Here is a 144,179-nt window from a genome sequence, read left to right on the forward strand (position 1 = left end):
TTCATAACACGTGTTTATCAGAAGATAATATAAAGCACTTCTGAGAGGTAGGCTCGGGTAAAGCACAAGAATAGCCCATTGGTTTACCAAAAACCACGCAATTTCCTGCGCAGTAACCACTTTCATCCCCTACGGGCTCCGCCAGATGCCGAAACACTGATGCAACAGACACAATGGTGGAAGTTGGGTTCCAGCGTGGAGGATGGCGGCCATTTTGATAACTGTCACTCAGAGACGTCAGCCACATTCAGCCAATACTTAGACTTGTCCACGGTCTAAGACACACAGACGATACATGAAGACCACCGGACCCCGCACAGTGAACTCTTCCCTGAGAAATCCAGAGGCCTCGCAGCCTTTAAAGGGGCGCCCTCATCCACACGTACTGTGTCATGTGTTGTACATACTGATTTCACCAAACTATCATTAAAAAAAGGTTTTGATTTGATGATATCTGAAGCTTTGGTATGAAGTGACCGCGGTTTAAGGTGCTACCGGGAGGCGTTTGTCGCCGGCTATTCCGCTGGGGTTTGTAAACAGGATATGGCCGTACAAGGTAGTAGTGGCATAGCGGAAAAGGGAACAAAACCTGATATAGAACCACAAGTACGCATTTTCAATTAAATATACTGCGTAGCACAAGGCTATTCAGTTACACAACACAATAGAACACTCTATAACACAGATGATCCGGCTCCGCTAAATCATTCCCGGAAATCAGGACGCTGAACTCGAGGCGCAATCTCTGCCCGCGTCTGTGTGTAGAAGTGCAAAGTAAGTGCCCGCACGGAGAGAAATACTCTCAGAATGCAGAATTCTGGTGAATAAAGTTCTACATACGCATCTTGCATAATATAAAGGCTACAGATGCCTCAATAACCGTTTCATAAAAACGTTTAATAAAATGCTGTCAGGATAATGCTGCACGTGTCGCAGTTTGTCGGGTGAGGGTGTTGTGTGGCCCCTGATAGACCTCAGAGCCCCGCTGCCCCTGCTACGTAGAGCCCAGCTGGGCGGGGAAGTGTAGGTCATTAGGCAATGCAGTGCGGCGTGCGGCACGGGGGTCCCTGCAATCAAACAACACCCCTACAATTGGGAGCGGCCTGGTAGAGGGTCAGTCTCAGCAATCTTTGCCGCGACACCAATGAGTCACAGAACTAAAGTAGAGCACGTGGCTGTTTTCTATGGCTCGGAAGCGTAAAGTGTTGTGAAGTGCGGCAGAGCGGCTTGCTACATGGCCGCGGAGAGCTGAACCTTCCCCTCCGTGGCAATGATTTCTTTGGTCACGGCGATGCAGTGGTCTCTCTCGCTCAGCTTCTGCTTCAGCTTGTACAGCTCATACTCGTGGAGGATCTTTTGTGTTAAATACTTTTCTCGTTTGACTCTGGCCTTCACTTCGGACGGGACGTCGGGGATCAGCCAGGCCACAAAGAACTTGACGAGAAACACCACATGCTGCAATGAAGATATAACAGAGTCACGTTACGCACAGTTACGCTGCACGGCGTTCCTACAGAACGCGTCCGTTACCTTCTATCTAGACTGTAAAGTGCTGATTTGACAATATGTTGTTTTAGGCATCCATGGATATATGCTGCGCTATTTACTTTGTAGTGCGTCTCCGGATAGTCCCGCAGTGCTGTAATCAGCGCATTACCAGCAAAGCCGCCAATGCATTAAGGCAGCTACAATATGACTAGGGGTAGAAACTTATTAACCCGTTAAGTGTGGTTGAGGCATGCGGGTCTGGTTGAACTCGGGATTTCCAGAAGATGACAAGTGACAGACATTGGCAGTAAGTTGTCATTAGGTAGAACTAGGGGGATTCGGTATGATATGCCGATGGACCGGATGCCGGCGGTCAGAATATCGACAGCAGCATCCCATCAGAATGCCGACAGCCCTCCCAGAAAGTACCCTAACCCTCCCTTGTGGGTGCCTAACCCTCCCCTGCCCCCTACTCTAACCCTCCCCTCCCAACTGCCTAAACCTAACCCTCCCCCTACCCTAACCCTCCCTTCCCCACTGCCTAAACCTAACCCTCCCCTGCCCCGTAACCTAACCCTCCCCTCCCAACTGCCTAAACCTAACCCTCCCCTGCCCCCTACCCTAACCCTCCCAACTGCCTAAACCTAACCCTCCCCCGCCCCATACCCTAACCCTCCCTTCCCCACTGCCTAAACCTAACTGTCCCCTGCCCCCTACCCTAACCCTCCCTTGTGGGTGCCTAACCCTAACCCTCCCTTCCCCACTGCCTAACCCTCCCTTCCCCACTGCCTAAACCTAACCCTCCCCTGCCCCCTACCCTAACCCTCCCTTCCCAACTGCCTAAACCTAACCCTCCCCTGCCCCCTACCCTAACCCTCCCTTCCCCACTGCCTAAACCTAACTCTCCCCTGCCCCCTACCCTAACCCTCCCTTCCCCACTGCCTAAACCTAACCCTCCCCTGTCCCCTACCCTAACCCTCCCTTCCCCACTGCCTAACCCTAGCCCTCCCCTGCCCCCTACCTAACCCTCCCCGGTGGTGCCTAACCCTCCCTTTCCCCGCTGCCTAAACCTCTCTCTCCCTGCTTGGTGCTTAACCCTAACCTCCCCTGCCCGGTACCTAACCATACTCTTCCCATCTCTGCAACCTAACCCCCCTTCTAATGCCTAAACCTAACCTCCAACACGAGCGCGTCCCGCTGGAAGAACAATCGGGATTCCAGGCATCAGTATTCTGATGTCAGGATCCTGATCTCAGTCAGGATTTTGGAGCCGGCCTAACACCGTTGGTCGGGATTCCGACGTAGGTATTTCGACCACCAGGATCCCGCCTGGCGACATTTAACTACATCCCCCCACATGGGGACTATAGACTGTTTAACCCTTTCTGTGCTACAGTCTTGGGTAGACGCCCGTCCGAGAGAAAACTATCCTACCGGAAGATACTTTACTGGAGCAGATAGAACATCACCGTCCACAGCTCCGGAAAGAATCCCATATGAGCTCTATGGCTTACCCCAGGATAAGTCGGCTGACTTAGGTCTGATCCGCTAAGCTGTCAGGCAAATGGTTTTGCACATATAGCAATGAGATGCGTTACATAGCAGCCAAATAGACAGCAAGGTTTACAAATACAATTGTTGTGGCATCACCGGAGCGGCACAGTTACTCCGTACAAGAATAAACGGAACGTACGGACTTACCCCACTGTTCCAGTGACGCCAAACGTCAGTGCAGAGGAAAGAGCACCTACCTCCATAATTATTATAAAGGCCATTTTTGCAGCCAGTATATGCCAGAACTGCATGGTGTGTAAGTATCTCTTCTCGTGGTCGGGAGGATAACGATAGTCTCTGTACCTGGGGGGGTGGAAGACAGAACAAATGAGAACTGTGGACTCCCTATACCTGCACAGGATTGGTCGGTGTGTACAGAGCAGGACAGCCTATTTATGGCAAAGGTTATCTCAGGTGTCGGCAAGTGCTAACAGCCAAGTCAGTACAAAAGGGGGCGGCGACAACCCACGCAGCCACCGTTTTACACTTAAATCATACTTCTCAGCTAAGATCTCCGGCTCACAAGTAGGCAGGTTAGAGACTTTACAAAGGTTTATTTTGTAAACCAGTAAATGAAAGTTTTGACCACCTGGGACCGGTGTTACCGATAATTCTTACTGTCACGTCTGTGACTAATCCTATCCTGTCCCAGCTCCCGGGGTTGTACGGCCCAAATGCATAATTATATTCTCCGCACCAAGTGGACAGGACTTGGCAATCAGAATGAAAATAGTGCGTTATTTATATTGCTCTCTAAAGAAACATTTAAGGAGTTTATAATGAACCAATTCCTATTGTAAAATCCTGCAAAAAAGTCTATACGTTTATGGTTACATTATTTCCTTTGGTTATCTCTGTAGCTTTACCCTCTCAGGTTGTAATAGGCTTATGTACTAACACTACTTAGCTCAGCCTGAGACAAATCCCTCCAGTGTAAGATGTAATCACGCGTGACGGCTGCTCTGATGGGCCCTGGTAGGCAAACGTGTAGCGTGTCATCTATGTACCTGTGGCCGGAGCTGAAAGCTCACGTGTGCTAAATATGAAGATGTGTGTGTTACTTATCCGTGTATTCCACGTTGATGTCTCCTCGTGGCCTCTTATAGCCATGGGCAAAAAATGCTTTTGTTATAATTTATCCCAAAATCAAGTGTGTATGGAGATAATCACTAGACTCGACAGCTACAGCTGGATTGTAGGAATAATTACGCAAATTATATTATAAATATATATATATATTTAAAAATCACACAAAAAAAAGAAACCCTACTCAGCTGACCTGCAAAACGTAACATTCATTATATTCTCCAGCGGCATGCTGATGTTATTGAAATCACTGATGTCAAACACGGACAGACTGCTGCTGATGTAACCCGAATCGCCGCTTTCCGAGTAGGCGTAATAGTACACCAGGCGGGGGATCATGTCGGAAGTAAAGGCGACAATAAAAGCCTGAAACAGAAGACAACAGAGCGAAAAATCTATTACTTGTACTGCCTCATAGCCCCCAGTGTTTGCGTGTTCCAGCTTCCTCACACACCCCAAAAACATACTGGCAGGGTAACTGGCTGCTGACACAGATGAACACTAGTGTGTGCGTGTGATAGGGAAAATAGAGTGTGAGCTCCACTGGGGCTGATGTGACTATTACACTCGCTGCAGTGTGTGTGCGTGAATACATGTGATAGGGAATATAGGGGGTAATTCAGACCTGATCGCAGCAGCAAATTTGTTAGCACTGCAGGTGGGGCAGATGTAACATGTGCAGAGAGAGTTAGATTTGGGTGGGTTGTATTGTTTCTGTGCAGGGTAAATACTGGCTGCTTTATTTTTACACTGTAACTTAGATTTCAGTTCGAACACACCCCACCCAAATCTAACTCTCTCTGCACATGTTACATCTGTGTCCCCCCCCCCCCCCCCCCCCTTGCAGTGCACATGGTTTAGCCCGACTGCTAACAAATTTGCTGCTGCCATCAACTCTGAATTAGGCCCTTAGAGTGTGAGCTCCACTGGGGCAGGGGCTGATGTGACTGACCGCACTGTGGAATGTGTATATAACGGATATAATGTAAATTAATTTTAGTTGTCACCCAGACATTGCCGCCACCTGTGATGGTGCTAGAATACACCTATGCTGCGAGCTCAGATGACCAGGCGCCCAGTGCCGGGCCCCGGTGTCGTACTCACATTCGTCACCACGGACAGAATGGCCACTGCGTTCAGGATCTCCTGCCACACCCCGATGCTGTGGGCTTTGGCCGCAAACGGGCGCCTGAACTGCGTGGTCAGTTTCCAGGAGTCAACGCGGATTTCCAGGATGTTGTTGAGCAGAGCGAGAAGCGGCGCCAGCGGGAAAGACGCCACGAACAACGTGATGAACCCAAACTGAATTACTGGGGGGAGAATAATGAGACACAGGTCACATATGGGGGATACGTGGAACAATGATACATATCCGATGATCTCGGAGTCTGAGAACGGTCTCTTCCCGTGAGGGTCACCTGACAGAAGTAAGCTCTGCAGCCCGGCCCTGTAGCCGTGCGCGTAGGGGATAGTTATACTGTATTAGGTGTTTTTTTGGCGTGATCATTTTCTACACACAAAACATACAATATAGATTCTGCATAGAAATACAGGGACCCGATTCAGGCAAGGGAGTAAAAACTGCAACGCATACACCCCACAAACCCATCAGGAATCAATGAGAAGGCGAGGCGACCATACATCCCGGTCTTATTACACAAGGGCTATTGTACTCGCACATACAGCGCCAGCGTCAGTGTGGCGCCCAGCTCCGCAGTCATTCTTACCCATTTCAAGGTATTCGTAGAAGAGGCCCAGAGGACCAAACACCTGCATGTCGTAGTCCTGCTCCCAGCGGCTGTATAAATTCTCTGGGCTGTGAGTGGTTTTCCGTCTCCTCCACCAGTTCATCATCCACCTGTAAGACAGGACAGGGCGCACTTATTAGGGAGCGGGCCCAAAGAGAAGGCCAATACTTACAATGATCATTATACAATCATTTTTACCTAGCCTCGAATTACCTCCTTCACACGTCCTGAATTATACGGTATCCGGACTCTGGGTCGACACCTACTGGTCGACAGTGAGTAGGTAGACACAGGAAATAGGTCGATGCGGCCATTAGGTCGACGTGAACAAAGTCATGAGTTTTTTCAAATTTTTTTTAGTTTTTTTTGAACTTTTTCATGCTTTACGACCCTTGTGGACTACAATTGGGAATGGTAACCTGTGCCGAGCGCAGCACCGTGCCAGAAGCATGGCGAGCGAAGCGAGCCATGTGCGGGGACACGGTGCACTAACTTGGGGGGGGGGGGGGGGTCCCGGTCACTGTACGGAGAAAACGACACCAAAAACAACATAAAATACTCATGTCGATCTATTTCCAGTGTTGACCAATAGGTGTCGACCTAGACACTGTCGACCCCGAGTACCAGATCCAACTGTACGCACCTCCATTCTCCATTACCCAGGACCCATCTTCCGATATTTTCATACCAATGAGAGGGGTCTCCTGTGACGGATCCGGAAGCGTATACAGGCAGCTACAGGTCAGCCGCTCAATTGTTCGCACGAGGTTCTCATTATATAACACACGCCCCCTGCTGCCCCATCTCAGAAATAAACGAGTCACAGGGATGCCCGCCTGGCCAGCTGAGCGTGCACTCCGTTTAAACCTGGACCTTTACAGCACAATCGTTTAAAAGGACCAGCTTAATATGCAGACTCGCCAGTGTTGCTGCTACAGAAGAGTACGCTGCGGAGTGACAGCGCTCACCGGGTCTACCTGGCTCGCGTCACCGGCGCTATTTGTTAAACTTTTAAAAATGAGAGATAAAAAGACGCTACTTACGGAACAAGGGCCTCTTGAATATTCCCCCAGATCTGCTTTCCAGCCATGACGATAGTGAGCTGAGTGGTGAGTTCTATCAGACAGCCGGCCGGATCGCACTAAAGTAAGTATACAAAAAGGTGACTGTCCTGTCTCTAGTCATATGTTATCTTTACTGCTGTTGGTTGTACATGTGGGTGGAGGAACACTGTCCTACGTGGTTATCAAGGAGAGCGGACGTCTGAATATGGATCAAAATATTACTGCACCGTGGGGCAGTGATTACCATCGCAAAGGCCATGGGTACAATTCCATCAGGGCCCTGTGTGTGTGGAGTTTGTATGTCCTCCCTGTATTTGTGTGGGTTTCCTAAGGGTGGTCTGGTTTCCTCCCACAACCCAAAAACACACTGTTATGTTAACAGGGTTCTGCCAAAAAACAACCCCAGTATACAGGCGAGACCACGTGATAAGGAAAATAAACCGTAACCGCCACTGGGGCAGGGACTAGTGTGAATATTCTCTGTAAAGTGCTGCGGAATATGTGTGCGCTATATAAAGGGACTGGTAATAACATACACAGATCAGTAGGATGAGCGCACAACCAGCAAGCGTGGAACTATAAAAGCCGCATAGACCCAAGGTGTATGTTTGCATGTATGGTGCATGTTTGATTCCCCACGCGTTTCACGTCCGTTTCAGCGTGGCTCCTCCCTAATACCTGTGACACTCTAAGGCCTGCGTGGTACTTGTTGCATGGATGTCCCCACCAACGTGTGGGCAAACCCCTTTCAGCGTTATCAGCCACGGGAGCAATAACCGAGCGGGCACCGGGAAAGCGCACACGGTCACCTGACTCACCTCCTCATTGCGCCAGCGGCTGAACATATAGGTGTATTCTCCGGGGAAACCCACAAACTTGCCCTTGAAGAACGCCACGTAGAAACACGACGAATAGTAGTTGACAAACTGGAAGAGGAACATTTTCATGGTGAGGCGGTTCTCGTACTCCAGGTGCGTCCTGGGGATTTCTGAGTAAAAAATAATAAAATCCATGAACATCTCAATATAGACGGGAAGTCTCATATACACTGCAGCGAGAAGCCACTATACACTGTCTCTATATTCAGATCACCCTCAATATATTGGGCCTGGTTCGGACGTGGCCCTCCCGCTGCCCAGAGTCACCCTCTCCCTGAACCCAAATGGCCGCAGGCCCGTCAATCAGGAACTGACTGCGACGAAGTAGAACTCATTCTGCACATGTGTAGACCGCTCGCCATCAAAGCTGTGCGCAAACTATATATACAGTGCATCCGGAAAGTATTCACAGCACTTCACTTTTTCCACGTTTTGTTATGTTACAGCCTTTTTTCCAAAATGAAATAAATTCACTTTTCCCCTCAAAATTCTACACACAATACCCCATAATGACAACGTGAAAAAAGGTTCTTTTTTTTAGATTTTTACAAAACGTATTAAAAATAAAAAACTAAGAAATCACATGTGCATAAGTATTCACAGCCTTTGCTCAATACTTTGTTGATGCAAAGTATTATTGTGTGTTTGAATTTTGAGGTAAAAAAATGAATTTACTCCATTTTGGAATAAGGCTGTAACATAACAAAATGTGGAAAAAGTGACGCGCTGTGAATACTTTCCGGATGCACTGTAGACAATGCGAAGGTGGGCGTAAACATTACCGTATATCCTGGTGAGTGTTACTATCAGTTTTTATGTATATATTTTAATAGACTACAATATAAAACACATCGGTTGGTGTCATCGTCTCAGTGTTCATTAGGAAAACAGGTGCATTATAAGGAATAATGCGCCCACAACTGTAATATACAGTACTATGGATATTACAAGTCACAGTCAGCACTTGACAAGTTACAGTATCTTGCTCATATGGTCACAGAACTCCCTGCAGACGTGTGATATACATATAAGTTACAGAAGGAAGCACATTGTCCCACAGTCATATACAAGACAACACTGTGCGGTTACACAACTGCCCTGGGAACGGATGGACACACTTTGGTGGTCATTCAGAGTTGTTCGCTAGCTGGTTTCGTTCGCAGCGCAGTGTTTAGGCAAAAAAGCGGCACTTCTGCGCATGCGGCGCATTGCGCATGCGTGACGTACTTTCACAACAGCCGAAGTAGTTTCACACAAGGTCTAGCGAAGCATTTCAGTTGCACTGCTGGCGAGAGTGATTGACAGGAAGTGGGCGTTTCTGGGAGGTAACTGACTGTTTTCAGGGAGTGTGTGGAAAAACGCAGGCGTGTCAGATACAAACGCAGGCGTAGCTGGGAAAAACGTAGGCGCGGCTGCCCGAACGCAGGGGAGTGTTTGTGACATCAAAACAGGAACTAAATGGTCTGAAGTGATCGCTAAGTAGGAATAAGTCTGGAGCTGCTCAGAAACTGCACAATCTTATTTTTGTAGCCGCGCTACGATCCTTTCGTTCGCACTTCTGCTAAGCTAAGATACACTCCCAGAGGGCGGCGGCTTAGCGTTTGCACGGCTGCTAAAAGCAGCTAGCGAGCGAACAACTCGGAATGAGGGCCTTTGTTCTGTTCAAAGACAGTAACACACACGTGTGACTAGTTCTTGGTGGAAGATGCAATGTAGCAGATGGTTGTTAAACCCTTACACGAGTGTAACACATATCACACGTCTGTCCCAGTCCAGACTCACAATAACAATCTCTCCCTACAAAGTAGAACCGTATCGTTGTGACACTAGCCAGGTTGGACTGGCTAATCTTAGCATCACCTTGCCCAGGCGTCAGACATCACGTAATAGGATTTTTTGGATTGCTACGGTGGCAATCTGATCAGCTGACTACTTGAATCCCCTTCTGACTGATCTTCACCCACCCCACCCCAATGACTGGCCTCATTTTCCCCACACACGGCAGTACCAATCGCTGTACCCAGTACGGGAACTGGCAACCTTACCCATGTCGGTAATCCAGATCGCCACGCGTTCATACAGGAAGTTCAGGATCATGATCATGATAAAGTTCAGACAGGACGCTGTCACTGAGGTGGCCAGCTGCGGGGTCAGCAATCCGCTGATGGGTTCCAGCGTGTCGTTGTTCTCCATGACGCTGGCGAACGCAGCATAGACGGCCAGCCGATACACTATAACCGCGATCATGCTGGCTATGATCAGGGTGATCTGGATATGGTACAAGTCACAGCGTTGTAGGCGGAGACAGAAGGAAGGGGGTAATAACGGACAGTGACTGTCGTACAAGGTAATTATTTCTGTGGTTTAGGGCCATTGGGAGTGCAGTGAGATGCTCTGCAGAATAAGTATCTGCCAGGCGCTTTTAAGAATGCTACAGTACTAAATTATAATATAAAAATAAATTAATGTAAGCCTTTTTCCACCCTCAGATAACTTTAGTAGGTTGCGTACACCTTCACACAATGTATCCCCCCACCTTCTGTGTTTTCAACCAAAGACTTTATAACATAACAGCAACTTGTTTATCTTCGATGACCTTGGACACAGCACAGACCAGCTCTGATCTTCATATTGGATGCAGCTGTATACACAGAGCCGTTCTGAGCCACATCCAAGGGCCTGGAAATCAGACGACTCCAGATATCAAAATGTTGGTTAAAAACACAGAAGAAAACACAATATAAAATGTGCGGATAAAGCTGGAAGTGGGCACGCACGCAGCGGGGGAAAGACGCCACACAGCGGATAACCGCTTTACCAGGAAACAAAACACGTACACTCCCAATTCCTTATGCACACTAATATTGTATTATACTGATCTATTACATTTACCTATACACACAATCTAAATTGACTTCAATTATTCATGCCAGTTTGGGGTTTAGTGGGAAATTACAGCAATATTATATTTCTTTAAGATTTGATTTGAAACTAAACAAGATAATTTCAATACATTGTCAGGTTCTGTCACCCAGGCTAAACAAAAGCGCAGTCAGGTCTTATGTACTAACTGTTTAAATCATGAACTTTTCAATGCGGGTACACTTCTCAGTAGCGGGACAGGCAGCGGCGCCAGGGTGCAGCCACCTGCGGGACAGACAGCGGCGCCCGGGTGCAGCTGCCTGCGGGACAGGCAGCGGCGCCAGGGTGCAGCCGCCTGCGGGACAGGCAGCGGCGCCGGGGTGCAGCCGTCTGCGGACAGGCAGCGGCGCCAAGGAGCAGCCGCCTGCGGGACAGGCAGCGGCGCCAGGGTGCAGCCGCCTGCGGGACAGGCAGCTCCACAAGGGTGCAGCCACCTGCGGGACAGGCAGCGGCGCCAGGGTGCAGCCACCTGCGGGACAGACAGCGGCGCCAGTGTGCAGCTGCCTGCGGGACAGACAGTGGCGCCAGGGTGCAGCCGCCTGCGGGACAGGCAGCGGCGCCGGGGTGCAGCCGCTTGCGGGACAGGCAGCGGCGCCAGGGGGCAGCCGCCTGCGGGACAGGCAGCGGCACCAGGGTGCAGCCGCCTGCGGGACAGGCAGCTCCACAAGGGTGCAGCCACCTGCGGGACAGGCAGCGGCGCCAGGGTGCAGCCGCCTGCGGGACAGGCAGCGGCGCCAGGGTGCAGCCGCCTGCGGGACAGGCAGCGGCGCCAGGGTGCAGCCGCCTGCGGGACACGCAGCGGCGCCAGGGTGCAGCCACCTGCGGGACAGGCAGCGGCGCCGGGGTGCAGCCGCCTGCGGGACAGGCAGCGGCGCCGGGGTGCAGCCGCCTGCGGGACAGGCAGCTCCACAAGGGTGCAGCCACCTGCGGGACAGGCAGCGCGCCAGGGTGCAGCCACCTGCGGGACAGGCAGCGGCGCCAGGGTGCAGCCACCTGCGGGACAGGCAGCGGCGCCAGGGTGCAGCCGCCTGCGGGACAGGCAGCGGCGCCAGGGTGCAGCCGCCTGCGGGACAGGCAGCGGCGCCAGGGTGCAGCCACCTGCGGGACAGGCAGCGGCGCCAGTAAGAGGGGAACCACAGAGGACCCCCAAATCAATATAACTCTGTCCAACACGGAAACAGTGGAGTTAAATTTGCATTTCCGCTTTCGCTGAACCTGGTTACCAGAACATAACTGTGATCGAAGTGTAAATAATGAACTTATAAGAAAAGCAGAAAAGAGCAGACGGAACTCTACACAGAACGACAACACCACAGAAAGATGTTAGGAAAGTATTAGGAGTAAAAAACAGATGGCTCACCCAGAAGAGCACCGTGGTTCCAGAGAAGCAGAACCGTGCTACCTTGCTAGTTACGGGCAGGTAAGGCTCCAGCTCCTGAAATAGGCAAGCAAGCAAGGCCACATTCACCATCAAGTAAAGACGCTCACCACAAAGTAGAATACAGGACGTGGGCAAATGCCGTGCCGGGGTAAAGCGAGCCGGGAAACCATCCTGTTGCAGGGAGCAGAGCTTAATCCGCTCCGCAACCTCTGCAGCACGCAGTCTCAAACTATACATTTATTTAGTAAGTGTTCTGCAGGCTGAGTGTTTGATTTTCAGCGGATGTACTCCCTTTCCAATAATTGTGCTTTATAGGGGTCCCCTCCCCGGCCCTCACAAACCGCTGGTACCTGTAGTGCTTAACGCATGTGCCGTCCCTCTATCTCTGGAGCACAAGAGGTTACACACGGTGCCTGCAAATAAACCTACCGAGCTAGGAATGCCAGGCGGGCAGGGTTAAGGTATAAGTATGTATGAAGCAATTTAATAAAACAGGTCTATAAATCTGCTGCTTGGAATTTTAGAGTAAAAGTTTAGCGTGACGCCACCTGAGTGTAGTACCAGTCACAGCCTGCAGATGGAGCCATTTCTCTCCCAATTCTTCTGCCTGTCACCAATCAGACTGTAGATTGGCGCAGACAGTGAATTCATGCTCTACAGTAATATTGGCACTTGGCATTATTCACGATGGATTTTATCAGTACAGGATGGTTTCCAGAGCGCCCTTTCACCCGTCCACACAGCGACGTTGCACAAGAACCGCTCCAGAACCCTCGTCGTGTCACTCTCGTAGCAAAACCCACAGAAACCGTTAATCTTGTTAGTTTCGGAGCAGCCGGGGCCCCGGGGCGCAACTCTTACCCAGAACACAATAGTCATCCAGCACAGAAATATCTTCCCACAGATATTTGCAGGACTTCGCTTTATGACCAGTTCTATCTCCTACAAATGTAGAAAGCTGAATGTGTCACAAACCAGAACAACAGGTCAGAGACTGGTCCACGGAGAACAAGAAAGAAAACCAGGGTGAAAAACAGGATATGCTAGTGTACCGATGGCCTAGAAGCGGCCATTTTGTGGGCGGAGCTCGTAGCCTAGCATTACATTCTGAATAATGGTTCAGCCCACCAAATGGCTGCCGGGGTACACGTTAATATGCAAAAAAAGACATGACTAAAAAAACTTGTATTCGGAAGCTCCATTGTGCAAATGTAATACTCTGCTGCCAAAAAGTTGTGGTACGTCTTCACACTGCAATACCTTTCATAGTTACGTTTGAAAACCATTGATAAAGTACAAACAAAACAAAAAAAAACATAAAAAATAAAAATTATTATAATATATATATATATATATATATATATATATATATATATATACAGTAAAAACAAGAAACCTGAAAAAAAAGAATACATATTAAAAATTACCATTTTGTCCAACACTGTAAATGTAACATATATTGAATAGGAATCCCAGACAACAATAAACGTTCTCCAAACCTCATGTTCAAGTGCTCGCAACATTCCCAAAAACATACGGGAAGATATTAGGAACAGCCTCGGTAGATAGGGAGACTTTACTCCCGTTCCGGGGAAACATTGCTTTCATCATCTAATACCAGAGAACAATAGCTGGAAAGTATTTGCAGATCTGACGTGAAATATATTAGGTTCTGTTATAGTGTACAGCAGTGGTTCCCAAACTTTTGTGAGTCACGGCACCCTGGAGTGTCAGATTTTTTTTTCACGGCACCCCTAGGCCACAAGTTTCTTATTGAGAAATTTAGAAAAAAATATTAGATTAAGTAAATTATGTTTATATGTCATCCTTAGGGTCAGTTATGTGGTAAGGGACAAGATTTGCTTCTGTTTGTCCACATATTTTATAACTGGAAGCCATCAGCACTGGTTTTGCCTATTAAATTGACAATAAATAGTTTGAATTGGTCCTTGACCACCAACCTGAGGCACCCCTGCAAGTGTCCCGCGGCACCCCAGGGTGCCACGGCACACAGTTTGGGAACCACTGGTGTACAGGATTTTTCACACACACACACACACACACACACACACACACACACGCACACATTGGAAGTATATCATTTGTAGACTACAATTTATACTCCAGGGTAAAGTGACCCTTTCATTCATCACAACTGGTAAGGGAATGGAGTTTGGGTGTGAAAGGCTGATTATGGGCTGCATTGTCAGTGATGTCACTAACGCCCAGTGACTTGATCGCGTTACATTGTCAGTGATGTCACCAACTCCCAGTGAATTGACAGTGACATCACTGACAATGTAGCCTATCAAGTCACTGGGAGTTAGTGACATCACTGACAATGTAGCCTAACTCCCAGTGACTTCGTAGGCTGTATGGTCAGTGATGTCACTAATTCCCAGTGATTTGCTAGGCTGCACTGCCAGTGATGTCACTAACTCCCAGTGACTTGATAGGCTGCCTTTCCAGGAATACTGACCCAGTCCACAAGATGTCTCCCTCCACTGTGTGTACGCGACGGGTACATTTTCCCAGCCACAAGCTGGCATTCTCTAGAAGCACAGACATTACCTGAGTGACTGGATTTTTTTTCTTCTGAGTACATTTGGCTTCATATTCCGGTCTTAGCTGAAGTTGTTGCTGTTCTTCTTCAAAATCCACCAAGTCCCATTCGTACTCCAGCCTGGCCTGTCTCCGCTTCCAAAACTCCAGGAACAAAGTTACTGCAAAGCCACACAGCAAGTGAGCGCCCCCAAACCTGGACCCAGCTCCCCAAAGACTGATGCACAACAAGTAGTACGATAAACAACACTGTACAAAGCATATATGGTATTCTATACCCCTCCAGTATATAGAATACTGAAGGGGTACATTAATACAAAACTATACACATCTATAGATGTTTACATGAACCTAGAATGTAAGCTCTACAGGCAAGGAACCCATAATTCTTCCCTTGTAATTGTGGTGAGAATTGTATTGGGCATTAAATTATCTAACAGGATGGACTGCCGGGTGACCCGACCGCTGTGTGACCCGACCGCTGCGTGACCCGACCGCTGGGCTTGGCCACAGGAGTTGAGAAGAAAGCTCCATAGATGCCTGGATTGGGTGTGAACATACAATGATGGGGGTCCATGGAAACAACTGGGTAACCATAGCAACACTAAGACTGACACTTTGCAAGTAGAGTTTAGGAAAAGAAACATGGGTTGCTAAGGGTTACAGCACATTTCATAGTGCACCAGTTTCCATCAATGTCCCCATTGTGTCTGCTACGCAATCTTTAATAACACACTCTATCCTAGAATAATAGTGAGGGACTACTTACCCCATATTCCCATGAATATTGCAAAGAAAAGCGTCGCCACATTGTCAAACAAATGAGAATACTGTGTGCAAGAGAGAAAAGCAGATCAGAGAGGGATCCTGGTAATTATAGAGATACAGAACATGATTGGGGGGGGGGGGGGGGGGGTCACTGACCTGCGAGGGTTCACAGGTGGAGTTTAGCCTCCAGAACTCACATCTCTGATCGCATAAAGGACACATGATAATCTGACCGCCAATGTCCTTATCACAGATTTCTTTACTGCAGGCACAGGATGATACAATACAGCAATCACATCATCAGAAACAACAGACTGACCCTATTATTTATTTAAATGTAATAAATGCACCATTAAAATCCAAAATACTGTAGGAACAACATTTATGTTTAATTTGCTAAATCTCTGGAGGGAAGAAGTATTGCTGCCAAACACAGACATCGGCTGTCAGTGTGTCACGTGAAGGCAGAGTGGGGAGAAGAAGGGAGAGGATGTTACAGTGCATACAGAGCTCAGAGGGGTGTCCAGAAGCCTCTCTGCTCATAACATCCAATGCAGTGCGACTGTGGGTGCCATGGTAGCCGCATGAGATTCTGCTGAATTATAAATCATTAATGGCAGTCTGAATCAACAAAACAAGGCTGCCTTAGATACTTTTCATGGGATTACTGCTTTAATAGCTTTGTCACATCCCTTCCGTTATGTCCGAGTCAAGTGCCAAATCCTACCCAGTCTATGGGAGATGGGCCAAATGCAGTGATTTTTCTATGTTATTCACTACGGACGGGAGCAGACGCCGGCAGGAATGGCGTATTATTTATTTATTAACAGTTTCTTATATAGCGCAGCGTATTCCGTTGCGCTTGACAATTGAAACAGCAGTGATAAGACAAAACTGGGTAATAGCAGACAGATATAGGAGGTAAGAAGGCCCTGCTCGCAAGTTTACAGCAGAGGAATGGAGAGATATTTGCAATATGAGCAATAGAAATATTTTATATTTATTTAATATTAGTTTTTGGTTTTTTTTTTTACTTTGTGGAATATTTAAAATCTTTCCCAATTGAAAAAAAAAAGCTTTACGTGAAACTGAACTTGAGCTGGGAACACTTTAGGTTGCCCGATCCCGCGGATTGAAGCGATATATCAGTGACATGGTCTAGTATGTACCCATGATATGCGCGCTCCCACGGGTCTCTAGCGACATCCCCCGTCAGCCCTGTAGTAGGGACAACGGGGACGTCGTTAGCAATTACATGTCCCATCCCCGTCGGACTCCGCTTCGGCGACAATGTGGGGCTGTGTACCCAGCATTACGTTTCCTCAAAGACGTTTAACCTACCGACGCGCTTGATTAGTATTGGTTTATGTTGTAGCAATTAATCCTCTTACCTACTGTTACTGTTATCCATGGTTACCAAGCCATAAAGGAAGCATAAAAATCCCACAACCGCAGCATAAAATAACATTTCCGTGTAGAAACCCAGCCAGGCAAAATAGATTCCGATCTTCTCTCCGTAATATTTCCTGGAAGGAGACAGAAGAAACCAATCAGAAACGGAAAACAAAACAGGTTTGCTGGAATATGAATTTTTTATTATAATCTTTGAATATTCCTGAGAGTAGACCCCAGTACTCAGTGAGCTCCGGACAAGCGTCCTGCGATATCGCCCCCTGCAGGAGGTACGTCAGCATTCAGCACGGAGATTGGTTTACCAGGCGCCAGGGCCGGATTTAGGGGGGGGCGAAGGGGGCGACCGCCCCCCCCCTAACACAGTCATAGCCACACCCACTTTTGAGCTGAAGAGAGCTCTCCAGGGAGAGCCTGAGGCAGAACGCTGTCCTGCAGCCTATACCACAGCAGCGCAGAGGAGCCAGGAAAGCAAGGGTTATAGAGCATATGCCCCTCACTTGCAGGTGTGTGGGTACTAGGGCTAATAAATACCATTACCCCACAGCACAGTAACATGTACATAGAACAATCACAAAGCACTATCTCAGTCTCACTCAAAAAGTTCAGTTTTTCAGGAATTGAGAGAGGAGGAGTTAGGATTGCAGATGGGAGGAGTTGGGACTAGAGAGGGGAGGAGTCAAGATTAAACAGTAAACCGCCCCCCCTAAAAGAAAAGTCTAGAATCGTCCCTGCCAGGCGCGTCCGTCCACAGGACATCCCGCGGCAATAACTACTCCACAGAATATCTTGCTATATATAAGTTATTGCAGGTCAGTAGTTACCGTACCACTCACCTAATGAGGTCCAGAGGCTGCTCTTTGTAAAACTTGCCAAACCTGGCCCAATGACTGTACAGGGTGTAACGCTCATTGTCGCACTTCTCCTCCGGAGACTTCTTCCAGTACTGACACTGCAGGGACCAGCAAGACCGAGAGTAGTTACAACACCAACCAGCTAAGTACATTACATCTTTATGCATTTATTCATTATTATATTAATGAGATTCAAACATTTTCTCAGAAACTCTTTTGTCATAATGTTTCTTCAAATAGGAAAATATCCATTAACCTTCCAAATTGGCATTATCAGGTATGAAGCAGGAGGGTGAAATACGCAGTTCAGTGCTACCCTGATGTTCCATTACAGGATTATCTCCCCCATTCCATTACAGATCTCTGAAATCACCTACTTCATTAGAACAGCGTCTTAATGGTATCTGTTAAATAAGTAAAACCTGAGACTGCAGTCAGCTGAGCTGCTGTGACATCACCGCCGAGCCTGTTTATAAATCCAGAAGGCAGGGTTACACGTCTGTGTTCCCTCTAGGCCTGCTCAGTAAATGAGTCTCTGCTAATAGGTGATATTTTTTGTCTCTCGCATCTACAAAGATCTTTGTAATGCAAATACAGCCATAAGGAGGGAGCGATCGGTCCAGACCTGACCCTTCTAACCTCTGATCTCATCAACCGCAAGCTCCTCAGAAAATAGAAAATAATGATATTGGATGGTCACAAAGCAGAGGAAGGTGTGTCTATATGCAGAAGATCCACAGACAGGCAGGGGTCTGCAGTACAACGGAGCGAAAACCAATGCTTTGCGTGGAGGGGTTTAAAGAAGGAAGTCTTTCCAATGACCGCGTCACAAAAGCCAATGTCTGAAGTATATAGAACAAGGCTTGGATAAGACAAAAACAGGTCATACTAAACACGAGGAGGGGAAACCTGGAATGCTGTGGGGTCTTGTAGGAGCCATGGGCACAGGAAGTGGTGCAGGAAGGGACTACATGCGAGTTTGGAACAAATACAGTTAGAAGGAGCAGATTTGTAATTGCACCAAAATGACGTACGAGATGTAGTAACACCTGCGACTCGAGGTACCCAAACTTTTACATATAACATCAGTGTCAATATCAGAACATTTACACACAGAGCGCCAGGGAAGAACGGCCCTGGGAGCGCAGCACTAAGCCGCCAAGTAAAATAAGGACGTTTCCGGAGAGATATACATATTGTTATACGCACATCATGGAGTGGAAAGGCGGCGTTGTAAGTCCCGTTGCTCAGTAGCCTCTTCAGTCCAAACTTTCTCTTATCTTCTGATGTTCCGTACGGGCAGCGGGAGAGGATGTAATACACCTGAAAATGGAGAGATTGCTCAGTATAAAAGACTGCATCAGCCACCTCATATTGAGGAGCGCATCGGTCATTGGATCAGATAAACTATTGCTGGATGTTTCATTACATTTTTGCAATAAGATGAATTTGGGGTCATCACGCCCCTCGCATCAGCAATCTGTAACACAGGCCAGTAGGCGGGAGAGCCTCAACGCCTCTCATGCTCTGTTACAGGTTGCTAAATAGTTTTGTCGTTGCGCATAACAAATACACAGGTGTTTTCTATATTCTTTCTTATGGGTTAAAACAGCTTATTATAGGGCTATAACGGGTCAAATATGTTTTAAAGATTTGTTAAAAAATCTTATGAAATATTCACTGATAAAGAATATAGAATTGTCTGGAATTGAATTATAAGGATGCTACCCCTGTGACTTCTGTTTGATCTCACACTTCCAGGAAGGAAGGACAGAGGAATGGAGGGGAGTAGTAAGAAGGGTAGGGGAATGGAGAGGAGTAGTAGGAAGGGTACAAGAGTGGAGGGGAGTAGTAGGAAGGGTACGGGAGTGGAGGGGAGTAGTAGGAAGGGTAGGGGAATGGAGAGGAGTAGGAGGAAGGGTAGGAGAATGGAGGGGAGTAGTAGGAAGGACAGAGGAATGGAGGGGAGTAGTAGGAAGGGTAGGGGAATGGAGGGGAGTAGGAGGAAGGGTAGGAGAATGGAGAGGAGTAGAAGGAGGGGTAGGGGAAAGGAGGGGAGTAGTAGGAAGGGTAGGGGAATGGAGAGGAGTAGGAGGAAGGGTAGGGGAAGGGAGAGGAGTAGTAGGAAGGGTAGGGGAATGGAGAGGAGTAGGAGGAAAGATAGGGGAATGGAGAGGAGTAATAGGAAGGGTAGAGGAATGGAGAGGAGTAGTAGGACGGTAGGAGAATGGAGAGGAGTAGAAGGAAGGGTAGGGGAAAGGAGGGGAGTAGTAGGAAGGGTAGGTAGGGGAATGGAGAGGAGTAGGAGGAAGGGTAGGGGAAAGGAGGGGAGTAGTAGGAAGGGTAGGGGAATGGAGAGAAGTAGAAGGAAGGGTAGGGGAAAGGAGGGGAGTAGTAGGAAGGGTAGGGGAATGGAGAGGAGTAGTAGGAAGGGTAGGGGAATGGAGAGGAGTAGTAGGAAGGGTAGGGGAATGGAGAGGAGTAGGAGGAAGGGTAGGGGAATGGAGAGGAGTAATAGGAAGGGTAGAGGAATGGAGAGGAGTAGTAGGACGGGTAGGAGAATGGAGAGGAGTAGTAGGACGGGTAGGAAAATGGAGAGGAGTAGAAGGAAGGGTAGGGGAAATGAGGGGAGTAGTAAGAAGGGTAGAGGAATGGAGAGGAGTAGTAGGAAGGGTAGAGGAATGGAGAGGAGTAATAGGAAGGGTAGAGGAATAAAGAGTAGTAGTAGGAAGGGTAGGGGAATGGAGAGGAGTAGTAGGAATGGTAGGGGAATGGAGAGGAGTAGGAGGAAGGGTAGGGGAATGGAGAGGAGTAATAGGAAGGGTAGGGGAATGGAGAGGAGTAGTAGGAAGGGTAGGGGAGTGGAGGGGAGTAGTAGGAAGGGTAGGGGAGTGGAGGGGAGTAGTAGGAAGGGTAGGGGAGTGGAGTGGATTAGTAGGAAAGATAGGGGAGTAGTAGGAAGGATAGGGGAGTGGAGGGGAGTAGTAGGAAAGATAGGGGAGTGGAGGGGAGTAGTAGGAAGGATAGGGGAGTGGAGGGGAGTAGGAAGGGTAGAGAAATGGGGAGGAGGAGTAGGAAGGGTAGGGGAGTGGAGAGGAGTAGTAGGAAGGGTAGGGGAATGGAGGGGAGTAGTAGGAAGGGTAGGGGAGAGGAGGGGAGTAGTAGGAGGAAGGGTAGGGGAGTAGTAGGAAGGGTAGGGGAGTGGAGGGGAGTAGTAGGAAGGGTAGGGGAATGGAGAGGAGTAGGAGGAAGGGTAGGGGAATGGAGAGGAGTAATAGGAAGGGTAGGGGAATGGAGAGGAGTAGTAGGAAGGGTAGGGGAATGGAGAGGAGTAGTAGGAAGGGTAGGGGAGAGGAGGGGAGTAGTAGGAGGAAGGGTAGGGTAGAGGAGGGGAGTAGTAGGAAGGGTAGAGAAATGGGGAGGAGTAGTAGGAAGGGTAGGGGAGTGGAGGGGAGTAGTAGGAAGGGTAGGGGAATGGAGAGGAGTAGTAGGAAGGGTAGGGGAATGGAGGGTAGTAGTAGGAAGGGTAGGGGAGAGGAGGGGAGTAGTAGGAGGAAGGGTAGGGGAGAGGAGGGGAGTAGTAGGAAGGGTAGGGGAGTGGAGGGGAGTAGTAGGAAGGGTAGGGGAGTGGAGGGGAGTAGTAGGAAAGATAGGGGAATGGAGAGGAGTAATAGGAAGGGTAGGGGAATGGAGGGGAATAGTAGGAAGGGTAGGGGAGAGGACGGGAGTAGTAGGAAGGGGAGTAGTAGGAAGGATAGGGGAGTGGAGGGGAGTAGTAGGAAGGATAGGGGAGTGGAGGGGAGTAGTAGGAAGGATAGGGGAGTGGAGGGGAGTAGTAGAAAGGGTAGGGGAGTAGAGGGTAGTAGGAAGGGTAGAGAAATGGGGAGGAGTAGTAGGAAGGGTAGGGGAGTGGAGTAGTAGGAAGGGTAGGGGAATGGAGAGCAGTAGTAGGAAGGGTAGGGGAATGGAGGGGAGTAGTAGGAAGGGTAGGGGAGAGGAGGGGAGTAGTAGGATGAAGGGTAGGGGAGAGGAGGGGAGTAGTAGGAAGGGTAGGGGAGTAGTAGGAAGGGTAGGGGAGTGGAGGGGAGTAGTAGGAAAGATAGGGGAATGGAGAGGAGTAATAGGAAGGGTAGGGGAATGGAGGGGAATAGTAGGAAGGGTAGGGGAGTGGAGGGGAGTAGGAGGAAGGGTAGGGGAGTAGTAGGAAGGGCAGGGGAATGGAGGGGAATAGTAGGAAGGGTAGGGGAGAGGAGGAGAGTAGAAGGAGGAAGGGTTCGGGAGTGGAGGGGAGTAGTAGGAAAGATAGGGGAATGGAGAGGAGTAATAGGAAGGGTAGGGGAGTGGAGGGGAGTAGGAGGAAGGGTAGGGGAGCGGAGGGGAGTAGTAGGAAGGGTAGGGGAGTGGAGGGGAGTAGTAGGAAGGGTAAGGGAATGGAGAGGAGTAGAAGGATGGGTAGAGGAATGGGAGGGAGGGAGGGTAGATGAATGAGATGCTGTGAGGCTAATGCACAGGGGAGATGAATGAGGGAAAATAAGATAGATACGTTATACATGGTACAGATGATGTAATGGCAGTGTTGAGAGACACGGGTGAAGGTCAGGAAATAAAGACTGGAGCGAGGGAAGATTAGTAGATAAATGCTGGTGATGAGATGCAATGTGAGTGGGCACTTGACATAGCGATCACCCATCACTCGGTAGCCTCTGCCCCCATCACTTACTATCCTGTTCCTGGTGGCCGGGGAGAAGAACGTGTTCTCATCATGGATGAGGAACAGCTCCTGTCGCTGCTTGCTGAATGGGGCGGTGAAATAGTCCGGCTCCGGGTTCATGACTTTGTCCGGCAGTCTGAAGAGCTTCAACACGTAATTCAAAGGGTTGCCAGCTTTGTCGTCCAGGTCATTCTCCTTAATGGGCACCTTAATGTTCAGCACCTCCGCGTAGGTGGAGAGGACCTCCCAGGGTGCGTGGATTTTAACAAAATAGATTTTTCCATTTTCAGATTCCTACGGGAACAAAATATCACTGGCTCAGTGTACGACGCCACATTACTATACCCAGTCACCGACACACAGACAGCGCCGCGGCTACCGGCTGTTATTATATCGCTGTAGGTCAGAATAGCCGACAGGTGGGCGGCACCTGCTGTAAGTACATACAGATAAGATGAGCGACTGCCTAAAATCATGTTCTCCTAATCTTTAAACTGTTCTCACTACATCACCTGATTCATCTCAGGAATCTACTAATACTACTACCCATTACCCAATTTACATAGTAGACTTTTGGAATGGGAGATATACGGAAGCAGAGTATTATATCCCGCTCTATGTAGAGCTGTGTTTTATAGCACAATCTTCCTGACAGGAGCATCAATCTCTATGTGCTACGGGGGGACCCTGCTCCTTCCACTATATAACTCTCAGTCTGTGGCTTCCTGCTGCCTCCATTCCCCTCCTCACATCATGTCACTGCCCTTGTCACATGCAGCCCTGTCCTCACTGACACATCACTCATCTCCTGATATACTCTGTGCTGCTGGCGAACCTGGTCCTCCCACTATATAACTCTCAGTCTGTGGCTTCCTGCTGCCTCCATTCCCCTCCTCACATCATGTCACTGCCCCTGTCACATGCAGCCCTGTCCTCACTGACACATCACTCATCTCCTGATATACTCTGTGCTGCTGGGGACCCTGCTCCTCCCACTATATAACTCTCAGTCTGTGGCTTCCTGCTGCCTCCATTCCCCTCCTCACATCATGTCACTGCCCCTGTCACATGCAGCCCTGTCCTCACTGACACATCACTCATCTCCTGATATACTCTGTGCTGCTGGCGAACCTGGTCCTCCCACTATATAACGCTCAGTCTGTGGCTTCCTGCTGCCTCCATTCCCCTCCTCACATCATGTCACTGCCCCTGTCACATGCAGCCCTGTCCTCACTGACACATCACTCATCTCCTGATATACTCTGTGCTGCTGGGGACCCTGCTCCTCCCACTATATAACTCTGTCTGTGGCTTCCTGCTGCCTCCATTCCCCTCCTCACATCATGTCACTGCCCCTGTCACATGCAGCCCTGTCCTCACTGACACATCACTCATCTCCTGATATACTCTGTGCTGCTGGGGACCCCGCTCCTCCCACTATATAACTCTCAGTCTGTGGCTTCCACACCAGGTTTTGCTTTTAAACTAATTGGCTCTTTAAACGGAATCGCAGGTAATTACATTCTGCCCTAAGTAGGAAATGATGACTTCTAGGAAACATTGCTCAGACACCAAATCGCAGCTATCACATACTTCAGAGACAGATATAGATACGGGAGCAGTTTCTTTGTTCTACAGAGATCTGCGGCTATAACCCACCTTCTTGTCCTCAGTCTCTAGCTCCAGCCCGGCCTTCTGCAGATTTAATTCAAACTGTTTCCTCCTCTCCTACAGGGAGAAGAACGGATTAAATAGACATTATTGATTATGGACAAGCTCTCTGTCTGACTACATGAAATATTAATGTTACTGCTGCAGACGCTACGGGATGGAACGATAGAGGGATGTGAGAATACTATAAACCCGCTGTAACGGAAATACTTACCTTCATCTGCAACAACCCAGTAAGTGACAATATCCTTCACTACGGGGCCAGTTCTGTAGAAACCTCATCCACGCCAAACCAGGACACAGAAATACACCTTTATGTTTAGTAATGATTTTAAATAAATAGGATCAATTGTGCCGATGTGTACGGGTCCTTAAAACTCTAAGTTAGAAGAAAGTATCAAAACAAAAAGGGCCTAATTCAGATCTGATCGTAGCAGCAAATTTGTTAGCTAATGGGCAAATCCATGTGCAGTGCAAGTGGGGCAGATGTAACATGTGCAGAGAGAGATAGATTTGGGTAGGGAGTGTTGAAACTGAAATCTAAATTGCAGTGTAAAAATAAAGAAGCCAGTATTTACCCTGCACAGAAACAATATAACCCAGCCACATCTAACTCTCTCTGCACATGTTACATCTGCCCCACCTGCAGTGCACATGGTTTTGCCCATTAGCTAACAAATTTGCTGCTGCTGAATTAGGCCCAATATTATTATATTAAATGTTTTCCCCCTAATAATCAAGACGCTGCAATGCGTTTCATGGATGTGAAGCTCAAGAAAGGGGCGGATGGGAATTGGAGGGCGCTGCAGGTTTTTCCAGCTGGGCTTCATACGGAATGCTCCTCCTGTACATGTACATTTATTTGCTACCAGCTGATCCTGAAACAAAAACCATCCCAAGAACCTGAATTGTGAGCTTGGATGCACAGTAAAAAGACAAGCGAGGCCTTAACAAGCACATACAATTATCCACCACTAGGTGGGGCAAGTGAGTAAGTGGATTCCTGTAAGTGGAGTAAGGGGAATGAGCGCTGCAGCCTACAGCCAGTGACATATATAGACCATGTGTCTGTTCCTGGACACGCACACTGTTTGGCGGCAGCAGATTGCACATAACGGCAGCAGTATGCAAGGGATGAACCGTACCGTGTGACTCACTGCAGAGTGCATCCGGATGATGCGAGCCAAGGGTCGGGGGTCAGCTGGAGGATACATCACACACATAACCAAATAAGGGCGCACAGCTGCAACTCATGTGGATAATATGCTGGGTATGGCGAAAGGAGAAACCATAGGAAGACCCCACCATATCCATCTCCACCGCAGGAAACATTCTCATCGCAACAAGCTGCTGGACCGACTAAAGGTAGGTACACACTATACAATTATTGGGCCGATTTGCCAATAATGGCCTTTTTTACCGCACGATGTGTAGGCATGAGCGTTTTAGCCAAACATCCATAAAACGGTCCAAAAATGCTCAGCCGCGCTTTTCCAATCGGTCAGTCTTGACAGAAAATATTGGCTAAAAGGTCCCGATATCGTGCAATGTGTGGGCATTCTCAATAATCTGCCCATGGGGGTCATTCAGAGTTGATCGCTAGCTGCTTTCTTTCGCTCTGCAGCGATGAGGCAAAAAAAGGCACTTCTGTGTATGCGGCGCAATGCGCACGCGCGTCATACTATTGCAACGAACGATGTAGTTTCACACAGGGTCTAGCGAAGCTGGCCGCAGAGTGATTGACAGGAAGTTGGTGTTTCTGGGTGTCAACTGACCGTTTTTAGGGAGTGTTCGGAAAAACGCAGGCGTGCCAGGAATAATGCAGGCGTGGCGAACGCAGGGCGTGTTCGTGACGTCAAAACAGGAACTGAACAGTCTGAAGTGATCGCAAGCGCTGAGTAGGTCTGAAGCTATTCTGAAACTCCACAAAAAAAGTTTGCCGCCGCTCTGCGATCCTTTGGTTCGCACTTCTGCTAAGCTAAAATACACTCCCAGTGGGAGGCGGCATAGCGTTTGCACGGCTGCTAAAAACTGCTAGCGAGCGATCAACTCGGAATGTCCACCCATATTTCTTATGGTTAATCCAGATTACCTCCTCCTCCTTGTGGGCGGACATATGCAAATTCAGTGCTGTGTGGCAGAAATTCGGTAACTTATAAATAAAAGAAATGCTTAGTTTGTGCCGCCAATACTGGCCCTGCCATCCACTTCTTGAGAAATCATTTTTACTGTTAGGATGACCCAAAAAAATAAAAAATAAAATGGTGTGTAGCAACCTTAAAACAACCGATAAATCGGTGAAAGGGCCGAAGGCAGAACTAATACAGCAGATAAGGCTTCGGGGTAATTCTTGTCCCGTGGCGTTCATGACAGCCAAGGTCTGTCCAAAGTTTTATTCCCAGTCGTTCTTATTTTAATGGAGGCCGAATACAAGGACCGTCTACAGAAACCAGGCCTGTCCCGGGAAACTGGGGCCTGCTGTCAGCCATGAACAAGCTTGTGCGGAGCCGCCACATCTAGCTGCAGGCAGCCTGCTTTATCCTCCTTAAGGCTCCTAAGAGCAGTATAAGATTGCAGGCCGGCACGTGAATGCAAAAGTTGGGCTTGCCAAACCGCCGCGGAAATCTGTAAACGTCAAGTTCCCTCTTAGAATCAGAAATTACTAATAAATTAAATAAATAGATAAATAACACCCCCGTCTTCCACATACAATCCCCCCTTTATGTCACAGGGAAACCGCCCCCATAGAGCTCCTCTTGCATCCTGTCACAGGGAAACCCCCCCATAGAGCGCCTCTTGCATCCATGTGGTTTGTGGTCTATGACACAGTAACCTTACACGCTGCTAAATCTCAGCTCCCACTGTTGCAATGCCATCTGGCACCTGTCCCTGCGGTGTCCGTCACGCCAAGTGTCACAATAACACAGCGCACAGCTGATACATCTGAATGCACCTTCCCTGGCATTTATTCTCAGGGGAGTCCAGCTGCCCTATACTGCAGTAATACAGCACTGTTCCTGCCAATAATTCCCAACAGTTACTGCTTTGAATGAGAGTATGAAATGGAAAACAGTTACGTAAAGGTTAATAGTTACTGGAAAATAAACCCAGAGAAATAGCCAGCATCCAGTCCTGCCGCCTGTAGCTGCTCTCTGCACTGACGGACCAGGGGAGACGCCCTGCCATGCAGTTATGCTGCAGCCGGAGGTTCGCTGCCAAATCCCTCCACAGGAGACGTCTGATCACAGCAGAGCGGAGTTTATCTTTCTGGTGTCACTATTTCCAGCCACTGTTTATGCATAGAAGTGTCGCTACAAGTAACACACAGCGTGGACTGTTTATGTTACACAGTGGAAGGTGTAAACGTATTTTCCTTACTTTCATATTAACGGAAAGCAAAACAAATATTCTTGTCATAGGAATAAAACTAGTTTCTGTGATGGTGCTTGTAGAGCTCACGCTAAAAAGTATAGTTTCCATAGTTTGTCTTCTCTTCCCCATAATCTCAACTTGTCCTGGAGCTCTCGTGTTAATCTTATTGAGACATAGCACAATTAGTGGAAGTGGCCTAGTGGGCTAGCACGTGCGTGATATCACTAGGGGCGTGGCCATGGACGGAAATGGCTGGAAGCACGACGAAGACGCAGGAAAGAGGCAACAGACAGAATCCCCTCCAGGTTCGCTCACAACCTGCACAGAGGGACTTACTGTAATTGTGACGGCAAAATTTCACCTGCCACCATAGGCGAGGAGATAATAAAGTTACTACAAGTCTTACATTCAGTTTCAACACAGGGACAAATCATTTGGTTCCTTTAAGGAGCCAGCGCAGATCTTTGTGTAGGTTCCATTCATCCTCTAGTTGCAGCCACTGAAGCTTCCCAAGTATCTGTACAGATGGGTAGTTATAGGGATGGCTGCAGTGATGACCTGCGCTGGAATACGATCATACGAGGACAGCGGTGTCTTCCAACACTACGGGGCCTAATGCATGATGCTGCCGCCATAAGCTGTACTTACATCAGGTCTATTTGCTCTTCCAGAACGGTTATCTGATGTATTAGCACCGGTAACACGCCCAGAGATTCCCCTCCCCCAACGCACACAAATCCAGGTTAACGTAATAAATAAATGGATAGCAAGCTCTTCCTAACCACACACACAATACTCAAGTATAATGGGTAAGATTGGGAACCTTAGAGTGACACAATTTTAAAATACAATTTAATGGACTAAAAACAGATTCACAGATTTGCTTGTTCAAAAGACTGAGACAGAATAAAATTTTCCTCTATACTATAGGGGGGTATTCAATTAGGTGCTAAGAGACATCGGGAGCAAAAAATGTGAGTTTTTCAAGATTTTTTCCCGATATTTTTTTCAGGCTATCCAATTTCGTCGCCCGGAAAAAAAAAAAAAAAGTTCTCCCGAAAACACACAGGTTCAGTGACACCTGTGTGTTTTCGCTAGAAACAGCCCCGTTTTGGGTGTTTTCGGGGATTTGGTTTCACCTGCCTGAGACAGGTGAAACAAATTTCGTGCTAAGCATCGGCTCGCGCCGGCTTATCAGTACTAACTGACTAGCCCCGGCGACACAATTACCCATGATCAATGGTTGCGGGTAATTGAATACCCCCCCTAAGAGGTAAGCAAGACCATGCAAAGTATTTTATAGAAATAATATTTTAAAATTGTGTTTACTTATATTTAATATTTTGTTATAGCACAAAGGAGACTTAAATACCCATGTCCAGTCCTCAGGGAACATAACCCTAGCAATGGTGATCCTCCAATCAGAAGGTCAGCCAGGAAGGTTCCAGTGGCCCTGGGGCGGATCGCCTACTAGTGAAGGCTACTTTGATCTGCATTGTGCAGAACCCTACCTAGGAAAAGGACCAATAGGACGCACAGTATAAGTCATACCGTATACCTGGCTTCAGGCTACAACGCTGAATGGCTGGACTGCGACAAATCCCAGGCTGCCTTGGTGCATTATAAATAAACAGAAAATTTACTACACTATGGAAACTAAACCAAAACCACGTAATGATGATATAGTTCTGGCTTCTAAGGAATTGGTGAACTCACCGCTTTCTTCTCCATCTGTGGTTCATCCAGATAGGAGAGCACAAAATCGATTCTCCGGACCCCATCGCGGAAGAAGACGGAGTCCTTACTCTGGTGGTGTTTATCTATCTGCGGAAATAAAAGTGGGGATCAGAGGTTACAGTCTTTGACCCGGGGGGGAGAGAGGGGGGGTCTCCCGGCAGAGAGAGCGGTATACAGCGTCTACATAACTCCGACGCAACCTCCTACACAGTAATCCTAGTGCGAGGGGAAAGACATTACCCAGGATGCTAGCGACACAAGACAACAGGCCCCTCCCGACGTACAGGAGAGGTGACCAATCACCAACAAGTTCTAGAACATTGGTTTATTTCTAAGCTTTGCATCAAGCAGCGTCCAGCAATTCCCAGGAGAGCCCGCAGAGTTATTAATGATGGAAGCATGAATATAAGTTGGCCAAACCGCAAAATAAGAAGCCAAATATATTAATGGCTAACAAGTTTCCAAAACAAAATATGTGAAAACATTTTAACTTGTGCAAAACTGGGAAAGTCTGGAGGTATGTTCCCCATTCATCAGCGACGATGAACGGGTGTTTGGAAGGTAGAGGTGAAAGCTAAGGGACAGCCTAGGACTTCACGATGGACAAACCCTCATGGCATGGTCCAGCTGCATCTCCACAAGACCTTGTCCCCATGTCCTGAATCATGGCTCTAAAATGTTAGAAGGTATATTTGATGGTCTCTCTCCTATAACGAGCAGACTCTACTCTATGGAGGGCTTTGGCCGGAGTGCAGAGTAAGTGGATTAATGGTCAGGATGGCAAAACGCGTCAGCAGCCAAACGCGTCAGTCCTGCGGCTGGGCTGATCCGCAGACCCTCAGCCACCAGTCATTGTACAACCACAATGTCAATCAAAGTCTGTTCAACCTCTGTCACATATTGATCGGAGCCCATATTTGGACAATTGATAACTGTCTAGTAGATATATTATAACTGTACGGCTGGGCAGCTTATAACTAGCCATACACTGCAAATAAAACACTGATACCTGCAGGCTATAGGACTACACGGCCCAGTATACACAGACTATATTAAGCTACTAACCAGTATACTGAAGGGGTTAAACAGCCAGAGACGAAAGATCTAGAATAGTGAATAGGAAACATGAGCCTGGCTCAGATTCAGCGTTCACAGGTAACCTATAACGCAACACCACACCTGCCAACCTAGGCGTCATTAATACTTTATCCAACATGTAACATTTAATTACTCACTTCCAACAACTCCTAACATTATGCTGAACGGTTTACCTAGGGAGAGCCACCACCTGTACGCTGGCAGCTAACAAGCCCAAAACACATACAAACAGAAGCGCAATGTGCGGTAGGGAAACGATAAACACCAGGCAGCAGATCTAAAAGATTGTATTAGGGCAGCGCTGTGCCAGACGTAGGCATTATAGGGTGGCAGGCAGGTTAGACCAAGAGCTGCCAGATGCTGGGAGGTGTGCCCAGGGTAGGGGGGGGTCAGATGCACCCACGCTGGAAGGTGTGCCCAGGGCTGCCAGATGTACTCAGACTACAAGGTGTGCCAGGGGTGGTCAGATGCACCCAAGCTGGGAGGTATGCCCGGGTGGTCTGATGCACCCACTTTTGGAGGTGTGCCCTAGATGGAACAGAGTGGTGATATTTATTATTATTACCAGTTATTTATATAGCGCACACATATTCCGCAGCGCTTTACAGAGAACATTTGGCCATTCACATCAGTCCCCGCTTCAGTGGAGCTTACACTCTATATTCCCTACCACATGAACACACACATTCACGCTACAGGTAATTTTGTTGGGAGCCAATTAACCTACCAGTATATTTATTGGAGTGTGGGAGGAAACCGGAGTACCTGGAGGAAACCCACCTAAGCACGGGGAGAATGTACAAACTCCACACAGAGGGCCAGTTAGAGCCATGGTGGGAATAGAACCCATGACCTCAGTGCTGTGAGACAGTAGTGCTAATAATTACACCATCTGCACCGCCGTGATATGAGGCTCCAGTCACACTGACGCAGGTACGCTGTGGTGACATTTGCACCTCTATATAATACAAATACACTGCTCAAAAAAATAAAGGGAACACTAAAATAACATCCTAGATCTGAATGAATGAAATATTCTTATTAAATACTTTGTTCTTTACGTAGTTGAATGTGCGGACAACAAAATCACACAAAAATGATCAATGGAGATCAAATTTATTAACCCATGGAGGTCTGGATTTGGAGTCACCCTCAAAACTAAAGTGGAAAAACACACTACAGGCCAGGGCCGGATTAAGGGGGGGGGGGGGAAGGGGGCGACCGCCCCCCCTAACACAGTCATAGCCACGCCCACTTTTGAGCAGAAGAGAGCTCTCCAGGGAGAGCCTGAGGCAGAACGATGTGCTGCAGCTTATACCACAGCAGCACAGAGGAGCCAGGAGAGCAAAAGTTACAGAGCATTTGCCCCTCACTTGCTGGTGTGTGGGTACTAGGGCTAATAAATACAGTTACCCCATAGCACAGTCACATGTACATAGAACAATCACAAAGCTCTATCTCAGTCTCAGGAGGAGTTGGGACTAGAGAAGGGAGGAGTCAGGATTAAACAGTAAACCGCCCCCCCTAAAAGAAAAGTCTAGATCCGTCCCTGCTACAGGCTGATCCAACTTTGATGTAATGTCCTTAAAACAAGTCAAAATGAGGCTCAGTAGTGTATTTGGCCTCCACGTGCCTGTATGACCTCCCTACAACGCCTGGGCATGCTCCTGATGAGGTGCCGGATGGTCTCCTGAGGGATCTCCTCCCAGACCTGGACTAAAGCATCCGCCAACTCCTGGACAGTCTGTGGTGCAATGTGGCATTGGTGGATGGAGCGAGACATGATGTCCCAGATGTGCTCAATTGGATTCAGGTCTGGGGAACGGGTGGGCCAGTCCATAGCATCAATGCCTTCGTCTTGCAGGAACTGCTGACACACTCGAGCCACATGAGGTCTAGCATTGTCTTGCATTAGGAGGAACCCAGGGCCAACCGCACCAGCATATGGTCTCACAAGGAATCTGAGGATCTCATCTCGGTACCTAATGGCAGTCTGGCTACCTCTGGCGATCACATGGAGGGCTGTGCAGCCCCCCAAAGAAATGCCACCCCACACCATTACTGACCCACTGCCAAACCGGTCATGCTGGAGGATGTTGCAGGCAGCAGAACGTTCTCCTTGGCGTCTCCAGACTCTATCACATCTGTCACATGTGCTCAGTGAGAACCTGCTTTCATCTGTTTAGAGCACAGGGCACCAGTGGCGAATTTGCCAATCTTGGTGTTCCCTGGCAAATGCCAAACGTCCTGCACGGTGTTGGGCTGTAAGCACAACCCCCACCTGTGGACGTCGGGCCCTCATACCACCCTCATGGAGTCTGTTTCTGATCGTTTGAGTAGACACATGCACATTTGTGGCTTGCTGGAGGTCATTTTGCAGGGCTCTGGCAGTGCTCCTCCTGTTCCTCCTTGCACAAAGGCGGAGGTAGCGGTCCTGCTGCTGGGTTGTTGCCCTCCTACGGCCTCCTCCACGTCTCCTGATGTACTGGCCTGTCTCCTGGTAGCGCCTCCATGCTCTGGACACTACGCTGACAGACACAGCAAACCTTCTTGCCACAGCTCGCATTGATGTGCCATCCTGGATGAGCTGCACTACCTGAGCCACTTGTGTGGGTTGTAGACTCCGTTGTTTAAGTGTTCCCTTTATTTTTTTTGAGCAGTGTACTATACAGCCAACTTGCTCCAACCCCCAGGAAACTTCTCACGTCTGCGGTGCACTAGTACTAGACGATGACTGCAGCATGAATGGACGGATCACCAGATACCACAAGGACTGCATTGTTCTTATTATTAGCACTGGAGGCGCTCTGGGAATACATCTATCAGTACTATATCTGCATATATCTCACCGATCCCATTTTCCACGTACTCCTCCTGAAGTGCCGGGAAACCAGGCCAACCTCCTGCCCCCCCATTACTCTGCCCGGAGAAGCCTTGGCGGCATGGCTCGTGTCAGCGCACAGTAGCGGAACGCTATTTTCCTTTTGGGGCTCTTCTCCGAGTACTGAGGTGTCTAAACACCAGCTCCGAGGTGGAAACGTGTCTTGCAACTGGGATACATCCCTCAGGAGCAGAGAGACAGGACATACAGACTACGGGCTACATTTACTAAGCAGCGCTTTTCAACGCCGCAACGTCTTTGATAGTTTCTGGATTAAAAGGGGCTTTAATATTAAACACAAGAGATGCTTGGGTTTGTATTTGATACTATTGCTAGATGGCGGCCTTCCAGTCTCATTGCAGGTTTTAAGAGGGCGTGTTCTGCATCTCTATGTTGGATTTGGTGTTTATAGGCGCACCCCGAGCACTATTCCATAATGAAAAACTTTCCACCTCCCCTAATTTTTGTTCAAGGTCACAAATGTTTTTGCAACTTATGCAGTGATAAGTAATGTGTTCACAGTGATAAGTGGGGGAATGCTGTAGGCGGTTGCATCTATTGATGGTCGCCCACCTGCGACTCTGTGCAAATGGTGCTACAAAGTCCTTTCCTGGTGAAAGGAAATGGTCCTTCCCAGAAGAAAGCCCCTAAGGGCTGAAACGCGTTGGAGCACGCCAGCACTTGACATTCAGAGCACCGGCAAGTCACGACCAGGACCTCGGCATCGGCACATAGGACAAGTCGCGATCGTGTGACCGTTAGTACCCGCGAGCACCGCATCCGTGCAAGGAGAACACCGATGGAACACTAAGGCACGGAGGATCCATGCGAGTCTCTGTAAGGGCGCGGCAACCGGCTCCGTGAGGAGTATCCCGCCCCCCAGACTACAACCCACCTGCAGCGGCAATTGGCGCCAGTGGTTGCGCCCGACGGGGATACACCGCAGGCTGTCGCACTGCGGTAGGTAGGACCAGTCCAGAGCTCCTGGTATAACCTAAAAACGGCCCAACCTGAATCCTTCCGCCAGAAGAAGAACTTCTGGTACCACCGGAACACTGTCTGTATTATCAGCTTAAATCTGACAACACCGATCATGTTAACAGGCGGATTCAACCCATCAATAGCCAGAAACTTTTAAAAGAGACAGAGACTAACACCCAATATACCGCACTACAGTGGAAATAAAGATCACGCTGCTTAAAGCGCCATATTGCATTATCTTTCTGTACGCTGCGGCACATTATCACACCAATGGTATATTACCGCTATATCTAGTATATATTTATCCAGCTGTCCAGCTCAGCAAGGTGGGAAGTCTTGCTCAATATCAGCGGCACCCCCTGCACCACCGTGCGCAGTTAATATCCAACTTCTTTCCTGGTGTAAAGCCGTGCGCCCAACAGTGCCACGACTGACACACTCATAAGATGGGCAATCTCCGTGCATGCGCTAAGCCACCTCCCGGTCACCGCCCATCACTTTTCCAAGACATTTTCGATACCGCGTGTCTCAATTGCAGCAGCGCCTTTGTGCGTACAGTGTAGTATTGCGTGCAGCTCTGAATAAGCAATGTTGGGAAATGGCGTCAGGGCGGGATCACAGATAACCTCTAACGGCCGATGTGTAAAGTCACCTTGTGATGGGACAAGCAGACCCTGACACGCAACCTTAATTCAGACTGTAGGATCGGGCTGGCCTGTGCGCAACCTATGGGTTATAATTTTAGCCATTATAAGAACAAGCACAAGAGGTGCAGGGGCGTCTGACAGATGTAACACAAACGTTAGAGATTTGGGGGACATTTACTAAGCAGTGATAAGAGCGGAGAAGTGAGCCAGTGGAGAAGTTGCCCCATCAACCAATCAGCAGCTCTGTATAATTTTATAGTATGCAAATTATAGATGTAACTTCAGTGCTGATTGGTTGCCATGGCAACTTCTCCACTGGCTCACTTCTCCGCTCTTATCACTGCTTAGTAAATGTCCCCCTAAAGAGACTGTTATTATTTCCGTTACAAATTCTAGTAACAGAAGCCAGAAAGAAACAGCAGGACCCCGCTGCGCACATGCGTCCGTGCAGCCAGACTTGTTAGTGGTTACAGAGATCAGAGGTTTACGGCAGTATATCCGGATATTCCCTCCCCATGCGCTTGTACTGCAGGCAAATATTAGCTGCTCCATCCGCAAACAAGACAGTATAAATAAATATAAATATATATAAAAGCTACCAACAACATTCACATATAAAAGAGAGGGTATTACCAGAATACATAGGATATATAGATTGGGAGAGGGCGGTCGTACGATACCTGGGGCAGACACTGGTCGGAAGGGTCAGAAAATGGACAAGACAATGTCTGCGAGCCATTATAGCGCCCACAGGCTCCACGTCTACCTGAGCACTGATTGGCCAGATCCACTACATTTGGCCCCAGAGCTCACAGTCAGATTGCTCCTTGTACGGGCTGCTTAAATACACACTTCAAGGTGTTTGATAACTATAAATATGTAAATGTTATTAGCTCCTTTGTTATACAAGACAACTTTTAATTTGGATTTAACACTCTCTTAACACCACATCCAATCAAACCAACACCGACAGGTCCTGTACCCGTAGACGACGCTTCAGGAAGAGGCCGTGCTTGCGCCATTTCTGTGGAGTAATCAGCAGATTTTTAGCAACGTAAATCTCAACCAAAGTGATAAAACATGTCTCAGCGAGCACAAAACCAAACATGAGCGGCTGTTTTATTAGAGAATAAAGACTGTGCGCTAAACTACAAGTCACAGCAACGCTGTAGCGTGCCATCTATAGCATAACGTAGCGACAATAGCACAAGTGATGCCCTAACAGCGCTGCCCACCAAGACACCACACATGTGCCAGGGAATATGCCTCCTGCCCAATCAGAGGTGTAAGGAGAAGCCAGGCACATCCAGCTGGAGGACCTGGAGGAAGATGCGGGTTAGTACCAGAAGATCTGCATTCCTTGCATATTTCCGTTACTGGTATAAGGGAGAACAGGATACAGGGATCTGGAGAACGGAACTAAGCGAATGCAGAGAGAGATTGTTACTGGGTGCCCGTCAGTGGAATAGAGTGTACTTGGGAAACCCAGAAAACATGACACCTGGACACCACTTTATAAAATAATGCATTCCAACCATTGTGTGTTACAGATAATCTCACTGTAGGTAGGTAGGTAGGTAGGTAAGTAGACAAATTGGTTTTAGTACATACACAGACACGTATCATGGGAAGCCGTCTGCAGAGCAATGAGCAGCAGCTCGTCACCAGTGTGTTGCATGCCATGGTTTATGCAAGTCAGAGGGAAGTCATTTATAGGGTCACATTGTTCTGCAGCAGTTACCGCGCACATCCCCCGCAGAGACGAGATAACGCAGTTATAAAGGATAAATGACGGAGCTTCCAAGCACAGCATCCTGTTTATATTTCTGCATACGGTTTCTTGTGCCAGACCGTGCAGGGGTCAGGAGTTACTAGCACAAGGCTTTCCTGTACACTATGACGTTACCTCTCCCTTCCCAAAAATCAGTACTCATTTGACATAAATGAAATACATATGGTGGCACTGTACAGTACATGTGGATGAATCCAGGGTCTGGTATTGAAAGGTTAAGTTGCTAAATGAAGACGTTAGTGCAGCAAAAGCCAACAAAAACACAACACGACACAACCGAGCACAACCCGACCCACCGCAATACAAAATAACACAATCCAATATCACCTTCCATACACAGAATAACCCCAGCGGCTTCAATGTCTGCAGGATCACAGCTGCAATGTTACTGGAAGAGGATATAGTGAGTTATCGGAGAGAACAATAGCGGATACAATGGCAATCTATACTGCGTCAGTGGTCTATACACCGCTGCGGCAGCCGTATCAATACCCAGCCCATCAATTCACTAGGAACGGAGAGGCCGTATACTCACGGAAACTGTCCGTTCGCGCGGTGTGTGGGCATCAGTTACACTCCTGGGATATATAGGTAGATACACATATAACCCCACCAGTGTGTATGGAAGGCAAATTGTTGGAATGTGTCGCTCACACCACTAGACATGCAACTACAGCACCCACTACCGCTACCCGCTGCGCCCAGCTACTACACACCATGCAACCGGTTGGCGCCGCACCTTACCCTCTGGTGGTTGGTGATGAGAAAGGAACTTTCTGTGCTGCTCAGGCCCTGAGAGCGGCATCATGGGAAAAATAATGCGGTTAGTAACAAGGCACAAAAAAGGAAAATAAAATGGTTCTCATCCATATTTCAGCACAAACACGTGAGATTAGCGCAGGTGCGGGGAGACGGGCATGTTACTGGGAGAGCAGATGGTGCAGTTACTGACGGCAATGCGGGAACAGGATTACCCCAATATATCCCATACAGGGAGTTATTCTGCTTTATTCAACAATTCATAGGATTAGAAAGTAAGATGTCATTTTCCAGCCCGGTATTACAGTCACACACAGCCACTTACAGTAACAGGAGAACAAAATGCACAAATACAAGTGTTGGGCCTGGTGCAGAGCGGACAGGTCTTCGGGATACCTGCAAACGGCACACGAGCCCCATAAACCTTTCGGCAACTGCGCATGCACCAGACCATGCATTCCCACGCAGCCACAGATTGCAGGTGTGTGCGGAATGAACCATCCGTGGATGGACCACACTCGTCCGTGACATGTTCAACAATGCACCAGCCCCAACGTCTGTATATAGTAGCATGCACAGTGCTGTACGTATACAGGCACTTCCGTTAAGACCAGGGATGTGACACCTGATCACAGAAGGGAATCTTTACAGTAAGAGCGATCCACACTATAAAAAGGGACACACATGTAAACCTCCTGCAAAGATAAATGTTTAGAATTGGTGGTTAGTGGTATCATTCTGGGGTTATATATAATGAATACTCATATACTGTATTAATAGAATGAATGCATGTAGCCAATTAGAGAAGTCAGAGGGGTTCTTTAACAACAGGAAATATAAGGGGGGGGGGGGGGGGGTGCTATTAGCCGCATAAAATAAACTAAACAAAAAAAACAGCTTTTAATCACAATAAAAGCCAATGGTCAATCCAATTAGAGCCTGTTTGTTTCATGAGGCAAATTACCCTGTATTGCACAAAAACAAAAAGCTGCGGAACTATGCGCTTTTGCAGCATCTATCATGGAAAAATGGTCACTTATCGGGTACTTCTCTGATAAGCACTGGTATCGGGGCTAATAGGACAGCCCTGGGCAATTCAATTAGCTGTGGTAAATTAGCACAGCTAATTCAATACCGCCCTAATTGTGCTTCCTGCTGGCACCAGGCATAGTTTATAGTAGTGGGGAAAACGTTCAGGGCCCAAATCAGGCAAAGGGCCCATGTTTGTGGTGCCACCTGCTCAAGAGATTGGCAAGACGCTGGACATTTCCAGTAAGGCAGTATCACTAATTCACATGTTTGCAGAATAGCAGAGATATATACACTATAACAGTGGTTTCCAAACACGGTCCTCAAGGCCCTACAAACAGTCCAGGTTTAAAGAATATCCCCGCTTGTGCCCAGATGACATAATGAAACTGACCGAGGGTCTAATTAAGTCACCTGTGCCTAAGCATGGATATCCTTGACATGTGAACAGGTTGTCAGTGTGTCGGCAAGCATACTTTAGACTTACCCTACCGGCGCTAACAAAAAGTAAGTCTAAGTCATGGATATCCTTAAAACCTCCCCTGCTGGGGTGCTCTGAGGACTGTAGGCCCAATTCAGCCCTGATCACTGCACAGCGGGTGATTATCGAACTACTGCACATGCACCGCAATGGGCACGCGCGCCGCCAAACAGCAACTACAGGATGGCGTGAAAATTGAGCGCACGGCTGTTTGCAAGTTGATTGACAGGAGGAGGAGGAGGTTTGTGGGTGGTAACTGGCCGTTTTCTAGGAGTGTCTGGAAAACGCAGGCATGCCCAAGCGTTTTCAGGGCGGGTGTGTGACGTCCGCTCCGGCCCCGATCAGCCTGATTCTATCGCGCTGGAGGAGTAAGTATAGAGCTGCGCACACACTGCACAGAATGGAAAAACATTCCATGGTGAGTGTGATGGGAACGGATTTGCAGCTGTCCGCTGACTGAGGGGAATTTTCGCACAGCGCACAAGTGATCGCACACTTGCACGGGGCACATTTTCCCTCCCCCAGGGCGGCGACTATCTGATCGCAGGAAAGTGTAATTCAGTGATCAGGTCTGAATTAGGCCCTGTGTTTGGGAACCCCTGCACTCTCAGGGGGGAATGTAATAGGGTGCGAGAATCAGGAAGTCAGAGGTTTTGTGAGAGTTCTCCTGTGGGTTGTTTTTTTTTTTTTTAAAGTGGCAATCATTTACATGACAAAACCAGGATGATTTTGCCATGTAAATGGTTGCCACTTTAAAAAAAAAACAACAACCCAGGACAACTCACAAAATCTCTCGCACCCCATTACATTCCCCCCTCATAGTTAATTTTTTTTTAAATATTAGATAACAGGGAATCCTATTTAGACAGATTACCGAGCCTCAGAAAGGTAAAAAGCTGGCAACATTCCTTTCTATCATACTGCATAGGACTGATCTGATATCTTGTACTAGGGGCCTCCCACGCACTGCTATCCTGGGATACACGGAGAATGGCAGAATGACGGTGCGTGTAGATACACACATATGTAGAGTTGGTGCATATTTACAATGGCCAAGGCACAGTGGGAAATGCTCATTGGTGACATCACCCACCTCAATGTATCTTGGGAAAGCAAGATATTTCCCTAAGTGAGTGATCTGCAGAGCTATGTGGAGGCTGGTGCAGTGGAGCGCAATAGGTTGTTTTGTGCTACGTACAGAGGTCCTTATTCAGAGTTAGACGCAGCCGCTGTGTTTGCACGCAGCGTTGCGTCCTGAGCGTCTGCGCAGCAGCTACAGTGCGTGTACCCGACCCTTCACTAGGCAATTGCATCCCGTAAGTGATTGACAGGCGACGGATGTCCGGGGGAGTAGGGGGAGTGGGGGAAATTGGTGACGCAGCATTGAAGGGTGGGGGGGAGCAGGAAACGCAAGTGTGTCATGGCCGTTGTCAGGGCGGCCCGATGACGTTGCCTGCGTTTCCTGCGATAGGAAACATGGCACCGGACCGCCTGCATATGCAGCCATGCAATGACCTAATGCCTCCATTTATCCTTCATCTCCTCTGCAATGACACCACCTAGTTGTCAGAACTCCGGCAGAAGTCAAGGCAACGCTCGAGAAAGCAGGGTGCGAGGTTTGCTGCTGCGCCTCGGCCATTTTGTGCTTCATACATAAGGCCTTAGAAACAGAATGAAAGGTCACATCAGACTGGTTTACATCACAATATCACATGAGAAGTGAGGGAATAAGAGGCACAGACTTCCACTTACCTCAGAGTTACACGGCGGCTCGGACTCTGCATTAGAATTAATCTCATACAGTGGCCCACTGAGGTCTTCACCTAGAAAACAAGAGATAACTGTGATAAATACAGTGCAGGGCGCCAGCTAGCGGCTACTTCCCAGAGTCAGGAAAACCCCCCTCACAAATCAGTAGGAAAACCAGCGTCATACTTAGTACATGGTTTGTTAGGTCTGGGTTACACGCCCTTCAGAAACACAGACCCCGATTGTGACTCATGTAACCCGGCTACAGGATGCTAAGCAAGCGTGTCTGTGACACAAGGCTGAACGGTTACTCAGACCAGCTGGGGAAACCTAAACGTGATGTCTTATAGAACAGGGCTGCTAGTAACTTTCACAGCCCCAGCAGCGATCAGAGATATTTCAGAGGTGACACTGTGATCATGGGGGAAGAGGGGGGGATATTTTCCTACGCACAGCGGACTTCCTGTCAGTAACCATACTGAAGGATATTGACGTTGATCCCTTTACCAACAAATTACTGGTGAGGGGATATGCCTGGCAGGGAAAACACAGCTAAATTTGGGGGAAATGCTCGAAACAAGGCTAAGAGGGCTTTGGAGGGTGGAGCAGGTACCTCTGGACCCCATGGGGCCACACCCCTTGCAGGGCCGGTAATTCCCCCTCTGGGCTCTGGTGTGTGAATGTTATTCATATTACACACAAGGCCACAACTTTTAGGTGCTTTGCAGGGATACCATCATGCAGATATATTAGTAAATAAGATCACCGCCATGAGCCTGTGCGCGCGGGTTATTTGCAGCTGTGCTAACGGGACCTAACGTTCTCAATAGGACGCAGCCACTTGTCATACCTGTACGTTTGGCCAACGCGGACAGCACTTGTCATTAGGGCTGATTGGCACACATGTGGTCAGCGGAAGATAGGCAATGCAACAAATGATGTCGTTAATGCATAAACAAGTTGAACATGATATGGACCAAACCTCCCCATGAGTGTAAATAGTGTATGCAACACAAGGGCACAAATGCACAGTCTAACACATGCACACAACACCACATATAGGACTACAAGACGGTCTAACATCTGTTCTAGCACATGGGCCTTACCCTATGGAGAGCAGGGGACACATCTGACCACACCGGATTGCCAGTTGAGTGGCGAAAATGGTACCTAACATATGCGTTCGGCTTGGCTTTACCCTGCTATAGTCACCGGGGCATCCTGCCATTAATGGGGCAGAAATAAGAGAAAGGAAGGACAGTAGTTTTATATAAGCTGGCAAGCCTGTAGTCCATCCACAAAGGTGCAACAGGGGAAAAGGTTCGTTAATAAGCCTATGTCGTCATAGCAAATATTAACTTTCGCCACGTAAGGAAAGTCAATGACAGCGCATGCATGACTGGCTGCTCTGGGTTGTCGCCACTTGCTGCAGTTCTTTTACATAGCTCAGATGCCAGGAACTACAGATATCCACCTCTCTCATGAGTATTTGCAGACACATTAACGGCGGAGGTAAATTCTTTAATCTACAGGGAACCCGGTAACTCTCAGCCTTCTGCTGCTTATCAACCGAAGCAACTTCCTGCAGAATACGCCACTGCGGGTCACGTGTCGGCGAAAGGGACATATCACTTCTGTGACAGTCACACCTGCAGCTAGTCTCCGGCTGCTAGTGTATTAGTAAAGCAGGAACAGATCAGCCATAGGGGAAGGCAGGTCCTAGCAGTACAGTTGGCAGTCTCCTCTGCACACAACAGGCATTTTGGGGAGGGTCAATAGCTTAAATTAGGCAACATTGAATCTAGCGCATGTTGCAAAAATGAACTATAAAAACAATATGCATCTATTAGTAGATATTCCCAATTATATGGCGTGGCACCAAGGTTACCATCCATGCAAGTACCCACGTACCACCATCCACTAATTTCATTAAATGCTTCCATTGCGGTCTCCAGTCCAGTGATGGGGCAATCCGATATCCTTCAGGGGCCGGTAGCGAGGCCTGAACTGCGCAACTTGCAGTTATATAACTATTGCCTCCAAAGAAATATTATACTAGGAGGAATCAGGCGAAAAATAATCAACAAATATATCGTATATCAGCAGTATACAATATAATGAAGCGCCTAATAAAAATGGGTTATTTTATAGCTGCTCCTACACGGCAATCTGGATGCCAACCGTAGATGTAGAATATTAATAGTGTATACTAAGCAAACAAGGAGCGCTGATAAAATAAATTAAAAAACATACATTTATTTTTATGCACATGAAAAACAATAAATACTACATTTACATAGCTATGTGGCAGTCTAAAAGACAGTGTGCTGCAATTTATATTGATCTAAAAACAATATGCTTGTCTCCTGAGGAAACCGCTGGTTACTTTGGCGGAGAAACGCGTTGAGAGCTGACAGCGAGTGAGTGTCCGCTGCTGGGAACCGAAGTGACCAATTTCAAAAGCTTGCTACGCTATCCCCCTGCTGCCTGCTGTACCGGGAATACCAGACTATCTTGCTGCCGCTGGGAAATAGCGCCGTTAGCAGACACTAGTGTGTTTACATGCTGCAGCACTGCAAACAGCTGAGCGAGCCCCAGTCAGCACTACAATCGACGGATCTCTACTGCCTAACGAACAGTGGGTGAGATACAACTCTTTCATATAGTGTTAGCAAAGCATATTTGTTACATTGATTCAAGTCTGGAACATTACCTGGTTGCTACAAATCAATTTGTCTTGGATAACTACCAGCATAAATAACTGAGCGGGACCTCAACTCTGTCAAAGCCTACTAAACTCCTGCAGCATATTGCTTTTAGATCAATATAAATTGCAGCACACTGCCTTTTAGACTGCCACATATCTATGTCAATGTATTATTTATTGTTTCTCATGTGCATAAAATAAATGTATGTTTTTTAATTTATTTTATAAGCGCTCCTTGTTTGCTTAGTATACACTATTCATATTCTGCAACTTGCATTTAGAAATGCGGCAACAAATGCATGAGAAATATACCGTTAATAACATGTAAAGAAAGATAAATAAGTTTAGCTTGCAGAGCGCGTGATGCATTTGTTCGTGGAACCCCCGGACGTTATCTGGGTCTCTTTCTTCAGATACGCAGACATTCCTTACAACATAATCTACAAATGAGATGTACTCTGAAATCCCATAAAACTATTAAACAGCGTGCAGAGGTCACGCTCGGGGAACGCCAGCTGCCTCCTAATGAGAAATAGCATATTATACTGTGTATATTGTACCAGACAGGAGACAGCACACGGAACCTATCTGCTACATAGACACCGCTCATCGGGAAGACAGAACACACATGTAACGTACAAGATGACACGGCACAAAACACGTTAGGTGTGGTTAGTACAATACCTTCCGTATCGGGGGTCCTGATTTCCGTAAGTACAGAAATATCATCTTTAAACAAAAACAAATATAGCAAATAAAAGGTTAGTAGAAATCATTAGCGGTGAATAAAAAAATGTTAACGTTAAAAAAAAAAAAAAAACTTTTTTTTTTACCTTTAAACTATAACATGCATTAAAAAGCAAAATGAGAATCCGCTTGAACAGAGAGGTTAAAAGAAAAATAAATATAAAAGAAAAAAAGTTACTTTATGCGCAAAATAAAACAAAATTTTGCAACTATTTCTCTGACACAAATCCATCCCTAAAGCCGTCACTATTAGCCTCGTGTAAGTCACTGACTGTCAGGTGACAGCAGGACATAAACAGGCAATGGTTCTATAAGGGTAGTAGCTGTGCCAGGATCAAACCGTATATACACCTCCGTGTGACGCTAGGATAAAACAGTAGTATATGTGCCAGGTAGACACTAGGACAGTGATGGCTAACCTTGACACTCCAGCTGTTGTTGAACTACACATACCAGCATGCCCTGCATCAGTTTTAGCATGGCCAAATAACAAAACTGTAGCAGGGCATGCTGGGATATGTAGTTCAACAACAGCTGGAGTGTCAAGGTTAGCCATCACTGCACTAGGATAAATCAGTAGTATATGCGCCAGGTAGACACTAGGATAAACCAGTAGTATATGCACCAGGTAGACACTAGGATAAACCAGTAGTATATGCGCCAGGTAGACACTAGGATAAACCAGTAGTATATGCGCCAGGTAGACACTAGGATAAACCAGTAGTATATGCGCCAGATAGACACTAGGATAAACCAGTAGTATATGCACCAGGTAGACACTAGAATAAACCAGTAGTATATGCGCCAGGTAGACACTAGGATAAACCAGTAGTATATGCGCCAGGTAGACACTAGTATAAACCAGTAGTATATGCACCAGGTAGACACTAGTATAAACCAGTAGTATATGCGCCAGGTAGACACTAGTATAAACCAGTAGTATATGCACCAGGTAGACACTAGTATAAACCAGTAGTATATGCGCCAGGTAGACACTAGTATAAACCAGTAGTATATGCACCAGGTAGACACTAGTATAAACCAGTAGTATATGCACCAGGTAGACACTAGTATAAACCAGTAGTATATGCGCCAGGTAGACACTAGTATAAACCAGTAGTATATGCGCCAGGTAGACACTAGGATAAACCAGTAGTATATGCGCCAGGTAGACACTAGGATAAACCAGTAGTATATGCGCCAGATAGACACTAGGATAAACCAGTAGTATATGCGCCAGGTAGACACTAGTATAAACCAGTAGTATATGCACCAGGTAGACACTAGTATAAACCAGTAGTATATGCGCTAGGTAGACACTAGGATAAACCAGTAGTATATGCGCCAGGTAGACACTAGGATAAACCAGTAGTATATGCGCCAGATAGACACTAGGATAAACCAGTAGTATATGCACCAGGTAGACACTAGAATAAACCAGTAGTATATGCGCCAGGTAGACACTAGGATAAACCAGTAGTATATGCGCCAGGTAGACACTAGTATAAACCAGTAGTATATGCACCAGGTAGACACTAGTATAAACCAGTAGTATATGCGCCAGGTAGACACTAGTATAAACCAGTAGTATATGCACCAGGTAGACACTAGTATAAACCAGTAGTATATGCGCCAGGTAGACACTAGTATAAACCAGTAGTATATGCACCAGGTAGACACTAGTATAAACCAGTAGTATATGCACCAGGTAGACACTAGTATAAACCAGTAGTATATGCGCCAGGTAGACACTAGTATAAACCAGTAGTATATGCACCAGGTAGACACTAGTATAAACCAGTAGTATATGCACCAGGTAGACACTAGTATAAACCAGTAGTATATGCGCCAGGTAGACACTAGTATAAACCAGTAGTATATGCGCCAGGTAGACACTAGGATAAACCAGTAGTATATGCGCCAGGTAGACACTAGGATAAACCAGTAGTATATGCGCCAGATAGACACTAGGATAAACCAGTAGTATATGCGCCAGGTAGACACTAGTATAAACCAGTAGTATATGCACCAGGTAGACACTAGTATAAACCAGTAGTATATGCGCCAGGTAGACACTAGGATAAACCAGTAGTATATGCGCCAGGTAGACACTAGGATAAACCAGTAGTATATGCGCCAGATAGACACTAGGATAAACCAGTAGTATATGCACCAGGTAGACACTAGAATAAACCAGTAGTATATGCGCCAGGTAGACACTAGGATAAACCAGTAGTATATGCGCCAGGTAGACACTAGTATAAACCAGTAGTATATGCACCAGGTAGACATTAGTATAAACCAGTAGTATATGCGCCAGGTAGACACTAGTATAAACCAGTAGTATATGCACCAGGTAGACACTAGTATAAAACCAGTAGTATATGCACCAGGTAGACACTAGTATAAACCAGTAGTATATGCGCCAGGTAGACACTAGTATAAACCAGTAGTATATGCGCCAGGTAGACACTAGGATAAACCAGTAGTATATGCGCCAGGTAGACACTAGGATAAACCAGTAGTATATGCGCCAGATAGACACTAGGATAAACCAGTAGTATATGCGCCAGGTAGACACTAGGATAAACCAGTAGTATATGCGCCAGGTAGACACTAGGATAAACCAGTAGTATATGCGCCAGGTAGACACTAGTATAAACCAGTAGTATATGCGCCAGATAGACACTAGGATAAACCAATAGTATATGCACCAGGTAGACACTAGTATAAACGAGTAGTATATGCGCCAGGTAGACACTAGTATAAACCAGTAGTATATGCGCCAGGTAGATACTAGTATAAACCAGTAGTATATGCACCAGGTAGACACTAGTATAAACCAGTAGTATATGCGCCAGGTAGACACTAGTATAAACCAGTAGTATATGCGCCAGGTAGACACTAGGATAAACCAGTAGTATATGCGCCAGGTAGACACTTGGATAAACCAGTAGTATATGCGCCAGGTAGACACTTGGATAAACCAGTAGTATATGCGCCAGGTAGACACTAGGATAAACCAGTAGTATATGCACCAGGTAGACACTAGGATAAACCAGTAGTATATGCGCCAGGTAGACACTAGGATAAACCAGTAGTATATGCACCAGGTAGACACTAGGATAAACCAGTAGTATATGCGCCAGGTAGACACTAGGATAAACCAGTAGTATATGCACCAGGTAGACACTAGGATAAACCAGTAGTATATGCACCATGTAGACACTAGTATAAACCAGTAGTACAGAAAATTAGAATATCGTGCAAAAGTTTATTTATTTCAGTAATTCAACTTAAAAAGGTGAAACTAATATATTATAAAGACTCATTACATGCAAAGTGAGATATTTCAAGCCTTTATTTGTTATAATTATAATTTTGATGATTGTGGTTTACAGTTTAAGAAAATCCAAAATCTCAGAAAATTTGAATACAGGTTGAGTATCCCTTATCCAAAACGCTTGGGAGCAGAAGTATTTTGGATATCGGATTTTTCCGTACTTTGGAATAATTGCATACCATAATGATATATAATGGCGATGGGACCCAAGTCTAAGCACAGAATCCATTTATGTTTCATATACACCTTATCCACACAGCCTGGAGGTAATTTAATACAATATTTTTAATAACTTTGTGTATTAAACAAAGTGTGAGCCATCAGAAAACAAAGGTTTCACTATCTCAGTCTCACTCAAAAAATTCCGTATTTCGGAATATTCCGTATTTCAGAATATTTGGATATGGGATACTCAACCTGTATTGTGAAAAGGTTCAATATTGTAGGCTCAAAGGGGTCAATTCTATTCTCCGACAGTTGAATAGCGCCGGGAATTAGCTCCCGACGCTATTCAATTCAGCTCCAGTTAAGTCGGCGATGGCCCGTTCTCGCCGACTAAACAGGTTGAATTGTCGGGAGAACGGGCATTCTCCGACTTAACTCCCCGGCGCGAGGCAGCACTTTTGTCGGGTTTCTTCTCTCATCCCCCGAGGATGAGAGAAGAATTCCCGACAATTGGGGTCACTCGTCGCTGTATTGAATGGCGCCGGGAGCAAACTCCCGGCGCTATTCAACTGTCAGAGAATAGAATTGACCCCAAAGTGTCACACTAATCAGCTAATTAATCCAAACCACCTGCAAAGGTAATTGTTGAAATTCTGCACGCCTCTAGCGGGTGCAAGAAAAAAAACGATCAAAGATGCAGCACAGCAGAGTACCGGCTTCACAGCGGAGTACCGGCTTCACCGACGTTTCGGAGGCACATGGCAGGGAAGTAACGGCGCCCTCTCTGGCTGGACAGTGTTATTAGTAAATACTAATGCAAGGAGCGGTAAGATGTGACCGAATACAGACGGAGGCGGAAGATATCTTACACACAAAAAGACGCATACTTCCAACCGTATCTACATCAGATCCATAATGAGCCCCGGTTTCTTATTGTACGTGAGCAGTTTAGCTGGGGTACACCATCTGTGTGTGTTTGGTATGCACCAAGATTTCTGCCCCATCTCCCCGAAACATTATGGGGGTCATTGCGAGATGATCGCTAGCTGCCGTTGTTCGCTGCGTAGCGTTTAGTGAAAAAAACAGCTAATCTGCACATCCGTAGGCACCGCAATGCGCACGCGCGTCGTACGGGTATGAATTCCATTGTGTTTTTGCACTGGTTCGAGCGACGATTCCAATCGCACAGCCGAACGCAAGGAGATTGACAGGAGGAGGGCGTTTCTGGGTGGCAACTGAGCGTTTTCTGGGAGTGTTTGGGAAAACGCAGGTGTGGCCGGGCGTTTGCTGGGCGGGTATCTGACGTCATTAGCGCGTATCTCGTCGCAGCAATCATCGCACAGGATATGTAAGTACAGGGCTGGTCTTGTTTTGCACAAGATGTTTTTGCAGGCGCTCTGCTGCACAGGCGTTCACACTCCTGCAAAGTGAAAATACACTCCCCCGTGGGCGGCGACTATGCGTTTGTACGGCTGCTAAAAACTGCTAGTGAGCGATCAACTCGGAATGACCCCCTATATTCTAGAGATACTTCACTGTCGGACTGAATTAATTTTACTTTAAGAAAAATAACAAAAAAATAAATGGGTTTAGACACAAGGAAGATCTGACTAAAGCAGCGCTACTATTGCAGATGCCTCGTCTGCGTGTCGTAACGGTGACAGATGCGCCCCCAGGTCTATTGTAAATCACCAAAGTAACGTTACATAAGATTCCAGCACAGCGACACAGTGTCGGCAGTAGTCACTTTTCCCTCATAATTTGTGCAGTTTGTGGTCAAAAATAAACTAGTGAGTCACTAACGCGCTTTGGCCAAGACAGAAGCCGCCATTTTGAAAATATAAAAATGCACTTCCTTTTACAACACCACTTTATCTGTGAGCGCTTAATGTACAACGCCCGGCGCCTCATCCTACAGTGTAACCAAGGAAACCTATTTATTATAGTAACCTGGCATAGTACTGCATGAATAGAGACGGGTGATACGGTCCTGCACAAGTTACTGTACGCCGCAACACTGCTCCAATACGCAGCCATTCCTCTCAGACTTCACCCTTCAAATAACGACCGCGGTAAAAGGGAGAAGAGCTGTCTTTCCGGCTATACACCTATCGTTAGATATCTTCGGATAATCCCAGAGGCTGCGAAGACGACAACTCATGTTTATTTTTTGGAAGTGGAGGATTAACTGGCAAGTGGTAGAATCAAGAGGGTCTCAAGTCCTGGACCCCAGGGGGGCTGGTAACGCTTCATACCCCACCTGGAGATAACAATGAACGCTCCTCGACATATATTGAGAACATATATCCCTCAAACGACCGTGGTTTACACAGAACCGTCCTGATTTGAGGGGACAGTCCTAACTGTTGAGAATGTTCTGGAGGGCACCACGCGGGTGGGTATCGTGCACTCCTGTGGGAGAGGAAGGGGAAGGGAGTTGAGGGCAAATGGTTGTATCAGTAGAGAAAGATGCCCCCTCATGGTGCTGCCAGATTACCATTCATTTGCGTGCGTGCCACTGTAACGCAGGGGCGTGTATGTCTTCTCCCGCGCTGCACCCGTTGGAGGGGTGAGAGCGCAGATTAGACGATTAGATGATTTTTAGTTCCTCACTTATGGTGAAAGCACCAGTTTCTACAACTGTCCACCAGTGGGTTAAAGGTTCAGTATTTCCAATGGCCGTCTTACATCCCAAGACACAAGGGAAGCCGAACGCACAGAAATGCGCAGAGGAATGTACCGGAGCGCGCAGCAAGTAAGAAGCAGTGATGTACTATACTGTACAGGCCAATCATCTGCACTGTTATTCCTCAGTCACTTCCAGCTGCACATCAGGAGGCGACAGAGAGAAGAGACCGGCATTCCAGCACAGGGAGCAATGTTATCTCCTGTGTGCAGCTTCAGTAATGAGGCCTCCATAAGCTTTACAAGGCACGGCGGCAGCGGCAGTCCTCTGTGTCACCCCATTGTTACTACACGATAGGGACTGCGCTTATCTCAGGCAGAACTTCATTTATTTCTAATGTGTCTTCATAGGATGCTGATGCCTAGAGTGAAGTATTCTGGGAAATGACATGTACAATGCAGCCAATGCTGGGAACTCAGGAACACAGGCCAGCGCTAAGACACTGCTTCACCCTTATTAGAGCTCACCACTGTAGCCAAGAGATTCCTTCTCCACATGGAAGATCCAGCGAAACAATGAAATACTGGGCGACTGATTACTAATGGCTGAGCAGTGTCCTCTATAGTGCCCTATCCTGGGACGACCTGTGTGTCCAGTCTCCTGCTTCACAGCAGTGAGGTCATACGTACGATCACCACAATGGCCCTGTGTGGAGTTTGTATGTTCTCCCCGCGCTTACATGAGTTTCCTCCGGGTACTCAGGTTTCCTCCCACAATTCAAAAATATACTTGTAGGTTAATTGGCTCCTGACAAAAAATTAATTCTAGTGCATAACCGTGTGCATGTACTTGTGTTTAGGGGAGACTAGATGGGTTCTTATATGAAGTCACAATCTACACAGTGGAGTCACATTATAATGAGCACCAGCTAATAGCCAGAGTAACCGCCGTGTGCAGCGCGGACAGCAGCTAGACAGGCGGAACTGTCATGTTACACACACGTCTGGTAGCCTCCAGGTTCATTGTGACTGTAAGCTGCTCCACTGTAGCGCATCGGTACGCCCCCTCACGCACCTTTGTAGCCGACGTTCACCTCTCACATTAATAGCACGTGGTGGTCCGCAGTTTCCACGTCAGTTATTCGCAATGGTGCCATTTGTCCAGTCACGATACACCTTCATCGCAGCAGCACGCGGACAGGTCACAAACTGCGCTGTGTCAGAAATACAGCCTCCAGTGGCACCAAAAGCCGATAATCATCCCTTTCTGCAACTCCGATAAATCGCCCCTTTAACCCATGACAGCAACGAGTGATATGTGTGCAGACGGCTTATCACACACCTTATATACCCACCAAGCCAGCGCACGACGCGTGACGTACTTCATGGGCTACGCGCTGCTGACGTCACATGTAGGAGGTGGTCATAATAATGTTACTCGCGCGTGTATGTTTCTATGTTTCCAACCTACAGTATAATTGGGGATTTCATACACCTTAAATAAAACCATAGGATAGCATTCATACACGACACAGAGGACACCTAGAATCCTAGAACAGTATATACATTGATAGAACAGAAAGGACTCGTCGCATGAAATTCCGCAAACCAAAGATAAAAAAAAAAAAAAAACTAAAAACATCTAATCAGTGTAACGGACTAGGCTATTTTTGTTTAAGGGCTACTTGCCCACTTTGCCCATCACCACTGTCCTCCACACTGTGCTCGCAGCCTGGCTGCTTGTGACACACTCTGCTGGGCACTGTTAAATTACAGACAACTGGGGATTAGCAGTGTGCAGTGTCCCAGCTGTCCCCCCCCCCCCCTCCTGGCCTCCATATTTCTATTAAATCTTTATTACCCCACATTCCCATCTACTGAGGGAAACACAGCCAGCCTCACCTATATGTACCCTGCTGTTCCTGCTCTTCTGAAAAGGGGGTACATTGAGCACCACGATATGTTGGCGGACATCCGGCTCTCTGCAACTACGATACTCTACCCTTAACATCATGGTGCCTGATCTTTAAATTACAATGATCTGACCGAGCCACGCTGAGGGGAACATGTGATATGTCGCCTGTAAGTGGATACCCAATTCGACGATAATTCCTTCTGACTACGCTTAGCACCGTGCCTCATGACGAGAAGACGTTCTACCAAGAAAGTGTCAACTACTCCAGCCGATTCATCCCAAGCCAAGGCTTTTCGGACGCTATTCCGGCCACCAGAAACTGACTACCTCATCCACCCCTTCCTCGTCTTCCTTACTCTCCAGAGCCATGGCCGGTAATACGGCTGAGGGGCTCCCTGCTCTCCTTCCGCCATCTTCTCCTGTGGTGGAGTCCTCGGATTTATCTACCATTCTCTCTAAACTGCAGTCCCTTCCCAACCGCCAGGACCTGCAACAAGACCTTCAATCCATGGAACAACGGATACAAGATTCCATTCAGACCCGTCTCTCTTCCATACAGTCCGATGTCACTCAGGTCACAGATAGAGTGGTAACGTTGGAAGATTGCTCTGAGAGGACGGATTCTAAAATATCTGATCTCCATGATCTTATCTCTCGCCAGTCGCGTTCTCCGATAGCCATGGGCCGCCGACTCGATGACGTGGACAACAGGGGACGCCGGAATAACCCGCCAAATACGGGGATTGCCTGAAGACGTTGCACCCCAAAACGTCGAATCTGCTCTAACCAAAATATTCAATGAACTTTTGGGAGCGGACTCTGACTACCAGATGGTGTTTGACAGAGCACATCGGGCCTTGCGACCTAGAGGGACGCCGACGGAAAGACCCCGAGACGTTATCTGCAGACTCCACTACTTTCAGGAAAAGGAGGAGATTCTTACAGCAGCCAGACGGGCACCGGACATTACTTTTGAGGGCCATAGGATACAAATCTTCCCGGACCTTTCGTGGTCTACCTTACAACAGAGGCGTATACTCCGCCCCCTCACAGATGAACTTAAAAATAAGATTTTACTTACCGATAAATCTATTTCTCGTAGTCCGTAGTGGATGCTGGGACTCCGTCAGGACCATGGGGATTAGCGGCTCCGCAGGAGACAGGGCACAAAAATAAAACCTTTAGGACTAGGTGGTGTGCACTGGCTCCTCCCCCTATGACCCTCCTCCAAGCCTCAGTTAGGATACTGTGCCCGGACGAGCGTACACAATAAGGAAGGATTTTGAATCCCGGGTAAGACTCATACCAGCCACACCAATCACACCGTACAACTTGTGATCTGAACCCAGTTAACAGTATGACAAACGTAGGAGCCTCTGAACAGACGGCTCACAACAATAAACAACCCGATTTTTTTGTAACAATAACTATGTACAAGTATTGCAGACAATCCGCACTTGGGATGGGCGCCCAGCATCCACTACGGACTACGAGAAATAGATTTATCGGTAAGTAAAATCTTATTTTCTCTGACGTCCTAGTGGATGCTGGGACTCAGTCAGGACCATGGGGATTATACCAAAGCTCCCAAACGGGCGGGAGAGTGCGGATGACTCTGCAGCACCGAATGAGAGAACTCCAGGTCCTCTTTAGCCAGGGTATCAAATTTGTAGAATTTTACAAACGTGTTCTCCCCCGACCACGTAGCTGCTCGGCAGAGTTGTAATGCCGAGACCCCTCGGGCAGCCGCCCAAGATGAGCCCACCTTCCTTGTGGAATGGGCCTTGATAGATTTAGGCTGTGGCAGGCCTGCCACAGAATGTGCAAGTTGAATTGTGCTACAAATCCAACGAGCAATCGTCTGCTTAGAAGCAGGAGCACCCAGCTTGTTGGGTGCATACAGTATAAACAGCGAGTCAGATTTTCTGACTCCAGCCGTCCTTGAAATATATATTTTCAATGCCCTGACAACGTCCAGCAACTTGGAATCCTCCAAATCGCTAGTAGCCGCAGGCACCACAATAGGCTGGTTCAGGTGAAACGCTGAAACCACCTTAGGCAGAAACTGAGGACGCGTCCGCAGTTCTGCCCTGTCCGAATGGAAAATCAGATATGGGCTTTTATACGATAAAGCCGCCAATTCTGACACTCTCCTGGCTGAAGCCAGGGCCAGTAGCATGGTTACTTTCCATGTAAGATATTTCAAATCCACCGATTTGAGTGGCTCAAACCAATGGGATTTGAGAAAATCCAAAACTACATTAAGATCCCACGGAGCCACTGGGGGCACAACCGGGGGCTGTATATGTAGTACTCCTTTTACAAAAGTCTGGACTTCAGGAACTGAAGCCAATTCTTTCTGGAAGAAAATCGACAGGGCCGAAATTTGAACCTTAATGGACCCTAATTTGAGGCCCATAGACAATCCTGTTTGCAGGAAATGTAGGAATCGACCCAGTTGAAATTCCTCCGTCGGGGCCTTCCTGGCCTCACACCACGCAACATATTTTCTCCAAATGCGGTGATAATGTTGTGCAGTCACCTCCTTCCTGGCTTTTACCAGGGTAGGGATGACCTCTTCCAGAATGCCTTTTTCCCTTAGAATTCGGCGTTCAGCCGCCATGCCGTCAAACGCAGCCGCGGTAAGTCTTGGAATAGACACGGTCCCTGCTGAAGCAGGTCCCGTCTTAGAGGTAGAGGCCACGGATCTTCCGTGAGCATCTCCTGAAGTTCCGGGTACCAAGTTCTTCTTGGCCAATCCGGAGCCACGAGTATCGTTCTTACTCCCCTTTGCCGTATAATTCTCAGTACTTTTGGTATGAGAGGCAGAGGAGGAAACACATACACTGACTGGAACACCCACGGTGTTACCAGAGCGTCCACAGCTATTGCCTGAGGGTCTCTTGACCTGGCGCAATACCTGTCCAGTTTTTTGTTGAGGCGGGACGCCATCATATCCACCTTTGGTTTTTCCCAACGGTTCACAATCATGTGGAAGACTTCTGGATGAAGTCCCCACTCTCCCGGGTGTAGATCGTGTCTGCTGAGGAAGTCCGCTTCCCAGTTGTCCACTCCCGGAATGAACACTGCTGACAGTGCTATCACATGATCTTCCGCCCAGCGAAGAATCCTTGCAGCTTCTGCCATTGCCCTCCTGCTTCTTGTGCCGCCCTGTCTGTTTACGTGGGCGACTGCCGTGATGTTGTCCGACTGGATCAACACCGGCTGACCCTGAAGCAGGGGTTTTGCCAGGCTTAGAGCATTGTAAATCGCTCTTAGCTCCAGTATATTTATGTGAAGAGACATCTCCAGGCTTGACCACACTCCCTGGAAGTTTCTTCCCTGTGTGACCGCTCCCCAGCCTCTCAGACTGGCATCCGTGGTCACCAGGACCCAGTCCTGTATGCCGAATCTGCGGCCCTCTAACAGATGAGCACTCTGCAACCACCACAGAAGAGACACCCTTGTCCGTGGAGACAAAGTTATCCGCTGATGCATCTGCAGTTGCGATCCGGACCATTTTTCCAGCAGATCCCACTGAAAAGTTCGTGCGTGGAATCTGCCGAATGGAATCGCTTCGTAAGAAGCCACCATTTTTCCCAGGACTCTTGTGCATTGATGCACAGACACTTTTCCTGGTTTTAGGAGGTTCCTGACAAGTTCGGATAACTCCCTGGCTTTCTCCTCCGGAAGAAACACCTTTTTCTGAACCGTGTCCAGAATCATTCCCAGGAACAGCAGACGTGTCGTCGGGGTCAATTGAGATTTTGGAAAATTCAGAATCCACCCGTGCTGTTGCAGCACTACTTGGGTTAGTGCTACTACGTCCCCCAGCTGTTCTCTGGACCTTGCCCTTATCAGGAGATCGTCCAAGTAAGGGATAATTAATACGCCTTTTCTTCGCAGAAGAAACATCATTTCGGCCATTACCTTGGTAAAGACCCGAGGTGCCGTGGACAATCCAAACGGCAGCGTCTGAAACTGATAATGACAGTTTTGCACCACGAACCTGAGGTACCCTTGATGTGAAGGGCAAATTGGGACATGCAGGTAAGCATCCTTGATGTCCAGGGACACCATAAAGTCCCCTTCTTCCAGATTCGCTATCACTGCTCTGAGTGACTCCATCTTGAACTTGAATTTTTGTATGTACAGGTTCAAAGATTTCAGATTTAGAATAGGTCTTACCGAGCCGTCCGGCTTCGGTACCACAAATAGTGTGGAATACCCCTTTCCCTGTTGTAGGAGGGGTACCTTGACTATCACCTGCTGAGAATACAGCTTGTGAATGGCTTCCAATACCGCCGTCCTGTCTGAGGGAGACGTTGGCAGAGCAGACTTTAGGAACCGGCGAGGGGGAGACTTCTCGAATTCCAACCTGTAACCCTGAGATACTACCTGCAGGATCCAGGGGTCCACCTGTGAGTGAGCCCACTGTGCGCTGAAATTCTTGAGTCGACCCCCCACCGCCCCTGAGTCCGCTTGTAAAGCCCCAACGTCATGCTGAGGGCTTTGCAGAAGCCGGGGAGGGCTTCTGCTCCTGGGAGGGAGCTGCTTGGTGCACTCTCTTACCCTTTCCTTTGCCTCGGGGCAGATATGACTGTCCTTTTGCCCGCTTGTTCTTATAGGAACGAAAGGACTGCGGCTGAAAAGACGGTGTCTTTTTCTGTTGGGAGGGGACCTGAGGTAAAAAGGTGGATTTCCCGGCTGTTGCCGTGGCCACCAAATCCGATAGACCGACCCCAAATAATTCCTCCCCTTTATACGGCAATACTTCCATATGCCGTTTGGAATCCGCATCACCTGACCACTGTCGCGTCCATAAACTTCTTCTGGCAGATATGGACATCGCACTTACTCTCGATGCCAGAGTGCAAATATCCCTCTGAGCATCTCGCATATAAAGAAAAGCATCCTTTAATTGCTCTATAGTCAATAAAATACTGTCCCTATCCAGGGTATCAATATTTTCAGTCAGGGAATCCGACCAAACCACCCCAGCACTGCACATCCATGCAGAGGCGATGGCTGGTCGCAGTATAACACCAGTATGAGTGTATATACTTTTCAGGGTAGTTTCCAGCCTCCTATCAGCTGGATCCTTGAGGGCGGCCGTTTCAGGAGACGGTAACGCCACTTGTTTTGATAAGCGTGTGAGTGCCTTATCCACCCTAGGGGGTGTTTCCCAGCGCGCCCTAACCTCTGGCGGGAAAGGATATAATGCCAATAACTTCTTTGAAATTAGCAGTTTTCTATCGGGGTTAACCCACGCTTCATCACACACTTCATTCAATTCCTCTGATTCAGGAAAAACTACAGGTAGTTTTTTCAGACCCCACATAATACCCCTTTTTGTGGTACTTGCAGTATCAGAGATATGCAAAGCCTCCTTCATTGCCGTGATCATATAACGTGTGGCCCTACTGGAAAATACGTTTGTTTCTTCACCGTCGACACTAGATTCGGTGTCCGTGTCTGGGTCTGTGTCGACCGACTGAGGTAAAGGGCGTTTTACAGCCCCTGACGGTGTCTGAGATGCCTGGACAGGTACTAACTGGTTTGCCGGCCGTCTCATGTCGTCAACTGATTTTTGTAACGTGCTGACATTATCACGTAATTCCATAAACAAAGCCATCCATTCCGGTGTCGACTCCCTAGGGGTTGACATCACCATTACCGGCAATTGCTCCGCCTCCACACCAACATCGTCCTCATACATGTCGACACACACGTACCGACACACAGCAGACACACCGGGAATGCTCTTATCGAAGACAGGACCCCACTAGCCCTTTGGGGAGACAGAGGGAGAGTTTGCCAGCACACACCCAAGCGCTATAAATATATAGGAACAACCCTACAGAAGTGTTGTTTCCTTTATAGCAGCTTAATATATCAATATCGCCAAAAAAGTGCCCCCCCTCTCTGTTTTTTTACCCTGTTTCTGTAGTGCAGTGCAGGGGAGAGTCCTGGGAGCCTTCCTCGCAGCGGAGCTGTGCAGGAAAATGGCGCTGTGTGCCGAGGAGATAGGCCCCGCCCCCTATTTCGGCGGGCTCTTCTCCCGGTGTTTGTGAGACCTGGCAGGGGTTAAATACATCCATATAGCCCCAGGGGCTATATGTGATGTATTTTTAGCCAGAACAAGGTATTATCATTGCTGCCCAGGGCGCCCCCCCCCAGCGCCCTGCACCCTCAGTGACCGCTGGTGTGAAGTGTGCTGACAACAATGGCGCACAGCTGCAGTGCTGTGCGCTACCTCATGAAGAATGAAAAGTCTTCTGCCGCCGGTTTCTGGACCTCTTCACTTTTCGGCATCTGCAAGGGGGTCGGCGGCGCGGCTCCGGGACCGGACTCCATGGCTGGGCCTGTGTTCGATCCCTCTGGAGCTAATGGTGTCCAGTAGCCTAAGAAGCCAATCCATCCTGCACGCAGGTGAGTTCACTTCTTCTCCCCTAAGTCCCTCGATGCAGTGAGCCTGTTGCCAGCAGGACTCACTGAAAATAAAAAACCTAATAACTTTTTCTAAGCAGCTCTTTAGGAGAGCCACCTAGATTGCACCCTGCTCGGACGGGCACAAAAACCTAACTGAGGCTTGGAGGAGGGTCATAGGGGGAGGAGCCAGTGCACACCACCTAGTCCTAAAGCTTTTATTTTTGTGCCCTGTCTCCTGCGGAGCCGCTAATCCCCATGGTCCTGACGGAGTCCCAGCATCCACTAGGACGTCAGAGAAAACCGTAATATCCATTTTCGGTGGGGATTCCCATTATCTATCCAAGTGACCTACAAAGGAACCCTTTTTGTCCTACAGGAATATGATGGCGTTAGGGACTTCTGCTCAGCCCTGGATATCCCGGCCCCGAGTCTCCCTAATTGGCTGGACCCGTTTGAACTTTCACTGTCTCCTCCGCCCCAAATGGAACGGTGGCAGAGAGTCCGTAATCCCAGGAGGCAGCGACGGGATGACACGTTCGAGGAACCTGCAACCGTTCCTGCTGCTACAGTTGCCACAGATTACACGGGATGACGGAGGCGGGCAGGGCCTCCAGTTACAATTTCCAGGGACACGTGACTACTTGACATATTTAATGTGTTTTTGATATGTTGTTTTCTTTTTTGCGATGTCCTTCCACTGCTGGTTGCATAGTTCTATGCCGGCAACTGTTTCAGTGCCTGTTTGCCTCCCGTGGTTGCTCAGGTACTGACACTTCCTGTCAAGTTATGTGCTTTGGTTTTTGGTTTTGTTTCTTGATTCCTAGGTTGTGTCACTTCTATATTAGATTAACGTTACCCGTTATGCTGTTTTGCCTTCAGCACCCAGTGCTTTGCTTGATTTCGTAGTCTTCTGATTCAATTTCTTTTTTATGTGATAGAAAAAATTCACTTGAGAAAAAAAAAAAAATAGTTTGAAAGTTTTCCCACTGCACAATTACAGGCAACGATAATGAACTACAAATCCCAGCCTGAAATGTAAGGTATGCTTATTTACCAACTAACCTGACAAAATACGTTCTTTGGGGGTTATTCAGGTTTGTTCACAAAACCAAAAAAGTACACTAATGGGCAAAACCATGTGCAGTGCAGGTGGGGCAGATGTAACATGTGCAGAGAGAGTTAGATTTGGGTGGGCTGTGTCCAAACTGAAATCTAAATTGCAGTGTAACAATAAAGCAGCCAGTATTTACCCTGCACAGAAACAAAATAACCCACCCAAATCGAACTCTCTCTGCACATGTTACATCCTGCCCCCCCCCCCCCCCCCCCATTAGTGTGCTTTTTTGGTTTGCCATCTGTGAATACCCCCTTTATCTCCCTGCTCTGAGCAACGTCCTGTATTACCACTGTACACCAGCATGGGGCGTTACTGAGCCACCCGCGGCTGATGTGTGTCAGAAAGCCACAGCACAGTATATCTGCTCTGCAATAAAAGTTACAATGTTTGTAGTTCTTATCTAAGAATAAGCTACAAATTATACAGTGTGAGCCTTTATGGTCCAGGGCAGCATAAACTAACAGATAATGAACCGCAGATTGCAGGAGACCTAGAACTACAGCAACAGTCATTATCAACGCGTTTCACATCAGTCCACCTATGTCCGTCATGGTAATAATTACGTGTAAGTTGGGTCAGCAAATACTGGTTAATGTGAAAACCATAGTAATATATTATATACTGTATGGTCAGGCAGGAACAGTTTGCCTAAATGTTGCAGACAATGAGGATGTGATATAAACACATTGGGGGGAATTCAATTGTCTGCTGGTTATCGCAAGGGGCGATATTCAATTGATGCTGGTTATCGCGACCTATAGTGTCAGGTTTAGCCATGTAAGCAGCTAAACCAGACTAAGCTAATGGGCGCAATTGCGAAAAAGTGCCATTTGGGGGCCCATCATGTTACTTTCAGCTTTCCACCCTCAGGTGGTGCGAGCTGAAATGCTGACGCCAGCAGCTGGTCGCGCACAAGAGGAGCAACAATTGAATAGTTCTGTCAAGCACGCAGGAGGGACAGCTGCTGGTGCTAACAATTGAATTTCCCCCAATGTGCGCCTTAAGTTCAACAAGAGATTTAACACCACAATCTTCCTGCACCAGTTACATGGAGCCTCACATTCCTGTGCTGCTGGGGGACCCTGCTCCTTCCACAATATATCTCTCTGTGGGGCTCCCTGCTGCCTCCATTCCCCTCCTCACATCATGTCACTGCCCCTGTCACATGCAGCCCTGTCCTCACTGACACATCACTCATCTCCTGATATACTCTGTGCTGCAGGGGACCCTGCTCCTCCCACTATATAACTCTCAGCCTGTGACTTCCTGCTGCCTCCATTCCCCTCCTCACATCATGTCACTGTCACATGCAGCCCTGTCCTTACTGACACATCACTCATCTCCTGATATACTCTGTGCTGCTGGGGACCCTGCTCCTCCTACCATATAACTCTCAGTCTAAGGCTTCCTGCTGCCTCCATTCCCCTCCTCACATCATGTCACTGCCCCTGTCACATGCAGCCCTGTCCTCACTGACACATCACTCCTCTCCTGATATACTCTGTGCTGCTGGGGACCCTGCTCCTCCCACTATATAACTCTCAGCCTGTGACTTCCTGCTGCCTCCATTCTCCTCCTCACATCATGTCACTGCCCCTGTCACATGCAGCCCTGTCCTCACTGACACATCACTCATCTCCTGATATACTCTGTGCTGCTGGGGACCCTGCTCCTCCTACCATATAACTCTCAGTCTGTGGCTTCCTGCTGCCTCCATTCCCCTCCTCACATCATGTCACTGCCCCTGTCACATGCAGCCCTGTCCTCACTGACACATCACTCATCTCCTGATATACTCTGTGCTGCTGGGGACCCTGCTCCTCCCACTATATAACTCTCAGTCTGTGGCTTCCTGCTGCCTCCATTCCCCTCCTCACATCATGTCACTGCCCCTGTCACATGCAGCCCTGTCCTCACTGACACATCCCTCATCTCCTGATATACTCTGTGCTGCTGGTGACCCTGCTCCTCCCACTATATAACTCTGTCTGTGTCTTCTTGCTGCCTCCATTCCCCTCCTCACATCACTGTCCCTGTCACATGCAGCCCTGTCCTTACTGACACTCCTCTCCTGATATACTCTGTGCTGCAGGAAAGGGACATAAATACAGGTGTGCACAGGGACGTCAGGGCAGGGTATACATACTGCGATGTGCTGACTGATTACTGTATCACAAAGTTCAGGAGCTAGGGAAAGGGCCTTTGATATCCTTGCTGCTGATAACCAGAGGAGGAAAGGTTACTCGGAGATGGTAAGGTGCGCTCTATCTAGATCTTGTGGAAGCAGCAAACACGATTTATATAGTACAGTATTAGCTTTCCGCAAGCCCTGATGTGAATATTAAACTTAGATTTCCAAGGAAATAAAAAGCATGTCCCAATATCATTAGAGCGATCCCCACCCATGCATTAGCCTGGGGTAATAGGGCGTGAAGTGGGGCGACAGAGTCTGCAAATAAGACTGTCGGAGGACAAACAGAGGGCAGGGGGGGGAGTCGAGGGATGTAAAGAAAGAGATAGTGGCATAGCGAAGGGACTTACCATATGCCTGTGGATGAAATACAGCAGTCATTACTTGCAGGTAGAGCTGCAGTCAGACCAGCCCAGCAGAGCACCTGGAGCAATCAGCTTTATATATAGGGAAGCAGATACAGTAGATGTTATCCTCAGGGAAAGGGAAAGGTGAGCTCAACGCCAGCCAATTAGGACAGAGCTGGCTCCTGTGGGCGGGACACCAGACCCCGGACCAGCTGGCCATTCTGATAGTCAGTTGGACTATGTTAGGCAAGAAGAGAAGGTTTATGTGACAGCCGCCATCCGGATATACAATGCATGCAGGTACAGCTCCCGAGGCTCAGTCACACACAGATATACAAGAGGCATATATCAGATTAGATGCTAGCAGAGTCTCACGGGAACCTGACGCAGAGGCGTAACTACAGCAATGATGTATGCGGACACATCTGGTAGGGTTTAAACGCCGGCAACGGCACCCCATCTCGCACCCGTCGCCTGGCCGGACGAACGACAGACTCGAACAAAACTGCTTGCTATCCTATGGGGCAGCGAACAGTTTTGTGCGAGATCGGGCTTCCGTAGAGCGCAGGGTATTCTCGCACTGGTTCGGCTGGGTGAACGGATTAACTGAATTCCCCCCAAAAAGGCAAACTGAAGAACATATGGATGGCCAGGCACAGAGAAAGCAGCAGGGGGCACAAACATATTTAACCAGTAAACCGTCAAAAGGGGTGAAAGCTGCTCAGATGACACCAGCCACGCGTTTCTCCGTAGACGCGCGATCGCTTCTTTCTAATGAATGAAAGGACAGCAATAATAGGATTTTAATTACCTACCGGTAAATCCTTTTCTCGTAGTCCGTAGAGGATGCTGGGGTCCACATTAGTACCATGGGGTATAGACGGGTCCACCAGGAGCAATTGGCACTTTAAGAGTTTGAGTGTGGGCTGGCTCCTCCCTCTATGCCCCTCCTACCAGACTCAGTCTAGAAACTGTGCCCGAGGAGACGGACAACTTCGAGAGAAGGAATTACACAGACAGTGGCGAGATTCATACCAGCTCACACATACAAGGCACGTCAAGACAACTAGCTTGTAACATCAGCAACGGCTGAACAATATTACTTACCAAGTAACAAAACAGTACTAAACCAAGAACTAAGAAGTACTGAACTAAAGAACCACTGCAGGATCACGAAGCACTGGACGGGCGCCCGGCATCCTCTACAGACTACGAGAAAAGGATTTACCGGTAGGTAATTAAAATCCTATTTTCTCTTACATCCTAGAGGATGCTGGGGTCCACATTAGTACCATGTGGATGTACCAAAGCTCCCAGAACGGGAGGGAGAGCGCGGAGGCTCCTGCAGAACCGATTGACCAAACTTGAGGTCCTCATAGGCCAAAGCATCGAACTTGTAGAACTTTGCAAACATGTTTGACCCAGACCAAGTAGCCGCTCAGCAAAGCTGTAAAGCCGAGACACCCTGGGCAGCCGCCCAGGAAGAACCCACCTTACGAGTAGAGTGGGCCTTAACAGACGTAGGACACGGCAATCCTGCCATGGCGGAAATGATGGTTCTCCTCCGCAGACAGGGGATGAACATAATTCCATATCTGGACGATCTGCTGATAAAGGCATTGTCCAAGGAGAAGCTGCTACAGTCCATAGCTCTCATGACCCAGCTTCTCAGGGAACATGGTTGTATCCTGAATCTTCCAAAATCACATTTGGAACCAACCAGGAGGTTGTCATTTCTGGTGTGGAGAGACCGAATGGCAGGGCCTGGAATTGAAAATGACAGTCCAACAGTGCGAATCGGAGATAAGCTTGATGCGGCGGCCAAATCGGAATGTGGAGGTTCGCATCCTTGATATCCAGGGATACCAGGAATTCCCCCTCCTCCAGACCTGATATCACCGCCCTGAGACACTCCATTTTGAACTTGAACTCCCTCAGAAAGGGGTTTAGTGATTTTAAGTTCAGAATGGGCCAAACCGAACCATCCGGTTTCGGTACCACGATAAGGTTCGAATAGTAACCCTTGTTTTGCATCTGGGTAAGAACTGGTACAATAACCTGTGCTTCCACCAACTTCTGGATAGCTCCTGTAGGATAGCCCTGTCTGCCGGCAAAGCTGGCAAGCCTGATTTGAAGAACCGGTGAGGAGGGAGATCTTGAAATTCCAGCCGGTACCCCTGGGACACAATATCTTGTACCCAGGGATCCAGGCCGGACGACACCCAAACATGACTGAAATGCCTGAGTCTCGCCCCCACCGGCCCTACCTCCAGGCCGCACGGTCCACCGTCATGTTGAGGACTTTGGCGTACCTAAAGCAGGCTTCTGTTCCTGGGAACCCGCAGCCGCAGGTTTCTTGGATTTTGGTCGACCTCCTCTAAAGAAGGTGTTGGACGGTTTGGCCTTTCTTGTTTTAGCAACCCGAAAGGACTGTGATGCAGCTGAAGAAAAAGGTTTCTTCGTAGCAGGTGCAGCTGAGGGAAGAAAAGGCGACTTACCCGCTGTAGCCGTAGAGATCCACGCATCCCCAAAGAGAGCCTGACTTGTCTAGGGTAGGGCCTCCACACCTCTCCTGGATTCCGCGTCGGCAGACCACTGGCGCAGCCACAGTCCCCGACGAGCTGAGACAGATATGGAAGAAATTCCTGCAGCCATTAAACCCAGGTCCTTCATGGATTCCACCATAAATCCTGCAGAATCCTGAATGTTACGTAAAAACAATTCAACATCACATTTCTCCATTGTATCCAAATCCTCAAGTAACGTGTCTGACCACTTTACTATAGCTTTGGAAATCCACGCACAGGCAACAGTAGGACGTAGTATCGCCCCTGAAGCCGTGTATATGGATTTGAGCATAGTATCAATTTTGCGATCAGCCGGCTCCTTTAAGGCGGTAGATCCTGGAACAGGTAAAACCACCTTTTTCGAGAGTCTGGATACAGACGCGTCCACTATGGGTGGGTTTTCCCATTTTTTCCTATCCTCCTCAGTGTTTTCCCATGCTTTCTTAAAAAAAGCATTTCATTCTTTGGACCAGGGAAGGTTAGCGAGGCTTTCTTATTGTCAGTGAAGTAAGCCTCCTCAACCTGCTCAGGTGTTGTATCAGCAATATTCAACACATCCCTGATAGCCTCTATCATCAACTGCACCCCTTTAGCAAGAGATACGGCCCCCCTGTGCACATCCCTATCACCGTCCGCCGTGTCAGAATCGGAATCCGTGTCATCCTGCATAATCTGGGCAAGAGCACGTTTGTGGGAACCTACAGAGGGGGGGGGGGGGGGGGGACCTGAGGTAACAGAACCGGACCAAACTGCCATAGAGCTCTGTAAAACCTGAGTTGCAGATTCATTCTGTGCAACCCTAGTAGAAATCTGAGAAATCATAGTTTTAATAGAGGATAACCATTCCGGCTCCCTTGCTGGTATCTGCGCTAAAACAGTGCAATCCTGATTACATGGAATCAGATCATCCTGAGAGGACATATCCTCTACAGCAGGGGTGTCAAACTCAAATTCATCGGGGGCCGCATCAGCAGTTTGGTCCCCATCAAAGGGCCGGTTGTATCTGTAGGTCAGTATATCCAAAATTTACCGCTCCACCTGCCTTATATGTGCCCAGCCATCTGCCCCCTTTTAAAGTGCCCAGCCATGTGCCCCCTTTTATAGTGCCCAGCCATGTGCCCCCTTTTATAGTGCACAGGTCCCCATTTTACACATTGCGGCAGGTACAGGTCCCCATTTTACACATTGTGGCAGGCACAGGTCCCCATTTTACACATAGCGGCAGGTACAGGTCCCCATTTTACACATTGTGGCAGGCACAGGTCCCCATTTTACACATTGGCACAGGTCCCCATTTTACACATTGTGGCAGGCACAGGTCCCCATTTTACACATTGTGGCAGGCACAGGTCCCCATTTTACACATTGGCACAGGTCCCCATTTTACACATTGGCACAGGTCCCCATTTTACACATTGTGGCAGGCACAGGTCCCCATTTTACACATTGTGGCAGGCACAGGTCCCCATTTTACACATTGTGGCAGGCACAGGTCCCCATTTTACACATTGGCACAGGTCCCCATTTTACACATTGTGGCAGGCACAGGTCCCCATTTTACACATTGGCACAGGTCCCCATTTTACACATTGTGGCAGGCACAGGTCCCCATTTTACACATTGTGGCAGGCACAGGTCCCCATTTTACACATTGGCACAGGTCCCCATTTTACACATTGTGGCAGGCACAGGTCCCCATTTTACACATTGTGGCAGGCACAGGTCCCCATTTTACACATTGGCACAGGTCCCCATTTTACACATTGTGGCAGGCACAGGTCCCCATTTTACACATTGTGGCAGGCACAGGTCCCCATTTTACACATTGGCACAGGTCCCCATTTTACACATTGTGGCAGGCACAGGTCCCCATTTTACACATTGGCACAGGTCCCCATTTTACACATTGTGGCAGGCACAGGTCCCCATTTTACACATTGGCACAGGTCCCCATTTTACACATTGTGGCAGGCACAGGTCCCCATTTTACACATTGTGGCAGGCACAGGTCCCCATTTTACACATTGGCACAGGTCCCCATTTTACACATTGTGGCAGGCACAGGTCCCCATTTTACACATTGGCACAGGTCCCCATTTTACACATTGTGGCAGGCACAGGTCCCCATTTTACACATTGTGGCAGGCACAGGTCCCCATTTTACACATTGGCACAGGTCCCCATTTTACACATTATGGCAGGCACAGGTCCCCATTTTACACATTGTGGCAGGCACAGGTCCCCATTTTACACATAGCGGCAGGTGGTGGAAGGAGGGAGAGAGAGAGAAAGAGAGGAAGGGAGAGGGGCTGACTTACATTTGAAGCGGTTCTCGCCGCTCTTCAGCCGCCTCTCCCTCCTCGTCTGCGCGGCTCCCTTCTTCTCCCTCCTCCGACGGGGTTTCGTTGAATGACGCGTTTGCGCCGTGACGTCACGACGCAATCGCGTCATTCCGCGAAACCCCGCCCCCCCCCGAGCTGGGCACTCGGGAGAAGGGGGTTTCATGGCGGCGGCACCGCGGGCCATCAGACGAGGTCTGGCGGGCCGGATTCGGCCCGCGGGCCTTGTCTTTGACACCCCTGCTCTACAGCATATGACACAGAGTCCCTGGACATAGCTAAATGGAGACCACAGACACTACACACACACACACACACACACACACACACACGGGAGGATAGACAGAGTTTTACTCTCAAGAATGGCAAGAGAGACACAGAGATTGGAGCTAACCCCCACACAGCGCTTTCAAGGTATAGGGAGACCCCAACCAGTGCCGACTGTGCACCTTAATAGGTGACACAGTCTTTACAGAGCCCCCCCCCCCCCTTCTAAAACCCCCTGGTACCGTAAGAGATAGCTGGAGTTGCTCTGGAGGGACTGCTCTTACTTGCAGGCAGGAAAATGGCGCGGAACGCTGCTGGGTCCGCTCTGAGAAGCTCCGCCCCCTTAATGGCTCGGTCTTCCCGCTCTTCTGGAGATTATACTGGCCTGAGGAATTGTGCTGACAGCGATCCTGGGACCCTGACAGGCTTAGATGTCAGTGTAGGGTGTAGGCGCTGGCTCAGGGCGCCCCTCACAGCGCCGCACTATGTACCGCTGAGCCCCGGTGCGCAGTAAGTACTGCGCTCCATACCCTGTTGTCGCCATCTTCACACCAGCTCCCCGCTTGCCTGGGGGGCGGTGACTGACACGCCACTGAACTTCTGGCTCTGTAAGGGGGTGGCGGCATGCTGCCGGGGTGAGCAATCCCCTGTGGCGGGGAACGTTCGATCCCCTCGGGAGCTCAGTGTCCTGTCAGCGGAGACAGTGGCTCAGACCCTGCAGGGAGGACACTACTCCCCCCTTAGTCCCATGAACCAGGGAGGCTGCTGCCAGCAGCCTCCCTGTAATATAGTAAACTCTAAAAATAAACTTTTACCCGAGAAGCGCTGTAGAGCTCCCCTAGCTGTGACCGGCTCCTCCGGGCACATTTTCTAAACGGAGTCTGGTAGGAGGGGCATAGATGGAGGAGCCAGCCCACACTCTCAAACTCTTAAAGTGCCAATGGCTCCAGGGGGACCAGTCTATACCCCATGGTACTAATGTGGACCCCAGCATCCTCTAGGACGTAAGAGAAAATAGAAATGCATTTACAAATGTTTTTCTTTTTCCCCCCACTAAAAACCTCTGGTTGCCCTGCTGGTGACCCAATCAGACCATTAGCACTGTCTGAGTGACCTCACTGGTTCCCAGTATACTGCTATGGTCACATGCTCAGGAATTATCTTGGCTCCAAGACAATAGCTGCCCTCTGCGGTGTCTAGGTGCCTGGAGATATTTATTACCCTAGTATATCCCTGCCAACAGACTGTGACAGCTCTGATCATGTATAACCAGAACCCCCACCCAGTGAGCAGGCCAGACGGAGCGTCAAGAATTACAGGTCCCTAAACAATGAGCACACCTGTCCCTTACCTGCAGGCAATGTCGTCCAGGTGATTACACTCTACAGTACACAAAAAGCTACTAACACGTAACACACATGTCAGCACGCAGGACATGCTAAATGATCATAACGCTACAAATATGGGGGGTCAGCAATGGAATATCACCAGAGATACAAGACGGAGCAGACTGGTACCAGGACCCGATAACTGCTCTGACCAACTGCAATAGCCCCAGATGTAAGACTATCTGATAATGGCTGGCCTCGCTTTGTGGGGTTCTGCACCCCAGTCCCAGATCTAGAAATAGGGGGGTGGTTCATCAAATCGACAGTGTCTAGGTCGACAATGTTTAGGTCGACCACTATAGGTCGACAGTCACTAGGTCGACATGGATGGAAGGTCGACAGGGTTTCTAGATCGACATGTGCTAGGTCGACAGGTCTAAAGGTCGACATGAGGATATATATTTTTTTTTTTGTGTCGTTTTCTTCGTAGAGTGACCGGGATCCCAAATTAGTGCACCGCGTCCCCTCGCTTCGGGCATGGTGCCTTCGCTTGGCACACTTTACCGTTCCAATCGTAGTCCACGTGGATCGTTAAGTATGAAAAAAAAAAAAAAAATTTGAAAAACTCATGTCGACCTTTAGACCTGTCGACCTAGCACATGTCGACCTAGAAACCCTGTCGACCTTCCATCCATGTCGACCTAGTGACTGTCGACCTATAGTGGTCGACCTAAACATTGTCGACCTAGACACTGTCGATCTTCAGACCGGATCCCGAAATAGGGACCACCAGTATCAGAGAAGCCGTGTTGGGGCCTGGTGGCTTATCATATATTTGCAAATGTATGCAACTATGGGGGTCATTCCGAGTTGATCGCTCGCTGACGTTTTTCTCAGCGCAGCGACCAGGTTACTACTGCGCATGCACCGCAATGCGCACACGTGTCATACGGGTACAAAGAGGATCATTGCTGGGCGATGGATTTAACGAAGAATCCATTCGCACAGCCGATCGCAAGGAGATATTGACAGGAAGAAGGCGTTTATGGGTGTCAACTGACCGTTTTCTGGGAGTGGTAGCAAAAACGCAGGCGTGTCCAAGCATTTGCAGGGCGGATGTCTGACGTCAATTCTGGGATCAAAAAGACTGAAGTGATCGCAAGGGCTGAGTAAGTCCAGAGCTACTCAGAAACTTTAAAAAACGTTGTCGTCCCGCTCGACTGCACACGCGTTCGCACACTTGCAAAGCGAAAATGCACTCCCCCGTGGGCGGCGACTATGCGTTTGCACGGCTGCAGAAAGTAGCTAGCGAGCGATCAACTCGGAATGAGGGCCTAAGACCTCTGGATTTCTTTCAAGTCTTGGTACAGGTACAGCTTGGTGCGCTAGGGGGCACCGGGGGTTAATCCCCAATGTATTTCTTGCTTACACTACCCGCTCCCTTTCACGTGCCTGGATTGTATTGTCTAACTTACATTTTGTTGTGCTGTCTGCACACCATTGTGTTCCTCCACTGATTTACACAGCAGCCCGCAGGCCCAGTGACCCCCCAAGCCAGTAACTTGCACCCGCGGCCTGCACACACAGTGCAGGCAGGCCCACTGCGGCCGCAGTCACCAGGTCCACGTGACCACCTCTCCTGCATGAGGTGCTGGACCTAATTGTAAGTAAGGCCTGGACTTACTGCTGCAGTCACTCCTCTATTTACCCGGCTCCCGGAGTCAGTTCTAAATGTGCGGTTTTTACAGTTTGCAATTCTCAAACGAGGACACGGACACTAAAATAACTATTGCTGGGGGCTAGGGTCAGCCCCCTATCCTGTAACGGAGGGGGGTGCTGTGTGGGACATGCAGATAAACTGCGGAGGGAAAGGGAAGGAGGACGTGACACCGTCGTATTTCCATGTAACCTTGGAGACCAATTATAGTTCTGCAAAATAGATGCTGGTTAACACGCGGCACCCGGTTATAGTAGAATAGAAACCAACAACGCGCCGTCCAGGAATTTACATTATAACAGGGAAATCTGTTCAGTGTATGCAAGTAATGGAGGGGAAGGGGTCACTTGGGGGCAAAATCCCGATCCGACAACAAAATGCACAAAACTCCAGACCAGGTCTTAGCTGGAACGGGGGTAGTAATTCTATTTACGTAACGTTTATTGGCGAGAAATCCTCCGTGCCAGACAGCTGTCTGCGTAGCCTCATACCAGGGAGGGACAACACTAACCTACAGTGCACTTAATATTTCATATATCCATTATACAGCGCTGGGTGCATTGATACCGCAGCTCTGCCCATGCAGCCTGGCACCAAGTACCTCCTCCTCTATAAACTAAGTTCAAGTGAAAGGAAGGTTAGTAATCAGCAAGGGGAGGGGACCACCTCTCATGCTAAAAATACATGTATTACACAGCAAGGGAGGGGCCATCCGAGGAGGGAGGGAGGGAGGGAGGGGGGGGGAATTAACCCTTTCACTGCAAGAAAGGCGCCGAACATGGAGTCCTTACAGCAAGGGTTACGCACACTTCCAGCTACAGTTCAGTTCAATTCCATTCATCTCTGCCAACTGCGCAGTGTCATACACAGAACAGAAACAGGAGGGACTTTCACTTCTCCTTACAGTCCCCGGGAACTCCCAATCATCACCGTGAATACAAATTCTGGTATTTTGTCAAAAATTCCTCAGTTACAAGTAAGAGATATAGGCCCTCATTCCGAGTTGTTCGCTCGCTAGCTGCTTTTAGCAGCTTTGCACGCGCTAAGCCGCCGCCTACTGGGAGTGAATCTTAGCTTATCAAAATTGCGAACGAAAGATTCGCAATATTGCGAAAAGACTTCTCTGTGCAGTTTCTGAGTAGCTCGAAACTTACTCTTCCAGTGCGATCAGTTCAGTGCTTGTCGTTCCTGGTTTGACGTCACAAACACACCCAGCGTTCGCCCAGACACTCCTCCGTTTCTTCAGCCACTCCCGCGTTTTTCCCAGAAACGGTAGCGTTTTTCCCCACACGCCCATAAAACGGCCAGTTTCCGCCCAGAAACACCCACTTCCTGTCAATCACACTACGATCACCAGAACGAAGAAAAAACCTCGTAATGCCGTGAGTAAAATACCTAACTGCATAGCAAATTTACTTGGCGCAGTCGCACTGCGGACATTGCGCATGCGCATTAGCGACTAATCGCTCCGTTGCGAGAAAAAAAATAACGAGCGAACAACTCGGAATGACCACCAAAAATAAATAAAAAGGGCAGCAGTTTTGGGGTACACGCACCCTGTGCCCCACTGTTAAAAAGAGTCACCTGCCCACGCCGGAGTCCCTCATTCTGTAGGATGACCAAACATTCAGCCGGGGAGATTGTGTGATGAGCCAGGAGGCATTTTTCCAATGAAACAGAAAATAAATATGCATGTGCCTCATACCTCAATAATGTGAGTGGTAGCAGCGGTGGTGTATTGATAGGCTGAATATGGGTTCAGGCCACAGAGTCCACGTAAGAGGTACAATACAGAGGTCATTGCTGATTTGCAGACGTTTAAAGGCACAATAGATTTTTGCTAATAAGCAACCAGGATTCATTATTTCGCTACTGTTGCTACGGCAACGCGTTAATTTTCGATCAAGGATTCCCGCCTACACTTTATTATCTATATAATTTATCAGCTGGTTCTCCTCATTCACCCTGCGGTGAGATAATGATGCTCCAGCGTTATCTCAGCGGCAGGAGAACACTCACACACATATATACTGTATATTATATATATTACCAGGTAACATCTGTTGCGCAATACTGTAATAAAAAATATTATCAGCGTCAATAAAAATAAGAATTTACTTACCGATAATTCTATTTCTCGTAGTCCGTAGTGGATGCTGGGGACTCCGTCAGGACCATGGGGAATAGCGGGCTCCGCAGGAGACAGGGCACATCTAAAAAGCTTTTTAGGTCACATGGTGTGTACTGGCTCCTCCCCCTATGACCCTCCTCCAAGCCTCAGTTAGGTACTGTGCCCGGACGAGCGTACACAATAAGGAAGGATCTTGAATCCCGGGTAAGACTCATACCAGCCACACCAATCACACCGTACAACTTGTGATCTGAACCCAGTTAACAGTATGATAACAAAACGAAGTAGCCTCTGAAAGATGGCTCACAACAATAGTAATAACCCGATTTTTGTAACAATAACTATGTACAAGCATTGCAGACAATCCGCACTTGGGATGGGCGCCCAGCATCCACTACGGACTACGAGAAATAGAATTATCGGTAAGTAAATTCTTATTTTCTCTAACGTCCTAGTGGATGCTGGGGACTCCGTCAGGACCATGGGGATTATACCAAAGCTCCCAAACGGGCGGGAGAGTGCGGATGACTCTGCAGCACCGAATGAGAGAACTCCAGGTCCTCCTTAGCCAGAGTATCAAATTTGTAAACTTTTACAAACGTGTTCTCCCCTGACCACGTAGTTGCTCGGCAAAGTTGTAATGCCGAGACCCCTCGGGCAGCCGCCCAAGATGCGCCCACTTTCCTAGTGGAGTGGGCCTTTACAGATTTAGGCTGTGGCAGGCCTGCCACAGAATGTGCAAGTTGGATTGTGCTACAGATCCAACGTGCAATCGTCTGTTTAGACGCAGGAGCACCCATCTTGTTGGATGCATACAATATAAACAGCAAGTCAGACTTTCTGACTCCAGCCGTCCTAAACTATATATATATAAATATATTTTTAGGGTCCTGACAACGTCTAGTAACTTGGAGTCCTCCAAGTCCCTAGTAGCCGCAGGCACCATAATAGGTTGTTTCAGGTGAAAACCTGACACCCCCTTAGGAAGAAAACTGGAGACGAGTCCCAGTTCTGCCCTGTCCGAATGGAAAATTAAATATGGCTTTTATAAGACAAAGCCGCCCATTCTGACAATCGCCTGGCCGAGGCCAGGACCAACAGCATGGTCACTGTCCATGTGAGATATTGGTCAACAGCATGTTCACTTTCCATGTGAGATATTTCAAATCCACAGATTTGAGCGGTTCAAACCAATATGATTTTAAGGAATCCCAACACTATGTTGAGATCACACGGTGCCACTAAAGGCACAAAAAAGGGGTGTATATGCAATACTCCCTTGACAATCTGGACTTCAGGAACTGAAGTCAATTCTTTCCGGAAGAAATTCTACAGGGCCGAAACTTAAAACCTTAAAGAACCCCAATTTTAGGCTCAAAACACTCCTGTTTTCAGGAAGTGTAGAAATCGACCTAGTTGAATTTTCTTCGTGGGGCCTTCCTGGCCTCACCCACGCAACATATTTTCACCACATGTGGTGATGACGTTGTGCGGTCACCTCCTTCCTGGCTTTGACCAGGGTAGGTATGACCTCTTATGGAATGCCTTTTTCCTTCAGGATCCGGCATTCAACCGCCATGCCGTCAAACGCAGCCGCGGTAAGTCTTGGAATAGACATGGTACCTGCTGAAGCAAGTCCCTTCTTAGCTCCCCAGGCCCTTAGTCCTCTGTGAGCATCTCTTGAAGTTCCGGGTACCAAGTCCCTCTTGGCCAATCCGGAGTCACGAGTATAGTTCATACTCCTCTATGTCTTATAATTCTCAATACCTTGGTTATGAGAAGCAGAGGAGGGAACACATACACCGACTGTTACACCCACGGTGTTACCAGGACATCCACAGCTATCGCCTGAAGGTCTCATGACCTGGCGCAATCCCTGTCCCGTTTTTTGTTCGGGCGGGACGCCATCATTTCCACCTTTGGTCTTTGCCAATGGTTCACAATCATGCGGAAAAACTTCCCTATGAAGTTCCCACTCTCCCGGGTGGAGGTCATGCCTGCTGAGGAAGTCTGCTTCCCAGTCGTCCACTCCCGGAGAGAACACTCCTGACAGTGCTATCACATGATTTTCCGCCTAGCGAAAAATCCTTGCAGTTTTTTCACTGCCCTCCAGCTTCTTGTGCCGCCCTTTCTGTTTACGTGGGCGACTGCCGTGATGTTATCCCACTGGATCAATACCGGCTGACCTTGAAGCAGAGGTCTTGCTAAGTTTAGAGCATTATAATTTTGCTCTTAACTCCATCTATGTGGAGAGAATTCTCCAGACTTGATCACACTTTCCTGGAAATTTTTTTTTTTTTCCCTGTGTGACTGCTCCCCAGCCTCTCAGGCTGGCCTCCGTGGTCACCAGCATCCAATCCTGAATGCTGAATCTGTGGCCCTCTAGAAGATGAGCACTCTGTAATCACCACAGGAGAGACACCCTTGTCCTTAGATATAGGGTTATCCGCTGATGCATCTGAAGATGCGATCCGGACCATTTGTCCAGCAGATCCCACTGAAGAGTTCTTGCGTGAAATCTGCCGAATGGAATTGCTTCGTAATAAGCCACCATTTTTACCAGGACTCTTGTGCAATGATGCACTGACACTTTTCCTGGTTTTAGGAGGATCCCGATTAGCTCGGATAACTCCCTGGCTTTCTCCTCTGGGAGAAACACCTTTTTCTGGACTGTGTCCAGAATCATCCCTAGGAACAGTAGACGTGTCCTCGGAAAAGCTGCGATTTTGGAATATTTAGAATCCACTCGTGCTGTCGTAGAACTATTAAAGATAGTGCTACTCCGACCTCCAACTGTTCTCTGGACCTTGCCCTTATCAGGGAAGCGTACCAGTTTCTTTTAAGAAGAATCATCATTTCGGCCATTACCTTGGTAAAGACCCGTGGCGCCGTGGACAATCCAAACGGCAGCGTCTGAACTGATAGTGACAGTTCTGTACCACGAACCTGAGGTACCCTTGGTGAGAAGGGCAATTTTGGACATGTAGGTAAGTGTCCCTGATATCCAGTGACACCATATCGTCCCCTTCCTAGTTCGCTATCACTGCTCTGAGTGACTCCATCTTGATTTGAACGCTTGTATGTAAGTGTTCAAATATTTCAGATCTCACCGAGCCGTTTGGCTTCAGTACCACAATATAGTGTGGAATAATACCCCCTCCCTTGTTGTAGGAGGGGTACTTTGATTATCCCCTGCTGGGAATACAGCCTGTGAATTCGGAGGTAGACGTTGGTAAAACAGACTTCCGGAACTTGTGAGGAGGAGACATCTCGAATTTCCAATGTACACCTGGGATACTACATGTAGGATCCAGGAGTCCCCTTGCAAGTGAGCCCACTGCGTGCTGAAACTCTTGAGATGACCCCCTACCGCACCTGAGTCCGCTTGTACTGCCCCAGCGTCATGCTGCGGACTTGGCAGAAGCTGTGAAGGGCTTCTGTTCCTGGGAATGGGCTGCTTGCTGCAGTCTTCTTCCCTTTCCTCTACCCCTGAGCAGATATGACTGGCCTTTGCCCGCCTGCCCGTATGGAGACGAAAGGACTGAGACTGAAAAGACTGTGTCCTTTTCTGTTGAGATGTGACTCGGGGTAACAAAAGGTGGATTTTTCAGCTGTTGCCATGGCCACCAGGTCCGATGGACCGCCCCTTTATACGGCAATACTTCCATGTGCCGTCTGGAATCTGCCTCACCTGACCACTGTCGTGTCTTCGTCTGGCAGATATGGACATCACATTTACTCTTGATGCCAGAATGCAAATATCCCTCTGCGCATCACGCATATATAGAAATGCATCCTTAAAATGCTCTATAGACAATAAAATCTTGTCCCTGTCAAGGGTATCAAAATTTTCAGTCCGGAAATCCGACCAAGCCCCCTCAGCGCTGCACATCCAGTCTGAGGCGATTGCTGGTCGTAGTATAACACCAGTATGTGTGTATATACTTCTTAGGCTATTTTTCAGCTTCTTATCAGCTCGCTCCTTGAGGGCGGCCGTATCTGGAGACGGTAACGCCACTTGTTTTTATAAGCGTGTGAGCGCCTTATCCACCCTAAGGTGTGTTTCCCAACTCGCCCTTACTTCTGGCGGGAAAGGGTATACCGCCCATAACTTTCTATCGGAGGAACCCCACGTATCACCACACACTTCATTTAATTTATCTGATTCAGGCAAAACTACAAGTAGTTTATTCACACCCTACAAAATACCCTTATTTGTGGTACTTGTAGTATCAGAAATATGTAACACCTCCTTCATGCCCTTAACATGTAACGTGTGGCCCTAAAGGAAAATACGTTTGTTTCTTCACCGTCGACACTGGAGTCAGTGTCCGTGAGGTAAATGGGCGTTTTTACAAGCCCCTGACGGTGTCTGAGACGCCTGGACAGGTACTAATTTGTTTGCCGGTCGTCTCATGTCGTCAACCGGCTTGCAGCGTGTTGCCATGATCACGTACTTCCACAAGTAAGCCATCCATTCTGGTGTCGACTCCCTAGAGAGTGACATCACCATTACAGGCAATTTGCTCCGCCTCCTCACCAACATTTTCCTCATACATGTCGACACACACGTACCGACTTACAGCACACACACAGGGAATGCTCTGATAGAGGACAGGACCCACTAGCCCTTTGGGGAGACAGAGGGAGAGTTTGCCAGCACACACCAAAATGCTATAATTATACAGGGACAACCTTTATATAAGTGTTCCTCCCTTATAGCATTTAATATATATTTATATCGCCAAATCAGTGCCCCCCCTCTCTGTTTTAACCCTGTTTCTGCAGTGCAGTGCAGGGGAGAGCATGGGAGCCTTCCCCTCAGCCTTTCTGTGAGGGAAAATGGCGCTGTGTGCTGAGGAGAATAAGCTCCGCCCCTTTATCGGCGGGCTTTTCCTCCCGGTTTTTTAAGAACTGGCCTGGGTTAAAATACATACATATAGCCTTAATGGCTATATGTGATGTATTTATTTTGCCAAATAGGTATTTATATTGCTGCCCAGGGCGCCCCCAGCAGCGCCCTGCACCCTCCGTGACCATGTCAGTGAGCCGTGTGACAACAATGGCGCACAGCTGCAGTGCTGTGCGCTACCTCTCTGAAGACTGTGAAGTCTTCTGCCGCCTGTTTCCGGACCTCCGTCTCTGCCGTCTTCAGCGTCTGTAAGGGGGATCGGCGGCGCGGCTCCGGGACGAACCCCAGGCTGACCTGTGTTCCGACTCCCTCTGGAGCTCAGTGTCCAGTAGCCTAAGATCCCAATCCATCCTGCACGCAGGTGAGTTGGAGATCTCTCCCCTAAGTCCCTCGTTGCAGTGATCCTGTTGCCAGCAGGAATCACTGAGTGAAAACCTAAAAAAAAAACTTTTCCAAACAGCTCTTTAAGAGAGCCATCCAGATTGCACCCTTCTCGGACGGGCACAAAAACCTAACTGAGGCTTGGAGGAGGGTCATAGGGGGAGGAGCCAGTACACACCATGTGACCTAAAAAGCTTTTTAGATGTGCCCTGTCTCCTGCGGAGCCCGCTATTCCCCATGGTCCTGACGGAGTCCCCAGCATCCACTAGGACGTTAGAGAAATAGTAAGACTGTTCCTTCATACTGATGTTATATATACGTCAGTGATGTGATGAGACTCCGCCATTGCACCATATATATCACAGTACGCCATATATTTTATTGTGGCCTGCGCCATTATCACCGTCATCCTGATTCGATGGTCTATCCCAGGCATGTCCAAACTGCGGCCCTCCAGCTGTTGTGAAAACTACATATCCCAGCATGCCCCGACACAGTTTTGCTGTCTGAGAATGCTAAAGTTGTGTCAGGGCATGCTGGGATGTGTAGTTTCTCAACAGCTGGAGGGCCGCAGTTTGGACATGCCTGGTCTAACCTCTATAGTGAGCCCATTTTTAGAAAATACTAAACGGCAACACACATACAATAGTTCCTTTGCGGACAGAGGCGCTGCAGCATTTACACGACCATAGCCTCAACAGGTCAGCTAAATAAGAACCAACCTTAACCCTAAATTATACAGGGACACCAATTCCCCTACAGAGATACCCATCGTTTGGCAGACACTGTCTCCAGACAGGACAGGAGAACTATACACGCCGTATGCCACTAGTACCCAACTGAAGGACCTCAGTCTTGGCCCTGCACCGTTGCCTCACGCAGAGCGCGGTGCACCAGGGAGAGTTTAGGCAGAGAGCGCAGGCGGAACGGTTATTGCTCCGCTCTCCAAATCCTCGCCCCAGGAAAGGTCACACGCGGCATGCCAGAGGAGTGACGGCTTGGCCTCTAGGCCCGGTCATGTCCTCCAGGATCTGATGTCACGGTGGGTACTGAGGTAAATCTACCAGGCCAGGACCCTCACAACCCAAGGGAGGTAACAGTGAAAGGGACACATAATGGCCCCAATGCTACTCAAAGATGAAAGGTGAAAGGTATCTCATTAGCGTAGGCTAATAATTAAATAACTAGAAAACATTCTCCAAAGTCTGTGATTAGTTAACTGGCCGACATCTCCATCAGAGCAGCTCTGAACATCACCTGATAGCAAGCCCAAGTATGTAACCCCCTAATAAATCTATGAGGACCCAGGCCCACAGCTCATCCCCACCCCCCTGACAGGAGCACAGCTGATTGGACGTCTGTTGCAGTCAGCCAATCAGCACTTTGGACACAAGAGGTGTCTGATAATCCAGTCCTAAATTCTATCGCCATCTCTGCTGGGTTCCCTACAGCGGTCAGGGCAGAGTACTCCTTTAGCCCAGGTGCGCCAAAAGCTGGTATCATCCCAGTTACAGATTTCCAAAAACAAGACCTAACTAAGGCCGTGTTCACAGAACCACACAAGGCCCATGTCAAAAGATTTCCACAGACAAGGATGTGACAAGCACAGACATGCATTACACTGAATGCATACACACGTTATGCCTGGAGCCTATTCTGCTTATTCAGTTGTCAGCAGCAATCCGCCAAGATGGCAAACACACGGATCAGTGATTATACCCATGTCAGCTATTATAAGTGTCCATAATCAGTACCTACATTTACAGTGTGGCCACTATCATTTACCAGGGTTAAAATGGCTGCGGAAGGGGTGTGTGCGGCCTGGTGGACCAATTAGAAGATGTCATGTCCATCCGTACAGCTGAACAACCAATCCGACGGGCCGTCATTAGTACGGATGGATTACAAGTTCTCTCACAGAAGTATATTCCCAGAGCGGGATCAAATGGCAAATATTATTTATTTATTAACAGTTTCTTATATAGCGCAGCATATTCCGTTGCGCTTTACAATTAGAACAACAGTAATAGAACAAAACTGGGTAAAAACAGACAGACAGAGGTAGGAAGGCCCTGCTCGCAAGCTTACAATCTATAGGATAGGGGAAATTCCAAACCAAACGCAGTCTCCAGTCTAACAAAATGGCCGTCCATCGAAGAAACTATGGGGTTTTTATTTTATTTTGTCATTAAGGCATCAACCTAGAGCAGAGGTTCTCAAACGTGGTCCTCAAGACACCCCAACACTCCAGGTTTTAGGTATATCCATGGCTCAGCACAGATAGTTAAATCAAATCGACTGAAGTGCTAATTACGGTAAGTCACCTGTGGGCAAGCAGGGATAAACATAAAACCTGGACTGTTGTGTACCTGTGGGACCGCGTTTGAGAACCTCTGCCCAACAGTATTTGTAATTACCCCCAGTGCTTCAGGTAAGCCGGTCACAGTAACATACGGCTGCAGAATTACCTGTGACAGGTAAATCACCATTAGTGAGAGGGAAACCCTGCCAGCATTACTGGTGCTTACCAGTGACATCAGCCACATTCACCGCTGCAAGGCATGGTATTTACATACAGTATGATTCACAGCATTATGTAACTACAGACTCACTGTCTCACACACTACACACCGTGACTGCTGTGTGACACACAGGCCACATGCAGCAACGACAGACCCCATGCTGGCTGCTCTGCCGATAGGCCACCCCCATGTATACAGCGACAGCCAGCCACACACATATCTATACAGTACAAAGACGCCCCCATACACTAAGAAAAGCAAAAGCATGGGTCTGACCCTAAAGTATATGTTCTGCAAAACACCCTGAAATACTTCTGTGTACCAGTCACTCGTACCCCCTGACCCACAGCCACACGTACCCCCCGACACACAGCCACACGTACCCCCCGACACACAGCCACACGTACCCCCCGATCCGACAGACACACGTACCCACAGCCACACGTACCCCCTGACCCACACGTACCCCGACCCACAGCCACATGTACCCCCTGACAGACAGCACAGGGCTCAGTAGGATTTCTTTATAATAGGATTTCCTAATATTTCAAATTCCTGAAACTTGGCAACTTCTCAACATCATCTGACTTGGGCACAGCTACCCGTATCACACATCAGGGGGGCACAGCTACCCGTATCACACATCAGGGGGGCACAGCTACCCGTATCACACATCAGGAGGGCACAGCTACCCGTATCACACATCAGGGAGGGGGGGGGGGGAAGCACAGCTACCCATATCACACATCAGGGGGGGGGAGCACAGCTACCCATATCACACATCAGGGGTGGGGGGGGCACAGCTACCCATATCACACATCAGGGGTGGGGAGCACAGCTACCCATATCACACATCAGGGGTGGGGAGCACAGCTACCCGTATCACACATCAGGGGTGGGGAGCACAGCTACCCGTATCACACATCGGGGGGGGGGGAGCACAGCAACCCGTATCACACATCGGGGGGGGGGAGCACAGCAACCCGTATCACACATCGGGGGGGGGGGGAGCACAGCAACCCGTATCACACATCAAGGGGGGAGCACAGCAACCCGTATCACACATCAAGGGGGGAGCACAGCTACCCGTATCACACATCAAGGGGGGAGCACAGCTACCCGTATCACACATCAAGGGGGGGAGCACAGCTACCCATATCACACATCAGGGGGGGGAGCACAGCTACCCATAGCTACCCGTATCACACATCAGGGGGGGCACAGCTACCCGTATCACACATCAGGGGGGGAGCACAGCTACCCATATCACACATCAGGGGGGGGAGCACAGCTACCCATATCACACATCAGGGGGGGAGCACAGCTACCCATATCACACATCAGGGGGGGGACAGCTACCCATATCACACATCAGAGGGGGCACAGCTACCCATATCACACATCAGAGGGGGCACAGCTATCCGTATCACACATCAGGGGGGGCACAGCTACCCGTATCACACATCAGAGGGGGCACAGCTACCCGTATCACACATCAGAGGGGGCACAGCTATCCGTATCACACATCAGGGGGGGCACAGCTACCCGTATCACACATCAGGGGGGGCACAGCTACCCGTATCACACATCAGGGGGGGAGCACAGCTACCCATATCACACATCAGGGGGGGAGCACAGCTACCCGTATCACACATCAGGGGGAGCACAGCTACCCGTATCACACATCAGGGGGAGCACAGCTACCCGTATCACACATCAGGGGGAGCACAGCTACCCGTATCACACATCAGGGGGGCACAGCTACCCGTATCACACATCAGGGGAGCACAGCTACCCATACCACACATCAGGGGGGCACAGCTACCCGTATCACACATCAGGGGAGCACAGCTACCCGTATCACACATCAGGGGGGGCACAGCTACCCGTATCACACATCAGGGGGGGCACAGCTACCCATACCACACATCAGGGGGGCACAGCTACCCGTGTGATATCCAGTGCCAGCAATACCTCACAGAGTGCACACACTGCCACTGAGACAAGGAGAGAGAGAGAGAGAGAGACCAGACACAATGGCAGCAGTATACACCGTGTATACCCGCCCGGGGCCGGTGCTGTACAATACAGTGACTGTGCCAGCAGCATGGCAGGGTGAGGCCCGGGTGAGCTGGCACTAGGCATGGGGTGACTCAGGAATAGGGTGACTTCCCTTCCCCTATAGCCCCACCTCCGGGTGTCACCCCAGCAGCTGCCCGCAGACCCCGCACACTCACCGTCCGTGGCCGCAGACATCTCAATCAGCGTCTCCTCCTCCTTCTTCCCGGAGCGGAGCATTGTGCCCAGCGGCTCCCGGCGTGTCCGTTCCCGGGGTACGAGGAGAGGGCGGCCAGTCACCCGCCGGAGCCGCCACAGCGACCGGGACAGCAGTACACTCACCGGCGCCGGGAGAGGCAGCTACTTACTGCCGTGTCCCACCTCCTCCTCCTCCTCCTCCCAGTGCCTGGCCTACACCCCCCTCCTCCTTCATCCTCCTCCTTACACACTCCCCCCATATACTATATATACACTGCACTGTATACACCATATACTGTATATATATACCATACTGTATCCTCCTCCTTACACACTCCCCCCATATACTATATATACACTGCACTGTATACACACCACACCATATACTGTATATATACACCATATACCATACTGTATCCTCCTCCTTACACACTCCCCCCATATACTATATATACACACCACACCATATACTGTGTATATACACCATATACCATACTGTATCCTCCTCCTTACACACCTCCCCCCATATACTATATATACACACACCACACCATATACTGTGTATATACACCCTATACCCTACTGTATCCTCCTCCTTACACACTCCCCCCATATACTATATATACACACCACACCATATACTGTGTATATACACCATATACCATACTGTATAATCCTCCTTACACACCTCCCCTCCATATACTATATATACACACCACACCATATACCATACTGTGTAATCCTCCTTACACACTCCCCCCATATACTATATATACACACCACACCATATACTGTATATATACACCATATACCATACTTTATCCTCCTCCTTACACACCTCCCCCCATATACTATATATACACACACCACACCATATACTGTATATATACAGCCTATACCCTACTGTATCCTCCTCCTTACACCCCCCCATATACTATATATACACTACACTGTATACACACCACACCATATACTGTATATAATATATATACACCATACTGTATCCTCCTCCTCCTCACACACTCCCCCCCCATATACTATATATACACACCACACCATATACTGTATATATACACCATATACCATACTGTATCCTCCTCCTTACACACCTCCCCCCATATACTATATATACACACCACACCATGGTGGTCATTCCGAGTTGTTCGCTCGGTAAATTTCATTGCATCGCAGCGATTTTCCGCTTAGTGCGCATGCGCAATGTTCGCACTGCGACTGCGCCAAGTAAATTTGCTAAGAAGTTAGGAATTTTACTCATGGCTTTATCATCGTGCAGGCGATCGTAATGTGATTGACAGGAAATGGGTGTTACTGCTTACTGGGCGGAAACACGGCGTTTTATGGGCGTGTGGGGAAAAACGCTACCGTTTCCGGAAAAAACGCAGGAGTGGCTGAAGAAACGGGGGAGTGTCTGGGCGAACGCTGGGAGTGTTTGTGACGTCAAACCAGGAACGACAAGCACTGAACTGATCGCACTGGCAGAGTAAGTCTCGAGCTACTCAGAAACTGCACAGAGATGTCTTATCGCAATATTGCGAATCTTTCGTTCGCAATTTTAAGATGCTAAGATACACTCCCAGAGGGCGGCGGCTTAGCGTGTGCAATGCTGCTAAAAGCAGCTTGCGAGCGAACTCGGAATGACCACCCATATACTGTATATATACACCATATACCATACTGTATCCTCCTCCTTACACACTCCCCCCATATACTATATATACACTGCACTGTATACAGACCACACCATATACTGTATATATACACACCATATACCATACTGTATCCTCCTCCTCCTCCTTACACACTCCCCCCATATACTATATATACACTACACTGTATACACACCACACCATATACTGTATATATATACCATACTGTATCCTCCTCCTTACACACTCCCCCCATATACTATATATACACTGCACTGTATACACACCACACCATATACTGTATATATACACCATATACCATACTGTATCCTCCTCCTTACACACCTCCCCCCATATACTATATATACACTGCACTGTATACATACACACCACACCATATACTGTATATATATACCATACTGTATACTCCTCCTTACACACTCCCCCCATATACTATATATATACTGCACTGTATACACCATATACTGTGTATATATATATATATATATATATATATACACCATATACCATACTGTATCCTCCTCCTCCTCCTTACACACTCCCCCCATATACTATATATACACTACACTGTATACACACCACACCATATACTGTATATATATACCATACTGTATACTCCTCCTTACACACTCCCCCCATATACTATATATATACTGCACTGTATACACCATATACTGTGTATATATATATATATATATATATATATACCATACTGTATCCTCCTCCTTACACACCTCCCCCCATATACTATATATACACACCACACCATATACTGTATATATACACCATATACCATACTGTATCCTCCTCCTTACACACCTCCCCCCATATACTATATATACACTGCACTGTATACACACCACACCATGGGGCAGATGTATTAACCTGGAGAAGGCATAAGAAAGTGATAAACCAGTGATATGTGCAAGGTGATAAAAGCACCAGCCAATCAGCTCCAATATGTAAATTAGCAGTTAGGATCTGATTGGCTGGTTCCTTTATCACCGTGCACATATCACTGGTTTATCACTTCCTTATGCCTTTTCCAGGTTAATACATCTGCCCCCACCCCATATACTGTATATATACACCATATACCATTCTGTATCCTCCTCCTTACACACTCCCCCCATATACTATATATACACTGCACTGTATACACACCACACCATATACTGTATATATACACCCCATACCCTACTGTATCCTCCTTCTTACACACTCCCCCCATATACTACATATACACTGCACTGTATACACCATATACTGTATATATATACCATACTGTATCCTCCTCCTTACACACCTCCCCCCATATACTATATATACACACCACACCATATACTGTATATATACACCATATACCATTCTGTATCCTCCTCCTTACACACCCCCCCCCCATATACTACACTACACTGTATACACACCACACCATATACTGTATATATACACCATATACCATTCTGTATCCTCCTCCTCCTTACACACTCCCCCCATATACTATATATACACTACACTGTATACACACCACACCATATACTGTATATATACACCATATACCATTCTGTATCCTCCTCCTCCTTACACACTCCCCCCATATACTATATATACACTGCACTGTATACACACCACACCATATACTGTATATATACACCATATACCATTCTGTATCCTCCTCCTTACACACCTCCCCCCAATATACTATATATACACATTACACTGTATACATACCACACCATACACTGTATATATACACCATATACCATACTGTATCCTCCTCCTCCTTACACACTCCCCCCATATACTATATATACACACACCACACCATATACTGTGTATATACACCATATACCATACTGTATCCTCCTCCTTACACACCTCCCCCCATATACTATATATACACACACCACACCATATACTGTATATATACACCATATACCATACTGTATAATCCTCCTTACACACTCCCCCCATATACTATATATACACACCACACCATATACTGTATATATACACCATATACCATACTGTATCCTCCTCCTCCCAGTGCCTGGCCTACACCCCCCTCCTTCATCCTCCCCCCCCCCCCCCCCCATATACTATATATACACTGCACTGTATACACACCACACCATATACTGTATATATACACCATATACCATAATGTATCCTCCTCCTCCTTACACACTCCCCCCCATATACTATATATATATATATATATATATATACACACACACACACTACACTGTATACACACCACACCATATACTGTATATATACACCATATACCATACTGTATCCTCCTCCTCCTTACACACTCCCCCCCATATACTATATATACACTACACTGTATACACACCACACCATATACCATTCTGTATCCTCCTCCTTACACACCTCCCCCCAATATACTATATATACACATTACACTGTATACATACCACACCATATACCATTCTGTATCCTCCTCCTCCTCCTCCTCCTTACACACTCCCCCCATATACTATATATACACTGCACTGTATACACACCACACCATATACTGTATATACACACCATATACCCTACTGTATCCTCCTCCTTACACACCTCCCCTCATATACCATACTGTGTATATATACACAATATACCATACTGTATCCTCCTCCTCCTTACACACTTCCCCCATATACTATATATGCACTACACTGTATACAAACCACACCATATACTGTATATATACACCATATACCATTCTGTATCCTCCTCCTTACACATCTCCCCCCAATATACTATATATACACATTACACTGTATACATACCACACCATATACCATTCTGTATCCTCCTCCTCCTCCGAACACACTCCCCCGCATATACCATACTGTGTATATATACACAATATACCATACTGTATCCTCCTCCTCCTTACACACTTCCCCCATATACTATATATGCACTACACTGTGGCCCTCATTCCGAGTCGTTCGCTCGGTAAATTTCTTCGCATCGCAGTGAATTTCCGCTTAGTGCGCATGCGTAATGTCCGCACTGCGACTGCGCCAAGTAATTTTACAATGAAGATAGTATTTTTACTCACGGCTTTTTCTTCGCTCCGGCGATCGTAGTGTGATTGACAGGAAATGGGTGTTACTGGGCGGAAACAGGCCGTTTTAAGGGCGTGTGGGAAAAAACGCTACCGTTTCTGGGAAAAACGCGGGAGTGGCTGGAGAAACGGAGGAGTGTCTGGGCGAACGCTGGGTGTGTTTGTGACGTCAAACCAGGAACGACAAGCACTGAACTGATCGCAGATGCCGAGTAAGTCTGAAGCTACTCTGAAACTGCTAAGAAGTTTGTAATCGCAATATTGCGAATACATCGTTCGCAATTTTAAGAAGCTAAGATTCACTCCCAGTAGGCGGCGGCTTAGCATGTGCAATGCTGCTAAAATCGGCTTGCGAGCGAACAACTCGGAATGAGGGCCCGTATACACACCACACCATGGCCCTCATTCCGAGTTGTTCGCTCGGTATTTTTCATCGCATCGCAGTGAAAATCCGCTTAGTACGCATGCGCAATGTTCGCACTGCGACTGCGCCAAGTAACTTTACTATGAAGAAAGTATTTTTACTCACGGCTTTTTCTTCGCTCCGGCGATCGTAATGTGATTGACAGGAAATGGGTGTTACTGGGCGGAAACACGGCGTTTCAGGGGCGTGTGGCTGAAAACGCTACCGTTTCCGGAAAAAACGCAGGAGTGGCCGGAGAAACGGTGGGAGTGCCTGGGCGAACGCTGGGTGTGTTTGTGACGTCAACCAGGAACGACAAGCACTGAAATGATCGCACAGGCAGAGTAAGTCTGGAGCTACTCTGAAACTGCTAAGTAGTTAGTAATCGCATTATTGCGAATACATCGGTCGCAATTTTAAGAAGCTAAGATTCACTCCCAGTAGGCGGCGGCTTAGCGTGTGTAACTCTGCTAAATTCGCCTTGTGACCGATCAACTCGGAATGAGGGCCCATATACTGTATATATACACCATATACCGTACTGTATCCTCCTCATTACACCCCCCCCATATACTATATATACACTGAACTGTATACACACCACACCATGTACCATACTGTATCCTCCTCCTCCTTACACACTCCCCGCCCCCCATATACTATATATACACTGCACTGTATACATACCACACCATATACCATTCTGTATCCTCCTCCTCCTCCTTAAACACTCCCCCCCCATATACTATATATACACTGAACTGTATACACACCACACCATATACTGTATATATACACCATATACCATACTGTATCCTCCTCCTTACACACCTCCCCCCCCATATACTATATTTCTCTGACGTCCTAGTGGACGCTGGGGACTCCGTAAGGACCATGGGGAATAGACGGGTACTATCTGGTGTGCACTGGCTCCTCCCTCTATGCCCCTCCTCCAGACCTCAGTTAGAATCTGTGCCCGGCCAGAGCTGGGTGCTCCTAGTGGGCTCTCCTGAGCCTGCTAGTTAAAGAAAGTATTTGTTAGGTTTTTTATTTTCAGTGAGCTCTGCTGGCAACAGACTCACTCAGAGCCGGCCATAGGCATAGGCAAACTAGGCAATTGCCTAGGGCATTTGATATGCCTAGGGGCATCATCAGCTTCTGCTGATTAAAATGATATGCGGCATGCCTATATTCTGTGTGTAGCATTTCATATGCAGATACAGCCACAGTCTCATACAGTATATAGGCATGCTGCATATCAGTTTAATCAGCAGAAGCTGCTTGTGCATCATAGCCACATAGCAATGCAAATAAGATGCATTTTCATTAAAAAAAGGTGCCCGACGTTAGCATTGATGCAAGATTTGTGAGGACACATCTGTATCCAAGCAGAGGCAGAGGTCACAGTGTTAGTGGAAGTGTGAGTGCTGTGTGCATGTGAGTGGATTGGTTGTGCAGTAGTCTTCAGAATATGTGTAAGGAGCATTATATGTGTCATGTAAAAGTGCATTAATAATGTGCAACTTAAGTGTAAGGGGCACTATGTGTGTCATTATGTGTATAAGGGCATTAATAATGTGCGGCATATGTGTAACAGGGTACTACTGTATGTGTGTCATGTGTATAGGGGCGCTAATAATGTGCAGTAAATGTGTAGGGGGCACTATGTGTGTCATTATGTGTATAAGTGCATTAATAATGTGCGGCATATGTGTAACAGGGTACTACTGTATGTGTGTCATTATGTGTATAGGGGCACTAATAATGTGCAGCAAATGTGTAGGGGGCACTGTGTGTCATGTGTATAAGGGCATTAATAATGTGTGGCATATGTGTAAGGGACATTATGTGTAAAAGGGCATTAATAAAGGTTGTCATAATGTGTAAGGCACATTATGTTTATAAGGACATTAATGTGTCTTCTGTGTAAGGGGCATTACTGTGTGGAATTGTGTATAAATGCATTACTAATGTGTGGCATTATGTGTATAAAGGTGCTCTACTATGTGGCATTGCATATAGAAAGGGCACTACTGTGTCGTCTAATGTGAATAAAGAGCAATAAGGTGTGGTGTAATGTGAATAAGGAGCAATTCAGTGTGATGTAATGTGAATAAGGGGCTCTACTGTGAGGAGTAACGTTTATAAGGTAAAGTGATACTACTGTGGGATGTAATATGAATTATGGACACTATCGCATGATCAAATGTGAATAAAGTTGCAGTACTGTGTGGCGTAATTGGAATTGGGGTTACTATTGTGTGGCCATGCCCCTTCCCAGCAAGAAGATGCCCCTTTTTGGGCTGTGCGTCGAATATGCGAACTGTTCCTATTTAAAATATAGGGGGTACAAGGACTGCTATGGGTCAGGGGTGATGGTTCTGGGAAAGAGGTGCAAGGTCAGAGGCAGAACCAGCGGTGGTGCTAGGGGGCACCAGCCAAAATCTTGCCTAGGGCATCATATTGGTTAGGGCCGGCTCTGGACTCACTGCTACGTGGGACCGAGGGAAGAGAAGCTAGGTTGCGCTTCTTAGGCTACTGGACACCATTAGCTCCAGAGGGTTCGAACACAGGCAGCTGTCCTCGATCGTCCGTTCCCGGAGCCACGCCGCCGTCCCCCTCGCAGAGCCAGAAGATCAGAAGCTGGAAGAAGGTGAAATCGGTGGCTGAAGACTCCTGTCTTCATTGAAGGTAGCGCACAGCACCGCAGCTGTGCGCCATTGCTCCCTCTGCACACCACACACTCCGGTCACTGTAGGGTGCAGGGTGCTGGGGGGGGGGGGGCGCCCTGGGCAGCAATTAGGTACCATTGGCATAAATATACACATAATAGAGTAAGGTACTGTATATGTGTGAACTCCCCCACCATTTTTCAGTCACAGACAGCGGGACAGAAGCCCACCGCTGAGGGGGCAGGGCCTTCTTCCTCAGCACACCAGCGCCATTTTTCTTCACAGCTCCGCTGGAAGGATGCTCCCCAGGCTCTCCCCTGCAGTCTCCTGGCACTAGAAGGGTAAAAAGAGAGGGGGGGCACATACATTTAGGCACTAAAGGTGTATATTAAGCAGCTATTGGGAAATCACTTGTGTAGTGTGTATCCCAGAGTTATATAGCGCTGTGGTGTGTGCTGGCATACTCTTTCTCTGTGTCCCCAAAGACCTTGTGGGGTCCTGTCCTCAGTCAGAGCATTCCCTGTGTGTGTGCTGTGTGTAGGTACGGCTGTGTTAACATGTTTGATGAAGAGGGTTACGTGGAGGCGGAGCAAGGGCAGATAAATGTGGTGTCGCCGCCATCGGTGCCGACACCGGATTGGATGGATATATGGAAGGTCTTAAATGACAATGTAAACTCATTACACAAAAGGTTTGATGATGTTGCAGCCGGGGGATAGCCGGGCCCTCAACCCGGGCCTGATCAGGCGCCTCAGAGGCCGTCAGGGTCTCAAAAACGCCCATTATCTCAGTTGGTTGACACGGATGCCGACACGGAGTCCGACTCCAGTGTCGACGATGATGAGGCACAATTACAGCCTAAAATGACCAAGGCCATCCGATACATGATTATTGCAATGAAAAATGTATTACACATTTCAGAGGTTGACCCTGTCCCTGACAAGAGGGTAAATATGTTTGGGGAGAAAAAGCAGCCAGTGACTTTCCCCCCATCACATGAATTAAATGAGTTATGTGAAGAAGCGTGGTCATCCCCTGATAAGAAAGTGGTGATTCCCAAGGGAATACTAATGGCGTACCCATTCCCGCCAACGGATAGGTTACGCTGGGAATCCTCCCCTAGGGTTGACAAGGCGCTGACGCGCTTGTCTAAGAGGGTGGCCTTGCCGTCTCAGGATACGGCCGCTCTAAAGGAGCCTGCGGATAGAAAGCAGGAAGGTATCTTGAAGTCAGTGTATACACACTGTGGTACTCTACTGAGACCGGCTATTGCTTCAGCCTGGATGTGCAGTGCTGTAGCAGCATGGACAGATACTCTGTCAGAGGAGTTAGATACCCTGGACAGGGATACCGTATTGCTGACCCTTGGCCATATTAAAGATGTCGTCTTGTATATGCGGGCTGCCCAGAGGGACATTTGCCTGCTGGGCTCTAGAATAAATGCAATGTCCATTTCTGCCAGGAGGGTCTTATGGACTCGGCAATGGACATGGAGGTTTTTCCTTATAAGGGTGAGGAGTTGTTTGGGGACGGTCTATCGGACCTTGTTTCCACAGCGACAGCTGGAAAGTCGACTTTATTGCCACAGGTTTCCTCACAGCCTAAGAAAGCACCGTATTACCAAATGCAGTCCTTTCGTTCTCAGAAGAGCAATAAAGTCAGGGGTGCATCCTTTCTTGCCAGAGGCTGGGGTAGAGGAAAGAAGCTGCACCATGCAGCTAGTTCCCAGGAACAAAAGTCCTCCCCGGCTTCCACTAAGTCCACCGCATGACGCTGGGGCTCCACAGGCGGAGACAGGAGCGGTGGGGGCACGTCTCTGACACTTCAGCAATCAGTGGGTTAGCTCACAGGTGGATCCTTGGGCTATACAGATTGTATCGCAGGGATACAAGCTGGAGTTCGAAGTGACCCCCCCTCACCGTTACCTAAAATCTGCCTTGCCAGCTTCTCCCACGGAGAGGGAGGTAGTCCTGGCGGCAATTCACAAGCTGTACCTCCAGCAAGTGATAATAATGGTACCCCCCCTTCAGCAGGGAAAGGGTTACTATTCCACACTGTTTGTGGTACCGAAACCGGACGGTTCGGTAAGACCCATTCTAAATTTAAAATCCTTGAACATCTACATGAAAAAGTTCAAGTTCAAAATGGAATCGCTCAGAGCGGTCATTGCAAGCCTGGAAGAGGGAGATTTTATGGTATCTCTGGACATCAAGGATGCGTACTTGCATGTCCCCATTTATCCACCTCACCAGGAGTACCTCAGGTTTGTGGTACAGGACTGTCATTATCAAAGGAGTTACAGTTATCCCGTACTTGGACGATCTCCTCATAAAGGCGAGGTCCAGGGAGCAGTTGTTGATCAGCGTAGCACACTCTCAGGAAGTGTTGCTACGGCACGGCTAGATTCGGAATATTCCAAAGTCGCAGCTGATTCCTACAACGCTTCTGCCCTTCCTGGGTATGATTCTGGACACAGAACAGAAGAAGGTGTTTCTCCCGGAGGAGAAGGCTCAGGAGTTGGTGATTCTGGTCAGGGACCTCCTGAAACCAAAACAGGTGTCGGTGCATCACTGCACGCGAATCCTGGGAAAGATGGTAGCGTCTTACGAAGCCATTCCTTTCGGCAGGTTCCATGCCAGGATCTTTCAGTGGGATCTGTTGGACAAGTGGTCCGGATCGCATCTTCAGATGCATCACCTGATCACCCTGTCCCCAAGGACCAGGGTGTCTCTTCTGTGGTGGCTGCAGAGTGCTCATCTTCTCCAGGGCCGCAGGTTCGGCATACAGGACTGGGTCCTGGTGACCATGGATGCAAGCCTCCGCAGATGGGGGGCAGTCAATCAGGGAAGAAACTTCCAAGGCCTGTGGTCAAGTCAGGAGACTTGTCTGCACATAAACATACTGGAATTAAGGGCCATATACAATGCCCTGAGTCAAGCGGAGCCCCTGCTTCGAGACCAACCAGTGCTGATTCAGTCAGACAACATCACGGCAGTCGCCCATGTAAACCGCCAGGGCGGCACAAGAAGCAGGGTGGCAATGGCGGAAGCCACCAGGATTCTTCGTTGGGCGGAGAATCACGTACAAGCACTGTCAGCAGTGTTCATTCCGGGAGTGGACAACTGGGAAGCAGACTTCCTCAGCAGGCACGACCTCCACCCGGGAGAGTGGGGACTTCATCAAGAAGTCTTCGAGCAGATTGCAAATCGGTGGGAACGGCCACAGGTGGACATGATGGCGTCCCGCTTAAACAAAAAGATAAAAAGATATTGCGCCAGATCAAGGGACCCTCAGGCGATAGCTGTGGACGCACTGGTAACACCGTGGGTGTTCCAGTCGGTCTATGTGTTTCCTCCTCTTCCTCTCATACCCAAGGTGCTGAGAATAGTAAGAAGAAGAGGAGTGAGAACAATTCTCATCGTTCCGGATTGGCCAATATGGACTTGCTACCCAGAGCTACAAGAGATGATCACAGGGGATCCATGGCCTATGCCTCTCAGACAGGACTTGTTGCAACAGGGGCCCTGTCTGTTCCAAGACTTACCGCTACTGCGTTTGACGGCATGGCGGTTGAACGCCGGATCCTAGCGGAAAAGGGTATCCCGGGGAAGGAATTCCTACGCTGATAAAAGCTAGGAAGGATGTGACAGCAAAGCATTATCACCGCATATGGCGAAAATATGTTGCTTGGTGTGAGGCCAGGAAGGCCCCTACAGAGGAATTCCAGTTGGGTCGATTTCTGCACTTCCTACAGTCAGGAGTGACTATGGGCCTCAAATTAGGGTCCATAAAGGTCCAGATTTCGGCCCTATCCATTTTCTTTCAAAAAGAACTGGCTTCACTGCCTGAGGTTCAGACATTTGTAAAGGGAGTGCTGCATATTCAGCCTCCTTTTGTGCCACCAGTGGCACCTTGGGATCTTAACGTTGTGTTGGATTTCCTGAAATCCCACTGGTTTGGGCCACTTAAGACCGTGGAGCTAAGATACCTCATGTGGAAAGTGGTCATGCTGTTGGCCTTAGCATCGGCTAGGCGTGTGTCAGAATTGGCGGCTTTATCATGTAAAAGCCCCTATCTGATCTTCCATATGGACAGGGCGGAATTGCGGACTCGTCCCCAATTTCTCCCAAAGGTGGTATCATCATTTCATTTGAACCAACCTATTGTGGTGCCTGCGGTTACTCGTGACTTGGAGGAATCCAAGTTGCTGGACGTAGTCCGGGCTTTGAAGATTTATGTAACCAGAACGGCTAGAGTCAGGAAGACTGACTCGTTGTTTATCCTGTATGCACCCAACAAGCTGGGTGCCCCTGCTTCAAAGCAAACTATTGCTCGCTGGATCTGTAACACGATTCAGCAGGCTCATTCTGCGGCTGGATTGCCGCATCCAAAATCAGTGAAAGCCCATTCCACAAGGAAGGTGGGCTCGTCTTGGGCGGCTGCCCGAGGGGTCTCGGCTTTACAGCTTTGCCGAGCAGCTACTTGGTCGGGTTCAAACACCTTTGCTAAGTTCTACAAGTTTGATACCCTGGCTGAGGAGGACCTTGAGTTTGCTCATTCGGTGCTGCAGAGTCATCCGCACTCTCCCGCCCGTTTGGGAGCTTTGGTATAATCCCCATGGTCCTTACGGAGTCCCCAGCATCCACTTGGACGTCAGAGAAAATAAGAATTTACTCACTGGTAATTCTATTTCTCGTAGTCCGTAGTGGATGCTGGGCGCCCGTCCCAAGTGCGGACTTCTTCTGCAATACGTGTATATAGTTATTGCTTAACTAAAGGGTTCTTGTTATGAGCCATCCGTTGAATGAGGCTCAGTTGTTGTTCATACTGTTAACTGGGTATAGTATCACAAGTTGTACGGTGTGATTGGTGTGGCTGGTATGAGTCTTACCCTGGATTCCAAAATCCTTTCCTTGTAGTGTCAGCTCTTCCGGGCACAGTTTCCCTAACTGAGGTCTGGAGGAGGGGCATAGAGGGAGGAGCCAGTGCACACAAGATAGTACCTAATCTTTCTTTTAGAGTGCCCAGTCTCCTGCGGAGCCTGTCTATTCCCCATGGTCCTTACGGAGTCCCCAGCATCCACTACGGGCTACGAGAAATATAATTACCGGTGAGTAAATTCTTATTATACACTGCACTGTATACACACCACACCATATACTGTATATATATACCATACTGTATCCTTCTCCTCCTTACACACTCCCCCCATATACTATATATACACTACACTGTATACACACCACACCATATACCATTCTGTATCCTCCTCCTTACACACCTCCCCCCAATATACTATATATACATTACACTGTACACACACCACACCATATACTGTATATATACACACCATATATCATACTGTATCCTCCTCCTCCTTACACACTTCCCCCTCCATATACTATATATACACTACACTGTTACACCATATACCATACTGTATATATACACCATATACCATTCTGTATCCTCCTCCTCCTTCATCCTCCTCCTTACACTCTCGCCCCCCCCCCCATATACTATAGATACATTACACTGTATACATACCACACCATGGGGGTCATTCTGACCCATTCGCTCGCTGCTTTTTATCGCAGCCCAGCAAACGGTTACCCACTGCGCATGCGCCGGCGACGTAGGGCGCCGGCACATGCCAGACGGCCGAAGGCCGTAGCTGGGCTGTGATCGCCTCTGCCTGATTGACTGGTAGAGACAGTCGCTGGGCGGGAGGGGGCGGAACGGCGGCGTTCAACCGCCGTTTCGTGGGTGCGGTCCGGCCAAAGCAGGCGAGGCCGGACTGTGCGGGGAGCGGCTCGCAGCAGCTGCATGACGTCATACGCAGCCGCTGCGGGCCGGGGAGCGACGAGTAGCTCCCGGCCAGCACACTAAAGCTGCGCTGTCCGGGGGCTACTCTTGAAGTGCAAAGGCATCGCCGCTGTGCGGGGGGGCGGCACTGACATACGGGGTGGACTAGCCCTGTGCTGGGCGTCCCCCCGCATGTCAGTGTGAATGGTCGCAGCTGTGCTAAATTTAGCACAGCTACGATCAACTCGGAATGAGGGCCCATATAACGTATATATACAACAAATACCATACTGTATCCTCCTCCTCCTTACACACTCCCCCCATATACTATATATACACTACACTGTATACACCAGGGACGTGCGGTGAGCTAAATGGCTTAGGAGGCACTGGCTAGCACCAGAGCTAGATTTACACACAATATATGAGCCATAGGGTACATCTGGTCATTATACACAGGTGCAACAGTATAAACTCCTGTAAATTTAGTGAGTTTTGAACAGAGATGTGCGGAAAAGATTGTCACTGCCTCACCTGCCATAGACTTTTTACTCCAGAGTTTTGGCTATAAAAATAATTAGAATAATGCAAAGAAGATATTTCAAACATATTCTTTGTATTTTTAATATACTTTATACAGTCAAACCTCTGGCACAAAAATTAGTATGACAGGAAAGGCTCTGCCTCACCTGCCTCGCCCCACCGCACGTCACTGGTATACACCACACCATATACTGTGTACAGTAGCGGATCTTGCCACCGGCAAGCAGGACTTTTGCCCGGGGTGCCGCCTTCCGGAGGGCGCCGCACCACGCCAAGATCCACCACTGTGCCCCCCGCAGTGCCCTGCTGTGCCCCCCGCTTTGAAGGGAACCAGATGCTACAGTCTAGTTTCCCTTCAAGGAGAAGACCTTTGTTGTGCGGTGCGCAGCAAAGGTCCTCTCCATGAAGGGAAACTAGATGCTACGGTCTAGTTTCCCTTCATGGAGAGGACCTTTGCTGTGCGGTGCGCGATGACATCATCGCGCACAGCATAGTGGCACAGACACTATGGGTCATAATTGACCTCTAGTGTCTATGCTGATCAAGGAGAGGAGAGGAGAAGAGTGGCGCGGCGCCGGCGGAGGAGGTCTGCAGCGGTCTGGATCAGGAACGGAGATAGTAAGTATATATATATTTTTTTTCTTTTCTTTCAGCGGCGCTACAGGGGGCACAAATGCGGGCGTAACTGACCACGCCCCCATTTGAAGCCACGCCCCTATACTTTGCCCGGGGCGCCACAAGGCCAAGAACCGGCTCTGACTGTATATATACACCATATACCATTCTGTATCCTCCTCCTCCTCCTCACACACTTACCCCCATATACTATATAATGTATACACTACACTGTAAAAACCATATACTGTATATATATACCATACTGTATCCTCCTCCTCCTCCTCCACACTTCCCCCCCATATACTATATACAGTATACACTACTGTGTATACACCACACCATATACTGTATATATACACCATATACCATTCTGTATCCTAATCCTGCCACACATCCCCCCTGCTTATACTATATATACACACTACACTGTGTACACAATATGCCATACTGTATGTATGTATATATATATATATATATACATATACACACACACACACACACACACACACACACACACACACACACACACACACACACACCATATACCATACTTTCTGCTGCGGAGTACACTGGGCTCCACAAGTCTGGACAATGGGGTGTAGAGTAGGATCTTGATCCAAGGCACCAACAGACTCAAAGCTTTGACTGTTCCCAGAATGCACAGCGCTGCCTCCTATATCACCCCGCCTCCCAGCACAGGAGCTCAGTTTGTACGTTGGTGCTGCAGTAAGCAGGCACTTAACAGAGGGGCTGCTCCAAGCAGCCCTGAGAAAAGCTTTTTATGAGGTACAAAGTGAAGACTTCAAGGGCAGCAGCGGTGGTAAATGTCTTGTGACATTCACTGCTGCAACTCCAGCCCTCCCCAGCGGTGCTGTACACTCCCGAGCCCTGGTTGCCAGGTACCTACAGTGGAGGCTCCGGTTTTCTTCATGTTAGGCACACACGGCTGGGGCTCTCCAGGATCGCGTGGCCGCGCTTTGGGAGGTGGTAAGTGGGTCCCGCTCGCGGGACCCGGTCTTTATCGCAAATTTTTATAGACGATTTATCGCTGGATTTTCGTCTATAGTGGCGCCCTTGGTGGCACTCACTAAGAAAGGGGCGGATGTTGCTCACTGGTCTTGTGAGGCTAAAGCGGCTTTTGCCCGTCTCAAAAGGGCATTTGTTTCGGCCAAGGTGCTGCGACACCCAGATCCAGAGCGTCCTTTTGTGGTGGAGGTGGATGCCTCTGAGATGGGTATTGGGGCAGTGCTCTCTCAGATGGGGGTGTCTGATAATCGCCTTCATCCCTGTGCTTACTTTTCCCGTAAATTTTCGCCTGCCGAGATGAATTATGACGTGGGTAACCGGGAATTGTTGGCTATTAAGGATGCACTCGAGGAGTGGAGACACTGGCTTGAGGGGGCTAAGTTTGTGGTCTCAATTCTCACTGACCATAAGAATCTGGCATATTTAGAGTCAGCGAAGCGTCTCAATGCCAGGCAGGCACGATGGGCTTTGTTTTTTGCTCGCTTTAATTTTTTGATAACATATCGCCCTGGGTCAAAAAACATCAAGGCTGATGCGCTCTCGCAGAGTTTTGCTCCAATCCAGGAGACCACCGAGGAGCCGTTGCCCATTGTTTCCCCATCATGTATTAAAGTGGGCATTACCCAGGACCTCTTATCATTAGTCCTTAGAGCACAGGAGCAGGCTCCTCCAGACCTTCCGGTAGGTCTTTTGTTTGTGCCTCCTAGGTTAAGACAGCGAGTGTTCCTGGAATTCCATGCCAAGAAGTCTGCAGGTCACCCGGGTATTGCCAGAACTCGGGAGTTGCTATCTAGGGCGGTGTGGTGGCCCTCGGTGGCTAAGGATGTGGATCAGTGGGTTCGGGCATGTGACATCTGTGCCCGAAATAAGACTCCTAGAGGGGTTCCTGTTGGCCCATTACATCCACTCTCTATCCCATCTAAGCCATGGACCCACATTTCAATGGATTTTGTGGTGGACTTGCCCAAATCCTCGGGGATGACAGCCATCTGGGTTGTCGTTGACAGGTTTTCGAAGATGGCGCACTTCGTTCCACTGGTTGGGCTGCCATCGGCCAGACGCCTGTCTGAATTATTTATGCTGCATGTTGTGCGTCTCCACGGGTTGCCACTTGATGTGGTCTCTGACCGCGGATCCCAGTTTGTGGCCAAATTCTGGAGGGCATTTTGTTCCGATCTCCAGATTTCTGTCAGCTTGTCGTCGGGCTACCATCCGCAGTCTAATGGGCAGACTGAAAGGGTGAACCAGTCCTTGGAGCAGTTCCTCAGGTGTTATGTCTCCAAGTGTCAGACTGACTGGGTTGCTCATCTGTCCATGGCGGAGTTTGCCTATAACAACGCGGCTCACTCTGCTACAGGGATCTCTCCCTTCCTTTGTGTGTATGGGCATCATCCTAAGGCCAATTCTTTTGACCCCCTGGACTCCACGCCTGGTGGTTCCTCTGTGGTTTCGGTCCTTAGAGGTATTTGGCGGAAAGTGAAGAAAGCCCTTGTGTCTGTGTCATTAGTGACCAAAAGGGTTTTTGATAAGCGGAAAAGACCCTGCAGCTTCAAATTAGGAGACTTCGTCTGGTTGTCTACCAAGAATTTGAAGTTGAGACAGCCATCTCATAAGTTAGGCCCCCGGTTCATCGGCCCTTATAAGATCACCAGGGTTATCAATCCGGTGGCATTTCAGTTAGATCTGCCCCGTTCTTTGGGTATCAATAAAACATTTCATTGTTCCCTTTTAAAACGGGCGATTAGTAATCCTTCTTCCAGTGGAAGACCTTCCCCTCTTCTGATACGTGGCCAGAGGGAGTTTGTTGTTGAAAGGATTCTTGACTCCAAGGTGGTTCGGGGTCGGCTGTCATTTTTGGTGCACTGGAAGGGGTATGGCCCGGAGGAGCGGTCGTGGGTGCGCAGTTGTGATCTTCATGCCCCCAGACTGATACGCTCTTTCTTCTCGCAGTTCCCCGATAAACCCGGTGGTAGGGGTTCTTTGACCCCTCGTCAGAGGGGGGGTACTGTTAGGGTCTCCTGCCCTGTGCTGCTACGTCGTCATGGCAACCGGGAGACAAGTGCTAGCGGAGTGACCTGAGCGCAGCTGATACTCCGGTTCGGGTCTTTTGCTGTGCAGTGGTTATAGGCTCTGTGCATGGCAGGGGATCCGGTGCTGGTTTTTGTGCTCACAGTCTGTGAGGTCTGAGTGGGGCGTGGACAGCACCTGCTTTATAAGGCCTCTTCTCAGGGTAAGCAGATGCTGCTGAATCTTTGTTGGTTAGTCAGTTTCTGAAAGTTAGCCAGTACTGTGTAGCTTTGTATTTGTTTGTTGCTTACTGCAAATAGGCCTGGGGATTTGGTATTACACTCTGCCAATCCAGACCTAGCAGTAAGACTGGAGTCAGTCGTTTAGCTTGCTGGGGTTCTGTTACTACTCTGTGAACTTAGCAAGTTTGCGGCTGTATTCTAAGACTTGCCTGTCTAATCCTGTCTCACTTTGCTAGGTGTCAGGGGTCAGTTTAGTGGCAGTAAGCTGAACCTGTGCACTGCAAGTGAGAATTAGGATTGTGGAGACTCTCCTTGTGTCTATCATTCCATCTCTGACCAAGGAGTTTACTGCCACACCCGTTGGTAACCCTTTAGGGTTTTGCTGTTGCCCTTAGCAACAGCATTTCGGGTTCTCTACGTATTAAAACACAACATCTTGCTTTTCTCATCTGAGCAGTTCTAATACAAGGGAGATACCCAGTTCCTTAGCCTCTGGGCTTCTCTGTTCACTTTGTGTGTATTTTGTTACCCTATCACCTTCTGTGTACGTTATGTCATATTCCCCAGTCTGTCTGTAAGTCCATTTGTTTTGCATAACAGTTCAAACACCAGTACATTCCTGCAGGCACTGGAGTGCATAACAGTCCTGACACCAGTACTTTCCTGCAGGCACTGGTGTGCATAACATAAACCTCTCCTGGCAAAGATATACCTACGAGCCCCCGCCAAAGTTTTGTATTTTAGAGTGGGACAGAAGCCCGCCGCCGAGGGGGCGGGCTTCTCCCTCAGCACTCACCAGTGCCATTTTTTCTGCACAGCACCACTGAGAGGAAGCTCCCCGGACTCTCCCCTGCTTAGATCACGGTGACAAAAGGGTTTTAAAGTAGAGGGGAGGCACATAATTGGCGCATTGAGTATAAAAGCGCTATCTGGGTAAACATAAATATTGTGTTTTTGTCCTGGGTTATTATAGCGCCGGGTGTGTGCTGGCATACTCTCTCTCTGTCTCTCCTAAGGGCCTTGTGGGGGAACTGTCCTCAGATAAGAGGGTTCCCTGAGTGTGTGGTGTGTCGGTACGTGTGTGTCGACATGTCTGAGGTAGAAGGCTTTTCGAGGGAGGAGGAGGAGGAGCAAATGAATGTGGTGTCGCCGTCGACGGCGCCGACACCTGACTGGATGGATATATGGAATGTTTTAAGTGCCAATGTAAATTTATTGCACAAAAGATTGGATAAAGCTGAAGCTAGGCAACAGTCAGGGAGTCAACCCATGCCTGTACCTATGTCGCAGGGACCTTCGGGGTCCCAAAAGCGCCCACTATCCCAAATAGTTGACACGGATACTGACACGGATTCTGACTCCAGTGTCGAATATGATGATGCAAAATTACAGCCAAAGGAGGCTAAAAGTATTCGATATATGATTATTGCAATAAAAGATGTTTTGCATATCACAGAGGACCCCCTGTCCCTGACACGCGGGTACACATGTATAAGGGAAAGAAAACTGAGGTAACTTTTCCCCCCTCACATGAGCTGAACGAGTTATGTGAGAAAGCTTGGGAATCTTCAGACAAGAAACTGCAGATTCCCAAAAGGATTCTTATGGCGTATCCTTTCCCGCCAACGGACAGGATACGGTGGGAATCATCCCCTAGGGTGAACAAAGCTTTGACACGCTTATCCAAAAAGGTAGCGCTGCCTTCCCAGGATACGTCTACCCTCAGGGATCCCGCTGATCGCAAGCAGGAGGTTACCCTGAAGTCCATTTATACACATTCAGGTACCTTACTCAGACCGGCTATTGCGTCGGCATGGGTGTGTAGTGCTGTAGCAGCATGGACAGATACCTTATCAGCGGAAATTGATACCCTGGATAAGGATACCATCCTATTGACCCTAGGACATATAAAAGATGCTGTCTTATATATGAGAGATGCACAAAGAGACATTGGTCTATTGGGTTCGAGAATCAACGCTATGTCGATCTCGGCTAGAAGAGTCCTTTGGACCCGACAATGGACAGGTGATGCCGACTCAAAAAGGCATATGGAAGTTTTACCTTACAGGGGTGAGGAATTGTTTGGGTAAGGTCTCTCGGACCTGGTCTCCACTGCTACGGCTGGCAAATCTAATTTTTTTACCTTATATTCCCTCACAACCTAAAAAAGCACCGCATTATCAAATGCAGTCCTTTCGATCAAATAGATACAAGAAAGTACGTGGATCGTCCTTTCTTGCCAGAGGTAAGGGTAGAGGGGAAAAGCTGCACAACACAGCTAGTTCCCAGGAACAGAAGTCCTCCCCTGCCTCTACAAAATCCACTGCATGACGCTGGGGCTCCACTAAGGGAGTCCGCCCCAGTGGGGGCACGTCTTCGAATTTTCAGCCACATCTGGGACCACTCACAGGTGGATCCCTGGGCAATAGAAATTGTTTCCCTAGGTTACAAGCTGGATGTCACAACTGAGGGCCTGAGCTGACGGAAGGCAGCCTCAGTTGTAGGGGCTGAGATGTAACGGAACCTGGGAGGTTGTATCAGACCCCTAGACATGTAAGTAACATGTAGAATAACTGCCCGAAGGCGTGACCACGACAACCAGGATAAAAGTCAATGATGTTTATTATGACAAACTCCGTAACACAGCAGCAGTAAAAGGAAACATAAAAGTCAACAGAGGATAAATACAATTCCTGGGTACTACAGGGTGGCAAGGGCCACAGGCACTGGTAGTGTGAGACAGTTCTTATAATCTTCTAGTTGGAAAGTCCTTACCAGGCCTGACTGTAGCAATGGAGAGAACCCAGGATCGTACCAGCTGATGTTCCAGGAAAGGCTGGGCTGCTGAAGGTAAAACGGCTGCTGTGGATACTGGCTGGAACCAGACTGTTGTTGGTACGGAGTGGATACTGGCTGGAACCAGTTAAATAATAAACGAACTTGAGAGCGATGAAATAATAATGAAGTTTGGAGTTTGAGAGCGGTGAAATAATAATACCGGTGGAGAGTGGTAAACTGCAGAAAAGGACACCGGCCCTTTAAGAGAAGCTGTACACTGCTGGAAGCTGGACTGGAAGCAGGTGATTGTTTGAGAGCGGTGAAATAATAATACCGGTGGAGAGTGGTAAACTGCAGAAAGGACACCGGCCCTTTAAGAGAAGCTGTACACTGCTGGAAGCTGGGCTGGAAGCAGGTGATTGTTGTAGCTGGAAACAGGTGAGTCCAGAATGGATCGGAGAGTCAGGCTACACCGCAGATGGAATGCTGGTGCGGGTCTCTATAGCAGAAGTCTGGAGACAGGAGCTGGAACCTGGAAGACAACCACAGGAGAGAGACAAACTGGAACTAGGTTAGACAACCAAAGCACTGACGCCTTCCTTGCTCAGGCACAGCATACTTATACCTGCAGCAAGGAAGGGGTTGGCTAGGCAATTATGCAAATCAACAATACAGACAGCAGATTGGTGGAAATAATCAGATGACAAAATCCAAGATGGCTGCGCCCATGCAGACACTTGGAGGGAAGTTTGGTTTGTAATCCATGTGAGAATTGAAACAGTAATGGCGACGCCGGCCACAGGAGACAGGAGACGCCAGACTGACAAGCGCACATTTAACCACGCGGGTACAGCGGAGGCCGCGGCTGATGAAATCACCACTCTGACATTCTGCATGTGGAAACTCAGGAACAGCGGGATCCGGTCCTGGAACGCTGAGCCAGCCTTAGGAGGCATCTGAAGGGTAAGTAATGGCGTCCAGATACCCGGATCGTGACAGCACCCCCCCCCTTTAGGAGTGGCCCCAGGACACTTCTTAGGCTTTAAAGGAAACTTTGCGTGGAAATTTCGGACCAAGGCAGGAGCATGGACGTCTGAGGCATTGGTCCAAGAGCGTTCTTCAGGACCATAGCCCTTCCAGTCAATGAGGTATTGTAACTGACCGTAACGGAAACGTGAGTCCAAAATCTTGGCCACCTCGTACTCGACTCCCCGTTGAGTCTGAACTTTGGGAGCTGGAGGAAGTGCGGAATGAAACCGATTCAGGATCAGCGGTTTCAACAAAGAAACATGAAATGTCCTGGGTATTTTCAAGAAGGATGGTAACTGTAACCTGTAGGCAACAGGATTGATGACTTGTTCAATCTTGAAGGGTCCGATGTAGCGAGGTGCAAATTTCATGCTGGGAACTCTCAACCTCAAATTCTTCGTGGACAGCCACACACGATCACCCACCTTGAGAGCAGGAACCGCTCTACGCTTCCTATCGGCAAACTTCTTATACCTGAATGAGGCTTTAAGCAGGGCTGCGCGGACGTTCCTCCAGTTATTTGAAAACTGACGCAAGGTGACATCCACTGCTGGAACAGAAGTTGCGGGAAGCGGTTGGAATTCTGGGACTTTAGGGTGGAATCCATAATTAATGAAGAATGGTGTAGAAGAAGATGAGGAATGGTATTGATTGTTGTGGCTGAACTCGGCCCAAGGAAGGAGTTGAACCCAGTCATCTTGAGAGGAAGACACATATATACGGAGGAAGGCCTCCAAGTCCTGATTCACCCTCTCGGTTTGACCATTGGTCTGAGGATGGTAAGCCGTGGAAAACTTTAACTTGACTTGGAGGGCTTGACACAAACTTCGCCAAAATTTGGCTACAAATTGTACTCCACGATCCGAGATGATCTCTTCAGGAAGACCGTGAAGTCGGAAGATCTCTTGTATAAACACTTGAGCCAACTTGGAAGCTGACGGAAGACCGGTGAGAGGGATGAAATGTGCCATCTTGGTGAACCGGTCAACTACCACCCAGATGGTATTAAACTTGTTGCAGATAGGTAGATCGGAAACAAAGTCCATCGACAAATGGGTCCAAGGTCGACGGGGAACAGATAATGGAACCAGTTGCCCCGCAGGCGACTGGCGGGAGACTTTGTGTTGGGCACACTTTGGGCAGGAGGCAATAAATTCCATAACGTCCTTCTTCAGAGTTGGCCACCAGTAGAACCTAGAAATAAATTCAAGGGTTTTCTGAATGCCTGTATGTCCAGCAAAACGGGAAGCATGGGCCCAATGCATGAGCTTCTTCCTTAGAACTGGCTTAACAAAACTTTTCCCTGGTGGAGGCGTAGAGTCCATCCCTACCGTGGAGAATGCCAACGGATTAATAATAGGATACTTGTCTGCAGACTCGGACTCATTTTCTTGCTCCCATGAGCGGGAAAGGGCATCGGCCTTACGATTCTGAGAACCCGGACAGAACTGGAGTTTAAAGTCAAACCTAGAGAAGAAAAGTGCCCATCTGGCCTGACGAGGATTCAGACATTGTGCACCTTTGAGATATAAAAGATTTTTGTGGTCGGTAAGTATGGTGATTGAGTGGGAAGCTCCCTCCAACAGGTATCTCCACTCCTCCAGAGCGAGCTTGATGGCTAGCAACTCCTGATCGCCAATGGCATAGTTGCGCTCAGCTGGGGAGAACTTCCGGGAGAAGAAACTGCAAGGATGTAGTTGTCCATCTTTGGCCCTCTGGGATAACACTGCTCCTACTCCAACGGAGGAGGCATCTACCTCTAAGATAAAAGGAGAGTCGGTGTCGGGCTGTTTCAGAACTGGTGCAGAGATGAACCGTTGCTTCAGAAGGTGAAAGGCCTGTGTAGCTTCCTCGGACCACTTGGACGGATTAGCACCTTTCTTGGTTAATGCAGTGATAGGCGCCACAATGGTGGAAAAGTCTCGTATAAATTTTCTATAATAATTGGCGAACCCTAAGAACCTCTGGACCCCTTTGAGGCTTAAGGGTATAGGCCAATTCTGGATTGCTTGGAGTTTCTCAGGATCCATCTCTAGTCCGGAACCGGACACAATGTAACCTAGAAACGGAATGGTTTTAACTTCAAACACACACTTCTCCAATTTACAATAGAGGTGATTGACACGAAGACGGGAAAGAACCTCTTTTACCCAGAAACGATGATCTTCGAGATTATTAGCAAAGATGAGGATGTCGTCTAGATAAACCACGACATGGCGGTACAAGATGTCCCTGAAAATCTCATTCACGAAGTGCTGGAAGACTGCTGGAGCGTTGCTCAATCCGAAGGGCATGACGAGGTACTCATAATGTCCGTCACGGGTGTTAAAGGCGGTCTTCCACTCGTCACCCTCACGGATTCGGATGAGATTGTAGGCACCCCTCAAGTCCAGCTTTGTGAAAATAGTTGCACCACTAACTCTATCAAAGAGCTCGGTAATCAGGGGTAAAGGGTATCGGTTCTTGACGGTAATGTCGTTCAGACCTCTGTAGTCGATGCACGGACGCAGACCACCGTCTTTCTTCTTAACGAAGAAGAAGCCTGCGCCGGCTGGAGAAGAAGATGGTCGGATGAAACCCTTCGCCAGGTTCTCTTTGATGTACTCTTCCATGGAGTGTGTCTCAGGCAGAGACAACGGATAAGTTCGGCCTCGCGGTGGAACCTTCCCTGGAATGAGGTCAATTGGGCAGTCCCATTCTCTATGAGGAGGAAGGATATCAGCAGAGGCTTTACTGAACACGTCCGTGAAGTCTTGATATGGAGGAGGCGGAACATCAGATGACCTGGGGAAGGAAGAACAAACAGGAAGAACTTTGGCTAAACAAGTCTCAGCACAGGAGGGACCCCATGCCAGTATTTGCGTAGTCGTCCAGTCAATTGATGGGTTGTGGAGACGGAGCCATGGAAGGCCTAAAACCACTGTATGTGTGGCTCTTGGAATCACTAAAAAAGAAATATACTCAGAATGAAGAACTCCCACTCTCAGACGAACTGGAAGAGTCCTTAAGGAAATGACTGCGTCAAAAATCTTGCTGCCATCCACGGCAGTCAAAGAGATGGACGAGGACAGTCTCTCGGTGGGTAGGGACCACCGTTTAACATAAGCTTCGGTTATGAAATTCCCAGCTGCTCCGGAATCAAGGAGGGCAATGACGTTCCTGTAACGTTGAGCAATTTGGAGCGACACTGGGAGGTTACAGTCATGAGGAGATGGAGAGGAGATCATTACTCCTAGCCGGCCCTCTCCTTGGCGAGCTAGGATCTGGAGTTTCCCGGACGTTTGGGACAGGCATTGATAGTGTGCGACGGAGCTGCACAGTAGAGACAGAGAGACTCAGAAAGACGTCTTCGGCGCTCAGCGGGAGATAGACGGGAACGACTAATTTGCATAGGCTCATCCTTGGATGGAGATGGTTGACGAGGAGGAGGAGCAGAAGATTTAGGAGTAGATGATCTTCCTCGCTCGGTTGCTCTCTCTCTGAAACGTAGATCAACCTTCGTGCAAAGAGAAATTAGCTCATCCAACTTAGAGGGCAAGTCTCTGGTAGCTAACTCATCCTTGATGCGTTCTGATAAGCCATGCCAGAATGCAGCATACAGGGCCTCGTCGTTCCATGCCAGTTCGGATGCCAGGATTTTAAACTGTATAAGATACTGTCCCACAGTACGTGTTCCCTGGCGTAAACGGAGAATCTCAGATGAAGCAGATGTTATCCGGCCTGGCTCGTCGAAGATGCGCCTGAATGTAGCTACAAAGTCAGTATAGGAGGATAGCAGGGGATCAGACTTCTCCCATAAAGGTGATGCCCAGTCAAGGGCTGAGCCACTGAGAAGGGAGATGATATAGGCAATTTTGGTACGGTCACTGAAGAAATTGCCAGGTAGAAGCTCAAAGTGGATTTCACATTGATTGAGAAATCCCCTGCAGAACCTTGGAGATCCATCAAATTTTGCTGGCGTTGGAAGATGAAGATGTGGACTGGAAATGGGTAAGGTGGGTGGGGTTACAGCTGATGTCACTGTAGTGGACGCACCGGATGTGCCAGGTCCACGGAGGGTCGTTTGAATCCCATCCAGCCGTGTAGAGAGATCCTGGAGACAGCGGATGATGTGGCCCTGTGCAGCCTCCTGATGTTCAAGTCGGGCTGCCAGTTCTTGCATCGGCCTGGCCGCTTGATCCTGGTCTCCGGCTGGATTCATTAGGTCAGTGCTTACTGTCACAACTGAGGGCCTGAGCTGACGGGAGGCAGCCTCAGTTGTAGGGGCTGAGATGTAACGGAACCTGGGAGGTTGTATCAGACCCCTAGACATGTAAGTAACATGTAGAATAACTGCCCGAAGGCGTGACCACGACAACCAGGATAAAAGTCAATGATGTTTATTATGACAAACTCCGTAACACAGCAGCAGTAAAAGGAAACATAAAAGTCAACAGAGGATAAATACAATTCCTGGGTACTACAGGGTGGCAAGGGCCACAGGCACTGGTAGTGTGAGACAGTTCTTATAATCTTCTAGTTGGAAAGTCCTTACCAGGCCTGACTGTAGCAATGGAGAGAACCCAGGATCGTACCAGCTGATGTTCCAGGAAAGGCTGGGCTGCTGAAGGTAAAACGGCTGCTGTGGATACTGGCTGGAACCAGACTGTTGTTGGTACGGAGTGGATACTGGCTGGAACCAGTTAAATAATAAACGAACTTGAGAGCAATGAAATAATAATGAAGTTTGGAGTTTGAGAGCGGTGAAATAATAATACCGGTGGAGAGTGGTAAACTGCAGAAAAGGACACCGGCCCTTTAAGAGAAGCTGTACACTGCTGGAAGCTGGACTGGAAGCAGGTGATTGTTTGAGAGCGGTGAAATAATAATACCGGTGGAGAGTGGTAAACTGCAGAAAGGACACCGGCCCTTTAAGAGAAGCTGTACACTGCTGGAAGCTGGGCTGGAAGCAGGTGATTGTTGTAGCTGGAAACAGGTGAGTCCAGAATGGATCGGAGAGTCAGGCTACACCGCAGATGGAATGCTGGTGCGGGTCTCTATAGCAGAAGTCTGGAGACAGGAGCTGGAACCTGGAAGACAACCACAGGAGAGAGACAAACTGGAACTAGGTTAGACAACCAAAGCACTGACGCCTTCCTTGCTCAGGCACAGCATACTTATACCTGCAGCAAGGAAGGGGTTGGCTAGGCAATTATGCAAATCAACAATACAGACAGCAGATTGGTGGAAATAATCAGATGACAAAATCCAAGATGGCTGCGCCCATGCAGACACTTGGAGGGAAGTTTGGTTTGTAATCCATGTGAGAATTGAAACAGTAATGGCGACGCCGGCCACAGGAGACAGGAGACGCCAGACTGACAAGCGCACATTTAACCACGCGGGTACAGCGGAGGCCGCGGCTGATGAAATCACCACTCTGACATTCTGCATGTGGAAACTCAGGAACAGCGGGATCCGGTCCTGGAACGCTGAGCCAGCCTTAGGAGGCATCTGAAGGGTAAGTAATGGCGTACAGATACCCGGATCGTGACACTGGAATTCGAAGAGGTGCCTCCTCGCCGGTTTTTCAAATCGGCTCTGCCAACGTCTCCCCAAGAACGGGAGATAGTGTTAAATGCAATTGACAAATTGTATCTTCAACAGGTGGTGGTCAAGGTTCCCCTCCTTCAACAAGGCAGGGGATATTACTCAACCCTGTTTGTAGTCCCGAAACCGGACGGTTCGGTCAGACCCATTTTAAATTTAAAATCCCTGAACCTATACTTGAAAAGGTTCAAATTCAAGATGGAATCGCTCAGTGCGGTCATCGCCAGCCTGGAAGGGGGGGATTTTATGGTATCCCTGGGCGTAAAGCATGCGTACCTTCATGTCCCCATATATCCACCTCATCAGGCTCACCTGAGATTTGCGGTACAGGATTGTCATTACCAATTTCAGACGTTGCCGTTTGGGCTTTCCACGGGCCCGAGAATTTTCACCAAGGTAATGGCGGAAATGATGGTGCTCCTGCGCAGGCAGGGTGTCACAATTATCCCGTACTTGGACGATCTCCTCATAAAAGCGAGATCAAGAAAACAATTACTGAACAGCATATCACTTTCACTGAAGGTGTTACAGCAACACGGCTGGATTCTCAATATCCCAAAGTCGCAGCTGGTTCCTACGACTCATCTACCCTTCTTGGGCATGATTCTGGATATGGACCAGAAAAGGGTGTATCTGCCGATAGAAAAGGCTCAAGAACTCATGACTCTGGTCAGGAACCTATTGAAACCAAAACAGGTGTCAATGCATCACTGCACGCGAGTCCTGGGAAAGATGGTGGCATCTTACGAGGCCATTCCATTCGGCAGGTTCCATGCACGGACCTTCCAATGGGACCTACTGGACAAATGGTCCGGGTCGCATCTACAAATGCATCGGTTGATCACCCTGTCCCCCAGGGCCAGGGTGTCTCTCCTGTGGTGGCTGCAGAGTGCTCACCTTCTAGAGGGGCGCAGGTTCGGCATTCAGGACTGGGTCCTGGTGACCAAGGACGCGAGCCTCCGAGGTTGGGGTGCAGTCACACAAGGAAGGAACTTCCAGGGTCTTTGGTCAAGTCAGGAGACTTGTCTTCACATCAACGTCCTGGAGCTGAGGGCCATATTCAACGCCCTTCGTCAAGCGGAGACTTTGCTTCGCGACTTATCAGTTCTGATCCAGTCAGACAACATCACCGCAGTAGCTCATGTAAACTGCCAGGGCGGCACAAGGAGCAGAGTGGCAATGGCGGAAGCCACAAGGATTCTGCGCTGGGTGGAAAACCATGTAAGCGCCCTATCAGCAGTGTTCATTCTGGGAGTGGACAACTGGGAAGCAGACTTCCTCAGCAGGCACGACCTGCATCCGAGAGAGTGGGGACTTCATCAGGAAGTCTTCACACAGATTGCAAGCCAGTAGGGCCTGCCCCAGATAGACATGATGGCGTCCCGCCTAAACAAAAAACTGCAAAGGTATTGCGCCAGGTCAAGAAACCCTCAGGCGGTAGCGGTGGACGCACTAGTGACACCGTGGGTGTTCCATTGAGTATATGTGTTTCCTCCTCTTCCTCTCATCCCAAAGGTGTTAGAATAATAAGAAAAGGAGGAGTTCGGACAATTCTCATTGTTCCAGATTGGCCACGAAGGGCCTGGTACCCGGAATTGCAGGAGATACTCACAGAAGATCCGTGGCCTCTTCCTCTAAGACAGGACCTGTTGCAACAGGGGCCCTGTCTTTTCCAAGACTTACCGCGGCTGCGTTTGACGGCATGGCGGTTGAACGCCGGATTCTAGCGGAAAAGGGCATTCCGGATTAGGTCATTCCTACTCTGATAAAGGCTAGGAAGGATGTGACAGCTAAACATTATCACCGTATATGGCGAAAATATGTTGCTTGGTGTGAGGCCAGGAATGCTCCTATGGAAGAATTCAGTCTGGGCCGTTTCCTTCACTTTCTACAAACTGGAGTGAATTTGGACCTAAAATTAGGCTCCATTAAGGTTCAGATTTCGGCATTATCCATTTTCTTTCAAAAAGAATTGGCTTCGCTTCCAGAAATACAAACTTTTGTAAAGGGAGTGCTTCATATTCAGCCACCTTTTGCACCTCCGGTGGCGCCTTGGGACCTTAACGTGGTTTTGAGTTTCCTTAAGTCGCACTGGTTTGAACCACTTCAGACAGTAGAGTTAAAATATCTCACTTGGAAGGTGGTCATGTTGTTGGCCTTAGCTTCAGCTAGGCGAGTGTCAGAATTGGCGGCTTTGTCTCACAAAAGCCCCTATCTAGTTTTCCATATGGATAGGGTGGAATTGCGGACCCGTCCTCAATTCTTGCCTAAGGTGGTGTCATCCTTTCATATGAACCAACCTATTGTGGTGCCGGTGGCTACACGAGACTTGGAGGATTCCGAGTATCTGGATGTAGTCAGGGCTTTGAAAATTTACGTGGCCAGGACGGCCAAAGTCAGAAAAACAGAAGCACTGTTTATCCTGTATGCAGCCAACAAGGTTGGCGCTCCTGCTTCAAAGCAGACTATTGCTCGCTGGATCTGTAACACGATTCAGCATGTGCATACGATGGCTGGATTGCCGTTACCTAAATCAGTCAAGGCCCATTCCACTAGGAAAGTGGGCTCTTCTTGGGCGGCTGCCCGAGAGGTCTCGGCACTACAGCTGTGCCGAGCGGCTACTTGGTCAGGGGCAAACACGTTTGCAAAATTCTACAAATTTGATACCCTGGCTTAGGAGGACCTCCTGTTTGCTCAATCGGTGCTGCAGAGTCATCCGCACTCTCCCGCTCGTTTGGGAGCTTTGGTATAATCCCCATGGTCCTTACGGAGTCCCAGCATCCTCTAGGACGTAAGAGAAAATAAGAATTTAAACCTACCGGTAAATCTTTTTCTCATAGTCCGTAGAGGATGCTGGGTTTATACACTCTATTTTTACACAATACGGCGATAAAAAGCAAATATAATATGAGAGGGGCCGCGCGCCATTGCGGGGGTGGGGCTTCCCTGGACAGCGGGACTAGAAGCTGAAAGGCGCCATTTCCTGCTGCTGCTGCTGCTGAGTACAGGCTGCATGCGGAGACTGCTCCTCCAGAACTAGAGATGAGCGGGTTCGGTTCCTCGGAATCCGAACCCGCCCGAACTTCACCCTTTTTTGCACGGGTCCGAGCAGACTCAGATCCTCCCGCCTTGCTCGGTTAACCCGAGCGCGCCCGAACGTCATCATCCCACTGTCGGATTCTCGCCAGACTCGGATTCTATATAAGGAGCCGCGCGTCGCCGCCAAATTCACACGTGCATTGAGAATGATAGGGAGAGGACGTGGCTGGCGTCCTCTCCGTTTAGATTAGAAGATAGAGACGAGTGACATTTGATTTACTACTAATTTGGGGAGCAGTTGAGCTTGTTAGGAGTACTCAGTAGTGCAGAGTTTTGCTGATAGTGACCACCAGTTTTATTATTTATAATCCGTTCTCTGCCTGAAAAAAAACGATACACATACCATATCTGTGCTCAGCCTCAGTGTGCTGCATGATATATCATCTATGTATATCTGACTGTGCTGAGTGCTCACTGCTCACACAGCTTAATTGTGGGGGAGACTGGGGAGCAGTTATAGCAGGAGTACAGTGCACACTTTTGCTGCCAGTGACCACCAGTATATTGTCTGCCTGAAAAAGTTAAACACTCCTGTGGTGTTTTTTTTATTTTATTCTATAAACGCATTCTGCTGACAGTGTCCAGCAGGTCCGTCATTCATTATATTATATAAATATTTACCTACAGTAGTGTTATATTTTTTTTTTCATCTCTATCATCTTTATCATCTCTATATTAGCAGACGCAGTACGGTAGTCCACGGCTGTGGCTATCTCTGTGTCGTCAGTGCTCGTCCATAATTGTATACCTACCTACCTGTGGTGGGTTTTTTTTTTCTTCTTCATACTAGTAGTTTAGGAGTCTGCTGACAGTGTCCACCAGGTCCATCATTATATTATATACCTACAGTAGTAATATATTTATTATATTATCTATACTAGCAGACGCAGTACGGTAGTCCACGGCTGTACCTACCTCTGTGTCGTCAGTGCTCGTCCATAATTGTATACCTACCTGTGGTGGGGGTTTTTTTTCTATCTTCTTCATACTAGTAGTTTAGGAGTCTGCTGACAGTGTCCACCAGGTCCGTCATTATATTATATACCTACAGTAGTAATATATTAAGTATATTATCTATACTAGCAGACGCAGTACGGTAGGCCACGGCTGTACCTACCTCTGTGTCGTCAGTGCTCGTCCATAATTGTACACCTACCTGTGGTGGGGTTTTTTTTTCTATCTTCTTCATACTAGTAATTTAGGAGTCTGCTGACAGTGTCCACCAGGTCCGTCATTATATTATATTTCTACAGTAGTAATATATTTAGTATATTATCTATACTAGCAGACGCAGTACGGTAGTCCACGGGTTTACCTACCTCTGTGTCGTCACTCGTCCATAATTGTATACCTACCTGTGGTGGGGTTTTTTTTTCTATCTTCTTCATACTAGTAGTTTAGGAGTCTGCTGACAGTGTCCACCAGGTCCGTCATTATATTATATACCTACAGTAGTAATATATTTAGTATATTATCTATACTAGCAGACGCAGTACGGTAGGCCACGGCTGTACCTACCTCTGTGTCGTCAGTGCTCGTCCATAATTGTATACCTACCTGTGGTGGGTTTTTTTTTCTATCTTCTTCATACTAGTAGTTTAGGAGTCTGCTGACAGTGTCCACCAGGTCCATCATTATATTATATACCTACAGTAGTAATATATTTATTATATTATCTATACTTGCAGACGCAGTACGGTAGTCCACGGCTGTGGCTATCTCTGTGTCGTCAGTGCTCGTCCATAATTGTATACCTACCTACCTGTGGTGGGTTTTTTTTTTCTATCTTCTTCATACTAGTAGTTTAGGAGTCTGCTGACAGTGTCCACCAGGTCCGTCATTATATTATATACCTACAGTAGTAATATATTTATTATATAATCTTTACTAGCAGACGCAGTACGGTAGTCCACGGCTGTGGCTATCTCTGTGTCGTCAGTGCTCGTCCATAATTGTATACCTACCTACCTGTGGTGGGGTTTTTTTTTCTATCTTCTTCATACTAGTAGTTTAGGAGTCTGCTGACAGTGTCCACCAGGTCCGTCATTATATTATATTTCTACAGTAGTAATATATTTAGTATATTATCTATACTAGCAGACGCAGTACGGTAGTCCACGGGTTTACCTACCTCTGTGTCGTCACTCGTCCATAATTGTATACCTACCTGTGGTGGGGTTTTTTTTTCTATCTTCTTCATACTAGTAGTTTAGGAGTCTGCTGACAGTGTCCACCAGGTCCGTCATTATATTATATACCTACAGTAATAATATATTTAGTATATTATCTATACTAGCAGACGCAGTACGGTAGGCCACGGCTGTACCTACCTCTGTGTCATCAGTGCTCGTCCATAATTGTATACCTACCTGTGGTGGTTTTTTTTTTCTATCTTCTTCATACTAGTAGTTTAGGAGTCTGCTGACAGTGTCCGCCAGGTCCGTCATTATATTATATACCTACAGTAGTAATATATTTAGTATATTATCTATACTAGCAGACGCAGTACGGTAGGCCACGGCTGTACCTACCTCTGTGTCGTCAGTGCTCATCCATAATTGCATACCTACCTGTGGTGGGGTTTTTTTTTCTATCTTCTTCATACTAGTAGTTTAGGAGTCTGCTGACAGTGTCCACCAGGTCCGTCATTATATTATATACCTACAGTAGTAATATATTTAGTATATTATCTATACTAGCAGACGCAGTACGGTAGGCCACGGCTGTACCTACCTCTGTGTCGTCAGTGCTCGTCCATAATTGTATACCTACCTGTGGTGGGTTTTTTTTTTCTATCTTCTTCATACTAGTAATTTAGGAGTCTGCTGACAGTGTCCACCAGGTCCGTCATTATATTATATTTCTACAGTAGTAATATATTTAGTATATTATCTATACTAGCAGACGCAGTACGGTAGTACACGGGTTTACCTACCTCTGTGTCGTCACTCGTCCATAATTGTATACCTACCTGTGGTGGGGTTTTTTTTTCTATCTTCTTCATACTAGTAGTTTAGGAGTCTGCTGACAGTGTCCACCAGGTCCGTCATTATATTATATACCTACAGTAGTAATATATTTAGTATATTATCTATACTAGCAGACGCAGTACGGTAGGCCACGGCTGTACCTACCTCTGTGTCGTCAGTGCTCGTCCATAATTGTATACCTACCTGTGGTGGGTTTTTTTTTCTATCTTCTTCATACTAGTAGTTTAGGAGTCTGCTGACAGTGTCCGCCAGGTCCGTCATTATATTATATACCTACAGTAGTAATATATTGAGTATATTATCTATACTAGCAGACGCAGTACGGTAGGCCACGGCTGTACCTACCTCTGTGTCGTCAGTGCTCGTCCATAATTGTATACCTACCTGTGGTGGGTTTTTTTTTTCTCTATCTTCTTCATACTAGTAATTTAGGAGTCTGCTGACAGTGTCCACCAGGTCCGTCATTATATTATATTTCTACAGTAGTAATATATTTAGTATATTATCTATACTAGCAGACGCAGTACGGTAGTCCACGGGTTTACCTACCTCTGTGTCGTCACTCGTCCATAATTGTATACCTACCTGTGGTGGGGTTTTTTTTTTTCTATCTTCTTCATACTAGTAGTTTAGGAGTCTGCTGACAGTGTCCACCAGGTCCGTCATTATATTATATACCTACAGTAGTAATATATTTAGTATATTATCTATACTAGCAGACGCAGTACGGTAGGCCACGGCTGTACCTACCTCTGTGTCGTCAGTGCTCGTCCATAATTGTATACCTACCTGTGGTGGGGTTTTTTTTTCTATCTTCTTCATACTAGTAGTTTAGGAGTTTGCTGAGAGTGTCCGCCAGATCCGTCATTATATTATATACCTACAGTAGTAATATATTTAGTATATTATCTATACTAGCAGACGCAGTACGGTAGGCCACGGCTGTACCTACCTCTGTGTCGTCAGTGCTCGTCCATAAATGTATACCTACCTGTGGTGGGTTTTTTTTTCTATCTTCTTCATACTAGTAGTTTAGGAGTCTGCTGACAGTGTCCACCAGGTCCATCATTATATTATATACCTACAGTAGTAATATATTTATTATATTATCTATACTAGCAGACGCAGTACAGTAGTCCACGGCTGTGGCTATCTCTGTGTCGTCAGTGCTCGTCCATAATTGTATACCTACCTACCTGTGGTGGGGGTTTTTTTTCTATCTTCTTCATACTAGTAGTTTAGGAGTCTGCTGACAGTGTCCACCAGGTCCGTCATTATATTATATACCTACAGTAGTAATATATTTATTATATTATCTTTACTAGCAGACGCAGTACGGTAGTCCACGGCTGTGGCTATCTCTGTGTCGTCAGTGCTCGTCCATAATTGTATACCTACCTACCTGTGGTGGGGTTTTTTTTTCTATCTTCTTCATACTAGTAGTTTAGGAGTCTGCTGAGAGTGTCCGCCAGGTCCGTCATTATATTATATACCTACAGTAGTAATATATTTAGTATATTATCTATACTAGCAGACGCAGTACGCTAGGCCACGGCTGTACCTACCTCTGTGTCGTCAGTGCTCGTCCATAATTGTATACCTACCTGTGGTGGGTTTTTTTTTTCTATCTTCTTCATACTAGTAGTTTAGGAGTCTGCTGACAGTGTCCACCAGGTCCATCATTATATTATATACCTACAGTAGTAATATATTTATTATATTATCTATACTAGCAGACGCAGTACGGTAGTCCACGGCTGTGGCTATCTCTGTGTCGTCAGTGCTCGTCCATAATTGTATACCTACCTACCTGTGGTGGGGTTTTTTTTTCTATCTTCTTCATACTAGTAGTTTAGGAGTCTGCTGACAGTGTCCACCAGGTCCGTCATTATATTATATACCTACAGTAGTAATATATTTATTATATTATCTTTACTAGCAGACGCAGTACGGTAGTCCACGACTGTGGCTATCTCTGTGTCGTCAGTGCTCGTCCATAATTGTATACCTACCTACCTGTGGTGGGTTTTTTTTTTCTACTTCATAATAGTAGTTTAGGAGTCTGCTGACAGTGTCCACCAGGTCCGTCATTATATTATATACCTACAGTAGTAATATATTTAGTATATTATCTACACTAGCAGACGCAGTACGGTAGGCCACGGCTGTACCTACCTCTGTGTCGTCAGTGCTCATCCATAATTGTATACCTACCTGTGGTGGGGTTTTTTTTTCTATCTTCTTCATACTAGTAATTTAGGAGTCTGCTGACAGTGTCCACCAGGTCCGTCATTATATTATATTTCTACAGTAGTAATATATTTAGTGTATTATCTATACTAGCAGACGCAGTACGGTAGTCCACGGGTTTACCTACCTCTGTGTCGTCACTCGTCCATAATTGTATACCTACCTGTGGTGGGTTTTTTTTTTCTATCTTCTTCATACTAGTAGTTTAGGAGTCTGCTGACAGTGTCCACCAGGTCCGTCATTATATTATATACCTACAGTAGTAATATATTTAGTATATTATCTATACTAGCAGACGCAGTATGGTAGGCCACGGCTGTACCTACCTCTGTGTCGTCAGTGCTCGTCCATAATTGTATACCTACCTGTGGTGGTTTTTTTTTTTCTATCTTCTTCATACTAGTAGTTTAGGAGTCTGCTGACAGTGTCCGCCAGGTCCGTCATTATATTATATACCTACAGTAGTAATATATTTAGTATATTATCTATACTAGCAGACGCAGTATGGTAGGCCACGGCTGTACCTACCTCTGTGTCATCAGTGCTCGTCCATAATTGTATACCTACCTGTGGTGGGGTTTTTTTTTCTATCTTCTTCATACTAGTAGTTTAGGAGTCTGCTGACAGTGTCCACCAGGTCCGTCATTATATTATATACCTACAGTAGTAATATATTTATTATATTATCTATACTAGCAGACGCAGTACAGTAGTCCACGGCTGTACCTACCTCTGTGTCGTCAGTGCTCGTCCATAATTGTATACCTACCTGTGGCGGGTTTTTTTTTTCTATCTTCTTCATACCAGTAGTTTAGGAGTCTGCTGACAGTGTCCACCAGGTCCGTCATTATATTATATACCTACAGTAGTAATATATTTAGTATATTATCTATACTAGCAGACGCAGTACGGTAGGCCACGGCTGTACCTACCTCTGTGTCGTCAGTGCTCGTCCATAATTGTATACCTACCTGTGGTGGGGTTTTTTTTTCTATCTTCTTCATACTAGTAGTTTAGGAGTTTGCTGAGAGTGTCCGCCAGATCCGTCATTATATTATATACCTACAGTAGTAATATATTTAGTATATTATCTATACTAGCAGACGCAGTACGGTAGGCCACGGCTGTACCTACCTCTGTGTCGTCAGTGCTCGTCCATAAATGTATACCTACCTGTGGTGGGTTTTTTTTTCTATCTTCTTCATACTAGTAGTTTAGGAGTCTGCTGACAGTGTCCACCAGGTCCATCATTATATTATATACCTACAGTAGTAATATATTTATTATATTATCTATACTAGCAGACGCAGTACAGTAGTCCACGGCTGTGGCTATCTCTGTGTCGTCAGTGCTCGTCCATAATTGTATACCTACCTACCTGTGGTGGGGGTTTTTTTTCTATCTTCTTCATACTAGTAGTTTAGGAGTCTGCTGACAGTGTCCACCAGGTCCGTCATTATATTATATACCTACAGTAGTAATATATTTATTATATTATCTTTACTAGCAGACGCAGTACGGTAGTCCACGGCTGTGGCTATCTCTGTGTCGTCAGTGCTCGTCCATAATTGTATACCTACCTACCTGTGGTGGGGTTTTTTTTTCTATCTTCTTCATACTAGTAGTTTAGGAGTCTGCTGAGAGTGTCCGCCAGGTCCGTCATTATATTATATACCTACAGTAGTAATATATTTAGTATATTATCTATACTAGCAGACGCAGTACGCTAGGCCACGGCTGTACCTACCTCTGTGTCGTCAGTGCTCGTCCATAATTGTATACCTACCTGTGGTGGGTTTTTTTTTTCTATCTTCTTCATACTAGTAGTTTAGGAGTCTGCTGACAGTGTCCACCAGGTCCATCATTATATTATATACCTACAGTAGTAATATATTTATTATATTATCTATACTAGCAGACGCAGTACGGTAGTCCACGGCTGTGGCTATCTCTGTGTCGTCAGTGCTCGTCCATAATTGTATACCTACCTACCTGTGGTGGGGTTTTTTTTTCTATCTTCTTCATACTAGTAGTTTAGGAGTCTGCTGACAGTGTCCACCAGGTCCGTCATTATATTATATACCTACAGTAGTAATATATTTATTATATTATCTTTACTAGCAGACGCAGTACGGTAGTCCACGACTGTGGCTATCTCTGTGTCGTCAGTGCTCGTCCATAATTGTATACCTACCTACCTGTGGTGGGTTTTTTTTTTCTACTTCATAATAGTAGTTTAGGAGTCTGCTGACAGTGTCCACCAGGTCCGTCATTATATTATATACCTACAGTAGTAATATATTTAGTATATTATCTACACTAGCAGACGCAGTACGGTAGGCCACGGCTGTACCTACCTCTGTGTCGTCAGTGCTCATCCATAATTGTATACCTACCTGTGGTGGGGTTTTTTTTTCTATCTTCTTCATACTAGTAATTTAGGAGTCTGCTGACAGTGTCCACCAGGTCCGTCATTATATTATATTTCTACAGTAGTAATATATTTAGTGTATTATCTATACTAGCAGACGCAGTACGGTAGTCCACGGGTTTACCTACCTCTGTGTCGTCACTCGTCCATAATTGTATACCTACCTGTGGTGGGTTTTTTTTTTCTATCTTCTTCATACTAGTAGTTTAGGAGTCTGCTGACAGTGTCCACCAGGTCCGTCATTATATTATATACCTACAGTAGTAATATATTTAGTATATTATCTATACTAGCAGACGCAGTATGGTAGGCCACGGCTGTACCTACCTCTGTGTCGTCAGTGCTCGTCCATAATTGTATACCTACCTGTGGTGGTTTTTTTTTTTCTATCTTCTTCATACTAGTAGTTTAGGAGTCTGCTGACAGTGTCCGCCAGGTCCGTCATTATATTATATACCTACAGTAGTAATATATTTAGTATATTATCTATACTAGCAGACGCAGTATGGTAGGCCACGGCTGTACCTACCTCTGTGTCATCAGTGCTCGTCCATAATTGTATACCTACCTGTGGTGGGGTTTTTTTTTCTATCTTCTTCATACTAGTAGTTTAGGAGTCTGCTGACAGTGTCCACCAGGTCCGTCATTATATTATATACCTACAGTAGTAATATATTTATTATATTATCTATACTAGCAGACGCAGTACAGTAGTCCACGGCTGTACCTACCTCTGTGTCGTCAGTGCTCGTCCATAATTGTATACCTACCTGTGGCGGGTTTTTTTTTTCTATCTTCTTCATACCAGTAGTTTAGGAGTCTGCTGACAGTGTCCACCAGGTCCGTCATTATATTATATACCTACAGTAGTAATATATTTAGTATATTATCTATACTAGCAGACGCAGTACGGTAGTCCACGGCTGTACCCAGGGCCGGTGCTAGGGTGTCCGGCGCCTCCCTGCAAACAATAAATTTGCGCCCTCCCTCCCATATGTAAAAAAGGGACAGGGCTCATCAAAGGGACGTGGTCTCACATGGAAGGGGCATGGCCACATAATAGTATCCCCAATTAAAATTACGCCACACAGTATCACAATCGCATTCACATTATACCACATGTAGTGCCCGATTCATATTGCACCAGTTAGTTGTGTACCTAATTCACATTACGATACACAGTAGTACTCCTTATACACAATACCCACAGTAGTAGTGCCACACATAATGCCCACAATGATAGCATGCCTAATACATAATGCTCACAGTAGTCATGCCACACAGAGCGCCCACAGTAGTTGTGTCACACAGAGCACCCACAGTAGTCGTGCCACACAGAACGCCCACAGTAGTCGTGCCAAACAGAGCGCCCACAGCAGTAGTGATCCACAGAGCGCCCACAGTACTAGTGCCACACAGTATATATATATATATATACACACACACACACACACACAACACACAGATAGATATATATATATATATATATATATATATATGCACACATACACACACATATATATATGTATATATCTTTGGCTGAGATCATAAAATTCACATTTAATTGATAACAGTAGAACATAAAAGTTTCAATACAGCCTATCTTACTTTTGCAGACAGACAGGCTGTAACACACTCCACAGCTCTCTTGCAGATTTCACTCTACTGCATGTGTCTCTCTCTCTCTCTCTCTCTCTCTCCCCGAGTCCCCCGGTGCCCCATCCTTAATCTGGCTCTGAGTGGGGGGGAAGAAGGGGGTGGGGAAAGGCTTTGGTAACTTGTCCCCTGCCTCTGCCCCCTCAATCTTGTTAAACGGATTACTGTAAAAATTAAACTGAAAGTAAATTACAGCTCCCGGCAGCAAGGGCTGCTGGGAGATGTAGTTTATGTTCAGTTTCATCCCGACGGCTGCTGCACAGGGAGAGGAGCATTAGGGGGGATCTGCGCCCAGGTGACATGCCCCCCTAGCCACGGCCATGAGGAGGGACAGAGGTGGTGGAAACAGGAGGGAGGGAGCCGGAGCCGCGCTTCACGTTGCCTGCGTCTGTCATACAGTGTGACAGACGCAGCGGCAACCATTAGCCAGCAGCAACAGCAGAGCAGGGAGAGCGCCTCTTCCGACCAGCGCCTCCCTGCTTTGCAGGAGCTGCTGAGCGGGTAGCGCCGGCTCTGGCTGTACCTACCTCTGTGTCGTCACTCGTCCATCTCCTATATATTTGCCCAAGTCTGTGACTCTGTGCCTGCCGTAACGCTGGGCGGAGTCACAGGCACAGATCTGGCCAGGAACAGTCCCCTCCCCATCTCCGCCCAGTCCCCTGTCTCCCTCCTCCCCGTACACTGCCTGGTGACAGAGCAGCCGCTGACTGTGAGCGGAACTTACACTACCCGCCTCACAGACTAGCGGCTGCTGCAGAGTTCAGGGGGACATGCTGAGCACTGACAGCTGCTCTCGCTCCCTCTCCCACCCGCGGCATCCACCCGTCATTTACCCGCGGTCGCGTGTGAAAGGGGGCGTGGCCTCACAGAAGGGGGCGTGGCTCCGCATCCCGACCCCCGTTTTCGGCACATTGTGGGTCGGGGCATACGGCCTTCACCCAGACACTGCTGAATCTGCAGTGCTGGCTTCTGCACTGTGACAGGAGCCGGCACTTTGGTGTCACCCCTCAGAGGGTAACACCCGAGCGGGCCGCACCCCCCGCACCCACATTATGGCGTCACTGCTCCCGCCCCCACCCGTAGCACAAACACCCGCTGCATCCACCCGCGGCACTCCCGTCCCCTCCCCCACCCAGAGCACAAGCACCAGCGCCACCCACCTGCGGAACTCCCGCCCCTCCCCCACCCGTAGCACCAACACCCGCGGCAACCAACCGCATTCGCCCCCCACCCGCAGCACTCCCACCCGCAGCACCAACACCCGCGCCACCTACCCGCAACACCCACCGCATCCACCCACCACCCGTGATACTCCACCCCCACCCGCAGCACCAACACCCGCAGCACCCGTGGCACTCTGCTCCCTCCCCCACCCACAGCACCAACACCCGCTGAGCCCCCCTGCGGCACCCAACGCATCCCCCACATCCGCTCCCACCCGCGGCACTCACGCCCCCACCCGTAGCTCCCACACCTGCAGCACCCCCCGCCCCTCCCCCACCCGCTGCAACTCTGCCCCTCCCCCATACCCACCTCTCCCCCCTGCTGTACCCTTCACCCAACCCGCACCACCACCGCAACTGCCCCATCCTGCACCTACCCCTCCTGCAGCCACCCCTCCCCCACCCGCACCACCGCCCCAACCCTCGGAACCCCAGCAGCTGCCTCCCACCACCCAACTGCACCACCACTGCTCCAGCCCCTGCCCCCCCTCCGCACCTGTCCCTCCACCCCCAGCACCCCCCCTCCCCCATCCACGGCACTCCCACACCAGGTTCTCCCTCAGCCCTCCCACACTCACATCACCCCTGCTCCCAACCCCCCACCCATGGCACCCTCTCCTACGCACAGTACCCCTGCTCCCGCACCCCCACCCCTCCCCTTCCTGTAGCACCTGCCCCTGCAACCGTGGCACCCTCAAACCCACCACCCCCCAAATGCACCACACCGGCAAACCGCCCCCTCCCCCACTTGTGCACTCCCCCACTCCACCACCATACCTACTTCTCCCCCCGTTACAACCCCTGCATCCTCCACTCCACCCGCACCACCACCGCATCTGCCCCTCCTGCACTCACCCCTCCCCCATACGCAACACCCCTACTCCTGCACCCCCCTCCCCCACCCACGCCACACCCCCAACCCTTGGTACCCCCGCAGCCGCCTTCCACCCCCATCCGCACCACAACTGCACCCGCCACTGGCCCCCCACACCTGTCCACCACCCATGGCACAACGCCCCCACGCCAGAACCCCCCTCCCCTACCCACGGCACTCCCACACCAGCTTCTCCCACAGCCCCCCCCAACCCTCTCATACCCACATCACCCCTGCTCCCAACTCCCCACCCATGGCACCCCGACCCTTCACTACGCACAGCACCCCTGCTCCCGCGCCCTCACCCCTCCCCTACCTGCAGCACCCCCCCCACCTGCCACTGCAACCATAGCACCCTCACACCCACCCACCCCCAACCGCACCACCCCGGCAAACTGCCCCCTCCCCCACCCGCGGCACCCCCGCCCCTCCACCACTCTACCCCTATACCCACCTCTCCCCCGCTACACCCCTCCACCCAACCCGTACCACCAACCGCATCTGCCCCTCCTGCACCCGCCGCTCCCCCCATCCGCAACACCCCTGCTCCCGCAACCCCCTCCCCCCCACCCGCGCCAACCCTTGGAAACCCCCGCAGCCGCTTCCCACACCCCAAACGCAGCACTACTGCACCCGTCCCTGCCTCCCGCACCTGTCCCCACACCCATGGCACCACACTCCCACCCGCAGCCCCCCCTCCCCCACCCACGGCACTCCCACACCAGCTTTTTCCACAACCCCTCCCACACCCATATCACCCCTGCTCCCAACCCTCCACCCATGGCACCCCCGCCCCTCCCCTACGCACAGGACCCCTGCTCCCGCACCCCACACCCCTCCCCTTCCTGCAGCACCACCCGCCCCCGCAACCGTGGCACCCTCACACCCACCTCCCACCCAACCGCACCACCCCGCCAAATGGCCCCCACCCACAGCACCCCTGCACCCGCCCCTCCCCAACACCCACGCACCTGCCCCTCCACCACCCGCAACACCACCACAGCCGGCCCTCCCCAACTGCGTTAACCCCGCACCAGCCCCTCACCCACCCACAGCGCCCTCTGATCCCCTCCCCCATCCGCCCCATCCCCGCACCCGCCTCTCCCCTGCCCGTGGCACATACGGACCACCACACACCCCCACAGCCACCACTCCCCCACCCACAGCACCTCCGGCCCCTCCCCCACCCCCATCATCTACAGACACCTCCCCCACCCCCAGCACTTCTACAAACCATCACCCAACCTCCCCCTCTGCAACCCCACCTCCCCCTACATCGCCCCTCCCACACACACAGCACCTCCAGACCCCCTCCTTCATCCACAGCCTCCTGCACCTGCCCCTCCACCACCAGCAGCATCTAACAGACCCTATCCACACCCCCTCCTGCCCCCACCCACCCGCAGCATCCTCACACCCGCCCCTTCCCCACCGCCGCACCCCCTCCCCTGCCCCTCCCCTACCCGCCGCAGCTGCACCAACCGCCCTACCCCAACTGCGGTATCCCTGCACCGGCACCCTCCCCCACCCACTGCAGCAGCATACCTGGCCCACCACAACCGCTGTAACCCCACACCCACCACTCACTCATCCACAGCGCCCACGGACCCCCTCCCCCATCCGTGCCATCCCCGCACCCCGCCCCTCCCCTAGCTACCGCACATCCACATCACCTACCCCATCCAGATCACGTACCCCACCCGCAACACCCCGCCACTCCCACAACCACAGCACCTACCCGCCCGCATTATCTACAGGCACCCTCCACATCTGCGGACCTCCCACACCTGCCCCTCCCCCACCCACAACACCTCTGGACCACCACCCGAACCACCTCCGGACTCCCTCCCCCATCCACAGCTCCCCCGCATCCACCCCTCCCCCATCCACAACATCTACATCCCCCATCCGTGCCATCCCACACCTCCCCCACCCACAGCACTTCTGAAACCCATCACCTAAGCTCACCCCCCCTGCACCTCCAAACACACACCCCTACATCGCCCCTCCCACACACACATCACCTCCATACCCCCTCCTTCATCCACAGTCCCCCGCACACTCCCCTCCCCCACCAACAGCAACTACACTCCCCATCCGCGCCCCCTCTACACCTCCCCCACCCACAGGACCTCTGCACCCTTTACGCCATCCGTGCCCCTGCACCCACCCCTCCGCCACCCACAACACATCTGGACCACCTCCCACACCCAACCCTCCACCACACGTAGCACCTCGAATCACCATCCACAGCCGCTACAAGTGATTCCCACGGATAGGAACCTCACTGAACCCACCCCCTTTCCAAACCCCCCAAACTTTTGTGAGTATAGTTGCTACCAATGAACATTGGATTAATTAGAAACACTAAAACTGTGGCCATTATGTGTATAAGCAACACTGCTACATGTGCCCATTGTGTATAAGTGGCGCTGCTACCTTTGCACACTGTGTGTATAAGCGGCTCTGCTACCTGTGGTCACTGTGTGTATAAGCGGCTTTGCTACCTGTGGGTATTGTGTGTATACACCGCTCTGCTACCTGTGGGTATTGTGTGTACACGTGGCTCTGCTACCTGTGCCCATTGTGTGTATAAGCACCTCTGCTACCTGTGGGCACTGTGTATAAGCGCCTCTGCTACCGGGGGGTATTGTGTGTATAAGCAGCTCAGCTAGCTGTGGGCACTGTGTGTATAAGTGTCTCTGCCCCCTTTGGGTATTGTGTGTATAAGCGGTTCTGCTACCTGTGGGTAATGTGTGTACATGTGGCTCTGCTACCTGTGCCCATTGTGTGTATAAGCCCCTCTGCTATCTGTGGGCACTGTGTGTATAAGCGCCTCTGCCCCTGTGGGTATTGTGTGTATAAGCGGTTCTGCTACCTGTGGGTAATGTGTGTATAAGCGGCTCTGCTACCTGTGGGTATTGTGTGTATAAGCGGGTCTGCTACCTGTGGGTATTGTGTGTATAAGCGGCTCTGCTACCTGTGGGCATTGTGTGTATAAGCGGCTCTGCTACCTGTGGCCACTGTGTGTATAAGCGCCTCTGCTACCTGTGGGTATTGTGTGTGTATAAGCGCCTCTGCCCCCTGTGGGTATTGTGTGTATAAGCGGCTCTGCTACCTGTGGGCACTGTGTGTATAAGCGCCTCTGCTACCTGTGGGTATTGTGTGTATAAGCGGCTCTGCTACCTGTGGCCACTGTGTGTATAAGCGCCTCTGCTACCTGTGGGTATTGTGTGTATAAGCGCCTCTGCCCCCTGTGGATATTGTGTGTATAAGCGGCTCTGCTACCTGTGGGCACTGTGTGTGTATAAGCGGTTCTGATACCTGTGGGTATTGAGTGTATAAGCGGCTCTGCCACCTGTGGCCATTGTGTGTATAAGCGGCTCTGCTACCTGTGGCCACAGCACCTTCGTATCTTATCTACAGTGCATTGCTGTTACTCATCTGGTACTTCATAATGCAGACACTAGCAATATATACTACACTCTACACTATGTTATTCATTGTGCCCTGCGGCCACTCTGCACGCCCTCACAAAGGCCTATGCCCCCTTGACAATCGCACGCCCTCCCCCCTTACAATATTTACCCACTGCCATAAAAAAAAAACAGGTAATACTCCATATAATAACAATTATAGCACAGCTGAAGCCCGTGCAGGGGATAATGGATCGTAGCCCCTTGCAACGGTATTTTCTGTCTAACACCTTCCCTCTCTTTATCCTCTCCCTACCACCCTGCCTCTCCCTATCCTTTACCGATCGCACAGCGTTTCTGTACATTCCCTTTCTCACCCCCTACGCCTCTCTATCTTATCTCAACCGGAACCCATTTCTGTATGCCCTCTATACTGCCCTGCGTTTCTGATTCTGTTATCTACCGCCCTGCGTATGTTCAAAGGCGTGCAGAGGTTAACGGGGCGTAGCCCCTAACGACGGTGTGAAGAGCGCCCGTAGGGCGCGATGAATCACCTAGTAATTGTATACCTACCTGTGGTGGTTTTTTTTTTTCTATCTTCTTCATACTAGTAGTTTAGGAGTCTGCTGACAGTGTCCACCAGGTCCGTCATTATATTATATACCTACAGTAGTAATATATTTAGTATATTATCTATACTAGCAGACGCAGTACGGTAGGCCACGGCTGTGGCTATCTCTGTGTCGTCAGTGCTCGTCCATAATTGTATACCTACCTACCTGTGGTGGTTTTTTTTTTCTATCTTCTTCATACTAGTAGTTTAGCAGTCTGCTGACAGTGTCCACCAAGTCCGTCATTATATTATATACCTACAGTAGTAATATATTTAGTATATTATCTATACTAGCAGACGCAGTACAGTAGTCCATGGCTGTAGCTACCTCTGTGTCGTCAGTCACTCGTCATCCATAAGTATACTAGTATCCATCCATCTCCATTGTTTACCTGAGGTGCCTTTTAGTTGTGCCTATTAAAATATGGAGAACAAAAATGTTGAGGTTCCAAAAATAGGGAAAGATCAAGATCCACTTCCACCTCGTGCTGAAGCTGCTGTCACTAGTCATGGCCGAGACGATGAAATTCCATCAACGTCGTCTGCCAAGGCTGATGCCCAATGTCATAGTACAGAGCATGTAAAATCCAAAACACAAAAGATCAGTAAATAAAGGACTCAAAAATCTAAATTAAAATCATTGGAGGAGAAGCGTAAACTTGCCAATATGCCATTTACCACACGGAGTGGCAAGGAACGGCTGAGGTCCTGGCCTATGTTCATGGCTAGTGGTTCAGCTTCACATGAGGATGGAAGCACTCAGCCTCTCGCTAGAAAAATGAAAAGACTTAAGCTGGCAAAAGCACCGCAAAGAACTGTGCGTTCTTCGAAATCACAAATCCACAAGGAGAGTCCAATTGTGTCGGTTGCGATGCCTGACCTTCCCAACACTGGACGTGAAGAGCATGCGCCTTCCACCATTTGCACGCCCCCTGCAAGTGCTGGAAGGAGCACCCGCAGTCCAGTTCCTGATAGTCAGATTGAAGATGTCAGTGTTGAAGTACACCAGAATGAGGAGGATATGGGTGTTGCTGGTGCTGGGGAGGAAATTGACAAGGAGGATTCTGATGGTGAGGTGGTTTGTTTAAGTCAGGCACCCGGGGAGACACCTGTTGTCCGTGGGAGGAATATGGCCATTGACATGCCTGGTGAAAATACCAAAAAAATCAGCTCTTCGGTGTGGAAGTATTTCAACAGAAATGCGGACAACAGGTGTCAAGCCGTGTGTTGCCTTTGTCAAGCTGTAATAAGTAGGGGTAAGGACGTTAACCACCTCGGAACATCCTCCCTTATACGTCACCTGCAGCGCATTCATCATAAGTCAGTGACAAGTTCAAAAACTTTGGGCGACAGCCAGTGGCGCACCCAGGGGGGGTTTCCGAGTACCCAGAAACCCCCCTCCACTTAAAAAAAAAAAAAAAAATTTTTTTTTTTTTTTTTTAGCTGCATGAGTATTATTAATGACTGTCTAGCGTCCTCTGCAGCCTGCTGTCTTCCTGGTGGCACTTGCAAGTGCAATAAAAGTTTACTTTATTTTAATTATAGTACATATATATCCATGTGCCTACATATATACACATGTATATACATACATACATACATATAAACACATATGATATATATATACATGTGTATATATATGTGTACTGTATGTGTGTGTGTGTGTATATATATATATATATATATATATGTATGCATGTTTAATATGCTATGTATATGTGTATATGGGTTCACTACGATCTCCCGGCGGCCGGCCTCCCGGCGACCAGCATACCTGCGCCGGGAGGCCGGCCGCCGGCTTACCAACAGTGTGGCGAGTGCAAATGAGCCCCTTGCGGGCTCGCTGCGCTCGCCACGCTACGCACGCCACACTATTCTATTCTCCCTCCAGGGGGGTCGTGGACCCCCACGAGGGAGAATAAGTGTCGGTATGCCGGCGGTCAGGCTCCCGGCGCCGGTATGCTGGTTGCCGGGAGCCCGACCGCCGGCATACTGAAGACCACCCGTGTATATGTATGTGTGTGTGTATGTATATATATATATATATATATATATATATATGTATGTATGTGTAGATATATGTATATATATATATATATATATATATATGCACACACACACACACAGACACACTAGTTTTACGGACCCAGCATATACTGGGTCACCTCAGTCCCCACCCCCGTGATTGGCTCCGCCCAGTTCTGGAAACCCCCCCATGCAAATCCTGCGTTTGCCACTGGCGACAGCGGAAGCAGTCCACCGACCAGTAAATCCCTTCCTCTTGTAACCAAGCTCACGCAAACCACCCCACCAACTCCCTCAGTGTCAATTTCCTCCTTCCCCAGGAATGCCAATAGTCCTGCAGGCCATGTCACTGGCAATTCTGACGAGTCCTCTCCTGCCTGGGATTCCTCCGATGCATCCTTGAGTGTAACGCCTACTGCTGCTGGCGCTGCTGTTGTTGCTGCTGGGAGTCGATGGTCATCCCAGAGGGGAAGTCGTAAGACCACTTTTACTACTTCCACCAAGCAATTGACTGTCCAACAGTCCTTTGCGAGGAAGATGAAATATCACAGCAGTCATCCTGCTGCAAAGCGGATAACTGAGGCCTTGGCATCCTGGGCGGTGAGAAACGTGGTTCCAGTATCCATCATTACTTCAGAGCCAACTATAGACTTGATTGAGGTACTGTGTCCCCGGTACCAAATACCATCTAAGTTCCATTTCTCTAGGCAGGCGATACCGAAAATGTACACAGACCTCAGAAAAAGACTCACCAGTGTCCTAAAAAATGCAGTTGTACCCAATGTCCACTTAACCACGGACATGTGGACAAGTGGAGCAGGACAGACTCAGGACTATATGACTGTGCCAGCCCACTGGGTAGATGTATTGACTCCCGCCGCAGGAACAGCAGCGGCGGCACCAGTAGCAGCATCTCGCAAATGCCAACTCTTTCCTAGGCAGGCTACGCTTTGTATCACCGCTTTCCAGAATACGCACACAGCTGAAAACCTCTTACGGCAACTGAGGAAGATCATTGCAGAATGGCTTATCCCAATTGGACTCTCCTGTGGATTTGTGGCATCGGACAACGCCAGCAAAATTGTGCGTGCATTATATCTGGGCAAATTCCAGCACGTCCCATGTTTTGCACATACCTTGAATTTGGTGGTGCAGAATTATTTAAAAAACGACAGGGGCGTGCAAGAGATGCTGTCGGTGGCCAGAAGAATTGCGGGACACTTTCGGTGTACAGGCACCACGTACAGCAGACTGGAGCAACACCAAAAACGCCTGAACCTGCCCTGCCATCATCTGAAGCAAGAAGTGGTAACGAGGTGGAATTCAACCCTCTATATGCTTCAGAGGATGGAGGAGCAGCAAAAGGCCATTCAAGCCTATACATCTGACCACGATATAGGAGGTGGAATGCACCTGTCTCAAGCGCAGTGGAGAATGATTTCAACGTTGTGCAAGGTTCTGCAACCTTTTGAACTTGCCACACGTGAAGTCAGTTCAGACACTGCCAGCCTGAGTCAGGTCATTCCCCTCATCAGGCTTTTGCAGAAGAAGCTGGAGACATTGAAGGAGGAGCTAAGACAGAGCGATTCCGCTAGGCATGTGGGACTTGTGGATGGAGCCCTTCATTCGCTTAACCAGGATTCACGGGTGGTCAATCTGTTGAAATCAGAGCACTACATTTTGGCCACCGTGCTCGATCCTAGATTTAAAACCTACGTTGTATCTCTCTTTCCGGCAGACACAAGTCTGCAGGGGTTCAAAGACCTGCTGGTGAGAAAATTATCAAGTCAAGTGGAACTTGATCGGTCAACAGCTCCTCCTTCACATTCTCCCGCAATTGGGGGTGCGAGGAAAAGGCTCAGAATTCCGAGCCCACCCGCTGGCGGTGATGCAGGGCAGTCTGGAGCGACTGCTGATGCTGACATCTGGTACGGACTGAAGGACCTGCCAACGATTACGGACATGTCGTCTACTGTCACTGCATATGATTCTCTCACCATTGAAAGAATGGTGGAGGATTATATGAGTGACCGCATCCAAGTAGGCACGTCAGACAGTCCGTACATATACTGGCAGGAAAAAAAGGGAATTTGGAGGCCCTTGCACAAACTGGCTTTATTCTACCTAAGTTGCCCTCCCACAAGTGTGTACTCCGAAAGAGTGTTTAGTGCCGCCGCTCACCTTGTCAGCAATCGGCGTACGGGGTTACTTCCAGAAAATGTGGAGAAGATGATGTTCATTAAAATTAATTATAATCAATTCCTCCGTGGATACATTGACCAGCAGCAATTGCCTCCACAAAGTACACAGGGAGCTGAGATGGTGGATTCCAGTGGGGACGAATTGATAATCTGTGAGGAGGGGGATGTACACGGTGATGAATCGGAGGATGATGATGAGGTGGACATCTTGCCTCTGTAGAGCCAGTTTGTGCAAGGAGAGATTAATTGCTTCTTTTTTGGTAGGGGTCCAAACCAACCAGTCATTTCAGTCACAGTCGTGTGGCAGACCCTGTCACTGAAATGATGGGTTGGTTAAAGTGTGCATGTCCTGTTTATACAACATAAGGGTGGGTGGGAGGGCCCAAGGACAATTCCATCTTGCACCTCTTTTTTCTTTAATTTTTCTTTGCGTCATGTGCTGTTTGGGGAGTGTTTTTTGGAAGGGCCATCCTGCGTGACACTGCAGTGCCACTCCTAGATGGGCCAGGTGTTTGTGTCGGCCACTTGGGTCGCTGAGCTTAGTCACACAGCTACCTCATTGCGCCTCTTTTTTTCTTTGCGTCATGTGCTGTTTGGGGAGTGTTTTTTGGAAGGGCCATCCTGCGTGACACTGCAGTGACACTCCTAGATGGGCCAGGTGTTTGTGTCGGCCACTTGGGTCGCTGAGCTTAGTCACACAGCTACCTCATTGCGCCTCTTTGTTTTCTTCTTTGCGTCATGTGCTGTTTGGGGAGTGTTTTTTGGAAGGGCCATCCTGCGTGACACTGCAGTGCCACTCCTAGATGGGCCAGGTGTTTGTGTCGGCCACTTGGGTCGCTGAGCTTAGTCACACAGCTACCTCATTGCGCCTCTTTTTTTCTTTACGTCATGTGCTGTTTGGGCAGTGCTTTTTGGAAGGGCCATCCTGCGTGACATGCAGTGCCACTCCTAGATGGGCCAGGTGTTTGTGTCGGACACTTGGGTCGCTGAGCTTAGTCACACAGCTACCTCATTGCGCCTCTTTTTTTCTTTGCGTCATGTGCTGTTTGGGGAGTGTTTTTTGGAAGGGCCATCCTGCGTGACACTGCAGTGCCACTCCTAGATGGGCCAGGTGTTTGTGTCGGCCACTTGGGTCGCTGAGCTTAGTCATCCAGCGACCTCGGTGCAAATTTTAGGACTAAAAATAATATTGTGAGGTGTGAGGTGTTCAGAATAGACTGAAAATGAGTGGAAATTATGGTTATTGAGGTTAATAATACTTTGGGATCAAAATGACACCCAAATTCTATGATTTAAGCTGTTTTTTAGGGTTTTTTGAAAAAAAACACCCGAATCCAAAACACACCCAAATCCGACAAAAAAAATTCGGTGAGGTTGTTCGAACCCAAAACACGGCCGCGGAACCGAACCCAAAACCAAAACACAACACCCGAAAAATTTCCGGTGCACATCTCTATCCAGAACCCACTGAATCACCAATTATAACTGGTACCAGGGGGTCTTATAGAGAGGGGGAGTATATAGACAGCAGTTATACTGCTGTGAGATAAATTCTATATATATTCAGATGAATTACAGTTTGAAGTGTTAATATTAGGTGAGTGCTGAATTTGTATGATTTATACATACATATATATATATACACAGTATATATACACACGCACACATACCCAGCGGAGCGCTGCTCTGATCTGAGGTATTGTGTGCTGGTCCCAATCCTCTCTGTGCCACTCCATTCAGGGTTTTCTGGGCTAAGGGGGTAATTCAGACTTGATCGTAGCAGCAAATTTGTTAGCAGTTGGGCAAAACCATGGGCTTAATTCAGACCTGATCGGTGCTGAAGCAGAACAGGTCTGAACTGTGCATGCGCCGGCTGTCTCAGCCCTGCAATCGCCTCTGCCTGATTGACAGGCAGAGGCAGTCTCTGGGCGGGAGGGGGCAGGCCAGCAGCGTTTGGCCGCCGCTTAGGGGGCGTGTTCCAGGCAACGCAGGCGTTCCCTGGACCGTGTGAGGGGGCGGGCCGCGGTTGCTGCGTGACATCCCACGCAGCCGCTGCGACCAGCACAGCGACGGGTAGCTCCCTGCCAGTGCACAGGAGCTGCGCTGCCATGGAGCTACTCTTCAAGTACAAAAGCTTTGCCACTGTGCGATGCTTTTGTACTTGGTGGGGGGGGGGGGGGGGGGGCGGCTGGGCCTGACATGCGGGACGGACTAGCTATGTGCTAGGCGTCCCCCCGTATGTCTGTGTGACTGATCGTAAATGTGCTATATTAGGCCCCATGTGCACTGCAGGGGGGGGGGGCATATATAACATGTGCAGAGAGAGTTAGATTTGGGTGGGGGGTGTTCAAACTAAATCTAAATTGCAGTGTAAAAATAAAGCAGCCAGTATTTACCCTGCACAGAATCAATATAACCCACCCAAATCTAACTCTCTCTGCATGTTACACCTGCCCCACCTGCAGTGCACATGGGCCCTCATTCCGAGTTGATCGCTCGCAAGGCGAATTTAGCAGAGTTGCTCAGGCTAAGCCTACGCCTACTGGGAGTGTATCTTAGCTTCTTAAAATTGCGACCGATGTATTCGCAATATTGCGATTACAAACTACTTAGCAGTTTCAGAGTAGCTTCAGACTTACTCGGCATCTGCGATCAGTTCAGTGCTTGTCGTTCCTGGTTTGACGTCACAAACACACCCAGCGTTCGCCCAGACACTCCCCCGTTTCTCCGGCCACTCCTGCGTTTTTTCCGGAAACGGTAGCGTTTTTATCCACACGCCCCGAAAACGCCGTGTTTCCGCCCAGTAACACCCCATTTCCTGTCAATCACACTACGATCGCCGGAGCGATGAAAAAGCCGTGAGTAAAAATACTATCTCCATTGTAAAATTACTTGGCGCAGTCGCAGTGCGAATATTGCGCATGCGTACTAAGCGGGAATTCACTGCGATGCGATGAAAAATACCGAGCGAACGACTCGGAATGAGGGCCATGGTTTTGCCCAACTGCTAACAAGTTTGCTGCTACGATCATGTCTGAATTCCCCCCTAAGTGTGCTCTCTCACTAACGTGTTGTTCACTGCACTGTGTTGTCTCAATTTAACTCTGCGGTTTCTGCAAGAAGCATGTCTGAGAATAAGTCTGTGTGTACTTCTTGTAATGCTAGGTGTACACCTTCCTCACAGGGGTCTCTAATGTGTACCCAATGCTCTCTACTTTCACAGGGTAGTAAGTAACGTGCAGGAACCTGAGTGTTTGGAATCATTTAAGACAATGATTACTAATATAATTTCAGAGTTAGCTGCTGCAAAGCAAGAAAGGCAGACCCTGAAACAGTCCATGGACACTTTCATGATTACTGCTGCTGACCACAGACAGGCTTCTCAGACCCCCCCCCCCTGTTGGTCTCTCATAAACGCACTCTCCCACAGATATTACAGTCTGACGCTGATTCTGAACTTCCAGAGTTAGATGAGAGTGAATTAGAGGTGGGCCAGGATAATTCCCTGTCCCCGGGAGTTGAAGTCCTGATTTATGCTATTAGAGTGGTCCTCAATATCCCAGATAAGGAAACAGAACCAGTAGAGGAATTGTTTTTTAATGTGAAACCAACATCCTCTGCAACATTCCCAGTTTCAAAGGAATTAAAATTCCTTTCTAAAGAAGCGTGGGTAAATCCCCACAAAAAATGTATTACTCCTAAATGGGAAAACCCACCAACAGTGGATACTTCGGTGTCCAGACTGTCACGTAAAATTGTACTACCTGTTCCTGGAGCTATTTCTCTCAAAGATCCAGCTGACCGCAAAACTGAAACTACACTCAAAAATGTTTATACTGCAACGGGCGTAGCCCAGCGTCCTACCATAGCTTGCAGCTGGAATTCAAGAGCCATGGTAAAATGGTCTGATAGTATTTTAAAGGAGTTTGATACACTTCCTCAGGATGAGACCATTACACTTCTGCAACATATCCAAGATGCTGAAAACTTTTTGAGTGAGGCTGTTAAGGAGTTAAGTCTCATCAGTGGCCGTACCACTGCTATGGCGGTATCGACTCGCAGAGCCCTGTGGCTGTGACAATTGATTCTTCGTTAAATCCATCGCTCAGCAACGATTCGCTTTGTACCCGTACGACGCGCCTGCGCATTGCGGTGCATATGCATGTGCAGTAGTTACCTGATCGCTGTGCTGCGAAAAACGGCAGCGAGCGATCAACTCGGAATGACCCCCCTTAGAACTTAAATCTGTGTTAGGAACGTTGCAAGACCTTTCCACTTCATCTGCAACTACTCACATTTATGTTTATAGCTCACCAGAAACATCTGAATTCTCACCCGTACCAATGTCAAATTTTCTTTACCATATTTTTGTAATGGTGTACACACGGTGAGATATTTTTTTACGCTTTTGACTATATAGTCAAAATCGTAAGAAAAGTCAGTGCATATCACAATCCCGTTTCGATGCCGATGCGCGGTCCCGCGCGGTCAGCATCGCAAGACTAGATAGACTGTGCAGGCAAGTCAATTTTGACTATCTCTATAGAAGAGATAGTTAAAATTGACACTTAGGCAAAATCGCACATGGTGGTCATTCCGAGTTGTTCGCTCGTTATTTTTTTTTTCGCAACGGAGCGATTAGTCGCTAATGCGCATGCGCAATGTCCGCACTGCGACTGCGCCAAGTAAATTTGCTATGCAGCTAGGAATTTTACTCACGGCTTTTTCATCGTTCTGGTGATCGTAATGTGATTGACAGGAAGTGGGTGTTTCTGGGCGGAAACTGGACGTTTTATGGGAGTGTGTGAAAAAACGCTACCGTTTCCGGAAAAAACGCAGGAGTGGCTGGAGAAACGGGGGAGTGTCTGGGCGAACGCTGGGTGTGTTTGTGACGCCAAACCAGGAACGACAAGCAGTGAACTGATCGCAGATGCCGAGTAAGTCTGGAGCTACTCAGAAACTGCTAAGAGAGGTCTAATCGCAATATTGCGAATACGTCGTTCACAATTTTAAGAAGCTAAGATTCACTCCCAGTAGGCGGCGGCTTAGCGTGAGTAAATCTGCTAAAAGCAGCTTGCGGGCGAACAACTCAGAATGAGGGCCATAGTCAGTATCGCAGGCACACTCATTATGTGCTTGCAACGCCGACCTAGCCCCTGTTGCATAGTGATAATCGGGCATAGGCCCTCATTCCGAGTTGATCGCTCGCTACCTGCTTTTAGCGGCAGTGCAAACGCTAGGCTGCCGCCCTCTGGGAGTGTATCTTAGCTTAGCAGAAGTGCGAACGAAAGGATAGCAGAACTGCTACAAAAAAAGATTGTGCATTTTCTGAGCAGCTCGATACTTACTCCTTCCTTGTGATCACTTCAGTCTGTTTAGTTCCTGCTTTGACGTCACAAACACGCCCTGCGTTCGACCAGCCACTCCCCCGTTTCCCCAGGCATGCCTGCGTTTTCACCTGACACGCCTGCGGTTTTTAGCACACTCCCGGAAAACGGTCAGTTACCACCCAGAAACACCCACTTCCTGTCAATCACTCACCGATCAACAGAGCGACAAACAAGAGTCGCTAGACGTTGTGTAAAACTGCATAGTTTTGTGTAAAGGTACGTCGCGCGTGCGCCCTGCGGCCCGTACGCATGCACAGTTTTGCATTTTTTTTACCTGATCGCTGCGCTGCGAAAATCGGCAGCGAGCGATCAACTCGAAATGAGAGCCATAGCCCGAATTTCACCGCGTGTATGGGCCTTAGGTCCTGTCTGAATTACTATTGCTTTTACACCCATTTACCTCACCCATACTATGTCCAGGTTTACATCAACTCTTCTCATCACTCCTTGTCTACCTAATTCATTCCTCTGCACCTTCCTTCCACATCTGTCCCTCCCCCTAGTCTCCTACATCTCCTTCTCTCTCCCTTCTTCTGTTTCCCATCCACCCCTCTCCCTCCCTTCCCCTCAGGGCCGGATCTAGGGGAGGTGGGGGGGGGGGGGGGGGGGCTGAAGGGGGCGTCCGCCCCCCCCTAACACAGTCATAACCACGCCCACTTTTGAGCAGAAGAGAGCTCTCCGGGGAGAATCTGAGGCAGAACGATGTGCTGCAGGTTATACCACAGCAGCACAGAGGAGCCAGGAGAGCAAGGGTTACAGAACATTTGCCCCTCACTTTTGAGGTCCATGCTATACGCCTCTTCCAATTCCAACCAGGGCCGGCTCTACACCTTGCAGCACCCCGTGCAAACGTTTCCACTGGCGGCGCCTTCCACCCGCGCGGCAAAACAGTTAGTGAGCGCCAGAGGAGTGTGTCAAAAATAGGGGAGGGGCGTGGCCACTGTTATGCCCCCAGATTTGCCCCAAGTCATACCTCCCAACTTTCGTATGCATGAAGTAAGGACTCTGCGCCGCGCGCTGATCCTCGTCTGTGATGGGCGTGGCCTCACCCCGAGTGGGCATGGCCTCGCCAAACGGGGCATTTTTCGGCCTTTTGGGGGCGTGCCCAGCGCTCCCCGAGTAGCTGGGCAGCCCCCCCTCCCCTCCTAGCACTGAATGTATGCAGTGCTCGTGCGCACAGCATGTTTTCAGTGATCACCAGAGCAGCGGGTGATCAAAGGCTCTCCCAACTGCCCCCCCTGCCCGCGGGACACTGCTGCCCGCGGGTGGGACAGCAGGACAGGGTCCGAATAGGGGGACTGTCCCGCTGAAAGCGGGACAGTTGGGAGGTATGCCCAAGTAGTTGTGCCTCACAGTTGATTTGCCCCCTGTAGCTATGCCCTGTCACTGTACCCCCAGTAGTTGTGCCCTCTGTTGCTGTGCCCAGTAGTTGTGCCCCCTGTTGCTTTGTCCCCAGTAGTTGTGCCCTCTGTTGCTGTGCCCCCTGTTGCTTTGCCCCCAGTAGATTTGCCCCAGTAGCTGTGCCCCCAGTAGATTTGCCCCAGTAGTTGTGCTCCCTGTCGCTGTGCCCCCAGTAGTTGTGCCCTCTGCTGCTGTGCCCCCAGTAGTTGTGCCCTCTGCTGCTGTGCCCCCAGTAGTTGTGCCCTCTGCTGCTGTGCCCCCTGCGCTGTCAAACACACACAAAACCCCCCCCCAATACTTACCACTGCCCCGCTCCTGCTTCCCATGTTCCGACTGCTGCTTCTCCTGCTCCGTCTGGCCGCCGCAGCTCCTCTCTATGGGAGAGACATCTGATGAATATTCCAAGGCACAGTCAATATTATAAATGAGATCCCAAATATGTTAATGATGTCATGGAGTGGATACGCTATGCTACTACCCCTAGACACAGAATTTGATCTCACCCACCGGAGTAGTGATACCGTCACTTAGTTCCATCACCGGTGTTGGAATACTCAATCTCTGGCTATTGCAAGCCGCCGGTGATGCCGTATCGGAACTCCCGGAGTGGAAGGACTCCACACATGCACAGGATGTTTGTAGCTGCGGCGCAGTATCCCGGTGTATTTGCAATGTAGTTTTACCGGAGGGTAAGGGCGTACCCAGCTTGAATATATGGTGAGTTCAGCAACTTTACGTGAGTAGCGGCTTTTGTACGGTCTATGTAGTCATTGAATGCGTTTCTCCGCTATTTTCACAGCCAGCGGTTTCCTCAGGAGATGAATGTTAGAGTCTCAAACCTCTAGGTATTTATATCCATAGTGACCAATCACAGGCTTACTTGGGATAATACACCTGTGTTAGGTAATGATCACCTGCATAATGGTGGTCATTCCGAGTTGTTCGCTTGCAAGCTGCTTTTAGCAGCTTTGCTCACGCTAAACCGCCGCCTACTGGGAGTGAATCTTAGCATAGTAAAATTGCGAATAGACACTTCTTAGCAGTTTCTGAGTAGCTCGAGACTTACTCTGCCAGTGCGATCAGTTCAGTGCTTGTCGTTCCTGGTTTGACGTCACAAACACACCCAGCGTTCGCCCAGACACTCCCCCGTTTCTTCAGACACTCCCGCGTTTTTCCCAGGAACGGCAGCGTTTTTTTCGCACACACCCATAAAACGGCCAGTTTCCGCCCAGAAACACCCACTTCCTGTCAATCACATTACGATCACCAGAACGAAGAAAAAACCTTGTAATGCCGTGAGTAAAATACCTAACTGCATAGCAAATTTACTTGGTGCAGTCGCACTGCGGACATTGCGCATGCGCATTAGCGACTAATCGCTCCGTTGCGAAAGAAAAATAACGAGCGAACAACTCGGAATGACCACCAGTGTCAGCAAATTTGGAAAAAACACACCATAAAGTATGTATACACAAAGTAAAAAAGGTGACAACTATGTAGCATATAGATAAAGGTGTTTAACCATATTTAAATAAAACATTACATATATAGATACATACTTATTTACAATGGAACACAGTTTTTGCGCAAATATCAGTCCACCTTACAAGTCCTTTTTGTGGAACTATGGGGATAATTCTGAGTTGATCGCAGCAGGAATTTAGTTATCAATTGGGCAAAACCATGTGCACTGCAGGGGGGCAGATGTAACATGTGCAGAAAGAGTAAAGGCCCATACACACTTGACGATAAAATGAACGACATCGTTCATTTCAGCCCTCATCAACGACGTCGCTCATTATATCGTCAAGTGTGTATGCATCCGACGACCACCGATGCGCGGCCCCGCGGGACGTTAACGACCCTCGCTTATCTGTGGAGCATGTATGCTCAATTTCCACTATGGTCGTTACCGACCAGAGACGTCGTTGAATGTGTATGGTGTGAACGACCAACGACCAAGCCACTGTTCACCAGCCCTGTTCCCAGCTCATTATTTTAATAAACTGTTCAGCTTGGATGCTTCAACGATGAATGGTCTATGGTCTTTGGTAGTGTGTATGCTCATGTCGTTTGCTCAGCTGTTCAAGGGAAGTTCAAGGGAAGTCGTTAACGACGTGTGCATCGTCAAGTGTGTATGGGCCTTTAGATTTGGGTGGGGTGTGTTCAATCTGCAATCTAATTTGCAGTGTAAAAATAAAGCAGCCAGTATTTACCCTGCACAGAAACAAGATAACCCACCCAAATCTAACTCTCTCTGCACATGTTACATTTGCCCCACCTGCAGTGCATATGACTTTGCCCAATTGCTAACTAAATTCCTGCTGCGATCAACTTTGAATGACCCCCCTGTGCACTGCAGGGGAGGCAGATATAACATGTGCAGAGAGAGTTACATTTGGGTGGGTTATTTTGTTTCTGTGCAGGGTAAATACTGGCTGCTTTATTTTTACACTGCAATTTAGATTGCAGATTGAACACACCACACCCAAATTTGCTGCTACTTGGAATTACCCCCTATAAGTCCCAGTTTTAGCTATTAAAAAAGCAGACCATCCCCAATATCCAATGGATTTCACTATGTCTCCTTTGCACTCAGATTCTTGAAGCTAGCAGCTCCCTTTACAGACCAGCATCCACAAGTGGTAATTAAATCTGTAATTCAATCAAAGAAATGAGTGATGCATAGGGCATGATTCTGTAATTTAAAATGTCATTTATTACAACAGCTCGACACACATACGTTTATAAAATGTACCACAATTGGCGGTATCAACCACCGTAAGTATAACACATAAAAATCAATATGATCTGAAGGGTGCTTTCTCGCTGCACGGTGATCCTCACGTTAGGCCACGTACCTACGCGTTTCGTCACTCAAGACTTTGTCAGAGGGCTGGCCTAGCGGTGCTCAGTCACTCTATTTCACCTCCTCCGGACCAATCACGGTGTGACAGTCATTATAAAGCTAGACTAGACATATTACCAACATCAAAATACATAAATGCCAGCCGCTTTTAAATATTAAGCGAACTGACATTTATAACTGGAATGAAAACACACGTTCATTTAGCGCACGGAAGCTCTCCATTCATCCCTACCTATACCTATGGTAGCTAAACCCTGCATATAACACATGTAACCGTGACAGCGAAGGTGGCCCCTCCAGCTCTGGGCCCCATAGCAGCTGCACTCCCTGCACATATGGTAGCTACATCCTGTATATAACACATATAACTGTGACAGGGAAGGTGGCCCCTCTCTGCTCTGGGCCCCATAGCAGCTGCACTCCCTGCACCTATGGTAGCTACACCATGTATATAACACATGTAACTGTGACAGGGAAGGTGGCCCCTCTCAGCTCTGGCCCCATAGCAGCTGTACTCCCTGCACCTATGGTAACTACATCCTGTATATAACACATGTAACTGTGACAGGGAAGGTGGCCCCTCTCTGCTCTGGCCCCATAGCAGCTGCACTCCCTGTACCTATGGTAGCTACACCCTGTATATAACACATGTAACTGTGACAGGGAAGGTGGCCCCTCTCTGCTCTGGGCCCCATAGCAGCTGCACTCCCTGCACCTATGGCAGCTATGCCCTTGTATATAACTGTGACAGGGAAGGCGGCCCCTCTCAGCTCTGGGCCCCATAGCAGCTGTACTCCCTGCACCTATGGTAGCTACACCCTGTATATAACACATGTAACTGTGACAGGGAAGGTTGCTCCTCTCAGCTCTGGGCCCCATAGTAGCTGCACTCCCTGTATCTATGGTAGCTACATCCTTTATATAACACATGTAACTGTGACAGGGAAGGTGGCCCCTCTCAGCTCTGGCCCCATATCATCTGCACTCCCTGTACCTATGGTAGCTACACCCTGTATATAACACATGTAACTGTGACAGGGAAGGTGGCCCCTCTCAGCTCTGGGCCCCATAGCAGCTGCACTCCCTGCACCTATGGTAGCTATACCCTGTATATAACACATGTAACTGTGACAGGGAAGGTGGCCCCTCTCAGCTCTGGGCCCCATAGCAGCTGCACTGCCTGTACCTATGGTAGCTACACCCTGTATATAATACATGTAACTGTGACAGGGAAGGTGACCCCTCTCAGCTCTGGGCCCCATAGCAGCTGCACTCCCTGCACCTATGGTAGCTACACCTTGTATATAACACATGTAACTGTGACAGGGAAGGTGGCCCCTCTCAGCTCTGGGCCCCATAGCAGCTGCACTGCCTGTACCTATGGTAGCTACACCCTGTATATAATACATGTAACTGTGACAGGGAAGGTGACCCCTCTCAGCTCTGGGCCCCATAGCAGCTGCACTCCCTGCACCTATGGTAGCTACACCTTGTATATAACACATGTAACTGTGACAGGGAAGGTGGCCCCTCTCAGCTCTGGGCCCCATAGCAGCTGCACTCCCTGCACCTATGGTAGCTACACCCCTGTATATAACACATGTAACTGTGACAGGGAAGGTGG

General features: G+C 48.5%; 1 protein-coding gene across 6 annotated transcripts; it reads right to left on the bottom strand.

Moving 5' to 3' along the window:
• Nucleotides 1-876: 876 nt before the first annotated feature.
• On the bottom strand, nucleotides 877-82,851 carry ANO5 (anoctamin 5). 6 transcript variants are annotated; one of them, XM_063946367.1, is made up of 23 exons: nucleotides 82,614-82,851; nucleotides 44,015-44,059; nucleotides 40,627-40,697; nucleotides 37,350-37,397; nucleotides 35,796-35,837; nucleotides 29,186-29,293; nucleotides 24,086-24,154; nucleotides 22,436-22,720; nucleotides 18,925-19,038; nucleotides 17,698-17,813; nucleotides 16,843-16,977; nucleotides 15,608-15,713; nucleotides 15,453-15,513; nucleotides 14,693-14,844; nucleotides 12,101-12,175; nucleotides 9,864-10,086; nucleotides 7,759-7,928; nucleotides 6,920-7,017; nucleotides 5,856-5,986; nucleotides 5,233-5,438; nucleotides 4,322-4,494; nucleotides 3,240-3,345; nucleotides 877-1,455 (listed from the first exon to the last, which is right to left on the bottom strand). In XM_063946367.1, exons 1-23 carry the CDS (start codon nucleotides 82,672-82,674, stop codon nucleotides 1,231-1,233), a joined length of 2,820 nt encoding a protein of 939 aa, XP_063802437.1. In that variant the 5' UTR covers nucleotides 82,675-82,851; the 3' UTR covers nucleotides 877-1,230. The 6 variants fall into 6 exon arrangements, with proteins under 6 accessions (XP_063802437.1, XP_063802436.1, XP_063802439.1 ...); XM_063946366.1 differs by lacking the exon at nucleotides 12,101-12,175 and adding an exon at nucleotides 12,983-13,063; XM_063946369.1 differs by lacking the exons at nucleotides 12,101-12,175; nucleotides 44,015-44,059 and adding an exon at nucleotides 12,983-13,063.
• Nucleotides 82,852-144,179: the final 61,328 nt, after the last annotated feature.

The sequence above is a fragment of the Pseudophryne corroboree genome, chromosome 11, assembly GCF_028390025.1.
Source record: "Pseudophryne corroboree isolate aPseCor3 chromosome 11, aPseCor3.hap2, whole genome shotgun sequence".
Lineage (NCBI taxonomy): Eukaryota > Metazoa > Chordata > Amphibia > Anura > Myobatrachidae > Pseudophryne > Pseudophryne corroboree.

What these genes read in the sequence shown, in the direction of transcription:
- ANO5 (XM_063946366.1), bottom strand. Translation starts at nt 82,674, where the DNA reads ATGCTCCGCTCCGGGAAGAAGGAGGAGGAGACGCTGATTGAGATGTCT. An exon ending in TCATCACCAACCACCAGAGG is followed by an intron (nt 35,838 to 37,349) that starts GTAAGGTGCGGC and finishes ATTACTCCACAG; the next exon opens with AAATGGCGCAAGCACGGCCT. An exon ending in GCCGCTGGCGCAATGAGGAG is followed by an intron (nt 7,018 to 7,758) that starts GTGAGTCAGGTG and finishes TACTTACTTTAG; the next exon opens with TGCGATCCGGCCGGCTGTCT.